The sequence below is a fragment of the Prionailurus bengalensis genome, chromosome C2, assembly GCF_016509475.1.
Source record: "Prionailurus bengalensis isolate Pbe53 chromosome C2, Fcat_Pben_1.1_paternal_pri, whole genome shotgun sequence".
Taxonomy (NCBI): domain Eukaryota; kingdom Metazoa; phylum Chordata; class Mammalia; order Carnivora; family Felidae; genus Prionailurus; species Prionailurus bengalensis.
In genome coordinates this window covers 55,340,007-55,484,185 of record NC_057350.1, presented here as the reverse complement: position 1 = coordinate 55,484,185, position 144,179 = coordinate 55,340,007, and the positions used below count along the sequence as shown (strand labels likewise).

The 144,179-nt window shown below is 38.2% G+C and overlaps 1 protein-coding gene across 1 annotated transcript; it reads left to right on the top strand.

The window, feature by feature from the left end:
• The first annotated feature begins 37,607 nt into the window (after nt 1-37,607).
• Nucleotides 37,608-91,298, top strand: IFT57 (intraflagellar transport 57). Its single transcript, XM_043594073.1, has 11 exons — nt 37,608-37,953; nt 40,430-40,592; nt 41,407-41,525; nt 43,920-44,010; nt 48,293-48,361; nt 65,067-65,189; nt 84,868-84,939; nt 85,834-85,965; nt 87,326-87,388; nt 89,057-89,123; nt 90,119-91,298. Exons 1-11 carry the CDS (start codon nt 37,742-37,744, stop codon nt 90,295-90,297), a joined length of 1,290 nt encoding a protein of 429 aa, XP_043450008.1. The 5' UTR covers nt 37,608-37,741; the 3' UTR covers nt 90,298-91,298.
• The last annotated feature ends 52,881 nt before the right edge of the window (nt 91,299-144,179 follow it).

Here is a 144,179-nt window from a genome sequence, read left to right as displayed (position 1 = left end):
TCCTTTGGCTATTCGGGGCCTTTTGTGGTTCCATATGAATTTTAGGATTGCTTGTTCTAGTTTCGAGAAGAATGCTGGTGCAATTTTGATTGGGATTGCATTGAATGTGTAGATAGCTTTGGGTAGTATTGACATTTTGACAATATTTATTTTTCCAATCCATGAGCAGGGAATGTCTTTCCATTTCTTTAAATCTTCTTCAATTTCCTTCATAAGCTTTCTATAGTTTTCAGCATACATCTTTGGTTAGATTTATTCCTAGGTATTTTATGCTTCTTGGTGCAATTGTGAATGGGATCAGTTTCTTTATTTGTCTTTCTGTTGCTTCATTGTTAGTGTATAAGAATGCAACTGATTTCTGTACATTGATTTTGTATCCTGCAACTTTGCTGAATTCCTGTATCAATTCTAGCAGACTTTTGGTGGAGTCTATCGGATTTTCCATGTATAATATCATGTCATCTGCAAAAAGCGAAAGCTTGACTTCATCTTTGCCAATTTTGATGCCTTTGATTTCCTTTTGTTGTCTGATTGCTGATGCTAGAACTTCCAGCACTATGTTAAACAGCAGCGGTGAGAGTGGGCATCCCTGTCGTGTTCCTGATCTCAGGGAAAAAGCTCTCAGTTTTTCCCCGTTGAGGATGATGTTAGCTGTGGGCTTTTCATAAATGGCTTTTATGATCTTTAAGTATGTTCCTTCTATCCTGACTTTCTCAAGGGTTTTTATTAAGAAAGGGTGCTGGATTTTGTCGAAGGCCTTTTCTGCATCGATTGACAGGATCATATGTGATGTATCACGTTGATTGATTTGCGAATGTTGAACCAGCCCTGCATCCCAGGAATGAATCCCACTTGATCATGGTGAATAATTCTTTTTATATGCCGTTGAATTCGATTTGCTAGTATCTTATTGAGAATTTTTGCATCCATATTCATCAGGGATATTGGCCTGTAGTTCTCTTTTTTTACTGGGTCTCTGTCTGGTTTAGGAATCAAAGTAATACTGGCTTCATAGAATGAGTCTGGAAGTTTTCCTTCCCTTTCTATTTCTTGGAATAGCTTGAGAAGGATAGGTATTATCTCTGCTTTAAACGTCTGGTAGAACTCCCCTGGGAAGCCATCTGGTCCTGGACTCTTATTTGTTGGGAGATTTTTGATAACCGATTCAATTTCTTCGCTGGTTATGGGTCTGTTCAAGCTTTCTATTTCCTCCTGATTGAGTTTTGGAAGAGTGTGGGTGTTCAGGAATTTGTCCATTTCTTCCAGGTTGTCCAATTTGTTGGCATATAAGTTTTCATAGTATTCCCTGATAATTGTTTGTATCTCTGAGGGATTGGTTGTAATAATTCCATTTTCATTCATGATTTTATCTATTTGGGTCATCTCCCTTTTCTTTTTGAGAAGCCTGGCTAGAGGTTTGTCAATTTTGTTTATTTTTTCAAAAAACCAACTCTTGGTTTCGTTGATCTGCTCTACAGTTTTTTTAGTTTCTATATTGTTTATTTCTGCTCTGATCTTTATTATTTCTCTTCTTCTGCTGGGCTTAGGCTGCCTTTGCTGTTCTGCTTCTAGTTCCTTTAGGTGTGCTGTTAGATTTTGTATTTGTAATCTTGTTTCTTGAGATAGGCCTGGATTGCAATGTATTTTCCTCTCAGGACTGCCTTTGCTGCATCCCAAAGCGTTTGGATTGTTGTATTTTCATTTTCGTTTGTTTCCATATATTTTTTAATTTCTTCTCTAATTGCCTGGTTGACCCACTCATTCGTTAGTAGGGTGTTCTTTAACCTCCATGCTTTTGGAGGTTTTCCAGACTTTTTTCTGTGGTTGATTTCAAGCTTCATAGCATTGTGGTCTGAAAGTAAGCATGGTATAATTTCAATTCTTGTAAACTTATGAAGGGCTGTTTTGTGACCCAGTATATGATCTATCTTGGAGAATGTTCCATGTGCACTCAAGAAGAAAGTATAGTCTGTTGCTTTGGGATGCAGAGTTCTAAATATATCTGTCAAGTCCATCTGATCCAATGTCTCATTCAGGGCCCTTGTTTCTTTATTGACCGTGTGTCTAGATGATCTATCCATTTCTGTAAGTGGGGTGTTAAAGTCCCCTGCAATTACCACATTCTTATCAATAAGGTTGCTTATGTTTATGAGTAATTGTTTTATATATTTGGGGGCTCTGGTATTCGGCGCATAGACATTTATAATTGTTAGCTCTTCCTGATGGATAGACCCTGTAACTATTATATAATGTCCTTCTTCATCTCTTGTTACAGCCTTTAATTTAAAGTCTAGTTTGTCTGATATAAGTATGGCTACTCCAGCTTTCTTTTGGCTTCCAGTCGCATGATAAATAGTTCTCCATCCCCTCACTCTCAATCTAAAGGTGTCCTCAGGTCTAAAATGAGTCTCTTGTAGACAGCAAATAGATGGGTCTTGTTTTTTTATCCATTCTGATACCCTATGTCTTTTGGTTGGCGCATTTAATCCATTTACATTCAGTGTTATTATAGAAAGATACGGGTTTAGAGTCATTGTGATGTCTGTATGTTTTATGCTTGTAGTGATGTCTCTGGGACTTTGTCTCACAGGGTCCCCCTTAGGATCTCTTGTAGGGCTGGTTTAGTGGTGACAAATTCCTTCAGTTTTTGTTTGTTCGGGAAGACCTTTATCTCTCCTTCTATTCTAAATGACAGACTTGCTGGATAAAGGATTCTTGGCTGCATATTTTTTCTGTCTAGCACCCTGAAAATCTCGTGCCAATTCTTTCTGGCCTGCCAAGTTTCAAAAGAGAGATCAGTCACGAGTCTTATAGGTCTCCCTTTATATGTGAGGGCATGTTTACCCCTTGCTGCTTTCAGAATTTTCTCTTTATCCTTGTATTTTGCCAGTTTCACTATGATATGTCGTGCAGAAGATCGATTCAAGTTACGTCTGAAGGGAGTTCTCTGTGCCTCTTGGATTTCAATGCCTTTTTCCTTCCCCAGTTCAGGGAAGTTCTCAGCTATGATTTCTTCAAGTACCCCTTCAGCACCTTTCCCTCTCTCTTCCTCCTCTGGGATACCAATTATGCGTATATTATTTCTTTTTAGTGTATCACTTAGTTCTCTAATTTTCCCCTCATACTCCTGGATTTTTTTATCTCTCTTTTTCTAAGCTTCCTCTTTTTCCATAACTTTATCTTCTAGTTCACCTATTCTCTCCTCTGCCTCTTCAAGCCGAGCTGTGGTGGTTTCCATTTTGTTATGCATTTCGTTTAAAGCGTTTTTCAGCTCCTCGTGACTGTTCCTTAGTCCCTTGATCTCTGTAGCAAGAGATTCTCTGCTGTCCTGTATACTGTTTTCAAGCCCAGCGATTAATTTTATGACTATTATTCTAAATTCACTTTCTGTTATATTATTTAAATCCTTTTTGATCAGCTCATTAGCTGTTGTTATTTCCTGGAGATTCTTCTGAGGGGAATTCTTCCGCTTGGTCATTTTGGATAGTCCCTGGCGTGGTGAGGACCTGCAGGGCACTTCCCCTGTGCTGTGGTGTATAACTGGAGTTGGTGGGCGGGGCTGCAGTCAGACCTGATGTCTGCCCCCAGCCCACCGCTGGGGCCACAGTCAGACTGGTGTGTGTCTTCTCTTCCCTTCTCCTAGGGGCGGGATTCACCACCCTGTGGGGTGGGGTGGCTCATCTGGGCTACTTGCACCCTGCCAGGCTTTTGATGCTGGGGATCTGGCGTATTAGCTGGGGTGGGTAGGCAAGGTACACGGGGGCAGGAGGGGCAGGCTTAGATCGCTTCTCCTTAGGCGATCCACTTCAGGAGGGGCCCTGTGGCAGCGGGAGGGAGTCAGATCCGCTGCCGGAGGTTTGGCTCCGCAGAAGCGCAGAGTTGGGTGTTTGCGCGGAGCGAGCAAGTTCCCTGGCAGGAACTGGTTCTCTTTGGGATTTTGGCTGGGGGATGGGCGGGGGAGATGGCGCTGGCAAGCGCCTTTGTTCCCCACCAAACTGAGCTCTGTTGTCAGGGGGCTCAGCAGCTCTCCCTCCCTTTGTCCTCCAGCCTTCCCGCTTTCAGAGCAGAGCTGTTAACTTATGACCTCCCAGACGCTAAGTCGCGCTTGTTGTGGGAACACAGTCTGTCAGGCCCCTCCGCTTTTGCAAGCCCGACTCGGGGGCTCTGCTTGGCCGGCGAGCCGCCCCTCCGCCCCGGCTCCCTCCCGCCAGTCCGTGGAGCGCGCACCGCCTCGCCGCCCTTCCTACCCTCTTCCGTGGGCCTCTCGTCTGCGTTTGGCTCCGGCGACTCCGTTCTGCTAATCCTCTGGCAGTTTTCTGGGTTATTTAGGCAGGTGTAGATGGAATCTAAGTGATCAGCAGGACGTGCGGTGAGCCCAGTGTCCTCCTAAGCCGCCATCTTCCCAGGGTGATTTTTAAATTGCCATTGACTCCCAAGTGTCCCATTCTTTCCCAGTCTGAAAAATATTGTTTATCTTTTTGGTATTCCAACAATGTATATTGGTGTGTGAAAAACTAGTAACTTGTCATCTTGTTGCATAGGTTTCTAGATAATGGAGAACACATACCTGTACCTGATGTAAAGAATTGTGTTTATCACTCAAAGATCCTTGGCTTTGAGTTTGATGCACTGACTGGAAGTGAGTCTGGGGTTCTGTCTCTCAAGAAAGGTCAAACGTGTTTTGGCTACAGGACAGAAAGTGGTGACCAGCATATTTGGTGGCAACCAAATCAATGAACACTGACCTTTGTGCTCCAGAGCTGAAATATAACACCAAGACAGAGTTTGGGGATAAAGAGGAATGATGGTTTTATTACTTTGCCAGGCAAAGTAAGCTGTAGCAGGATAATGCCTTCAAAACTGCAGACCTGCCTGGGGTAAAAAGGTTGAGGGGCTTTACAGGAAAATACAGGATCTGGGTGGTTTTGATAGGACTCTGGTACGTGCTGCCAACCATGTTCATCATGTCTTCAAGGTGGTCTCAAGATGGTCAAGCACTGGCACCAACCATCTGAGTCTCGTTACTAAGTATATACTGAGGTCAGCGAGATGTCAATATCAATACTGAGTTCCTGGAACAAAGGATTCTACAGAAAAACAAGTGAAGGGGAGGGGGAGGCTTCAAGAACGAGGAAGAGAAAAACCGGTTCACTTTAAAGTCAAATGTTGCTGAAATACTAGTGTGTCCATCTTAATTTCCACCCATCTTTGCATTTCTATAGCTGTTTCAGCCAGAAGGGCAGATATTAATGTTTTTTGTTGACAATTTGTATCTCTCTTCTTTCTAGTAAAATGACAGGATTGTACTTCCAGGCCCTCTTGGAAATGGATAAGGCCACATGACCACTTCCAGCCAATGAGTTGGGAACAACAGGTGTCACTTCCAGACCAAGCATGGAATTGTTGATGCGAGACCCCCCCTTCCTTCCCCCCAGAATTCTCTTACCCATTGTCGTAGCAACCAGCAATGCTTGAGGTGGTAGCTGATCCATCAGTCCCTGAGTGACTGTGACAAGCAGAACCACTCTGCTGATCCACAGTTGACATGTTCATTTCTCACTCAGGCATACTGCTTATTTTAAGCTACAAAAGTATGGGGAATGTTTCATACTACGACATAATATAATCTGTCTTAACTGATAAAAGAACCAAGGGGGAGGGTGGAGGGCAAGGTAACGGGAGCAGTTTCCTTCTTGGTACACTATCAACAAGCAATATAAAATTATGGGCTTCTAGTTTTAGGGCCAAGACATTAAAGGTAATTAAATTTGTTCCTCCAAAGATACTTGCAGGAACTGAAGCTGATAAGAAATTAATGTCTAGAATGTACAATAAAGAGACAGGAACTCCATGGAAAAAAAAGTTTTGCAAAGTAGATATCCATAGGCTATTTACATAAGAGAAAACCCAAAAGGCTAGCAAGTATATAACAAGATGCTTAACTCATTAGTAATCAAACAAATGTAGATGAAGAAAAGATATCACTTTATTTATATCTATTAGCCTGGAAATAGAAAGCTAGATGGTTGTAAAGTGTTGGAAAGAATGTGAAAATTCCCACTTGATGGGAAAGTACCAGAGGACAATTGGTCAAAACATGGTCAAATTTAGAATCTTTAATACTGGTTCTGTATGTAACAGATATGAAATAGAATAAAATAGAATGAGATAAGCTTTATGTAAGTTAATATATATATGCAGAAAATTGCACATTTTATAAGAATATACACAAAAGTATAAACATTATATTGATTAGAATGTTGGCCAGTGACAGCAGAGGGCAATGGGAGTAAAGAATAAGGATAAGTAGAAATAATAAGAGCCTTAATGATAATGAGCTGCAAACTGATTAACAGGACCATCTGCACTAGAGAGCTCCCCCAAAATTAGTAACTGAGTTACTTTTCTTATCCCAACTGAAAGTGGGTTAATACAAAGGAGCAAATAATTTTTTCAGTATCTGTCCTATGGCCAATGATTTTAAGCCACAGAAAGATACCCCAAGAAACCCAAGATCCCTTGAGCACAAGTGAATGCCAATGACCACAGTGGAAGCATTCCATAACCTTTAAGCAGTAGTATGCAGATAAATGTTTAACAGTTAGTTCTGGAAAGGAAGGGGAGGGGCTAGATTTGTAGGGTTTGCTGATTTCTGTGATGTAAATATTCCCATCAGAGCTAATTTCAAACTATCAATGATTTAACAAACAGATGGCAAAACTCCTGAAAATGTAACAATTGGCCCCCATGAGCTGGTAAGAGCATGTTCCGGCACACTGCCTGTAAGATTCCAGAACTGAAGCACAAGCCCCACTGATTTAAATGTAGATCTTGGGGCGCCTGGGTGGTGCAGTGGGTTAAGCGTCCGACTTCAGCCAGGTCACGATCTCGCGGTCCGTGAGTTCGAGCCCCGCGTCAGGCTCTGGGCTAATGGCTCAGAGCCTGGAGCCTGTTTCCGATTCTGTGTCTCCCTCTCTCTCTGCCCCTCCCCCGTTCATGCTCTGTCTCTCTCTGTCCCCAAAATAAATAAACGTTGAGAAAAAAAAAAAAAAACGTTTAAAAAAAAAATGTAGATCTTGCCAAAGATAGCACAGGAAATAAACACGGAAAGGTTTTCTGTCCATAACCTCTCAGAAAGCAACTCATTTTACCTACAATGAATCTTTAATTTGACCTCAGTAGAACTTCCCTCTTTGAATTTGTTATGCGTAATTGCAGAAAAACCTAAATTGCAGAAACACCTAAAGACTTGGGAGATGTATTTTGTACATATTCTACCTATAAGGTATATTCTTACCACTTGGACGGAAGACCTTAGATCAGGTTAGGAGATTCGGTGTTACCTACTATTATACAAACATACTAATCTCTCGCCTAAAGAGTCTGCTTGCCTACTCAACAGCATTAATATTCCAATCTGCTCCAATTCCAACATCCAATTTTCTTCTTGTTTCTCTTTTTGGCAGATTCTGTTTTTCAACAGAGATAGGAAAAGTTACATTATTGCTCAGAACCCAAGTTTCCACTGCTGTTAAGCAAGGATTAAGTGAGAACAGTGTAGCCGCCTTAAAGAGCTGTTACGAAGATTAGATATGGGAGTATCAATAGAGTTTCTGGCACATGGTACCTGCTTGCACATTAGTTTCCTTTTCTTCTTGGTTACCTCATCCTAACCTAGTTTTGCAGACTGAAAGACAACAACAAAACAAGAGCAAAATTCACTTCTGACCTAAGTTTCTTCTTACTAATAGCCAGTTTATTCCTCAAGGGCATTTTTGACATCCATCTTAGCAAAATCTGACATTTATCATTCAACTTCAGCTCCCAAACTCTCATTTCATCAAACACATGGTGGCCTTTCCAGCCACCAGGAAATCATTCCAGAATCTATTTCTCCAGGCTTCACTCTACAGGCTCAAATGATTGAAACCTATAATATTCCTCATGAAAGAGTAGGAACTTTTGATTTAGTTAGGTTCTCAACCAGGCAAGTATTGTAGCAGAGGGTGCATCTTGGAAACATGGGAACATGAATGGTTGTGTGATGACTGGGGACAGAGACATGGGGGCTCAGGCATTTAGTGGTTGGAGCCAAGGATAGAAGATATTATAAAACATACAAGACAATCCCACACAAGATGTTATCTTCCTAAACAATTTTTTAATATCCCAGGTGCTAAAACCACTACAAGTATAAACTAATGGTACTTTATTAATAAGATACTGAAAAGATTTTATGTACATTTGTAACACAAGTCAACATAATTTAAAAGAAGGATGTTATAAAGAGAAAAGCTTAAATCAGGTAAAGACTATTTTAAAACAATTGAATAAGTTACTTTTTATTTTCTATCTACTAACACTGTATAGCATTTTCAAATGCATATTAGTTAAAAAGGGTTTCATATTATAGAAATAGTTCTTGCAAAAATGACAAGGCAGATTGCAAATATATAATAGCTTTAGGACTCCTTCTAAGACACTTAATGCCAAATATTATTAAAATAGAGGAACTCATGGGGATCTCACATTTCATTATAAAAATGTTTTTAAAATTTCACATTCTTACCATCTTATGTTATTTTTTGTAGTACAAAGATAAAGCATTGAAATTATTTTGGGGTTTTCCTGCTTTCAGCTCTCACCACAGTTCTGTCCCTAATGGTTCATCATACAATTTCTCGATAACCTCTTATTTTAAGGCTTCTTTCCAATCTATTCTGCAATCCTTATTGCTTCTTGAAGAATATAGCCCTCCAGGCCTTTTTTAGCTGAGATTAAACATATGCCCACACGTAATGGGATTTCAGAATAGGAGATGTGACACTTTGTCACTATCATACCCTATGTCATAATATAGGAAATTAACACCATACTTGTAATACTGAATTCATTTGCAAGAATCATAAATCCTCATTGTTTCTATTTCAACAGTCTGTAGTTTATCTTGGCATGTTATTCCTACTTCAACTGGGGTTGCTCCTTTCCATTATATACAAATAAGCTCTCTTTCTTTTATACACAAGAATAAATCTAGACTTTATTTTAGTGTCCACCCATGAGACTGTTTCAATATCCCCATATGTCTTGTATGGAATGACTTCTGATCTTCTCACATGATTCTTCAAGAAGATACTAATACCTGACTACTTGATTGTCTTTTAATATAACTATACATTTATATTCTGAAATATATAACTTACTTTAAAAATTTCTCCTTTATGAACATTATATTTATTTTAAAAAAACATGTAATTAGGTTATATTACTGATTAATTTCACTTTGGCATAGAAAAGAAGACATTAAAAACAATTGGTGTAAGGGAGCACTGGGTGTGATAGGACTGAGAATCACTGATTCAAGGGAACATTTATAAACACAAGTTCTTCTGGGTCTTGAAATAGACCTCTTAGGAGTGAGGCCAATCCTTATTCTGGGAAGAGGCAAAGTCAGTGGTTATCAGTGTCTTTGAACAGTATCACTGCCTTTCGTTAATTATCTTACATTGAAAAATTACCTGTTTTCTGACCACCACACATCTAGCATAATGACTAAAATTAAAAACAAACAAACAAACAAACAAAAATCACAAAACTAATTGCTGGTGAAAGTACAGAGCATCAGGAACTCTCATTCATTGCAGATGGGAATGCAAAAAGGTACAGTCACTTTGGATGACAGTTTGGAAGTTTCTTACACAACTAAACATAATTACCATACAACTGTGTTACCATATATACAATTGTATTACCACACAATCCAGCAAGCATACTCTTTAGCATACTTCTAGATATTTACTCAACTGATTTGAAAATTTATGTCCACACAAGAATCTGTACCTGAATGTTTGTTGCAACTTTCTTCATGATTATAAAAAACTGAAAGCAACCAAGATTTCCCTCAATTAGTGAATAGGTAAATAAACTGTGAAATATTAGGAATAATAAAAAAAAAGAAACAGTTTAGCAAACAAGGAAAATACATGGATTAATGTTAAATGTATATTACATACAGAATGATTCCAATTATGTGACATTTTGGAAAAGATATAACTATAGAGACCATAAATACAGAAGAAAAATTACGGAAAATAATGAAGCTGAAAATAAAAGGGAAAAGAAAAGAAAAATGGAAAAGAAAAGGTCAGGGATTATGAAGACAGACTTAGGGAACTCAGTACTTTATTAAAATATTATAAAATTCATAGTATGGGAGTCCCAGAAGATGAAGAGAGAAAAGGGGGCAGAAGGTTCATATGAGCATATTATAGCTGAAAATTCCCCTAATCTGGGGCAGGACACAGACATTAAAATCCAAGAAGTACCAAGAATTCCCACCGAAGTCAACAAAAGCTGGCCATCGCCAAGACATACCATAGTCAAATTCACAAAATACACAGACAAGGAAAGAATCCTGAAAGTGGCAAGGGAAAAAAGTTCTTAACCTACAACAGAAGACAGATCAGATCAGGTTCACAGCAGATCTGTCCACAGAGACTTGGCAGGCCAGAAAGGAGTGGCAAGATATATTCAGTGTGCTGAATGGAAACGATATGCAGCCAAGAATACTTTATCCAGAAGACTGTCATTCAAAAAAGAAGGAGAGATCAAGAGTTTCCCAGACAAACAAAAGGTAAAGGAGTTTGTGATCACTAAACCAGCCCTAAAGAAATTTCAAGGGGGACTCTTTGGGTGGAAAAAAAAAGACCAAAAGCAAGAAAAACTAGAAAGGACCAGAGAGCACTACCAGAAACACCAAGTCTACAGGTAACACAATGGCAATAAATTCGTATCTTTCAATAATCACTCTGAATGTAAATGGACTAAATGCTCCAATTGAAAGACACAGGGTATCAGAACAGATAAAAAAACATGATCCACTTATATGCTGCCTATAAGAGACTCATTTTAGAACTAAACACACCTGCAGATTGAAAGTGAGGCAATGGAGAACCATCTATCATGCTAATGGATGTCAAAAGAAAGCCGAGTAGCCATATATATATATATATATATATATATATATATATATATATATATCAATATATATATCAGACAAACTAGATTTTAAAACAAAGACTGTACCAAGAGATAAAGAAGGGCATTATATCATAATTATGGGGTCTATCCATAAAGATCCAACAGTGGTAAGTATTTATGCCCCCAACTTGAAAGAACCCAACTTGAAAGATAGATAGATAGATAGATATAGATAGATAGATAGATAGATATAGATATAGATATCAAACATAAAGAAACTCATTGATAATAATATAATAATAGTAGGGGACTTTAACACCCCACTTACAACAATGGACAGATCATCTAAGCAGAAAATCTAAAAGGAAACAATGGCTTTGAATAACATACGGGACTGGATGGACTTAACATATATTGAGAACATTTCATCCTAAAGCAGCAGAATACACATTCTTTTTGAGTTCACATGGAACATTCTCCAGAATAGACCACATACTGGGTCACAAATCAGCCCTCAACAAAATACAAAAAAATCAAGATCATACCATGCAAATTTTCAGATCACAACACTATGAAACTTGAAGTCAACCATGAAAAAAATTTGGAAAGCCCTCAAATACATGGAGATTAAAGAACATCCTATTAAAGAATAAATGGGTTAACCAGGAAGTTAAATAAGAAATAAAAAAATACATAGAAGCAAATAAAAATGAAAACAAGACAATCTAAAACTTTTAGGATACAGCAAAGGCAGTCCTAAGATAGAAGTATATTGCAATGTATATTGCAATTCAGGCTTATCTCAAGAAGCAAGGAAGTTCCCAAACACACAGCCTAACCTTACAACTAAGGGAGCTAGAAAAGGAGCAGCAAATAAAGTCTAAAGCTAGCAGAAGAAGGGGAAATAATGAAGATTAGAGGAGAAAGAAATGATATAGAAACAAACAAACAAAAACAGTAGAACAGATCGGCCAAATTAAGACCTGGTTCTTTGAAAGAATTAATGAAATTGATAAGCCCCTAGTGAGACTTATCAAAAAGAAAAGAGAAAGGACCCAAATAGATAAAATTGTGAATCAAAAAGGAGAGATCACAACCAACATCACAGCAATACAAATAATTTTAAGAGATTATAATGAAAAATTATGTGACAATAAACTGGGAAATCTGCAAGAAATGGACAAATTCCTAGAAGCTCACAAGCTACCAAAGCTGAAACAGGAGGAAATATAACATTTGGATAGAACCATAATCAGCAAAGAAATTTAATTTGTAATAAAAAAAATCTCCCAACAAACAAGAGTCCTGGGGCTAGATAGCTTCCCAGGGGGAATTCTACAAGATATTTAAAGAAGAGTTATTACTTATTCTTCTCAAACTGTTCCAAAAATTAGAAATAGAATGAAAACTTCCAAACCGATTCTACAAAGCCAACATTATCTTGATCCCAAAACCAGACAAAGGCCCAACTAAAAAGGAGAATTACAGGCCAATATCCCTGATGAACATGGATGCAAAAATTCTCAATAGGATATTAGCAAATCAAATTCAACAGTACATTAAAAGAATTGTTTACCATGATCAAGTGGGATTTATTCCTGGGCTGTAGGGAGGGCTGGTTCAGTATCTGCAAATCAATGTGATATACCACATTAATAAAAGAAATGATAAGAACCATATGATCCTGACAATAGATGCAGAAAAAGCATTTGATAAAACATAGCATCTGTTCTTGATTAAAAAAAAACCCTCAACAAAGTAAGGATAGATAGAACATACCTCAACATCATAAAGGCCATATATGAAAGACCCACAGATAATATCATCCTCAGTGGGGAAAAGCTGAGAGCCTTTACCCTACAGTTGGGAACAAGACAAGGATATCCACTCTCACCATTACTATTTAACATAGTACTGGAAGTCTTAGCCTCAGTAATCAGAAAACAAAAAGAAATAAAAGGGATCCTAATTGTCAAGGAAAAAGTCAAACTTTCACTCTTTGAAGACAATATGATACTCTGCAGAAAAAGGAAAAATTCCACCAAAAAATTGGTAGAACTAAGACATGAATTCAACAAAGTTGTAGGATATAAAATCAATGGGCAGAAATCTGTAGCATTTCTATATAGCACTAACAAAACAGCAGAAAAAGAAATCAAAGAATTTGGCACATTTGCAATTGTGCCAAAAACAATAAGATAAGATACCCAGGAATAAACCTAACTAAAGAAGTAAAAGATCTATACTCTGAAAACTATAGAATGCTTATGAAAGAAATTGAAGGTGATAGAAAGAAATGGAAAAGCATTCCATGCTGATGGACTGGAACAACAAACATTGTTAAGATGTCTGTACTTCCCAAAGCAGTCTACACATTCAATACAATCCCTATCAAAATTCCGCCAGCATTTTTTGCAGTTATAACAAACAATTCTAAACTTTGTATGGTACTACAAAAGACCCTGAATAGCAAAAACAATCCTAAAGAAGAAAAACAAAACTAGAGGCATCATGATTCCAGATTCAAGCTATATTACAGAGCTGTAATCATCAAGACAGTATGGTACTAGCACAAAAACAGACACATAGACAATGGAACAGAATATAAAACCCAGAAATGGACCCAGAACTATATGGTCAACTAATCTTCAACAAAGCAGGAAAGAATATCCAGCAGAAAAAAGACAGTCTCTTCAACGAATGGTGCTGGGAGAACTGAACAGCCACATGCAGAATGAAACTGGACCACTTTCTTGCACCATACATAAAAATAAATTCAAAATGGATGAAAGACCTAAATGTGATACAGAAAACCATCAAAATCATGGAGAACATAGGCAACAACCTCTTTGACCTTGGCCACAGCAACTTCTGACTAGATACATCACTGAAGGCAAGGGAAACAAAAGCAAACATGAACTACTGGGATTTCATCAAGATAAACAGTTTCTGCACAGTGAAGGCAACAATTAACAAGACAAGAGGCAGCCTACAGAATGGAAGATATTTGCAAATGACACATCTGATAAAGGGCTAGTACCCAAACTCTGTAAAAAAAAAGTTATCAAACTCAAAACACAAAAAATCAAACAACACAGTTAAGAAATGGGCAGAAGGCATGAATAGACATTTTTCCAAAGACATCCAGATGGCTAATAGACACATGAAAAGATGCTCGTCACTCATCATTAGGGAATTACAAATCAAAACCATGATAAGATATCACCTCACACCTGTCAGAATGGCTAAAATTAACAACACAAGAAACAACAGGTTTGGGGGAGGATGCAGAGAAAGGGAAACTCTCTTGCCTTGTTGGTGGGAATGCAAAGTGGTACAGTCACTCTGGAGAACAGTATCAAAGTTCCTTGAGAAACAAAAAATAGAAGTACCCTAGATCCAGCAATTGCACTATTAGGTATTTACCCAAAGGATACAAAAATACAGATTTGAAGGGGTACATGCTACCCCAATGTTTATAGCAGCATTATCAAAAATAACCAAACTGTGGAGACAGCCCAAATGTCCACCAACTGTTCAATCAATAAAGAAGAAGTGGTATATAGATACAATGGAATACTCAGCCATCAAAAAGAATGAAATCTTGCCATTTGTAATGATGTGGATGGAGCTAGAATGTACTATGCTAAGTGAAATAAGTCAATGAGAGAAAGACAAATACCATATGATTTCACTCATATATGGAATTTAAGAAACAAAACAGAAGAACATATGGAAAGGGTGGGGAAAAAGATAAGACAGGAAAACAAACCACAAGAAACTCTTAATGATAGAGAACAACTGATGGGTTGATAGAGGGAGGTGGGTGGGAGATGTGGGTGATGGGTCCTAAGGAGGGCAATTGTAATGATGAGCACTGAGTGTTATACCTAAGTGATGAATCACTGAATTCTACTCCTGAAACCAATATTGCACTGTCTGTTAATTAAAATATAAATTAAAAAAAGAAAAAAATGTAACAGATATAGATGGCTACATGTAAAAAATATTTATAGGTATTTATATGCAAATTTTAGTGCATAGGTTAGTATAATGCACATTTCCTTGCTCTAGAGGCTGAGAGGACCTAAAATCAAGGACACTCCAGGGGCAAAAAGTATACTTAGTGCCTAGATCTTCATTTCTGATACCATCCTCCAATGGAACAAGGGCTCCTTGGAGAAGTGGTTGATTCTAGGACTGGGCAGAAAGTAACTGAGATGAGCCTGGACTAAAAGATAAAATGTAAAACTATGAAACTTTGAGAACAAAAGTAAGAAAAAAATCTTTTGAAACTAGGGATAGGCAATAAGTTCTGAGATTCAACACTAAAAGTATAATCCATAAAAGGAAAAACTTTATAAAATGGCCCTCATCAAAACGTAAAACTCTGCTTTATAAAAAAACACTGTTAAGAGAATAAAAAGATAAGCCACAGACAGAGAAAATATTTATAAGCCACATATCTGGCAAAGGGCTAGTATTTAGAATCTGTGAAGCACACCCAAAGCTCAACAGTAAAAAAGCAAAGAATTCAATAAGAAGATAGGCAAAAGAATGAAGAAACATTGCATCCAAGAGGATATGTAGATGGCAAATAAGCCCACGAAAAGATGTCCAGCCAACATCATTAGACATTAGGGAAATGCAGATTAAAACTGCAAAGGCACATCTATTGTAACAAAAAAATTTTTAAATAGAATTAATAATATAAAATAAAATGAATAATGGCAACTATAAAAATAATAATGACAACATCAACACTGATGAGAATGTGGAGAAACTGAATTACACATACATTGCTGATTGGAATGTCAAATGGGATAGCCAATTCAGAAAAATGGTTTGGTGGTTGCTTTTAAAAATATACTTGTGGGGCACCTGGGTGGCTCAGTTGGTTTAGAGTCCAACTCTTGATTCTGGCTCAGGTTATGATCTCCCCATTCGTGAGATTGAGCCCTGTGTCAGGCTCTGCACTTACAGCATGGAGCCTGCTTGGGTTTCCCTCTCCCTCTTTCTCTGCCCCTCCCTTGTTTTCCCTCTCTCTCTCAAAATAAATAAATAAACATTAGAAAAAAAATTTTAATAAAAATATATGTGTAACTACCATACAACTCAGCAGTTATACCCCTGAGCATTTATCCCAGGGAAATGAGAACTTAACATTCACACAAAAACCTGTACAATAATGTTCACAGTAACTTTATTTGTAATAGTCAAAAGTTGAAAACAGCCCAGATATCCTTCAATGGGTGAATGATTAAACTGTGGTACATCAATGCTACAGAATACTACTCAGCCAAAAAAAAAAAAAAAAAAAAAAAAAAAAGTAAAGAAACTTAACTATTGATACATACAACAACCAGGGTGAATCTCCAGAAAATTATGCTGAGTTTAAAAAGTCAATTCCAAAATGTTACATGCTGTTTGATTCTATTTATATAACATTCTTGAAATGACAAATTATGTAAACATAGACCAGTTTAGTAGTTGAGAGAGGTTAAATGGGGTGGGGAGAGACACGGATGTGGCTACAAACAGTCAACATGAGGGATTTTTGTGGTGATGTGCCTTGACTGTATCAATGTCAATAACCTGCTGATGATACTGTACCATAGTTATATAAGATGTTACCAATGGAGTGTTCTAGGTATAAGGTACAAAGCACCTTTCTGTATTATTTCTTACAACTGCATAGGAATCCAAAATTACCTCAAAATAAAGTTTAATTTAATAACAAGAAATCCCTAATTGAAAAGCAGGGCAAAGAGAACTTTCATTGTATAGTCATACAATTCTGTTAGGGGCTGCTATATCACACAAGTACCACGGAAGAAGCATGATAATGTTCCCTTTCAATGGAAAGACTATGAGTTTTGTCATTAGAGACCTTGGATCAATTATAACTTACCACATATGAGCTGTGTGACCTTGGACAAGCTGAGATTATGTGTCCTCACTTGTTAAACACCAGATTTTTTTTAAAGGCTCCCATGAGGTATGATCTAAATTAGATACATAAAACACCATCTATATTATTACACCCTTGGCACTGTGCCTTCCACAGAGTAAGTACTCAAATGCTAGGCATCATGAAGTAGAAAGAACGAAACCAATTATCTAGCAAGAAACTGTTTTCTATGACCCCTGTATTAACTTTGATAAGTAATTACTAAACATATCTAAAACAAAGTATAAAGGGGATATAGAATCCCAAGTAAGCAAATATCCATTAACAAAAACATGTGTGTAAATTTTAAAAAATGGTCCAATAACTTTTCGTTTTAAAAAATGTTTACTTATTTATTTTTGAGAGAGAGCGTGCACACATGTGTGCATGTCGGGGGGGGGGGGAGTGGCAGAGAAAGAGAGAGAGAGAATCCCAAGCAGGCTCCATGCTGTTAGCACAGAGCTCCACACAGGGCTCAGTTTCAGAAACCGTGAGATCATGACCTGAGCTGAAATCAAGAGTCAGACATTTCACTGACTAAGCCCCACTTTTACCCATTTTTTTTTTCAACGTTTATTTATTTTTGGGACAGAGAGAGACAGAGCATGAACGGGGGAGGGGCAGAGAGAGAGGGAGACACAGAATCGGAAGCAGGCTCCAGGCTCTGAGCCATCAGCCCAGAGCCCGACGCGGGGCTTGAACTCCCGGACCGCGAGATCGTGACCTGGCTGAAGTCGGACGCTTAACCGACTGCGCCACCCAGGCGCCCCTGCTTTTACCCATTTTTAAAGTAGTATATGATTATAGAGACAGGAAATTTTTAAAAGAAACACAGATAATGCAATCATCATTACAGAATAACTTTGTTAACATGATGATTAATCTTATTTTTATATGCATTTATTTTTAGAACACTGATATTATGCTGTTTATATATAATTTTCAAACCTACTTTGTGATTGCATGACTATTTTTCCATGTTATTAAATATCTTAAAACATCTTTTCAATGTTGCTTAAATTAGAGCCCATGAATACAGTAGAATATTAACTATACCATTGACATGTTAGTTAATTCCAATTTCTTTCTATTATAGAAACTAATAGAAAAATTCTATTTAATAAAACTTTGTCTAAGTTGACTATTGATATAGGAATGCTTCCTATAGAGGGGGTATTGAGAAAAAGAATATACTCTTTAAAATGATTTGCCTGCCAAATCATTCAGAAAAGAATGAAGCAGGAATTTTAAGAAGTTGCTTTGCTGGAATAAAGCATTTGCTCTTCTTGAATTAATTTCACTCTGACCATCATAAATTAATGCTTTTTGCAGTAGAAGTAATAGAAACTTTGGGAGAAAGTAAAAACACCCCAGAATCTATTACAACCAAAGAAAAGCATGTCAAGCACATTGTGAAAAGTATGCCAGATATTAGAAGGTTTATTTCAAAGTAGAGCAGTCAAATGCCAGACAGTCTATTATTGTGAAAGACGGTTTTGGGCCTGATAGGAGCCTCGAAGTAACTCCGGCACCCAAATCATTTGGGAGGTAACAGAGGAAAGAAAAAGGGGAGACTTATATATAAATTCTACAACTCAGATTATAGATTCAGGGAACAGGCGTATAACCAAAACTAATAAAGGACTGCATCAGGAAGTCACTCAAAATTAGGTTTGCAAAAGAAGACAGCAGTAAAGACTGGATAGACCCTGCTTCTTAAAGAATATGATTTTTAAAAAAAATCATCCAGTGAAAGGAGGAAAAACTGCTTACTTTTGGTTTTATTTCTTCTTCATAAAGGAGAAACATCTCTGCTATAAGGTAGAACACTATTAACAAGAAGTCCAAGATGGATGGAGTGAAGTGATAACTAAGGAAGGAAAATTCACATTGCAAAATGTCACAAAATAGGGTAGTTAATCTGACAAGCAGTATTTTGTGAAAAAGAAAGAAGGTAGTTCTGAATTTTTATACAGAGGCACATGACACAAGTTAGAAGCAGTAACTTTGCCGGGAAGATGATATAACTACTAGCTGCATTTCAGATTTATCTGTGTAGATTGTAAACACATAGACGTACAGGCTCCATCCAAGCACAGTAAATTAGAATGTCTTGTTGGTTGGGGGATGGGCATCTGCAGATCAGCAGCCTAACTGCTGTTCACTGAACTAGTTTTTAATAGAGCAGGATCATGAAGTTTACACATTTAAGAAGACTCCCATAAAATGTTAGCTTTGGTATGGAAAACGATTAATCTTCAGTTAATTACCTTGATTTTATAGCCAGAAACTGTCAATGACAAATAGGTATCACAAAAGACATGCATTACTGATGTGTATTGCATGACTATGTTCTCTTCAGACTTGAATAAGTTAATTTCTCAAACTAGAAGAACTTTCTCTTTAGCTCTGTAGCCTTAACTGACAGATATAAGCGCTCCCCATGACTCTTAGAACTGATCTCTAACTAGGATATAGTTACCTAACCAGGTCTTTCTGGATTCATGGTACTTTTAACTTTTATTTTATGCTTTCAACCCAATATGTTATGCTAAAACAGAGTTAAACAGCTACCTCTCATCTCCACATACGTATTCTCTCTGAGCAGGCCTACCCAAATTAAGACAGAGAAATCATGGAGGAAGGAGCCTACTTTGTTCCATTCTAGTCTGCAAAAACCAAGGGGGAATACAAACAAGGTAACAGTGAAATCCTACTGATCTTCAAGAAAGAGAGTCCCAAGACCAATGATTAGAGTCTGTTCAACGATGAAATGCGTGGATTGGTAGGAAAGGTGTTTTTCTAATTTCAATGTATCTTTGTTTTTTCTTCAAAATTCTATAAATTTCTTAAGTTACCAAGCTAGCAAAGCTATTGTCACAGGCAAAATCAAAATTATAAATAAACTATGTCTACTGCTGCACAAGACTGAAATAAGAATTTTGTATTTACTGACAGGTCAAAGCTAAGTTTCCAATAAGGATTTCATTTGTGCTATAGCTTTGTACCGAGTTTCGCTAGTCCCTAAACCAATTTATTTTAAATGGTGGATTGTCTTATCTTCCCAACTCATTTTAGTTTGGAAAAACTGCCTTCACTCTGATACCTCTGAGTTCTCCAAACAATATTACAAATTAGCTAGCTCTTCATGCATAAATCACACAGAGATTAAAAAACTCAGGGGTAATTTGACACACAGCCATCAAATGTATTTCAGTTTGGTCTCATTCATTTCCCTCTTGCTTCTTCTGATACTTTGTATTTTAACTACCATGTAGATACAGATTAACTGTTTTAATCAATTTTATTATCTAATATTCTTCATTTACTTTTTGGTAATATTTTTAAAGGGAGATATGAGTAGGGAAAAGTTAGAGAATTGTTCTGAATATCCTTCAGGACCAAGTGCTGCCATTGTTCCCAATTCTCTTACAGTTCTCTTATAGGGGCAAACACACTGCATTTGAATACACCGAGGATGTCCTTAAAAAGTCATTAATTACTTATCAAGGCCACGTAATTGCTTCTGGATAGGAAATCAGTTCCCTAATTCCCAGTTTAGAAAAGCCATTTTCAGGAGGCAAGTTCGGATTTTATTATTTTGGAATGATACGTCAGACCATAGTCAAAATGTTTATCAACCACCTCAACCAGATTCCTGGTGGTTTATCAACCACCTCAACCATATTCCAATTCTCAACCAGAATCCTGAAATGGCTCCCTATAGTTTGTTTGGGTAATTCCTGGTTTTTATCAACCTGGATTTAATTCAGATGAGGGAGCAAGGAAAACTTAACTCTTATAGAACAACTTGAACCATATGAACTTGTGATTTTATTGTCCTACATTGTACACTATTATATGTTGGTTTTGCTCCCAAAGTAGGTTTAAGGAAGGAACAGTTCATTGAATGCCTATTAAGCACCTGTGTGCCAGATGCAGGGGAACAAGACTGAAACAGAAGTAAACAGGCAATTGCATTACAAGGTGAAGAATATTATGATGAGCACAAATCCAGGAAGCTAGAAATGGCAACAAATTAAGCTGCAGGTTTTCTAGTCTTCCTTACGGGAACCTGTTGACTGCTTCTGATGCTTAAAAAAAATGTCCACAAGATTATGTCACTCCTGCCATCGATAGGTGTGTGGCTTTGTCCTCTTCCCGTGGGCAGACTTGTGACTACTTTGACCAGTACAGTACTGCAGAGGCTGGATCATAAAGAGTGTTTTTTGTTCACTAGAACGCTTACACTTGGAGCACTAAGCCACCCTGTAGAAGTCTGACTACCCTGAGGTCATCCATCAGTTGTGAGGAAGCCAAGTCACATAGAGGCCATGTGTAGGCCCTCTAGTGGGCAGTCCTAATCTTCACACCCTCCCAGCCCAGCTGCCCCGTTATGAGCAAACAAGCCTCTGGAGGAATCCCAACTCCCAACCATGGAATCACCCCAACCTTGGAGCCTTCCTAGCTGAGTCCCGAAACATTACAAAGACAATCCATGCTTGATACGCTGTATTTAAGTTCCTGGCTAATAGAGTCTACTGTCAAAAGAAAATTCAGAGTTTTACTTGATACGAATATTTTATTGAACAGGAAATGAACTGTTAGCAGAGACTTTAAAACCAAAAGTGGTGTTGTTAGGTAGAAGCTAGATATGAGCAGTGGAAGGAACACCCTGAGGAACTTCTTCCTTGACCTGAAAGATTAGGCTCCCAAGTCCTTGAGGGGAGAATGATAGAGTAGGCAGTGGGTTAGACAAGAGCTGGAGGGAAGGACAGCGATAGATTACACATTAGAAGCCTAAGGGCACAATTCTGACCTTGTAGCTTCCAAGACCCTGGGATTAACAGATCAGGAGCCACAGGTGCAGAGCTACGTGCCCTCCTCTTCCACCTCTGCCCCAGGATAACCCCTAGACTAATTATAATGCATTTGCATTGCAGTTATGCCCCTCTCCCCCACCCCATAGAGAAAGGCTGCCTGGACAGTTCTGGTACGCCCTTTATAGGGTCAAAAACTCCCCCTCCCAACCTGTGGGAGGAGTCCCCTGAATGATTGGAAGCAACCTCCATTAGAAACCACCCTGTCCATGTTTTAAGACCCACTCAGGTAAAAGGGGAGGATCCCAGTAACCTCAAGGCAGTTGTCAGCTCTGAGCCTGCCTGCTCTCCCACCTTGAGTGTATGGTCCTTAATAAACTGCTTTGTGCTTGCTACCTTCCTTCTAGCTCATCTTTATTCCAAGGGGGATCCTCAGGCAAACCTTTGCCTGTGCAGACTCTCCCAAACTTAACAGTATGAAGCTCGGGTCTCAGAGTTACAGCTCAGTTTACAAAACATGAGTGACAAAGTACATTGTTTTCTGTTATGATTGGTTACTAGAAACTTACATTCTTTTTAGGGTAGGAACACTGTATAACCTTACTTATTTGTAGCTCATTGGCAGGAAGCTGAAGAGAGCTTAAGTTTTGTTTAAGGTCAGAGTTAGCACTTCAAGGAAAATTAGGACAGTTTAAGTTTTGGTTACATGACTATGAGTGTTTGGTCAAGGGGTATATCCAAATTGTGACCTCCATTTGGGTTTTTCTTTAACACTGACTGCAAACATAATAGAATGGTGTCTTGAGCTGCTGTTTCATGTGTGTTGCTATGCATAGTGATCAAAACCCTAATTAAGCTGTGGTGGCCATGAGAACAAGCAGAGTTGAGCAGAGGCTCCAAATGCTAGAATCTGAAAAACACTGTCTTGTTTGTAAAAGGCAGTGCTTCTCAAGGGCTGCCGCTGGGCAATGACTGCACTGGAGGACACAAGGGTTGATGGTTGATCTTGGTTTGAGGGCTTCCTCAGTGGCCTTGCTGAACCTTCCTTAGACAGTAACCGCATGCTTCCACTCACCCTTCCATTTCCTCCTCGCTCAAGGTCAGACTTGATCATGGTCTGAAAGCTCTTCCAGCCTTTTCCATCTCTCTCATCATTTTCTCATACAGGCATTTTCCCTAATAAAATCCTTTGATGTTTAATCCAGTCTTGGTGTCTAATTCTCAGAGGACCGAGACAAAAAGGCAGTAAGCCATGGGTTTGGTAATGGCTCACCTATCACCATGCAGATAGAGGATGCTGTATTCTTTGGAGGTGAAGCACACAGTTTCTGCCAAAAGGTAGTAACTAAGTTGCTAGATTTCAATTAGTTTTCACCAGTGCATTCCTTTCCCCCCCCCCCCCCCCTTAGAAAGAGGGAGGGGAGAAGGGCAGGAGAGACAGAGAGAGAGAGAAAGAGAGAGAGAATATCTCCAGCAGTCTCCACGCTTAGCACAGTGCCTGACATGGGGCTCAATCCCAAAACCCTGAGATCATGATCTGAGCTGAAATCAAGAGTCAGACTCAACCAATTTAGCCACCCAGGCACTCCTCATCAGTGCATTCCTGATGGTCTTGGTGAATGTTGGGCTCTTCAGAAACATTCAAGTGGAGATAAATGCTTTGATAGGTAGATATGGTATTGGCATTTGAAAACTATGGAGGGAACCATGCTTACAGAGATAGGGGAGTTGGCTGATCACTGCTAAATTGTACTGACACCCTTCAGAGGGATAATGGGTGATAAGGGTTATGAACAAGCAGTTAGCACCTAAATATGACAGCCAGAGACCCTGGAAGGTAGCTTCCAAAGATGCCCATCTCCTGCTGGGGGGCTGACCCAGTTGAGCAGCAGGCTGAAGACTTGATTGCTAAAGTATCAGAGCTCCTGAGACATTTTAATTCTCTGGCAGAAAAGGTCTGCCATGGGAAGGTCAGGGCCCTAGTGGGGAAAACCTGAGACTCTGAAACAGAATAGGGACATCTGAATGTCTACAGGATGTTGCTTCTGCATCCTTCCAGACACTCTGGGATTGCAGAGGTAACACACCCCTCCCTGGCACGAACTAGCATTTCTGCAGCATCTCCCAGAAGCAATTCACCCTAACAAGGCAACAGATGATGGCCACTCGGGCTACCCCTGCTACCTTTCATGGTTGCCAAGACAACAATTAGAGTTAAATCTCAGCTTAACACAGCTGGAGATGTGCTGAGCCTTACAAAGGAGGAAAGAGACTATCCCCCTAACGAATTATATGAATGAGCTGGCATATCCTAGTAAGAATCAGGAAATTACTCCTGGAAGTAGATTTTGAAAGTTCTTGATCAATGGGGACAAGGTGTACAACTGAATAAGCCAGAATCCATTGACTTGGGGATACTTTATTAAGATTCAGGATTTAAAAGCCCACCAAGGACCCAGAGGATAGGTAAACTCACAGCTGGGGTGGCTCCTAGAAGCTTGGGTGACTCTCAGTAGAAATGTCCAAATTGCCCTAGCAGAAGGCAAATGAAGGGATTAAGTAGCTGAAAGAAGTGAGCATGTGGTGTGGATATATAAGGCCAGAAGACCCATCAGAAGATTATGTTTCACAGGAGGGTCCAGATAGCACACCATTCACCAAGGCCATCAGTAATGCACTGGTAAGAGTAGAACCAGTACCATTAAGAAATTCTCTGATGGCTTTCCTCTACAGGCCGGAAATGTTGGTACTAGAAACAGTTGCATAACTGGGCTGGCTAGCATCCCTGGAGATGATGGGGTCTTGAAGTAATAGAGGCCAGATGGCAGCACTTGTCTATCAGGAGCTGGGAGGCTGTAATTACCATAATGACTGGCAAGACCGCGGGGCAGCCAAGGCTGCTTGACCCACAGGGAGTTGTAGAGATGGTTAATAGAGCATAGTGTCTCTAGGGGCAAAACAGATGGACAGCTAACGAGGGTGTTACTTAACATTACAACCAAATAAAGATAAGAACAGAGGAGCGAGATGCCTAGTGGTTGCCTAACAAAGTCATAATTACTTGCTCAGTTCCCAGATCAGAATGAATTTTCATATTTATAACCAATTTGCTAAAGAAGGGGTTAAGTCCCTAGGAGGAAGGACTCTACCACACCATGGTAAGCAGGTACCATGACAATACAATGCCTATATGCATTATTTGAATTGATACATTTGGTAGTTGGAGTAATCCCCACATTATGTCCCTGGCTTCTGAAATAATAGCTATCATCATAGCAGGATAGTCAGATGAAAACTTTTTTTTTTTTTTTTGGAAACTTCTGAAATCATCCTCCCTATAGTAAATTTAAAACATTGTAATATCCCATGAAGGGGTGTGGCAAAGATGAGCACCAGCATTATATATTTGAAGGATGCAGGAAGAGTGGCTCTTATCAGATATCCATTTAATTTGATACTCAGGCCCCTTGAAAAGTCAGATGAATCTTGGAGAATAACTGTAGACTATCACAATGCCAACCAAGATCCTAGTTTGTAGCTACTATGCCAGCCAGGGTATAGAAGATAGAGAAAGTCAATATGGCATCAGGTACACAATATGCAGTCATTAATCTAGTGAATGTATGTATTCTATTCAATCCCATCAGGAAAGAGGATCAGAAACAGTTTGTATTCACATGGATGGACATAATATTCCTTCAAAATTTTCCTTCAGGGCTATGTTCACTCTCCTGCCCTCGATCATAGTCCAGAGAGATCTAGACCTTCAGGAAACCCCACAGAACATCACACCTATCTATTACATCCATGATTTGATGCCCATTAAACAGGAGTAAGAGATGATTAGGATGTTGGAGACCTTGGTAAGATGCATTCACTCTAGAGAATGAAGGACCAAAGGTTCAGGTGCCAGTCTTTTCAGTGAAGTTTTGAGAACCTAGTGATCAGGGGCATGCTGGGACATGCTCCAAAGTAAAAGACAAATTACTGTATCTTGCATTCGTTACACAAAGAAGCAAGGAAAGCATTTCAAAGGTGTCTTTGGCTTCTGGAGGCAACATATTCCATTCCATCCATCTTACAGGGTGATACTGAAAGAACAGACCTAGGCCGGCCGACTAGTGACTATGTCCCTGACATGGCCGCAGAAAGAAGTTCCTGCTCAAACCTCAGACCACGCCTCCTCCCGTTGAGTAATTTATGTTTTCTAAGAAAGCAGGCTACCGATTGATGCATTCTTCCGAAGTCTAAGGTGGGAGGAAGGGGAGTGTGAGAGGCGTGGAAAGTGTGAGTAGAAGAGGGAGGGCTTCTCTCAGGTAGGGGCCAGAGGCAGGAGCCCTCAACCCTGCCCAGGCTTAGAATGACCTAGGAGCATTTTACCCCTCCCCAAACCAATTAAATCAGAGTCTCTGGGGATGGTGTTTGGTTCTAGGTATTTATATAGCAAAGCAAGGCTGACAGCTAATGGTTAATAGGTGACCAGTGAGAAATGTTCTGTATACACTGAGGCCAAACATGTTAGAGATCCTCAGACACAGTGGTTCTTAAACTTTAGGTGCATCAGAATCTCCTGGAAGACTTGTTCAAACACAGATTGCTGAGCCCCACCAGCAGAGTTTCTGATTCAGTGGGTCTTTGACCACCAGGCCCAACATTTGCATTTTTAACAAGTTCCAGGTGACGCTGATAATTGCTGATCTGGGACCACACCTTGGCAGCCATTGTTCTATCCTTCCCCAGCCAATCAACTGAGGCTACAACTCTTCCCCAGCCAATTGGCTAGGGCCATGATCCCTATAAAACCTTTGTGCTTTTGAAACCTGCTCTCTCTCTCTCTGGTATCTCACTGCTGCATTGGTGCAGGTAGGGGATTGAGCTTGAGCTAGCTCGAATAAAGGCTCTTTGCTTTTGCATTGGACTCTGCTCCCTGGTGGTCTTTGGGGATCATGAATTCTGGGCATAACAATACAACAAAAGGATGCCAGCTTTAAGTGGGGCCTTAGATTGCATTGTAGTATAAAATGAGTACTTCCACACAACGTTCCTCCCCATTATTCTTCACTTGGGATTAATCTTGTACCAAGAGCTGACTGTTGACCCAGTCTTTACCCAGCTCCCTTCCCATTTTCAATCCCAGGCATATAGCCTAATAAAATTCTGTCATGTCTGATCCTATTTATCCTGTGACTCTTGGAAGATTTGGACGAACACAAGTGTTATAGAGAAAAGTCACCTAAAGCATAAGGAATCAGGGCGCCTGGGTGGCTCAGTCAGTTAAGCATCAGACTCTTGGTTTCAGCTCAGGTCATGATCTCATGGTTGTAGGATCAAGCCCTGTGTCAGGTTCCATGCTCACAGTGTGGAGCCTGCTTGGGATTCTCTCTTTCTCCCTCTCTCTCTGCCCCTCCCCAACACGTGTATGCACACACTCTCTCTCTCAAAATAAACTTTAAGAAAAAGAGTAAGGAATCATTACCATTGTTAAGAATCTCTAGAGGAAGCAGGGTGCCTGAGTGGCTCAGTTGGTTGAGCGACCAACTTTGGCTCCGGTCATGATCTCGAGGTCTGAGTTCAAGCCCCGAGTCAGGCTCTGTGCTGACAGCTCAGAGCCTGAAGCCTGCTTTGGATTCTGTGTCTTCCCTCTCTCTCTGCCCCTCCCCCACTCATGTTCTGTCTCTCTCTCTCTTTGTCAAAAATAAATAAAACATTAAAAAAATTTAAAAGAATCTCTAGAGGAAATAAAAGGGGGGAAACCAAATTTACAGTGTGAGGGTAGGATAGGTTTTTGGGTATGAAAAACAAGACTGTGTAGCACTTCTCATCATTCTACCCTCTCCACCCTCAACTAAAGAGAGACCATTGTCTGGTGTGTGGAAGAGTTAATAATGGTATTATTATTAATAATGACTTTGGTGGTATTGACTACAAAGCCAGACAAAGATATCAGAGACAGAGAATCCAATCAGCCATTAGTAAAACGTCATTAAGAATTGTGGCTCAACCAGACAAGAAGACTGATAAATCGATATTTAAACCAGGCAGTTAAGGATTAGTGAAGGAAGTTAGTTACTACGAGGTAGAGAGTTACAATCTCAAAGCACAGGTAAGTAATTGAATCCACTTTATTTAATTTAATGACTTAAGACACAAACCTGAACCTAACTGTAAACAACCTCATCTGAAATCTACGGGCTTAATATTCTCCTTCTTGTGATGACTATAAAAAGGGCTCAGCATGTCTATCTCATGTTAGGAAGAACCATCCTGGCCACACACAGGCACCTTGTTTTGTCAGAGATGTGTAGGCTGTAGGTGATCATATTATGATACACAAAAATATGCAACTTTGGCATAAGGGTTATTTTGAGCTGAAAACAACTGAGAAATAGCAGGTACCAAAAAAAAATCTCTCTGCCCTCCCCCATATTTGCCTAAAATCAAACTTGGACTCCCAGTCACCAAAGACTCTTAGGAGCCCAGAGACAGCACTGAGGGAAATCTGCTTAACACTCTTCACCAAAATAATCCTTATCTTCAATAATTTCCCCCATATACTTACCTTGGAAGCCTGAGACTCCTTTCCTTTGTTATGTCACTTCTCTACAAACTTATTCTTTGTTGGGATGCTATGTAAGCCCAAGTTTTAACCACCTCTTTGAGTTATTCTTATTAAGTTTCTCCTGCAGGTATACTCACTGCACATTAATAAACTGTTATTCTCTTTTGTCAGTCTAGTATGTAGGGCCACAGTCAGAGAATCTAGGATAGAAGAAAAAAGTTTTTTCAACTTCAACTTGTTAGATGCGTTATTTTGATCATTATTTATTTGAGCTGGTAACCTTAACTTGTTTGAGATGATAAGATAATTCTCTTACTAGAGGCAGATATTCCAGGAAATGAGTGAAATTTATGCATTGCCTCCTTTAAGGTCCTGTTGCTGATTTTGAATTCAAAATTTCATATTTTTAAATTAAAAGGGATCCCCACTTCCCATAAATTGCATAAGCTTCAGGACCCATAAAGCCTGGATCTGTCCCAGGAAACTTGTATAGCAGGCTGAGAAATTTTGGATATTGTTGCAAACGGTGATCTATATATGAATGTCGGGTAAGACAGTGACATGTCCATATTTGCATTTTAGAAAGATTACTCTGAGAACAATGTAGACAAAACTGTGAAAAAGGACCAGGTCTGCAGAGACAACTATAAGGAAGCCATCATTGTATTCCAAGCAAGAATAAAGACCTTTTTCTTTTTATTTCATAAAAGGACTTGGTGTTTCCTTTGAAAGAACAAGATCCTCTAGGGCATTTCTAATTTTACTTATAAAAGCTTCTGCCTCCCATTTCAGAAGCATTATTCTTCCTCCAAGAAGCTGAGGAGATTCAAATCTTTTGCAATGTAACAATCTGTCCTTGCCTTCAGAAAGTAAAATATGGAATTTTCATACTCAACAGTGCTAAATTACAAGCATAAGGAAAATAGCAAGAATTTGTGTTTTAAAATTGACTATCAGTTTAAAAATTGAAAATAGAACAGTTTTTCAGAAACCTTTTTATTCCAATAAGAGATTCAAATAAAGTATGTGCCAAATCCTTGGATGGTAAACTCAATATTATTAAAAAAAAAATACCCTAAGAGCACACATTTTAATATTAAACAAGTTTAGAGTTCATCTGGAAGAATAAAAATATGATAATCAAGATTGAGAAAGGTGGGTTGTTCTACCAGAGAGTAAACCTTATTTTAAAGCCATGAAAACAAAAACAGTTTTAGAGGCATAAGAAAAAGCAAAGAGAAGTCTGTTCAAAGTGTGGAGTCTGGAAATGGACTAAAGAAGTATAAACATGTCACATTAATAGGTAAAAAAAAATGGGCTGGTAGATGGTTAGTCATTTTTTCACAGCAGTATGGGGTGAAGAGGAAACCATCAACTCCATTCTGTGGGGGAACTATGGGGGAAAATCTCCCTTTTAGGGGGAGACAACCACACAGTCTATGTACCATTAATTGTCTACTCTTCCTCAGTAACTTCCTCAGAAAGTTACTATGAAAAATTCATACTCTGACTTCGGGTACTGGGGAAAAGGAAAAAAAGTTTTACACTAAGTTTATGAGTATTCCTGAGAATTCTGCAGTTACAATTTAAATACACACACACACACACATACACACACACACACACACACGTATACATACACTGGCCATGCAGATCAAGCACAAAGACTTATTGAAAATGATAAGTTGTTAGAAAGTCATAGGAAGAGTTTTTAATTATACACTCTTGATTCAGGACTATTTTGGGGATGAGTTCTTTGGGATTTACTTAAGCACATTCCAATTTCAATTCTTAGCAAATGGGCTATAGGTGCATATTCTTCTCCAGATTCTGAAAATATCTGATTATATATAGCAGACCCCTTGCTAAAATCCCTAGGCAAAGAGTTAGCTCATGCCCCTGCACACTTAAACAAAAGTCTAAAGGGCATCAGCCCCCATGTTAGACACAAAGGAGAAGAGCCATCAACTTTGCTCTGAAGTTTGACTCCTCAGACCAGAGATCTACTGCAGTCATATTGGTTCTCCTACTGGTGTCCCCTCGCTAATTCTTCCCAACCTTTCAGAGCCTAGGAAAAAATGATACTAGAGACATAGAATGTATAATAGACTATGAGGAATATAGAGGAGGCCCACCTATCTCTGTCCTGTTAAGGAGCAGGAAGAAAGAAGGCTGGAAAGCCTTTTTCCGAAGCACACCCTACTTCCCTGTATCATATCCTGCATTAGTGCATGTGATATTTCAGCACAGACACCAGGCTTATAAGCCTGTGTATCGCTATGCCCACACATAGTGCCTAACACATTATATGTATGCAAATATTTGCTGTGCAAAAAAAAAAAAAAAAAAATCTAGAAAATACTCTCCATGGCTGTCAAAAGCAAAACAGTGTTCTCTGGATCTATTAGTTTGCGCTTTCACATTCACACCTTCAGAAAGAAAGGAAAAAATGTTATCTCATTATCAAAGTCTCACTAAATGTAAAGACAGGATGTATTACTTCTTATATTCATGAAGCAAAATATGTAGATATAGAGTAGAAATCATCTCTACTAAATAGCTAGGAACAAAAATAAGGTAATTGGATTCAATGTTTTATTAGCATGTAATGGTTTGGGCACCAGGTTCCACCCACAACAAGGTGCCAATAACCATTTGAGAAACTGGTCATCAGAAAGGCTGGTGTACTATGCATTGAGATGCAGAGTTGTACCATGAAGGTGTAGCATCTAGCAGATTTTGCTTTTCTTAGGCTCTAGAAAGCCCGATTAAGAAAGCGTGTTGTTTACTCTGCTTGAATTTAATTTTTCCTTGGGAGAAAGAATCCCATCCCTGCCTGTAAAATAAATTGAATTTTCTTAATCTGGCCCTAAAGAATAAATCTATTTCTATTTAATCTTCAAAACTCTGAAAAATCAGATCAATCATTCTTGTTAGTAGCCAGTATGTATCAAATCAAAGTGTTGCTATCACATATGATGGAATAGAACTCTTATCAAAAAAAACTAGACTGTTGTATTGTTTTCAGTTACTTATCTGCTATTTTCCTGACAGTTTACACTATAGCTGATCAATAGGTTATAGCTTTCGCAGGCTTACTTTTTTGAAAATGTTAGCTCAAGACCATCTTCACTATTTCAGTTCATATCCCACATAAAGAAATTCAGAAGTGTTGCATTTTAATGTCAACTATTGTAGTAAAAGCTGCTGATGCCTACCCAGATTTCTTTTTACCAGACTGATTTTCCCATTCCCCAGTTGTTATAAATATTGGCCACTTGGTATTCACAGCTGCATCCTTCTCCAGAAAATTACCCTTGGCCGATAGAAGCCATCTCACCCAGAGATGTCTGGGACAGCCCAAAGCCAATGAACCAGTGAGACATGGATATAAAGGCCAGTTTTCTTGCCTTAAAGTGGGGCATCTTTGTAGTGCCATTCATGCCCTAGAGAACACCTCATGATGCCTATTACAAAGTTCTGTTGAATCTCTCTCCTAATATCTTAGTATCACTTTTTCCCTACTCCAATTGCCACTCAGTTCAGGACCATCTCTCACCTGACTACACAAACAGCCTTCAGAATCAACATTCACCTTCCTATACTCGCTTCTCTACAATATTGCTGGAACACTCCAACATGCAAATATAATCGTCTTTCACTCCCCCTCCTCTAACACACACACCCCTACTTACACCTTTCATTAACTATCTCCATCACTTACACAGAGGCAGTAAACTGAACTCAGTTCACAAATGTATTGTTTCTCTCCAAAGAAAACGAGACCATGAGGCAAAGCAAAACCTTGAGATATGTACAATATAATTGGATTACATTTATCTACCTTGAGAACCAAAGTTAGCTAACGCAGTTAACTATAATCTTAAATTGAGTTAGAAGACTTCGATTAGTAGAGAAGAACTAGAAAATGAAGTAAACCTAGGGGAATGGGTGACAAAAACAATTCCCCTTGTAAATTAGGGAGTTTGTTATGGCAAGTTAGGACTTAGTATGTCCCACTGATGTTCTTGGTGGGCAAGAATCTCTTCTACCTTCTGGGCCAGGAATCTCTTGATATATTGCATGGGAAACTTCTCAGTTTCAGGTTGGGATGATGACTGGTTCTCAGGCGGGTGAGTAGAGTTTAAACCTGGAAAACTGCAACACTAAATACACTAACGATGAAAGTCAAACCCCGAATAGTAATAATAATGCTAAAGAATAATTTGTGCATCTTTGATACTTAAGTATCTAATATTTGAAAATTTGGCCCATTACAGAAATAGACTGACTTGTGACTCCAGTTTATAATATGTAATCGTGTAACTGATTTAGACTTGGTTTTACATTGCAGTTTGTTTACAAATAATATTGGAATACTTACAGAATATATTCCCCTTCCCTCCCACCACTTTTTAAAATTTAAATTCAGGAAATTTAACAGCACCTGGAATGGTTTGTCAGACAATATTAAAACAAATGTGATAAGTTTATGAACAGTTTTAAAAGTTCTATAGAAATTTAAGTTGTAAATCCCCTCCTTAAACTTGACTATAACAAATTTCCTACATTTACAAATGGAGTAAGATTTGACTATCAAAATAAAAGGTAAGAACAAGGCTTCTCAATTTTGAACTTCAGTGCATTAATAAGTATCTTTAACAACTAAAGTAGCCCCTGAAATAATATTTTGTATGAAGAGAGTATTAATTAGGACCTCATATTGACATACAAATCCAGATTTAGACTGTTGCAAAATCATAAACCATGACAAAATTAGGTCAAATTCCTACATGACAAAAATGCCCCCTCCTTGAGATGGTGCATGAGTTTTCTAGTTCACCAGTCTTTCTCTCACTCCCTGCTCCTCCCCTTCCCCCCAGCCACATTGCTTAGTTACTCATTTCCCTTTACATGCCTGGTCCTTATAAAGGAATTTCCTATTTCAACTCATGCATCTAGAGGAGTGTTTCTCAACAAGGGGTGATATTGTTCCCCAAGGCCCAGGTGGCAAAGTCTGGAGACATTTTTGTTACAACTATGGATGGATACTACTGGCATCTAGTGCATAGAGGCCAGGGATGCTGTTAAACATCCTACAATGTGCATAACAGCACCCAACAACAAAGAGTTATCCAGCCTAAAATGTCAACAGTGTTAAAGGCTAAGAAATCCTGACCTCTAAGAAAACATCTAAAATCCTCCAACATGGCACAGAGGCCTTGCGATAACCTTTGTGTATTTTGGAGACTAATCCATTGACATTATATGGGTCACAAATATCTCTTTTCTTCATTGTTTATATAGTCTTCTTTTGTATCTAAGTTCTTAAATTTTAATGAGTTTCTCTTCCCTTTAAAATTTGTTCTTTATTTCCTTCGAGAAATCCTTCCCTACATTGTTCCCTTCTAAACATCCTATGAGTATTTCACATTTATGTCTTCAATCCATCTGGAATTTATGTGTTAGAATTCAGAGATGTAATTTTGTTTCTACATGGATAACCCATAGCTTCAATAGCATTTACTGAATAGTCCATCTTTCTCCACTAATTGGTAACACCAACTTTGTTGTATATTGACTTTCCAAATAAACTCCCACCTATTTCCAGATTTTCTATTTTCTCTTTATTCCTGTGATGTCATTAATTTAAATTACACTTTGATTAGGAAACCTACTATCTGATATCATGATTCCTTCCCCAGTCTTCTTTAAATTTACTCTTATGTATGATTTTCAGTGTCAGCCCTCTTGTAATTTTATTCAAAACACATTGAGTTTAAAGATGGGGTTAAAGATAACTAATTTTTCTTATTCATGAACATTGTATCCCTATTTGGATTTTTCCATGACTTTCAACGAAGTTTAACAATTTCCCCATAATGATAATGATAGACTTATTGCTGGGTGCTATATATGGTTTTTGGTTTTCTAGTAACTATTTTCTTCGTTTAGGTCTTGTATAAGGCAAACTTGCTGAGCTGCCTTAATAGCTTGTCTGTAGAGTCTCTTGGAGTTTTTACTTAATCATATCACCTGCAATAGTTTCTTCTTCTGCAATACTTACTAATCTTTTTCCAGTGTACTGGCTCTGATTTCTAGTACAGTTTAGAAGAGTGGGTGTCTTCATCTTGTTCTTGACTTTAAAGGCATTGCCTTTAATGCTTCACATTTAAACATGACTCTTTTCTTTTTAGATTTTTGGCAGATACTTTCTGTCAGACTATGAAAGTTTTATTCAATTAGTGCCTTTCTAAGTTTTTAACATCTTGAATGGGTGGTACTAAGCCAATTGTAACAGAAAGAGGGTTGTTCTTTAAGCATGCCCAGTCTTCTTGAAGGACTCGTTCTTATATTTGGAGATGTAGCTAGAAAGCTTTCCTCCATCTTTGAACCTGACTCCTATTCACCCCCAGCCTTGCTCAGCATCTTTCAGGGAAATCCATTTAGTTTAAATCACCTTTGATAGAGATACTGTTCAGTTTCCAGAGATCAGCTAATTCACTCACAAAAAGGCCTTAAGGGCCTTAAAAATTACCTCCAATCATTTCACAGTTTGCAAGAGATAAAAATCAAAGTCAGAAGCCTGGCCAAAATTGTAGTCAACACATAGAGCCAAGGATAAATCTCTTAAGATTCTTAAAAGGAAGTAGGAATATGCATCAACATTCCTTTCTCTTCAAGCTCTTCTCTAATTCCCTGGTCAACATATGAGCTACTCTTGCAAAACTGCTAACAAAAATGTAATCCAAAGTTTCTAAGTGGCTGAAACAGCCAGATGAGGATTTAAGTGTGCATCTCACATGTGTGAAGGAAACTACTTCCGCCAGGGAAAGAGAAGTGTTATCAACTATTGTGGGCAAATAAAGAGTCAGCAAAAATAATCCCTGGGCCTTATAAAAATGTAATGGCATTTCGGTGTTGTTTCCCATCTTTTTTTTCTGTGGGAAAACACACAATGTTGTACAGTTGGCTTTTTTGTTTCTTTCATTCTGGGCCACACTTACTGGGGGACACTTTATAATTTAGTCTCTTTTTCTTCTTCACAACAATGAAGGGGAAAAATAATTCTTCATACTGCTTTTGAGCCAGGATGCGTCAGTATTGTACCTGAGAAGAAAATGGCTAAGTTCTGGGACAGGTGGGATTTTTTCCCCTTCAGTCAAAATACATATGTTATTGGAGAGTTTCTTAGCCAAAAAACAATGTTTGGCTATTTCATCTTGAGTACTATATTTAACTTTCTGAAAATGTCAAAACATCTTATGCAGGCAGCATGCCTTGAGTAAACATCTATCTCCCTAGGTGTAACTAATTTAGCCATAGCCTTTTTGAGTGTCATTTAAACAGCCACAGGCATGGACCTGAACTTCCATTTTTTTCTCCAATCATAACATCTATCTTGCAGTCTGAAAGTTACTAAAAGTTACCATAGCATCCCTCGCCCATATATGTGGTGGCTGGGGTGGGGATGTATGAGTGAGAAACACTCTTCCAAGTTAGCAAAGAAAAAGATCAAATCTGTAGTGGAGTACAGTCAAATCCAACTTTCCAATCTATCTTTTTTATTTTTATTTTTTTAAGTTTATTTTTATTTATTTTGAAAGGGAGATAGAGAGCAAGCGTGGGAGGGGCAGAGAGAGAGGGAGACAGAATCCTAAGTAGGTTCCAGGCTACCAGCACAGGGCCCAATGTGGGGCTTGAACTCACGAACTGTGAGATCATGACCTGAGCCAATGTCAAGAGTAGGACCCTTACCTGACAGCCACCCAGGGGCCCCTCCAACCTATCTTTATTAAAATCAACTGGTTAATGACTTGCAGTAGGCCAGTAAAATGTTATTCATTTAAAAAGCAAGACTTGGGGCACCGGGGTGGCTCAGTCCAGTGAGCATCTGACTCTTGATTTCAGCTCTGATTATGATCTCACAGATATGAGAGTGAGTCCCAAGGGCTCTTCACCCCCACATGTGCACTTCTTCACCCCCACATGTGCACACACATGCATTCTCTCCCTCTCAAAAAAAAAATTAAAAAATTAAAAATAAAAGTTATCTATGGCTCTTTGAGTTACTTCTAAATTATTGTATGTATTTCCTTTCTCTGGTAAGTGGAAAAAAGTATTTATTTGCCTGATTTTTCACGTTATTAGTATCAGAGAGAAGTTAGGTCTAGACTGATATTAAAGTGAAAAGTATTCCTCCACCCATTTTCTAACAAGAACAAAAATATATTACAGATAAATTTCAAACTTCAGTTATGTCAAAAAATGTGAGTCTTCCATATTCTCCAGTAGCAGGTATAATACATCAGAGATCTTTCCCAAATCACATTATAAACGCAAACACATTTTCAGCCTCCTCCTACACATTTTCTTCTCCCACGAAATCTCCACACATCCACCATCTACCTCATTTTCTATGCAGCTTTTTGGAAAACTGCTTGATACACAAGCCTTTTTTGAAAACTGTAAAGCTGTGGTCAGCTATGTCTTTCTAATAGCTGCAGAGTACAGTAGTAACTTTAGCAACACAGAACTGTGGCACAGAGAAATTCAAGACAATCCCCTTTATCTTGATGATTTTTAACAAGGAACCTCAAAACTTTATGCTACATGTAGTGGGCTTGAAACAGATTAATCAACGGGATGTGAACTTAGAATTCATGTTTCGGAGGTAGAACAAATCCTTCCCAACGCCTCCTTTTTGCTCATCTCCTGCCCTTCTTTTCCCCCACCCCTTCCTTTTTCTAGCGCCAGAGTAACAACCGGGAATTATAATATTTCAAGGTTTATAATATACTGTACTGTTAAATGCAGCAAATACAGAAACCTCTTGTTGGAAAGTTCCTGAGATGAAGGGAAACCTACGACACTATTGTTGCAACTTCGAAAACTTCCAATTTTGAGAAGAAAAAGGAAATCATAGTCGTGGGCTACCTTAGCCTTCAACAGTGCACGTCTTCCTTTCTGTTTGATTTTTTTCAAGGCTACCCGCGGCTAACTCAGACGCCCGCGGGGCAGCGTTCCGTAACCAGCAGGCCCAACCAGCTCCCAGCCAGCTAAGAGCTATAGGGAGATCTCAGCAGAAATGCGCTCCGCCCCTCCTTTGCCAGGAGGCGTGCACCCGACGGGGGTGGTGGGGGGCTAACGCCACGCCCCCACGAGGGGCGGGACTGCCTCTCAGCCATCTCCTCCCCAGAGGCTCGGGGCGCTGTCCCGGCGTGACGTCATCCAGAAAGCCCGCCCTGGTTGGAGGGAATTTAGAAGAAAACAGGGCGGGAAGGAGGCGGAGTCTAGTTTCCCTGGAGACGGGTTGCTCGGCGGTCGCTTGGTAACCGGTCGCGGCGGTCCCGTCTGCGGCAACGCAGGCGGCTCAGGCGGCCGAGGTCTGTGGGCCGAAGCCCACGCGGGGCTCTTTCTGCCTGCTCTGTGATGGCGGCTGCGACGGCAGTGGTCACGCCCTCAGGTTTGGAGGATGGGGTGTCTCGGTCCCGCGGCGAAGGGGCCGGGGAGGTGGTCGTGGAGCGGGGGCCTGGTGCGGCCTACCACATGTTCGTGGTGATGGAGGACCTGGTGGAGAAGCTGAAGCTACTCCACTACGAGGAGGAACTCCTCCGGAAGAACAACCTGAAGCCCCCGTCCAGGTGGGTGCCCTCGTTCTCCAGCGCCTGGGAGCCGGCCAGGCCCGGGGAGATGCCTCCTCCGCCTTCTGGGGAACCTTGAACGCGAGTTGCACTTGCCTCCATCTTCCTAGGCAGGAAGGGGCACTTCCCCCCCGAACTTGGCGACAGAGGCCACGGAGTTCACAGAGTTTAGACTTGGTGTTTTTTAGAGAGAGTAAAGTTTCAGAAACGCAGAAAAGACTGGAAGACGGCTTTCCTAGACTTTAAAGCACCCACGCACCTCCACAAAACGCAAACTGTTTTTTCTGATTACAAAAGTTGTAAAAGAACCTATTGTAGAGGACTCAAAAAAACACAAGAAAGGGTGTAGAAAAAAAATACTGAAATCACCCATAATCTCATTCCCAAAGATGAATATCATTTTAGCTGCTTCTAGTTTTTGTTTTCCTCTGAGATAATTTGTCTCTACAAGTGGTTAACTGCGGGTACCTAGGACTTTGCTCGACTTTATATGCAGTAAGTAAACTTGTTGATTAATTGTTATGGTTTAAAAGACTCCTGCCTTTGCAGGAACAGTACTCTCAGAAACTAAGAATTGGAAAAGACAAATGAAACGACAGCTACTGGAACTGTGTCTATCATACAACCTAAAATTCTGCCCTTGTTCTGGTGGGGAACAGTCCATCATATCGTGAAGTCAATGCCATTAGTTGTTGAGGGTAATGCACAGCTAGCACTTTCTCTTCCAGTTAGTGTAGCTTAGTGATAGATAAATAAGCTAATACTTAGATTTGTTTATTGTGTAAAGTGCAATTTAGATTAAAAATCTGTAGTGATTTCTTTGAATGGGTATAGCTTGGCTAAAATAATTTCCCATGACAGTTTTGATCTCATTAGTTGATCTCTTCCAATAACTTGAATTTTGAGATATGTAGGCTCTATGTAAACTGCCCATATTGCTAAGTCGGTCTATAATAAAAGTTAGAGGAAAAAGTAGTGTTGCTTGATCCATGATAGAAATTGTGAGATTGAGAGTTATTACATAAATGAATTAAACAGGATAATATAAATAACCAACATTTTCTATGATAAAATGCATTTTTGCCCCCAAGTATATTTTTCAAACTAAAAGAAAATGGCTTTAAGGCTCTAGTGATATAACCTCAGTACTATTTCCTCAGGAGTTCAGCAGGATATTTTGGATCATGGATTTGAGTGGCAATATCCTAATTTAATGGTTCTCAAGAGTGTGGTCATCAGACCGAAAGCAGTATCACTTGGGAACTTATTAGAAATGCAGTTCCACGGGCCCTTTCCCTGGTCTCCTGTATCAGAAATTTTAGGGGTGGAGCCTAGAAGTCTGTGTTTAACAAGCTTTTCAGGTGATTCTGATGCATGCTAAAGTTTGCAAAACGCTCTACTAGGTCTGGAGGATCTTTCAATATCCAGTCCTGTGTCATGGAGTTGTCATCAGCCAGTAAGGAAAAGATGAATTTTTAGCAGTGGGTACTTTGAAGGGGTTGTGAACATATACCTGGAAGAACTTCATTACCTTTTTCTTCCCAGCCATCTCTTACCTTTCAAAACATTTACACTTACCCTGCAGGACAAACTTTGGAAAACATGAAAGAGTAGACTGCTGATTCTTATTTAAAATAGTTATAATAGCTAAAAATACAGTTATGAACATAATGGCAATAACTGCACATAAAGGGCAAAATTAGATCTTTGATCAGCTGACTGAAAGGTTGTTAGCAAGTTTTATTCTTAACCTATTTAAGTATAAATCATATTGATCTTCATAGGACTGTTTTTAGTAGGCTAAGGGATTTAGCAAAAGTCAATAAATGTTTGTTAGACTGTGGATATGCTACTTAGTGGTTATTGAGGCTGGCTGCATCTCAAAACCATATACGAAGCTTTTGGAACATACTTGTACTGGGGCTCTACTCCCAGAAGTTCTGATTTAATTCATGAGGGAATAAGCAATGCTTGGTCCAGTAGCTATAGTTTGAGGAGCTCCTCAGGGGATTCAGCTATGCAGCCAAGATGAGAACAACTGTTTAACATACCCGATAGGTTAGGAACAGTATGTAAAGATACCAGGGACATTGTAAAAAATGTAAAAATGCATAGTGAATAATCATTAAGGTCTTTTGTTAAACTCTGAAATTGTCTTTAATTCCAAATTACCATTTTCAAGAGGTACTCTCTTATTAATTATTCCTGACATAAATGATATTGGCAAAAGTTGTACATGATCAGTTTTTTAACATGCCCTGCATTTACTTGAGTGTAAGTTCTTTGATGTAATATTTTGTGTACAGTAGTAATTACCCTAGTCCTGTTGATTAAAAACTTTAATATGAGTGTTGTGGATTACTGGGAACTTCAAAGGGTGAATTGCAGATTTTTTTTTAATTTAAAAATGTTAAATTGGAATTAAAGCCATTAAAAAATATTTCATATTCCATCCTCCCCCCTTGTTTTGAAACAGACACTATTTTGCACTGCCTACCAACCCTGGTGAACAGTTCTACATGTTTTGCACTCTTGCTGCTTGGTTGATTAACAAAGCAGGACGCCCCTTTGAGCAACCTCAAGAATACGATGACCCTAATGCAACTATATCTAACATACTATCTGAACTTCGATCATTTGTAAGTGTAAATAACTGTCTTCTTTCAGAATGTTGTCAAGTTACGAATTTTAATATTGGTAATTCAACAACACAGATGCTACCCTTTTAGATGAATTGTCTATGAATAACAATATCTGTATACACCCAATACATACGTATGTAAAATTATATTTGGATTTTTTCAGATAAAACCTCAGAATGGTTGGTATTATAATATTAATGCCACTTCTAAAAATGTTCAATGTACTCTTTGTAGCCCAAAGTAATAATATTTTTCTTAATCTTGTTATGTCTCAGAGGTAAATTTATGGATACTTAGTTCTCCTAAAAAATGCTCGTAGGAAGCTGAAACATTGTATTTTGAAAGGGAACTTTGATTTAATAGACCATGATAGCGGTTGGTTGTACTTTTCATTTCTGACTTTTCCTGGGGGGCATTCAGTAAGAACTTTTGGTATACATGTTATTAACTTTTGACAAGTGATTCATTCTGTCCTTCCTATGGTTGTTTAATGATAGGATACCAAGCTAGTAGCTTTACTGTTTTTGTTTTTGTTTTTTTTTTCACCCTAATAGGATCAGTTACTTGTTCTGTCATGGGGTTATTGCCTTTCAGTTTGATACCTTTGACAATAAAACATCCTCATTTTCCTTTAGTGTATGTATCAATGGATAGAAAAGATGGACTTCTAAGAAGCAATATAGTTCATTATTTTAAACCATATTTGAGAAATAGAGAAGTAATATACTTTTTCAGGAGTACTTTGCTTAAAATATTTTGACATATGGAATATAAATAACAAATAAGACACTGTATATCTTTTGTGTTTCAGGGTAGAACTGCAGATTTTCCTCCTTCAAAATTAAAGTCAGGATTTGGAGAACATATATGCTATGTTCTTGACTGTCTAGCTGAAGAAGCATTAAAATATATTGGTTTCACCTGGAAAAGGTAAAAATTACCCAACCTGACAATGGTAATTTTATGTGGATAGCTTTTTCCTCTGTGGGTTCAGAGCTGTTTAATTGAACTGACAGGGAGTACTTCCTCTTGACTATTCTAAACTGAAAATGCCACAAGTGATTAAAAATGTCTGTGTATAGACAAAACTGGAATATCTGATTTTATCATGCTCTTGCCCATTTCAAATTTAAATAATTATTAAAGGTTCAACTGTAAATGAATATCTTCATCAATGTAGGAAATTTTTTCAAGGTCTCTTTATTTATATACACAAAGATGGAATATACATGGTGGTAACTGATAGCTGTAGATTTAAGGAAAAAACGGAAATTAATATAGTACTTTAAAATGGGATTTTCCCTTTTTTTATAGATACTGGCCAAGAATAATAGCCATCTGAAGAAGCCACCTGACACTCTCTTAGATCTTGTTTATTGCTTCTTTCTCTGACTTGACAGTGATGTGTTGTTTATATTTCTATGATCATATTTATCCCTTGGTTTTAAACTCATTTGTTTTCAGGTCAGGCTTTCTTGCCAGAAACTATGAACTCTTCATATATACTGTATAGCAGTTAGCATAGCACTTTGTATATCACAGATGCTCACATCATTTTAAACCATATGAAATTACTAATATTCATCTAATGAACTAAAAAATGGCAATTTTATGCTTCAACCTAAATATTATGAGTTAGTGCGGTATAAGGAATAACTATATGATTCAGATTATTTCTTTATTGGACTCCAAGAAAAGTTATGAGATGTGATACTCCATTTGGCATTTTTAAATACTATTAATTTTATTGTCCAATGTGTTCTAAATTCACCTGAAGTGATCCGTTTCTCAACCATTATTCAGTTTTGTACTTACTTTATTTGTAGGCATATCTAATTCTTGGCCACGTATTGTGATTTTGATAATTTATAAGGACTCTAAATATATGGGGAGGGAAAAGAGGGGAAAATATTGAAAATAGGCATCAGAGAATATGTCAGCTATGTAATGTATAATTTACATAGAAGTTACATATTTATAGATGACTATTTTACTTATTAAATATGTCGAAACAAATCCTAGAAGAACATTGCCTTTTAGACATTATCTAATTCTAATTAATAAAAAAATAGGAAATTTATTTTTTAAATGTTGATTTTTATATTTTGTTAACCCGTCTGAGGTATAGATTTTTAAAATAAGTTTCCAGAAATAAACCTAAATACTTTTGGGTATTTTTAATATGGGAAATACATGTCACTAATCTTGATGGAGAAATGATTGTTCAATACTTAGTATTAGGACCACTGATTAGATTTTGTAAATAAGCTGGAGCCTTTCTTATTCCATCAAAATAAATTTCAGATTGATCAAAGGTGTAAATGTGAAAAATGAAACTGTAGAAGTACTAAAAAGTCAAAGGTGGTTGAGATGTGTCATGTGAGGGAAAAGCTAGGATCCATGCAAGAAGAGGTTGCCAAGTCTATGTAACAAGAATTGTAAAAATCCTGAATGGCCAAGATTATATAAGTAATAGACTGGAAAAAATAGTTTTGATACAAGTTAAGCAAAGCACCCATTTTCTTAATATACAAAAGGGCAAAGGGCATAAATAGACATTTCATTGGAAAAGAAACACCAATAACTGATTAAACCATGAAAAAATGTTCAATCATTCTCCTGTGAAAGAAATGCAATAAAACAAGAGAGATTTTTCATGTATATGATTGGCAAAGATTAACATTTATTTACAATATTGGTGAACATGTGGAAATGGAGTCACTGTTTTTGGGAATGTGAAGTAGGGTAACATTTTGGAAGTTGGTTTTTGGTGATATACATCAAAACAATACAATGTACAAAGTTGTTGACCCAGCTATTCGTTCTACTGGTATAAATTTATTGTAGTTGATAGACGTAAAGATAAATGTATAAGGATGATCTTTGTAAAATTGTTTAGTAAAAAAAACCAGAAACCACCTCAATGTTCATCCATAGTTGCTAATTAAATTAGTTACGGTACTATTTAACAGTTCAATGGAATACAGTGCCAGGGGGCGGGGCGGGGGGGGGTGGAGAGAAAAATGTATATGTATTTAAATATGGTATATTAGTAAGTGAAAAAAGTATATTGGGTAACTGTATGCATGTCACCATCCTAATTGTGTAAATTTATTCTTTAAATTTGGAGAGAAACATTTTTGCTTCTTTACGTAGAAAGTTTCAGAATGAGTACATCAAACATGTAATGGTGATTATGGAAGGCAGGTAGGAAAGGATAATATCTGGTGTAGAAGGGATTCTTAATATTCACATTATACCTTTTTGTCATGCTAAAATGTTTTGTTTTTAACTCTCCTCTCATACTAAGCTTTATTATTTTAGACCAACATACCCAGTGGAAGAATTAGAAGAAGAAGCTGTCCCAGAAGATGATGCAGAATTAACATTAAATAAAGTGGATGAAGAATTTGTGGTATGTGTGTTGCTGAACTTTTTGTTTTTGTTTTTGTTTTGGATTTCTTTCCCTTAATTCCCCCAGATTTCCATTTTCAGGAATATATTTTGTTTCATTGTTTCTAGAGAAGAAAAGCTTTTAAATAGTGTACCCAGTATCAGTTGTTTAGACTTTTGGTTAATGCTCATGGTTTCTAATGACTGAGGTCTGAATTATAGTCAAGGTTCTTAAACTATAGACAGGAAATAGTGAACTGCTAGTTATATGAGTAACCATTTTATTAGCAACAATTCTTGATTTTAAATAGGCTACAAATAATAAAGAACTTAAAAAGGACAGTAGTATTTAGGATTAATATATTCTGCTTCATAAGAACAGTATTCATTTCTCAGGGACTTCTGTATGCTTCTAAAATTAGAATAAGTACCACCCTTTAGGAATTTTTAAAAATACTTATAAATACCAACATTATTTAAATTGTTGGGCAGTATCTTGGCCTTTACCATTCTTAACATTCTATTTATATCCTGAAACTAAGTAATCAAGTCTATAACAGATTAGACAACTAACATGGTAGAGACAAAGAACACTTTCTCATAACCAGAGATGGATTGGCCATGGTGTTTTAGGAAGTAAAATGTGATCTGAAATTGAAATAGCAGGAAAAAACCCTTTTTTAAAGTGTACTTTACTGTCATAAACCAATTACATTTTCAAGGTGAATTTTTAAATAAGTAGATAATAAGTATATTCTATATTTCAGCTTAATTTATTATGTGATTATATACTACAAAGATATTAATCACTGCATCATTTTATAGCAAATGCTGAAAATAACCATTAAATAAATTAGACTATATCCAAATAATAGAATATTGTATAGCCATTAAGATTGTTTACAAAGAAATGTTATTGACATAGGGATGATAACTTAATGCTGTATGCATAAATTCAAGTATGTAAAATATACAAAAAAAGAAAAAATAACAATATGTCAACATTAGTTACATATGGATAGAAAGATTATGGATGATTATTTTCTGTGCTTCTTTGTATTATCAAAGTTTTTAATGTGTCTTATCAGAGCATAAATATTTTAAACTGTAAATATAAAAAAGATCATTCTGTTATTTACAGAAGGAAAAAGACCATTGTAAAACTAATGAATTTAATAGATATCTTTTTAAATATGACACATTTAAAAAATTAAGGTAAATGTATATTCATTCTGCATGTGTTTTATTGAGCACCTATTGGGCAAGACGCTGGTGGAACTGTATGTACAAAGGCTCTGAGGCAGGAAGAAGCTTAGCTTGATCAAGGATCTGAGAAAAGACCACTGGGGCCAGATCTCCTAAATGAGGCGCGGTTGTGTGTGTGTGTGTGTGTGTGTGTATGTGTGTGTGTGTGTGTGTGATAAGATTAACAAGGAAGATAGACCAAGTCCAGATCATTTTCGCCATTTTTAAGGAGTTTCGACTTTTTTCTTGTGTAATAGATCTTTTCATTCAGGCCCAGAGAATGTTAAGTTCTCACATATTGCCTTTGTTCACCTCATTAATTTTACTCCGGTATTTTCCTCATCTTGTCTTTTTAGTAACTGTTTATTAGTTAATGGTTTATGAACAGAAATCTGGTCCTAGCGCATCAACTTTTAGCTTCAGAGACATAACTGAAACCTGCCAGTCAGAGGAAAAAAAAAAAAGGTACAAAAACCTACTAGCCAGAAAGAAAGCTCTGAAGGTGGAAACCAATTTTACACTTTTTTTGTACCTCTACGTTATTGTACAGTGCTTGGTGCAAAGTGGATGTTCATTAAATATTTGACTATCAAATCAGCTGTCAGTAAATTGCTGTGTAACTTGTAGAAATTATAGCTGATTTTTTTCTGAGAACGCTTTGAAGTCCAAAGCAGCATCATTAGGTATGTAAATTAGAGATACAAACTAGAAAGCAGCCTCTTTGCACATTTCTTCCCAACTATAAGGTAAAGTCCTTCTACTGTCATAAGACCAAACTGAAGGCCTTCTTCAAAGGCCTGAGGCTGTTAGTTCCCTTATGTCAAGTCTCTTGAATTTTTTCCTCTTTTCTTTCTTTCTTTTTCCCTTTCTTTCTTTCTTTCTTTCTCTCTTTCTCTTTCTCTTTCTCTTTCTTTCTTTCTTTCTTTCTTTCTTTCTTTCTTTCTTTCTTTCTTTCTTTCTTTCTTTCTCTTATTGTTATCATATTCTAAGGAGTCCTCAGGTACCTCTCCCATTCCTTTTGTTAAGGAGATCAGTGCCAAAAAGCATTTGGACAGTGGGATGTTACATTCTTTTGTTGCCAGAGTTTGAGGTGGCTCAAGGATGGAAAAGGTTAATTTCTGACAGAGTAAAATTCTGCTATAATCATCTAGAAACTAGAATCCTTCAGTTTTAGACTTGTCATATCAAGGTAGGACACACTGATAACTGTTAAAAAGGTAGAACAAGTATTGGTCACAAAACAATATTTTCACCTGCTGTATATAATCATATACTTAGTAATTGGCAGTTAGAGAATTAAAAGGGTATATACTAGGCAAAGAAACAGTAGGAAATTGTTCAGTGTCTTCTAAATAACCAAAATCAGAATACTCCATTTATTTTAAAGCTTTTTTGGTAAGTTTGTTTACATTCAAATTGCTTTTGAATACTGTCTTAATAATATTCAGTAACAAATCTCTTTTTTTTTGACTGCCTACTATTAAAGCCTTTTGCCTATTAGTGTTTAATCCAGTACTAATTCAACAAGTATTTATTGATCCCCTATGTAAACTGTACTGATTAGGTTATTGTAAAAGCATAATAAACTTGTCTCTTCTCCCATGGGCATCAAGTCATTGGCGTTTCAGTCATTTACTCTGGTTGTTAAGTAGGTCATCATTAGTGCAAACACAGAATAAACTGAGCCGCATCTCAAAGGTGTGCGTCTGCATTTATGGTTAAGATTTAAGATGTAAACAGTTACATCAATTTTGTGTACCCCTCTATGCTCCACTGCTCCTCCTCCCTAAAAAAGTAAATGTAAAAAAATGTAAACATAAAAAAGTAAATGTCACTTGAGTGTATTTATACTCTACATTTACATTGGTTCATATTTTACAAAAATCTTTCCAGTTCCCCAAAGATTAGCATAGTTTTCATAACTTACCTTAGTGGCCCCACCCCCCAGAGTTTCAGAGTGATCTGGGATGGGACCTTAGAATTTGCATCCTAACAAGTTCCCAGGTGATGCTGATGCTGTGGTCTCAGAACCACATTTTGAGAACCACTGTCTTACATCCTTCTAAATTCTTAAAGATCAGGATTATCTTTGAAATCTACCACTGCAGCTTTGTAGAATTGTATGTGTGGAAGTGTCCACCAAATAATTTTTTCCTTTGAGGACCAAGCTCCATTCGCTGTATTACCACGTCCTTAAGCCTGGGTTATTGTTAAATTTGTTTCACCCGCTATGTCACTTATCACCACAGAGGCATTTGAAGAGAAAGGGGAGCTAATTTTTTGACCTTCATGCTTTAGAACCTGCTCAAAACTTCATATTTACTGTATATTGGGGAGGGGATTGCCTCTCAGAGGGTCACTTCTGACCCTACTGCCCACACCAACTGGCCCAGGGGTCAGAACCAACTTTGAATCTACATCAGCTATCCTTTAAGATAGTTAATATCTAAGATACAATGTTAGTATCTCAAATATATATTTATATCTTTAAATAGATTTAATATTTTAATATCTTTAAATAGACCTAGGGCCCATGGGCCAAAGAGTACTAATGACTAAACTTAGTACTTTATTAAACTTGAACATAGAAGAGATGAGATGTCAAAAATATGAATTAATGGGATTGGTCCACAGTGCAGGTGAGAATATTCTGTGTCTGTCAACTTCATTTTTGTCCATTTTAGTCACGTTACTCAAAATTGACATTAACTCCTTCCATTGTCTTTCTATTTCATATATACCACTCTGCACTGTTTCTTATTCTTATGCTTATTTATCCCTAGTTTTATAGTAATGGCTCTTCCTTCTTCCTTGTTTTTCTTTTTTCAGTAACTATAAAAAGGCCCTGTTTTAAAAGGCACCATTAAAACCTCTAAAAACAGATGACCTGTTAATAACATTATGCCCTAGTTTACACACACTACCAGGCTTTTAAATACGCTTTCCTGCATTGGTCTTTATATTGAGCTTAGTATATTGTGTATGTAAAAACTGGAAATACATTTTTTAAATTGTAACTTTTTATAATTATTAACTTTTAAAACTCTTATTTTTCTAAGGAAGAGGAGACAGACAATGAAGAAAACTTTATTGATCTCAACGTTTTGAAGGCCCAGACATATCGCTTGGTAAGTTACATGGAATACACACAGGACCAACAAGCAATCAGTATACTTGTTCTGCTGAAAGTTGAAACAAGTAGAAACCATTGTTTGCCATTGTTTTGTGCATGATGTGAAAAGTAGCTCTCAAAAGTTGTTTCCTATATATAAAATGTTATAGCAAATAAAAAATCTGGAGGGTCGAGTGAGACAGCCTCTAATCTGTACCATGGAAAATCCACATACTGCTTCTCATATAAACTGAAAATAACTCATTTGTCATTTTTATTATAGAAAGACATTATTTGATTTCAAGTTATTTTCCATTCTAATTGACTAGTATTGAATGGTCTTGATTATAGGAAAATACTTAAATGGTAATTCTTTGAAATTAAAATGGATTATTTTAAGACTGGTATGTGGATAAAGTAGTCAGACATTGCTTTAAGTCAGTGTTGGCTTATGTTAATTAGGAAATAAATGTAGTCTATAAATGAGAACCCACTCAATGAAATGTTTCCTTTTTTATTTAAAAAAAATTTTTTTTTTCAACGTTTATTTATTTATTTTGGGACAGAGAGAGACAGAGCATGAACGGGGGAGGGGCAGAGAGAGAGGGAGACACAGAATCGGAAACAGGCTCCAGGCTCCGAGCCATCAGCCCAGAGCCCGACGCGGGGCTCAAACTCCCGGACCGCGAGATCGTGACCTGGCTGAAGTCGGACGCTTAACTGACTACGCCACCCAGGCGCCCCAATGTTTCCTTTTTTAAAAAAAATTATTTTTGGCTCGGAGCCTGGAGCCTGTTTCCGATTCTGTGTCTCCCTCTCTCTCTGCCCCTCCCCCGTTCATGCTCTGTCTCTCTCTGTCCCCCAAAAAATAAATAAACGTTGAAAAAAAAATTATTTTTAATGTTTATTTTTGAGAGAAGTGAGAGACAGAGCACAATCAGGGGAGGGGCAGAGAGAGAGGGAGACACAGAGTCCGAAGCAGGCTCCAGGCTCTGAGCTGTCAGCACAGAGCCTGATGCAGGACTTAAACTCACGAACCAAGAGATCATGACCTGAGCCAAAGTCGGAGGCTTAACCACCTAAGTCACCCAGGAGCCCCTCAATGAGATATTTCAAAAGTACATGTAGGATTTTTGTATTTTATTATATATATATTCAAATAAATGATACTTAATTGTTCAAAAAGGTATGCATGGAGTATAATATTTTTTTTAATGTTTTAACTGTTTTATTTTAAGTGTATTTATTTTTGAGAGAAAGAGAGAAACAGACCACGAGCAGGGTAGGGGCAGAGAGAGAGAGAGAGAGAGAGAGAGAGAGAGAATCCCAAGCAGTCTCTGTGCTGTCAGGATGGAGCCTGATGAAGGTCTCAATCCCATGAACTGTGACATCACAACCTGAGCTGAAATCAAGAGTCGGACACTCACCTGACTGAGCCACCCAGGTGCTCCTGGAATGTAATATTCTTATTTGCCCTTTATTTAACTTTTCTTGTCTAAATTCTACAAACAAGTTTGAAACTTCCTTGGCCATCCCACCCCAGGACGATCTCTTCATTTATCACTTACTGCCTTAGTATCATTAGTCAGCATTATTTATAATTGTTAATGAAATGTGTGTTTTCTGCCCACCTTGAGATGCAATAAAACATAACGTACAATATTGTGGCTAACTTGCCTGAATGTGTGAGTTGACTTTTAATACATTTATATTCTCCATAGCATAACACAGAAGATGCCAAATACATGAATTCATTCATTCATTCTTAAATGAATTAGTGTATTTTTATTGCTCAATTGAAAACTGAGAATATAATCTGATATAGTATATCAGAATAATATGTTAATATTGAAATTCAAACAGATAAACTCCAGTTGTAACAGTACTTTGGTAGTACTTTATAGTTTTCAAAGTACAGTTGACCCTGAACAACACGGGTTTGCACTGCACAGGTGCACTTACACATGGATTTTTTTCACAATGGATACAGTACAATACTATAAATGTATTTTCTTTATGTTTTTCTCAATAGCATTTTCTTTTGTCTTTATTGTAAGCATACAGTATATAATGCATATAACATACAAAATGTGTATTAATTGACTATGTTATCACCAAGGCTTCCAGTCAGTAGTAGGCTATTAGAAGTTAGGGTTTGGGGAGTCAAAAGTTAGTCCCAGATCTTTGATTATGTAGGGGTCAGCACCCCCCTAACTCCAGCGTTGTTCAAGGGTCAACTGCACTTTAGAATACATCCTTTATTGACCTTGTGAAGGGTTTGGGTAGATGTTGTTATCTTCATTGTACAGATACAAAAACTGAAATTTATAATCTTTGGACAGTTTACTCTTTTAAAAAACTAATAAGATTGCAGTAGCTGAATTTGAATTGTTTGTTCTAAACTCCCAAGTCTATTACTTTTTTCCCTTTACACCATACAAGAGTTCAGCAGGTAGGTATGGTTTGTTTGATTCCTACCTTAAACAAGGACACTGTGGTGCTTGATGTTCCTAAGTGTTGAAGATGATGATGAAGTTCTCCTAAAGTATGAGGGAAAAAAACAAAAGTGATGGATATACAATTATTCTCAGAACGAAACTGTCATTTGTGTTATTCATTCTTCCATTGATAGTATAAATAGAACCTTTAAAGGCCGCCTGGGATTCCCTCTGGATAAAGTAGTTTGAGAATTAGAAGGGGTTTAAGTAATTTAATTTGCCTCTATCATTACTCTAAGTTCCTGTTTGTCTTGATTTCAGTTTTTACTTTAAGCTATTTAAGTTTTCCCCTACCTATGCCTTTGTAAGTTATCTAGGTATTAAATTCTTTGGACACATATTATATAACATAAACCCCTTCAAGCTGAGGCTATGTTGTATTTTCACAAGAGGAAGAAGTCTGAACACCAGGTGTTTGTGGATGGTCAGCCACAAAGTTCTAATGAGGCAGAAAACCCTTTCATATTTTAAAAAATCTGGCATGCTTATGATGTTGCCCACTAAAGCCATCTGCCTGAGACAGCTGTATCTGACTCTACCTTATGATGGCTTAGGCTGCTCTTTCCCCAAGACAGAACTGCTATATAGGTTAGTAACATAGATTTAAGATTTTATGTTTCATGCAGCAGGTGGACTCACAATGCAGAGGAAATATTATTTTAGCAAAGTTGCATGCAGTGAGTTTTTTGCTAGAATAAAAATGACATGTACTCTCTAGGAAATTGATATACTAAATGTAGATGTGACTGTGCCACTCTAGCCATTATGGATTATAACAGGCCTCTCTACCTGTGATTTTGAAAACATAGATGCTTCTCCAATCATTCTCTGTTCTCTCACCTTGCTTTATTTTTCTTTACAGACCCTGGCAACATATTAATTTCTATCTATTGTCTATCTCAGTCACTAGAGTGCTCTCTCCTCTGAGCGGGAGCTTTCTTTACTACTTTTTCACCTGTGCCGGGTGTGTAGAGACTGCTCAGTACTGACTAATCTTGAAGGAATACGTGTAGAAATGAATGCTGTTTTATGTTTACAATTTTATAGGCAAGGTATAGCTTAATCTTCATAGAGAAAAGAACTGCTCAACTATAATTACTTCCTCTTCTATGTACCAGGTATGATAATGCAGGGAGAAATCCACTTAAATTCCCTTCTTTCACTAAATAAAGGGATACCTAGATACTAAAAAGTGTGCTTGCTCTTAAGGATCGTGATAATGCAAGAAGATGAGCCTGTACAGCATCTTCTTGAGATTTGTGGTAAATGGAGCGAGAGAGAATGTAAATGGAAAAGATGTGTTGCAGATGATGTTCTCTGAAAGTGGACACTGAGACAGGGTTTGTGGTACAAGATGTTGATTATGAAAGGAAGGGAGAAGAATTGGGCTGGGAGAGAAGCCTAGCTGTGATTCAGGCCTGACAAAACCTGGGGCAACTTGCTGAAGAGCTCTGGACCAAGTGCTGCCTGCTTGGCCCCGTCACTGGAGGCAGGCTGCCCTGGGAAGGACATGCAGCCAGGTCGAGGTGGCTCTCTGCAGGTAAGACAGCCTGCGGGGGCTGACAGCAGCAAGCTGTCTGCTGGCCACGTCTTTCCTTGAGAGGGGACCTGGTGGTCCATCTTCCTGACTACCACGACATATTTAAATCCTGCAGCTGCTAATTAGAAGAATTTGTAAAGAGATACTATGTACCCACTGACTAAATTTTGAAGTGTCTACTTGGATCATGACATAGCAGTAGTGTCTCACGAACCCTGAAAATGTTGTTCTAAGAAAATGGTTCCTCTGATCATTGGTGTATGCTTACAGTGATGAAGCTGGTTTGTTTTGGAAACACTTGTTTTTCAGAACATTTCTTTACTCTCAGGTTTAAAAAGTATGTTTTAAAGTTACTTTATTCTGTGCTCTCCCCCCTAATTCTCTTACACCCCTTATGGCTTTGTCAAATATAATACTTTGCAAGAAAATAACTTTTACAATTAGCAAGGGATTGCTATATCTTCCAAGGTTTTATTTATAGGTTATTTGAATTTTGATATAGCTTTTCTTAGAAGAAAAAAAGATATAAATATTAGTCTTCAAGGCTAGCCCACAAAGTTCTACATTCTCTCTGCCCCTCTGATTTCCTGAATTGTCTTGAAATCCAAAATTTAGCCAAAAACTCCTTGGGGTGGTCATGGGGAAGACACTGGTGTCATATTAAAGATCTCACAGTTGGGCAGAGCCCCTGATGGGTAGGGGGACAGTAGAATTTCAGAGATGTGAGGGGCGGGAGCAGGAGAGGAAGGCCCTGGCGGCAAGGTGTTAGGCAGGTGTTTAGGCCATTTCTAGCTCTGTCTCGAGTATGTTGACTGGAAACTGCCTGCACGGTGGTGGCAGCTACACTGTAATTACAAGTGGTCTTTGTTGCTCCCCTCCATTCTGAAGCTCAGTGGAGTCATAGCAGCAGTGTTGTGGCAGCATAACACAGATGTGTCATTCTCCTCCCCCAGTGGAAAAAAGATGGGAGGGAAGCTGTGCGCTCGAGTTCTATTTTTAAATGTCCATCACTTCATTTCAAAACATTTTTTCAAACATGCCATAGATACCATTCTTCCTTGAGATGCTAAATTTGAGGTTTTAGAAACCAAATTCTGAGTTAGACAGCATAAAACCAACTATCTCAAAAGGTTTAAACACAATTGGTTTTTAATTACTTAGCAAAAAATTCATTGTACCAAGAATGAGAGAATTTTTAGCTTAAAAAGCAAAAGCTGTAAGGAAGCAAAAATCTGGGCTTAGAATAAAAATGTCATCTCAGTTTTTGAGTGTCATTGTGGCAAGCCCACAATATTGTAATCAAAAAGGGAAGAAGATGGATCTACTTTGGTTAATATCTTAAATACTTTAAATTTTCTTCATTTTACATTGGATTTACATTTCACTCCTTGACATAATGTCCTTTCTGAGTAACATAGGAGAAAAGCACTGTTCTGAAATATAACTTGCCCCCTGGGTTTCCACTGGTTCTGATACCTGCTTGAAGAAAATGGTTTTTCTTCTCCTTTCCTAAAACATTTGAGTGTTTGTCCTCCTGTGTTGTGACTGTGAGAAGTCTGTGGTTGGTGTTTCACAGGAGAAACAATTAAAGCACCACATGTCTGAGTGTGATGGAACGCCTTATGACTAAGTAAATGCTTTTATTTCTCTGGTAACTAACCTGTACCACCCCATCAGTTTTATATCTGGAGGTGAATAGAAAATGTAGGTTAGAGAAAAGAAGCTGTACTCCACACTGCTCAGAAGGAGCTCAAATGGCAGTTCTTGCTGGGTGTAAAAGAGAGTTTTGCTTGATCTTTTAGTGTAGCTTTTGAATCCACCCTTGGAATAGGAAAGATTCTTCCTTCCATCCTGATTTTATTGTGAGTCTAAAAAGGAGTAGGAAGCAAGGACTTTTCAAGGTCCTTTCCAGATCTGAGTCCATACCTTCAACACTGGCTCCATGGTGAAGAGTAAGCCTTGGCTAAATTTCTGACTGCATGTCAGTTGAGCACCTGACTCTTGATTTCAGCTCCGGTCATGATCTTAGGGTCGTGAGATCAAGCCCCACCTTGGGCTCTGCCCTGGGCATGGAGCCTACCTAAGATTCTCATTCTCTCTTTCTCTCTCTCCCTCTCCTTCTCCCTCCCCCTCTCCCTCTCCCTCTCTCCCCCTCCCACCCTCCCTCCCTCTCTCCCTCCACCCCTCCCCTGCTTGTTCACTCACTCCCCCCACAAAAAAAAATTCTGACTGCATGTCACTAGACACTTAGTAAATTAACCTGTAACTCCGCTTTCTTATCTGTCCAGTGGTGACACAATTCTTCCCAGGGTTGTTTTGAAATTAATATAACCTAACTAGCTTGATGCATTTCTTCTTTTATATAATTTTTCACCTTTCCTAGAGGTTGGAACTAAGAGATTGGAATGTTACCAACATCCTCATGTGCTGTAGGAGAGTAGAAAAAGCCCCCATCTCTCGATACAAATAAGTTTCTAGATTACCATGAGTATTTTTGAGTAAGAAGCTTACATAGGATATAAGTTATCAAGAAGTTTGCATTTTTATGTAATTTGGGAAGCCTTGGTGATGTCATGTCTTTATTTTCATAATCTGTCACATGGATGCTTATTGAAGGCCCACGAGATGAAATCTGCTATCACGTAAGGTCTCCCCTACAGAAATGACTCGGGAATTTGATGAAAAGTTAATAGGATATTTTCCAGGGTTCATTTGAGAGCTGTCATTTTATAAATGGATAGATTATATTTCCTGAATCAATGCCAATAGCAGATATTTATTATGTAATTCAGTATATTAGATGGGTACCAAGAATGTGTGCTTTTTTCCGTCCTCTATAAACTATATTCTTTAAATCCACCAAACCCCACCCATCCGTCTCTAGCAGTGTTGGTGCTTTGATGTTTGTCTAATGGTTCATTTTAATCCAGGACATCTAGTTGGACACTAAGACCTGCAGATGCTGACTTTGAAATCTCCCTCACATGCATCCCTTCAGCTGTCTTTCAAGGCCAAGTCCTCTTCATCTCTTGTCTGGATTATGTAACAATAATGGCCTGAATTGTCTTTGATCCTTACCCTTCGATCCTACCCTCACCCTTTTGTAAAATATTTTTCACCCTATTCTTCTATCTTGCTTACCAAAATGACTTTTATCAGGTCATTTTGAGTTCAGTAACTTTTGATGGCTTTTCAGTGCCTATAGGTCAATTTATATAGATTATAAAACAATAATTTTTTGGTCTGGATTTCCAGACTCTTAGCAGTTTGACAACTGTCCATATAGCCAACCTTATTTTCTTCTGCAGGAGTAACTTTTTTCCAGATAAATGGATCCTCTCATAAGTTTTCAAACACCTCATGAGCATATCTGCTCTCATCTTTGACCCCTATCTAAAATACCTTCTCATCCTTTCTCTACTTGACTCTTAAACCTTCAGAGTTCAGCTCAAATTCTGTCTTTTTAGTGACACTTTCCCAATTGCCCCAGTCCCATTCAATTCTGTGGCCCACAAATCTACAACGCATAACTATTCATAAAACATATTTCGAACATTCTAGAAGGTTCTTTCATGAGGATTTTTATCATTTTATTACTGTCCCTGAAATAGAATAGTACCTGGCATATAGTAGGTGCCAAATAAAGATTTGTTGGATACAGGGCTCCTGGATGGCTCAGTCAGTTAAGCATCTGACTCTTGACTTCTCCTCAGGTCATGATCTCAAAGTTTGTGAGATTGAGCCCCATGTTGGACTGTGCACTGACAGCAGAGCCTGCTTGGGATTCTCTCTCTCTCTCTCTCTCTCTCTCTCTCTCTCTCTCTCTTTCTGCCTCTCCCCCACTAGCACTTGTGCACACATGCATTCTCTCTCAAAATAAACATTTATTAAAAATCATAAAAAAAAGATTTGTTGGCTAAATAAAGTTGTTTTACCTTGCTTGTAACTCTTCTTGGCCTCCCTTCTGGCTTAGAAGACAAAATTCATATTCCTCACCCTAGCTTCTAAGGTCTTTCACAAAGTATTTAACTCTTTTTTTGGCTCCCCAGTATTCGCCTTTCTAAGCCCCCAGTCGCTCTTGATGTGGTGTTCACAAGCCATGTGCATTTCTATTTCAGTATCTTGGCTTATGATGCTTTTCCTGACTATAAACACTTGGCTTGTCTCTTTTCTGCCTATTTGCATTCCATACATCCTTATAAGGTTAAACTTAGATCTCATCGTCTCCATTAAAACACACTTCTCCCTTTCATTCGAATTCCTAAAGCATTTACACCTATACCAGCTAGTTTCTGGAAGTTAATCATACTTCTTATTTTTACCTGCTTTTATTGAAAACACTTCTTTTTAAAAGTGTAATATATACCTGTTATTGTTTTTTTTGAATGAAGCCACAAAAAAGTGCCAAGAAAAATTTGAAAACATCCCCAAATCTCATCACCCAGATATAAATACTGTATCACTTTATGTATAATTGCCCTGAGGTTATGTAAGATGCTAGTATTTGGTGAATCTGGATGAAGAGTATATGGGAATTCTTTGTACTGTTTGTGTAATTTATTTGTGGGTCTAAAAAAATTATACAGACCCAGAAATAGATTGATGAAGTAGTATAGTGTTCATAAAATAATCCAAATAATATGGTGATATTAATAATATAGGAAACAATGCAAATACGTGGGGGGAAAACTGGACTGTTTAATTAACTGGTGATAGAATCATAAGCTGTGCATCTGGTGAAAAAAGTTGGGCTCTTTCCTCATATCATACACCCAAATAAACCCCACATGGATCAACACATTAGAAAATGATAAGGTATGAAAACAAGAACATGACTGACAAGTGTTATACTCACGGGTTGAAATTGACATAATAAAGCCTGGCAAGAATACTAAAAACCATAAAAGAAAAGCACTAATAAATCTGAATGCATAAAAATTAAAGGCTATATATGAAAGAGTGGGGTGGGGAGCACCATAAAGTTAAAAGACAAGTGATAAACTGGGGAAACATAGTTGTAACCTGTATGACACAAGGATTGATAGGCATTTGGTAAGGTATCTACGAGTTTGTGTTCTATAGTAACATTCCCTGGGCCCTGCCACTCTACTAATGATGTGACGTTGGGAAAATTAGCTAACTGCTCTATACCTTACCTTTCTCATTTGCAAAAGTGGGAATAAGAGTCCCTTGATTCATGGTGCTATTATTGGGCATTTAACATAGGTGAAAGCATTGAGAACCATGCTTGGCATTAATAATAGTAACAGTAACTGCTAAAATATATTGAGGCTTACTATGTGCCAGGCACTGTGCAAACCTTTTAAAATGTGTAATTTAATCATCACAACAACCCATGCAATGAGAAGGGTACTATTATCCTCATCTTACCGATGAGAACCCTGAGATTTATAGAGGTTTTATAACTTGACCAATACCTAAGAAGCAGTGGAGGTAGGATTTGAGCAGAGATGGGATTCCAGACACATCCTCTTGACATTTACACCATACTGTGGCAATTCTTAAGACATTTTAGTTTTCTTTTCCTTGAGTCTTGAGACTCTTTAATCTTGACAGTTAATTAGACTTTCATGTCCCTCTTAGTAGATGTATGAATTGAGCTCTTCAAATGTATTAGGTTGCCATCTCAGAGAAAAGAAGCCTTATAGAAATTCATTACATAAAGAATTAAACTTACTTTGGCATACTCTATAACACCAACTATAATGTCTATGGTAGTTTTTCCATACATGCTTGTTGGGGTACTTTCTTTCAGTTTTATCTTGAGAAAATAAAAAATCAGGACTGATTTTACCTTAGCACTTAATGGACATTAAATTAGCTAAAGTAGTAGCAAAGACAGGTGTTTGAGATATTAAACAGAAATAATACTGGAAGTTGCATTCTCATTCAAAAATAATTTCATATTTCTTATTAGTAAGTTAAATTGATTTTTTTTTAATTTAGGGAGCTTTTTAAACTTTTTTTGATTTGTGAGCATAATTTATTCAAATTTTAGTTCACGTGATAACAGAATAAAATTTCTTTTGATAGTCTCAAAATTGAATTGAAAACTTTTATGAACTCCGTATATGTAAAGACAGAGGCTACCATCTCTCTTTCTTTTGATGGATTACAGCCAAGGTTTAATTTAGTTATTCAGAACAAATCTGAAAATACTTTTTGTATGGTATTAAACATTTTTCTCCATAGTAATATAGTGCTAAATCATTTAAAACCTAATTTGAAAAGAAAATAGTGAATCAGACTCATGATTTATGCTTCTTTAATCATGAAGAAGAATTGACTTGTAGGGACATGAAAGGTTTTAGCTCTGTGCTTTAAATATGATTTGTTAAAATCACTGGATTTCAAGGGAACACTTCTTGATTGAGATACCTTATTTATCCCTCTAGCTTTTTATTGATCAATGATAAAGAAAGAGGGACACTAGGGGCACCTGGGTGGCTCAGTCGGTTAAGCATCTCACTTTGGCTCAGGTCATGATCTCACAGCTCCTGAGTTCGAGCCCTGTGTCGGGCTCTGTGCTGACAGCTCAGAGCCAGGAGCCTGCTTCAGATTCTGTGTCTCCCTGTCTCTCTGCTCCTTGCCTGCTCATGCTCTGTCTCTCTCACTCTCAAAGAGTAAATAAACATTTTAAACAACTTAAAAAGGAAGAAAGAGGGACACTAAATACCCTTAGGAGAAACCTTGCTTAATACATAGTAATGTATAATAAATATTATATTTAGCACTTAGCTTGTTGGCCACCTATCCTATTTCCTATCTGAACCAAAGCATCAAATTAGGAAGGTTGGAAAAAAGCCCTCTGAGGAACCAAAATAAGTATAACCACCTCCATTTAAAAAAAAAAAAAAATGTATGAAGAGTCCCAACCTCACCACCACTACCACCGCCCTCACCAGTTCTCACGTATTTCCCTTGTATTCTTATTTTGCCTAGACTCCAACATGTTTGGATGCTAGGTTTCTAAGCCTCCAGAAGTTGAGGAGGAGGAGGAGTTGCTACAGGCAATCAGGCAGACAGCCAGAGGTGATCACTGGCATCTTGATAACAAGAGAGGCTGCAGGAGAACTTTAAAAGCAGACATAAGAATGCAAAAATTATAGCCATCTGGGGTCATTTGATGTAGGATCAGTCATATCCAGTTTCCTCAGAGCCCTAGAGAACGATTGTATTGCAGAATTAATACAATAAAGGACATCATGAAAATATTAAATTACAGTCAGTAAATGTCAGCATTTATCAGTCTCCAGTATCCAGTCTGATGGTGGTGCCTCATTCTTATAAGAGGTAGGGGTTCGGGCTTGGTAATTGAAGATTCAAGTGCCTCCATTTGCTGTCTTGCTTCATTAGATCAGTGTTAGGATCTTCTGACCCTCCTTTTATCTCCCATTTTCACCTGGAAGTCTGTGGATCCAGTTTCTGCCCAGGCCTTCACGATCTAGGTTCTCTTGGCCAAGCTGTCATCTGAACTTATGATCTCTCTATAACTTCTGATGCAGGGTCTCCATTCCCAAGGAAACAAATTCTCATGGATGCCTGAGTCCTGAGCTTCACTCTTGGGTCTTCCGATGAGCCATATATGTTCCCTTTAGCAGACAAGGTGTTCTTTAGTCAATGATTAGAGGAAGTATTGTAGGGTATCCATGATTAGTCAAGTTTTAGAAACTCTACCCTACTCATAGCTTTCTTCCTTCTTCATTCCCAGTGGAATGTCTTAACTAGAGCTAACTGCCCAACCTAATTTGAACCCTTGCGATCAAAAAGATCCTATAGTACCAGATTTTTGTTACTATAGCAGAGATCAAAAGAATATATATTGCTGGTGTCAGGAAGCCCTCGTCAACATTGCTTTTTCCAGTAATGTTTAGCCCCCTTTCTTTTATAGGGCTTTCCAATAATGAGCATACACTACATATTAGAAATAGTTTTACCCCAAAGAGATTTTTTTTTAAGTTCCTTGCTCAAGATGGTAATTCATCAGATTATACCAAAAATGCAATCAGTGCTTCTACTGCATCACCTGTAACATTTTCTCTATTAAGACTTGTTAATGGGCCAGTCCCCCTCTGTTAGTATCAGGTTCATTACTTCCGATGTTGGTAGTCATGGTCTACCTGGAGTCCCCAGGGTTAATTAAGAGGTGAAGATATTTTGAAGGTATATCAAGTTTTGTATTCCACTGAACCTAGTGTGACAGAACAGCTTTGCAGCACTACATAGGTTATCCAGCAGCTCAGGCTGCAAAGGGGTTTATTTATTTAGCCTCCTTCACTGATATGTGAGGCTTTCCCTTATTCTACCTACCCCTGTAACCATTAAGACTAACCACAGCCAATTACATATACATATGTATATATAATTATGTATATATATACATTCATACATATAAAATTATGTGTATACACACACACACACACATCCAATTTTATGTGTTTACATATATAAACAGATATACAGAATATAGTGTTTTTCAGATGCTTAACCATCCCATTATATTACCTGAAGGAGAGATTACTTCTTGGAACAGAATTCTGAGCAGGCTTTTAACATTGCATGTTTGATCCTTGAACTGACTTTGGTGATATGCCCACTGTTGGAGCCCAAGTTTATGTTATAGGATGGTTTAGACTGTTATCTTCAATTCTTCCATTGACAGTCTGAGGATCAGTTTTCATAAGTTTTTCTTTCCCTCAGGACCATTTATTACCTCCATAAACTAGCCTGAGATTCTCGCTAGCAGGCTATAAACTCTTTGCAGGCAGGGATTAAATCCTTTTATCTTTCTACGCCAAACACAGTACCTGGATTCTTACCTTGCGTGTTGTAGGAGCTTTACAAATGGCTTATTGGTAAATTAATTAATTATAAATGAGACTTCTGGGTAGCCTGTGTCTCATTGAGCTTTTAATTGTTTCTTCAGCATTAACTAGAAAATGCAATTTCCCAAGAGGTATGTTTTATCTTAGTGTTGTTTCAGACAGACTCTGGGACTTTGTCATGATGATATAAATTTTTGATTAAATGAAAACAGCAGTTTATTTCTCTTTTTACTAATATCTCCACATAAAATACCATTTGTTAAATGGAGGTACAATTGGAAAGGAAAGGTTTTCTCAAGTTATTAACCAAGGCATGGAATAGTTTTAAAATGATTTCTACTTCATATGTAGGCCTTGCTCAGTTAATGTATCCACTTATTAGGCATTAGGAAAATGTGACTGAGGAACGAGGTTATGAAATAGATGTGCAAATATGGAAATAGAAGGAGACTGTATAGTTTGATTAAGTTAATGCCGCTCTACCAAGCCTAATGTTCTCTTTTTGCCCTTTCTTCATTTAGTAACTAGGCCATTTCCCCCCAATATATTAACTGTGGCCTAGGAGGCAGTGAAGACATTTGAGCTGCTATATTAAACCATTTTAGGATTTTGGAAGTAGGAGTTTGCAAATCATTGCTTAAGGGAACCAAATAATAACTTAGGAAGAATAAATGCAACTTACTAAAGGACCCAATATAAAGCAAGTAGTAGTTTATGCACTGGGATGCCTTAATGCAATGTTTGTAAGTGTACCCCTGTATCTTACTAACTCTTAGATTCTAGTCTGAGTCAGACAGGGCCATTGCTGACCCATTTGCCTTGGGGAAATTGAGAAACATGTGCCCTTCCTTGAGGAAAATTTTTGAGTATGTTATGGACAACTTGAACAATCCTCTGAGTTCAGGCTTGAAGAAAGTGGGGCTGTGGATGGGTACCTTCTCCAGCCTTGTTTGGTGATTCTGGACTCCACCGACTTCACCCCCTCCTATAGGGAAGGGAAGACGGAGGGGAAATGAGGGATGGGGTTGAGGAGCACTGGCTCTGGGGTTTAATCAGGACTACCCAGCTTCAGATCACCCAAATGGTGGTTCCATAAAGCAATCTTATTTTTAAATCAGTGATCAGAACATCTACCTTCTATTACGAATCCTACAACACTGCTGCTGAGAGGTCATGCCCCTTTGGCCCACCCAGGTTCAGTGGGAATGGGATACGGGGCCCCATAGCCCTGGCAAGAGTGAGCCTGTGTATATACCACACATACCCCCCAAACGTCAGGGCTCACGTACACTGGCAGTGCACACATCCGCCCACCGCATCCCACCCCCATTCCCATCCATCTACCCAGAAAAGGAGCCAGTCAGAATTGGGCCACCTAGAGCCAGGTACAGGTACTGGGGTAGGCCAGTGAGTGAGCAAGCCCCCGGCTCCTCCAAGTCTATATGCATGCCGTGGGCGCCAGGGTTGAGTTACATGATGGAGAGCTTTCCCCATGGCTTTAGGTTTCAACTGGGAGACTCCGTGTCTCTTCTGCTGTCACACATGTCTCAGAAAAGTTCACATGTCTGCTTTGTGAATACTGTGGTAGCATTCTGCTAGTACTCAAAGTAATACAATGTTTCTATATTAAAGTGAGTACTTTAATATTTAAAACAGAATCTTGAACATTTTTCACTTAGTTTTCACATTTTACTTAAACTAATGCTAATATTTTTTTATACTTCTATTTTTTTAAAGTAGAATGTACTTGAATAAATTCAGACTATATATTGTAAAATGTAAAAGCATATACTAGTTATCCATCCTCTAATTGTGTGGTTAGAACTATATAGCCCCCCTGAATTTCTGAACAAAAAGCAATATATGCTCCTTTTAAGACTCTGAATCTGTTCAGGACTTGCTAACATGAACTAGGAGGTAGGAGAGAGACTTTCTTATACCAACAGTGCTCTAGAGACTCAGTCGGGACTTTAAAGCCCCTAAAGACCTCAATCTCCCACCAAAATACAAATCCTGATATAAGGTTATTCTTATACTTAGTGTTAGACTGGATTGGAAAGACTTGTCTAATGAGCTTTCATTTTAAGAAATGTCTTTAAGTGACATAAATTCACATTGAGAATGTAATTTCACCATGAGGTTATTTATATAATCTTTTACTTTTAAGTTTTGCATTATGAGAAATTTCAAACATACACAGAAGTGCAAAATAGTGAACTCTTATGTAACATTACCCAGCTTCAGCAGTTAATAGTTTGTCAGCCATGATTCCTCCAGAGGCCCCACTTTTTTCCTTTGCCCTTAGTAAGTATCAAAAGTATCTTAAGTAAGTTTCAGACATCATGTCCACTTACCTATACATAGTTCAGCATTTATCTCTATTTATAGGGCCTTGTTTTTAAACATAACCATCATGCTATTATAATACCTACAAAATTTGTAATAATTCCTTATATCCTCTAATACTCTTCCACATTCAGATTTCCCTGATTGTCTCAAAAACATCTTTCTGTAGATTGTTCAAACTAGAATCCATATAAGGTTTATACATTGTATTTGGCTGTTTATGTCTTCGGATCTCTTTTTTTGTATGGTAATAAATTTTTTTATGTTTTCATTACATTTTCTTACAATTTATCAAGGAAGCTTAAAGGAAAAGTTGCTACCAAAACTAATGTGTTAGGCTTTATCTTTGCACGTGACAGCAGGGAAGGGGCAGAGGGAGAGGAGAGAGAGAATCCCAAGCAGGCTCCTCGCTGTCAGTTCAGGAGCCAGAAGCGAGGCTCAATCATCCCATGAACCGTGAGATCATGACCTGAGTCGAAATCAAGAGTTGGTCACCTAATAGACTGAGCCACCCAGGCACCCCAGGCTTTATCTTTAAATCATTAATTTGTACATTCTTTATGTTTTCAGATCTATACATACTTAATGCTGACATGTGAAAGCCTAGGAAAATGAAAAAAAAAAGTTTTCCTTTTGTAATTCAAAAACAGACATGAATTGATTTTATCACTCAACAGCAGAAACCAAATGCAAAAATGTGGCCCCACCCTATTTGAGTTCAAGTAGATCTATATTAAGTTACATTTTTAAACTACATTATAGTTGACCTAACCCAAATATCACTTAAATTATGAATAAAAAATGTCTAAGTAATGGCCTCTTGGCTTCTGGGATCTTATCTTTTTTGTCTTTCAGATTTGACGTTTATATTTCAGTATGGAAAATTCAGTGTGCCAGGGTGGCTCAGTTAGTTAAGCGCTCTGACTGTTGATTTCAGCTCAGGTCATGATCTCATGGTTCGTGGGGTCTAGCCCGGCATCTGGCTCTGTGTTCATAGTGCATGGAGCCTGCTTGGGATTTTTTCTCTCTACTTCTCTCTGCCCCTCCCCTGCTTCTGCTGCTTGCTCTCTCTCTCTCTCTTTCTCTCAGAATAAATAAACTTAAAAAAAATTCAAACTGAGACAATGTTTTCTTATCAAATGTGTGAATGTTTGTATCTCCTTTACTGTTACCAATTAACATACCTAAATGGCTTGTTGATTTGACAATATTCCCGTTGAGTTCACTCTGATATTTCAAAAGCATTGTTTTTTGTCAAAATGGTTGAATCCTATATTTGCTTCTTTTTGAAAATACTTATTTTGTTATTCTACCAGGTTTGAGCATTGTTTTCTTTCAACATGGATAGGAGGACAGATAAGAACTTCTTCTGTCACTGTAATTTTAACACTACCATACTTGATATAAATTGTGCAGTCCTGCTAAAATGCCTCAAAATTTTACCATTTCTTTTTATAAACTCTCAATCTTGTGATATCTTTCCTTTCTTAGGATATGAACGAGTCTGCCAAACAAGAAGATATTTTGGAATCCACAACAGATGCTGCGGAATGGAGTCTCGAAGTGGAACGTGTACTACCACAACTGAAAGTCACGATTAGGACTGACAATAAGGTAGAGAAGATAGAACGCAGTTTTTCAAATGCATCTTCATAAGGCAATTTCAGGGTCAAAGGCACTACTAATTATATGAACGATTTAAGCGGGTAGGATTCGGTTTCCAGTGTTTTGTCTTAACAGAGATTTAGTAAATTGTTGTTGAATGAATAAATAATATTAAAGAAGGAAAGAGAGGAATAGATCTTTAAAGTGATTTGGAACACGTCATGTTTCCCTGGGATTGAGGGGTATTTTCTTAATATACTTTGGTGTATTTTCTTAGAAATCTTATTTTGTTTAGGTAAATAGTAAATGAAATTGGAATTTCATGACTGTATAGCAACTGATTATAGTTAGAAAATGGTTTTGGAGCTCTGCTGGATGGCAGAACAGAAGACATCCTGGAAGTTGCCTTACATAATCTATTCAGTACATATGATTAAAAGTCAGATAATAAGAAAATAATCAAAGCATTTGCATTAAGTTTTGGAGATTGGGCCAGATGAATGAACTGGCCCATAATCAAGTTTCTGCTTCCTTTTACAAGAATGTCAGAAAAAACTATCAGGTGACTAGACAATCCTATTCTCATTAATACTATAATAATGTCTACAAAAGAGACTGCAGAGAGAGACATCTAGGTAAAGAAACTAACAAGTTTCCATCCCTGGAGGCAGGAGAAGAGCACCAGCATTACAGAACAAGGTTCTAGGGAAGCTTGTTACTCCGAAAATATGGTCCTGAATCTACCCCCAAAGATTGCTGTTTTCAGAGTGCCTTAGAAATGAATTTATTCTTAGAATGTCTGGATTTGGGCTTGTAAAACTGTGTCCTGGAGAAGGTAAGAAGTAGCCTAGACTCCTAGGGCAGTCCTACAATAGGATAAAGGCAGCAAAGGTCTTGCTAGACTGAACAGCTGTGGAACAAACTTAAAGGTAAGTGGGCAAATCCTGCAGCCTGTTTACCATGTATTTTCCCAGAAACTATTATGTAGCCATTATTTGACTACATTAGGGGTAAATTCTTGTTTGCATATCTCATATGTAAATATGTGTTAATACATATTGTGTTATTACAATTGTGTTATATTGTGTTAATACGTATGTGTTAATACATATTTACATATGAGATATGCAAAGAAAGAATCAGATTTCTTCACTGATTCAACCTCTGCTAAAAGTTGTAATTTGCAAAAATGTAATTTTTTTTTGGTAAAAATGTAACTTCTAATTCTCTATTTTTATAAGAGCAGAACTCATAAAATTAAAAATTATTATTGTTATTCTAGTTAGAATGACATGTTAAAATAACTGTGTAGTTAGGAACTCTCAGGTACATCTTAATTCCATACGGAAGCCTTTAATTTATTTAACTTTCAAGCTAACTAACTCTTGACATCCAGCATCTCATTTAGAACCTAATAGGATCGATCACACAAGAGTGTTTTTTAAAGCATAGTCATTGATTTCTACATAACAGGAGTAACTGAATAAAGGAAGAATATAAATGTAACAGCTAACACATACAGTTTTGCAAAACTAAGTACAGGTTAAGTTCTACTACAAACTAATATTGTAGTTATCAGAATCCTGGGTTCTTAGAGAATCAGTGATCTCCTGATTGGAGAAGAATTAACTAGGTGAAAGTTGGACTCTTAGTCTTGTGCCATACATTACCACCCTTGATCTTATGAGGATATACTGTGCCAAATTAATAAAAAGTCAGATTTTACAGGCAACATTCCAAAATGTCACATAAAGTTTTGAGGGCTTTTTTCTTTATATGAATATCATTTTGAATTTAGATTTTTAAAAAATTATTTATTTCCATTTTTTTCTGTTTGATAGCATTGGTAATTTTTTTTATTTTTACATTTATTTATTTAAAAGAGAGAGAGAGAGAGAGAGAGAGAAAGAGAGAGAGAGAGAGAGAGGAGAACATGTGCACATGTGTGAGCTGGAAAAGGGTGACAGCAGGGGGAGAGAATCCCAAGCAGGCTCTGTGCTGTCTGATGCAGGGCTCGATGGGCTCAATCTCAGTATTGTGGTAAAATATGCTGATCTAAAGTTACATCTGATTTTTTTTTTTTTCAGAATTCTTTTCTAGATCATTTGGTCTTTGTGCCTAGTATTTCACAAACTCTTCTAAGTATTTCAGAGGTATCAAATAGGAAATGCAGGTTTGGGGTCAATTTATTCAGCTTACTTAAGAAAAATGAAATTGTATGTTGATTTGAGAAAATAAAGGGTTAGTAAATAAAGAAATATTTTTCATGTCACAGAAATAAAAATAATCTGGTCACATACGAGGTTTCTCATGGGCTTACCATCCTCCTTCATCAGAAGAGTTTGACTCCAGCTTCATGGTACATCCCATTCTTCCTCCACTCCTGACTCGACCAAAACCAAACCCTCTCCTTTACTTTTGGCGAAAATAATTACCTTTCACTCCACACAGGCTATTTAGGACATTTGGAGACTTCAACTTTGTGTTTGAGGGAAAATGAGCTGTTTTCAGATCAGTGTGTTTTACCGATCATTATTAGATTAATTTTTAACTAGCATAGAGATGTGGGAGATAACTATACAGGGCCTCCATTATTTAAATCCATTAAAAAGTTCTTTAAAATGACCTTGTGTTAGCAGTAAATAAGTCCCATATTTCTTTAGCACTGGATCAAATGTTTGTTTTTCTTTTTTTTGTCACAAGTTCAGTGCTTGTGTGCTTCTTGGCAGGTAACTAACAAAAAAAATTAATAAATAAATAATAAGTAAATCTCCTTTTCTTTTTGTTGTTTTTTTTTTTTTTTAATTTTTTTTTTTCAACGTTTATTTATTTTTGGGACAGAGAGAGACAGAGCATGAACGGGGGAGGGGCAGAGAGAGAGGGAGACACAGAATCGGAAACAGGCTCCAGGCTCTGAGCCATCAGCCCAGAGCCCGACGCGGGGCTCGAACCCACAGACCGTGAGATCGTGACCTGGCTGAAGTCGGACACTTAACCGACTGCGCCACCCAGGCGCCCCTCTTTTTGTTGTTTTGATGAGATACTCTCGTATACTGATATTTTATTTTATATTCTCTGTAATGTTGTAATTAGGTTTTATTGTAAGATGAGGTTATTCTTTTTTCTGGCAGCACTCGTTACTGTTGCCAGTTTTCGAAGAATGCAAACGAATTTTAATATTAGCTTAAATTACAATTGGGAAAATTAAAATGTTGCCAAAAATGCAAATGATATGTTCCACAACTGAAGGTGAAGGACTTTTGTCATATGTTAGCCTCAATGGACTATATTAGTAGTTCCCTTTTTAGAGTTGGTTTAGAGAATGCTCCTGGTGATTCCTTCTAGAGTGTTATATACCCAGAGACCAACTCATATTGCCCCAACTTGGAATAATGTGTCTAAAGACACAGAAGTTCTGCCAAGAAAGTCAATAAAGCCAGCCAAGTCCTGGGTCATTCCATTCTAGTTAATGCCTCAGTTATGACCAAGTGAGTAAGGCTCTGGAGTCCATTCCTTAGAAGGGCAGTCTGAGGACAGCTAAACTAGAGTAGACATGAGTGCCACCTCATCAAATTGTCTACGAGTATTATTAGTGTACTAAGACTGTATATCTTGTACTTTTTGTTCCTTCCCTCCTTAGTTCATTTTTCTCTTTATATCTTTCCCTTTCTTCTTCTGTGTTTGTATCTCTTTTTTATTGTTTTTATTATTTTATTTTTATTATTTTTTTTATTAGACCCAGGAGTGGTGACAAGTGTTACGTAAGGACTCTGGTGGAATTTAAAACTAAGAGCAAACATCTGTGACTATAATCAGACTAAATTTAAATCTGTAACTGGTCAAGAATTATCTTAAACTCTGAGTCTTTTTCAAATACACTCTTGTTTTTAATTATAAAAATAATATGGAAACAATTCAAGGGGAAAGGGGCTAGGCAGTGTGCTATGAAATAGAAGCTGTCAATTCCATGTTTAGTTTCACTATCAATTCCTGATTTACTGAGCCAAAGCTTCAGAAGCTTAGTGGAACTGTGGCAGCCACAAAGACCAGGAGAAGATGGAGCCTATCTCACACATCTTCCCTTGGCACCTTCAATTCATATTTCTACCACTTATTACATGTTCAATCCAGGGCAAGCTACTCAACCTTTCTGTCCCTCCTTTTCCTAATCTGTAAAATGGGACTAATTATATTAGTTACCTCACAAAGCTGTTGTAAAGCACCAAGAACAGTGTCTGTGACATAATTAATGCCTAATAATAAATGTTAATTATTGTTAAATTATAGTATTGTTACTATAATATTGTGTTCTGTCACGGAGGTCTTGTATTCAGTTCCTGTATCAGTATTCAGGAAGAATTTAACAAAATTTCTGCACTAATGCTTCCATCATTTAAGGGAATATTTTAAAACATAAGCCTTATATCCTTACATGGGGATGTAATCAGTTTCATGTAAGTATCACTTTGGTAAATCTTTCCAGTTTTTTTCCCTAGTAAAGTTATATATAAAATGATAATAATAACTGACATTTACTAAGTGTTTACCATGTGCCAAGTGCAGTTCTTAACATTTCACATATATTAGCTCACTTAATCCTTTCCACTGCCTTATTAGATGCAGGTACCTTTTACCACAGGGGAGGAAACTGAAATACAGTGAAGTGAGGTTAACTTGGCTTTGCCTAGTAAGTCACAGATGTGATATTTGAACCTACCACCCAGGCTCTTACCTATTCACTTAGTGATAGTACAGCATACTGGTTAAAAGCACAAATTCTGAATCCAGGTTGCTTGAGTATGAATCCTGGCTCTAACACTTACTAGCCATTGGACCCCATGGGCAAGTTTCAACCACTCTGTGCCTCAGTTTCCTCATCTGTAAAATGGAGTTCATTATAAAACATACCTCAAAGACTTATTGAAAGGATTAAATGAATTAACCTATCTTAAGCACTTAGAATGTTGCCAGAAGACTCACTTAATATATATTGACCACTATTTCCATGTGCTCTTATGTATATAGTTGAGATTATACCTTTTATAAAACATAATAGTATATCATGGACATAACTTTAGCTGAGTGGCATGTAGCAGAGATGGGTTGGCCAAGCCCAGCAGGTTGGGGTCAGACCAGGTCTAAGATCTGGGTGGAGGAATGGCCAGATAGAGCATGCAAGAGCTAATGGTTACAATTTGGGCAAGCATAAGTAAGGACTGTGAGATCTGAGAATACAGACCAATAGCAAGAAATGGAATCTGCCAGTTAGCCATTTTAAAGAAACAAGTGGTTACTGCAGGTAGAAGCATTTTGTCACATTTATTGAAGGATAATATTTTCCTTCATGACAAATATTTTTAAATCCATAATAGTAATTTTAAAAAAAACTTTTAACTGAGGGGCGCCGGGTGGCTTAGTCAGTTAAATGTCCAACTTCGACTCAGGTCATGATCTCACAGTTCGTGAGTTTGAGCCCCACATCGGGCTCTGTGTTGACAGCTCAGAGCCTGGAGCCAGCTTCAGATTCTGTCTCCCTCTCTCTCTCTGCCCCTCCCCCGCTCATCCTCTGTCTCTCTTGCTCTCAAAAATAAATTAAACGTAAAAAAAAATTAAAAACCTTTTAAGTGAGTCAGTTGACAGTTGCCGAGTGGAGTAATAACAGTAGTTGAAGATGAGAATTCTTCATGTCCCATAATTTCTGGGGATTTAGAAGATGTGGTTGCAGATTCATATAAATTTCACTTTCTGTATTTTTTTATTAATTTTGAATCATTCAGTATTTAATGCTGTTTCTTGAAGACAATCCACCTATCATTTTTAGTTTTCTTGTTACTATGGAAAAACAAGCCCATGTTTGACTGCGTGGAAATAAACAGAGACCACATAAATTAGGACAAAGACTGTTTATGCAGAGTTTGCTATGGCCCGGGAGTTAGCCACCACTGCCTGCATTTGGCAGAGACTTAAAGGCGGGCAGGAGAAGGTAAAAGATACATAGTGGGAGAAAGCAAAGGCTTCAGAAATGTTTAGATATGACTGGAGATTTGGAGGCAGAACTAACTAGAAGCAGGGCCTCCTGGGTGACCGGGTGGGGGAAGATATGTGACTTTGTCTGGTTGGTCCTGCATTGGAAGCCAGGGGCTTGGGGAGAAACATTCAGGGAGCTGGCAGCTGCTAAGTCTGCCATGGGCTTACTTCACAAGGAGGTTATGGTTTGACTTCCTGGACTAGTTGCTGCAGATTGTGGGTCAGAATTCTCTTTTGTGTGATGATCTGGCCTTTGTCTGTTGTTTATTTGTACTTTCAGTCTCTCAGTGTCATCCATTGAACTGAGGGAAAGTGGCTTCTTTAATGATCAGTCTTATCAGTCTTTATCAGAAGGACTTTTTTCAAGGGTTTTTACCATAATAGGAACAAAGTAAACATTAATAATATTTATTCCTGTTCCCCAGAAATCAGGAAGAGCAGAAAGTGTGAAATCAGTTTTCAACTAAACCTTACATAGGCCCTTTTCTTCAACTATACAGTATTTATTCCTAAACAATTATGTATTATAATGATTTAATATGAGGTATTTAATGCAATGAACAAATGTTCTATCATGCTTTAATGCCCTGTGGATATTGTAATTAAAATTTTGATTAATGACTTAAATTGATTTTTTTCCAAATTATAATTAAATGTTTCCTGCTTTGTTGTTTTAAAAGATAGTTGGCTAAGTACCTCCTTCATTCCTCCAAAATGTCTCCTACTCATTATGTAAATCTTCAGGTTCATTACAAGAATTTAGATAAAGAGATTATATATTTTTTGAAAGGCTTTGGAAGTACTACAGCATGTGTTTCTAATTATTTCAAGCGTTTGATTCATTCACTGAACTGCTTTTTTACATCCTTACCTGCTTTTCAGTGTCTGACTTTCTCAGGTTGCAGTTGTAAAAAAAACAAAACAAAACAAAACCTTAAACTTTAAATTTCAGCTCCAAACAATTGGATTTTCTTTTAACGTAAATAAATCATAAGGTGTTGCCTTGGGTAATTCACAGCAAGAAACCTTTCAGGAAGAGTCATTGTGCTAAGGTTGGAATCGTTGCAATAGTCTTGAGCCCTTGGGCTGTCCAGTCACTGTGAGAGCTAAAACCTAAGAGGGAGGAGAGAGGCCTTTATTAATCAGCGGCTGGAATTCTATTTAAATGAACCTGGAGGGACTACGGAATTACTGTATTAGATCCGAGTCTCTTCAAATTGGGAGCCAAGTCCTGCAGAAAATGTACAATAGTAGGCTTTCTCTTTTTTTACTGTTATAGAGGAATCTGTGTCTGGAAGCAAGAGAAGAGGGGTATTTTTCTCATTCCAGAGTAGTGGAGAAGAGTAACTTGCTTTGACCTCCTGCCATTGCTGTGTTTGGATAGAGTATAAGAAGAATGTTAATAAAATTGAGCTTTCTAATATTTCTGACCTGCAGGGATTTATGAATTGTAATAGTTTGGAAATAAAGAGCATTTCTTAAGAATTGTACTCTAGTTGCTGGATAAGGCTATATTATATTGATAGGGTTCTTGGATCCATGAGCAAACAGGTAGAATATATTCTGTGGGCTGGGATACAAGAATACATTTTATGTATATGTTAGTCATTAAAATGAGATTCTGCCTGTTATTTGAATAATAGAGAAATTTACAATATTTAAAGATTTTCTGGTAGACAGACCTTTTGTTGAAAAATATTCACATAATTTAAAAAAAATAAGGCACCAAATAAAAAAAAAATCAGCTCTTACATTTACCAGTAACAAATGTAAATACAGGTGGCAATAAGTTGGTCTCCATGAGGCTCCATGCAGGAGTAATAGCTCCAATTACTGTCACAAATGTTTGTAATTGTATCTATTGCTGCCAGACAATAAATGCTTTTTAATATAGTAAGGCCATAAATGTACATGCTGCTGTTGTTTAAACAAAATACAATTTTCAGCAAATTTATCCTTGAAACACCTGCTATAATCAAAAAGAGGTGAATGCTATCAAAATAAACTGCCTAAATTAACTAGACACATACATTTTTAGAGCAGCCTGCATGATTACTCAACTGCCACGTTTGTCTGAGAGAATGAGGGGAAATATTCACTGATGGACTTTTACAGGCAAGCTTTCTTTAAAGGAGACTACAAAAAAACAGAATATTGCTTTGGATTTTTGTGTTATTTTTAAAACATGGTGTTATTTTGTTATAGTTGTTTTCTCCATTTCTTTTTTTTTTTTTCTTTTCCTTAAGCTGATAAAACTGGGGGGGGGGGGTTGTTGTTGTTTTTTCCTTTTTAGCATATGGGTCACAGACAGATATCAGGGTTGTGGAAAAGAATACTGTGCTTAAAATTATATACGTAAAACTACTGCAAAGGGGTGGAGAAAAACCCAGCCATCCTCAAGCAACTGGAAAAGATTTTTAGCTGCTTCTGTCATGGTCTTGTTGAACATTCAGGATACTCTGTTTAAAGATAGTTGATGATGCTTTCCTTCCTATTTATCCTGAGTGTGATAAATGCTTCAACTGGATCGGGGGAAAGGCTTCATTTATCACAAGTTGAAATAGGAGAACAAGTGTTTTTGCTTTAGAGATTACCATCAGCTCTAACTAAGGAGCATCGGCAGTGGTAGCAGATTTTAAGGAAATAAGCAATAAAGACTGCATGTTATGTAAACAATGCAGAGGAAAGTTACTAATGCCTCACAGCAGATATACCTCAAATAGACATTTGTGATTGAGAGCAGTGAATTAATACATATTGATTATAATTAAAATTTCTAGACTGCCTAAATATTTCATTATTGCAAAGTATGATTTAATGTTTCCTTTAAATTACTTAACGTAGAATATAAATTGAAACAGAAACCATTTGTCAAATGGACCTCCCTATGAAATGCAATTTTTAATTGGTTTGATTCATTTTTCCAATCAATGATATTGGAGGAATTCTCACTATCACTGTTTTATTCTTAAATTTCTTAATATTTGGACACATTTTGCTCCCATAGTCTTTATCCCATTACATTTGATTCTGTTTTCCTTATGCCAAGGCAATCTTTTATGTTTCTTGGTTCTTCAGATATGCAGATGGCTCTATTTATTTTTCAGGTTTTTTGTTTTGTTTTTTGAGTATAATAAGGGATCAAAGTTTTGATTAGTAGATTCCTGAAGTTGAGAGCAACTGTCAAGGTTATCTCTTCTGCCTATCCATTGTGGTTACTCGCAATGAAATAATTACATTCTGATTTGGCCTAAGAGTGTTCCTGTATTCTCAGAAGGGCCCCATTCACTCCCACTCTGCCTTGTCAGATCTCTTCTCTGGCTTCTAACTCCTTCTAAAGTCTGGAAACCCTCACTGAGGAGATTTTTATGGCCATATACAAGGGATGCGGATGGAATAAGCATGAAAAGTAAGTCAGAGTCAACATATGAAAACACTTTAGTAACAGATGGTAGTCAGTAAAGATAATAATCTCTGAGCACACATTAGAAAGGCAGTTATTTAACTAACAAGGTATTTTATTTAGAGATTATAGATCTCCAGTTTCAGTTCAATTACAGGCAGGTGTGAGAATACTAGTGACTGTTATGATAGCCTTTACTTACCCTCTATTTTTCTCTACAACAGGAGGAATATCTGGAAAGCAGGAACTTTCCTGAGGAAACACGTATTTCCAGCAATAGTGGAAAAATAGTCTACTCCCTCCAACAAATATACACATACAACATACCATACATACATACTCCCCTCCTCTTAAGTCGTATGTTTAGTTCTTTGAACACTTATAAAGAAAATTCATGTTTTCATATTAAAAGGGTATACCACAGAAAACTAAGCTGCTGGCAATTAAAAAAACATGTCACATTTAAAAATTCAGGAAAGCTACATTTTGTAATTATCTCACAACTTGATGGGCATTTTTCATTAAGAAAGTAATTCAATCTCAGGGCACCTGGGTGGCTCAGGCAGTTAAGCATCCAGCGTTGGCTCAGGTCATGATCTCACAGTTGGAGAGTTCAAGCCCTGCATCGGGCTGTCAGTGCAGAGCCAGCTTTGATCCTCTGTCCCCTTCTCTCTCTGCCCCTCCCCAGCTCGTGTTCGCTTGCTCTCTCTCTGTCTCTCTCAAAAATAAACATTTTTAAAAAATTTAAACAAGGTAATTCAATCTCATGAAAAAAATATTGAATGGACAATCTCACGCTTTCCCTCTCTCACACACACACAAATATGTGCACAAATGTGAGCTGTGGTGAAGCTGAAAAATTAATAATTAGAACAAGAAATAGAGACTGCAAACTTGCTTGTGCAAAGTGACAAAAAAGAATTTAGTTAATGCTCTGTTGTTAGGGAAGGGAGTGTTCTGGGTGGAGGATGGAGATCCACTGGTCACATTCCTGCTTTGAAAGCATGATGAGTTACCAGCCCACCCCAGCAACATTTACTACAGTGAACTTAGGCATATGCAGCCACCACTGTCAAGCCTTTTTCACATCACGTGACTCCCTGCCATCACATTCCCAAAGAATTTGGTCATTGGCCACGGATGGGCTATTAAACATGCCACAGGAACATCATCACTCCACATTGAAATCTTGAGACCAATCACTTTTGGACTGCCACTCAGACTTGGCCCTACCTCTCTCTACCTCTGCAGCTACAGTTATAACACCGGTAACCGAGTCTCTCTCCCTGTGGTGGAGACAGAGGTAAAATGTCCAGATCCCCTTATAAGCAGGGACTTGCTGCCCAACCACAGAGAGTGTGGTCAGCAGTCATCCTCTAGCTGTCCACTCCTTTGATGGCAGAGAGCTGCCTAGCCCAGGTCACGCCTTTCCAGAGTATCCCACACCTGGGCTTCTGTGAATTGTTTATAATATTACACATAATACTGCTTTGAAAATTCTTGTACGATGTCATTTGGTAAACATGTACACATTTCCAGTAGAAATTTCACTACGAGTGGAATTGCTAGGTCACAGTGTATATACATGCCAAATAGGGTTTGAAAGTGGTTATTACCAATTTGTATTCCTCCCAGCAGTGTGTGAAAGTTCCAGTTGCTCCACATCTTTATCAGAATTCACTACAGAGTTTATTTTATTTTATTTTTGTCATAGTAGATACGTTGTGGGCTCGTTGTCATTTTAATTTGCATTTCCCTGATGACTACCAAAGTTGAGCCCTTTCCATATGTTTTTTTTGGCATTTGGATATCCTCTTTTGTCTTTTGCTATTGGGTTATCTGCTTTTTGATTTATGGAAATTATTTTTATACTCTGGATATGAATCCTTTGTCAGACATAATGTATTGCAAATATGTGCTCTTTAGCTTTCCTTTTCACTCTTATTGGTGTATGATGATAAACAGTGGCCTAATTTGAATATACTCGAAATGATCTTTTTTTGGAAGAAGGGAGTGTGGCTAATACTTATGTTCTATTTAAGAATCTTTGCTTACCCCAGTGCTATGAAGGTATTCTGTGTTTTCTTTTTGAAGCTTTATTGTCTTACATTTTACATTGAGATCTGCAATTCACCTAGCATTGATTCTTATGTATGGTGTGAGGCAGAACTCAAGATGTATTTGTTTTTCATATATATATATATATATATATATATATATATATATTCAGAACTCAAGATGTATTTGTTTTTCATATATATATATATTCAGCTGACCCAGTTTACTGAAAAGGTTATTTTTTCCCCAGTGCACTGCTTTGTCATAAAAAGTGAGCATGTATGTGTAGGTCTGTATTTGGACACTGTTTTATGTGTTGTTCTTTCATACTACTGAAAATAGTGTCTTTTAGATTTTATTTTCTGTCTGTTGCTGGTATATAAACATAGAATTCTATGTGTGTGTGTGTGTGTATACATCTCCAGCAAACATGCTAAAATCACTTATTCATTCTAACAATAGTCCTATAGGCTGTTTTGCATTTTCAGTGTATATAATTATATCATCTACAATTAACATCAATCTTATTTCTTTTTTTTTTTTTTAACATTTGTTTTTGAGACATAGAGAGACAGAGCATGAACGGGGAAGGGTCAGAGAGAGAGAGGGAGCCACAGAATCTGAAACAGGCTCCACGTTCTGAGCTGTCAGCACAGAGCCCGACGCGGGGCTTGAACTCACAAACCGCAAGTTCATGACCTGAGCCGAAGTCGGACGCTTAACTGACTGAGCCACCCAGGCGCCCCTCTTACTTCTTTCTTTACAGGCCTTATCCCTTTTATTTCTTTTATCTTGTCTGATATAATATTAGATATAAGTGCTATTATCAGAGAGAAAGCTTTCAAAATTTACATTTGACCATTAAGTATGATGTTAACTTTGACTTTTATAACTATCCTTTACTGGGTTGAGGAGCTTCCCTTTTGTTCCTAGTTTGCTGAGAGTTATTATTATGTATGGATGGTCAATTTTTTCAAATGATTTTTTTCAAATGATTTTTTTCTTCATTTATGAAGATGATCATAGGATTTATTTCTTTTTTTCCTCTTTTGTTATGGTGGATTATACTGATTGAGTTTTGAGTATTAAACTAACCTTGCATTTTGGATTAAATGCAAATTAATCATGATGTATTATCCTTTTTATATATTACTGGATTTGATTTGCTGGCATTTTGTTGAGAATTTTTATATCTATGTTTACAAAAGATACTGATCTGTAATTTTTCGTCTGTTTTAGGTGTCTTTGTCAGGTTTTAGTGTCATGCTATGCAGGCCTCATAAAACAAGTTGGCAGTTGCTTTCCTTTTTTTTTTTTCCCCTGTTCTCTGGTATTTGTATAAAGTTGTTGCTATTCCTTAAATGTCTGAGAAAAATCACTGATGAAGCTGTCTGGGTCTGGGTATTTCTTTGTGAGAAAGTTTTCAGTTGCATATGTTTACCCTAAAACCATTTTAAACTCATTTTTTCACTATACAGTTGATATATAAATACATTCTTGGGAATATTCAAATATTACAGATAAAACTAAAGTCTCCTTTAACCATTACCCCCTTAAAATTTTTAGTTCTACTTTACTGCATTTCCTCAGGGAAATGATAAGGACTGATATAGTGTCTTTGCAAGATTTGCCTGTGAGCTACTTTAAAGTAGCTCCGTCTCAATTTCCTCATCTTACTAGAGTTTTTAAGAGAGTTACATGTGATGATGTAGTGCCTGACACATACTAGACATTATTTGAATGTTAACCTTGAAGCTATTATTAGACGTAAAAAAGATCTCAGACTGGATATGACTATTGGGGAACTACTACTCTATCCCCAAGGAAGGAAATAGAAAAAGGCTTCTAAGTAGCCAAAATAGAAATCACATAAAACTATGTATTTTATTTATAGGAGAGTCTGATAAATCTTTCTTTGGAATTTACATATAGTTTGTTTCAGAGATTATTCTAACAAGGTTGGTTAAACAGATTGTTCATCCACAGCAGATTAGAAGCAGGAAATCTCCTGTAGCATCCATGCTGTAGCAAAACAACCAAGCTAAGAAACATTAATTTTTATGTGCAGACTTGAATTGAAAGTTGTCAGTTGCTTGTGCTCCTTATTGAAATTGGGTGACAAAGCAAGGAAATGAAAGAAGTAGCTCAGTGTAATGGAAAATCTGTAAGTGAGAGAAAGGACATTTGGTTTCCTATTCATTTTGTAATTGACATGGTAAAAATCATACAACATCAATTTGTTACCCAATCTGTGAAATGGAGGTACAGGATTTCTTCCCCAGAGTGATCTCGAAAATCCACAGAGAAAATGAATTCAGAGTTGAAACAGAGGCCTAATGAGAAAAATGCGGTGAGGCATCTTAAATGGAGGGAGCCCAAAGTGTCTGTGCGTATATGCAAAAGCCCATAGAAACCCTCGTAACTATTTTTATATTTACTAGAAAAAAAGTGAAAAACAGAACATTCCATTAGTAATTATTCATAACAGAATTGGGGAAGAACCAGTGAGAATAGAGGGAAAAGGTAGGGTAGATTGCAGAAGTAACGTTTTTGTGATGGAGAGCGATTCAGAATACATGAGAATCCTGACACCCCGCTCCTGCTCTTGGGGGCCGCAGCCATGGTGCCACTAGAGCCGGGACCTTGAGCCTCAGCTGTGCTGGAGCAAGGACTTCTGAGCCCAGGAAAAGACATCAAAGGTGCCCTCCTCAGCTTTTTTGTGTCAAGAGTCCTTTGGCACTCTGCCTCTCCACACATAAAGAAGTTCAAACTTGGGGAAGAAACTGAGTTTGACGTTTCACAAGTTGTAAATTAGTGAAATGTATACACAGATAAAAGTTGCATTTGCCATCCCTAGCTGGTGGTTCAGTCTCTATCTCAGCAGCCATTTCAGAGAGGAGCTTTACGCATTGAGTTGGAGACCCAGACAAAGAAACAAAGAGTCTGGGTATATGCAAAGGAAATCATTCAGGTGCTGTTGAAGTAAAACCCAGAGATCTATATAGTCTTGCCAGTCACCTTCGTGGCTGCAACCAAATCTCCTACATTTTGATTTTATGGTATCCTGTGACTCGCCACCTGCAAGGATGTCATTGTAATTCTCCAGGCTTTGAAAAAGGGAGATGCATAATTTGTCACTAAAGAATTTGTAGTGGGGAGGAGGTTATGGTTACCACAGTACCTTTGTGTCTCCCTCACAAGTGACAGAAGTATACGAGATTTTATGTGAAGGGATTTTAAAAAATAGAAAGTCTAAAGAAATTATATGTTGCAGCATTATTAGTTTTCTCATTTCCTCAGAGAGGGTGAATGTGCTGGATTAGTGAAAAGCTCAACTTCAATAGAAAGGAGAAACGAGCTTAATAACACACTTAGAGTGCTTCGGAACAGGTGACCAGTAAACTCCAGCAGCCCAGGTGGTCCCACTTGATATATAACAAAAAGAACTACTGGTTTGCCTTAGGTACTCTTCTGTAGTTCATTTTATCACAAACAAAAGCAGTATATCGTGATGAAATTTGAAGTGGGGTTCGTGAGCACATGGCTAAGAATTCTTGAGACGTTTTTGTTGCAAAAAGGTGATTTTATAGCACGGGAACTGGACCCATGGGCAGAAAACTGCACCGGGATTGTGAGGAGTGACTGAATACATACTTTTAAGTTTGTGGAGGGAGGGGGATAGAGATAACAACATACTTTTCTGAGGAATCTCTATATGCTGAAAGCAGGGCTTTACAGGACCCTGGAGATGCAGCTATGGTAAGATAAGGTTGCTTTAGTTTTTAATGAAATGTAAACACTAAGGCATTAAGGCAGCCATAAACTCCTTGAGGAATATTACACGCCGCACGTCTCTGGTATCTATCTGGGATGCAAGCTGTAGGAGATTTAATTTAAACTACATTTTTCTTGCCTTTGTTTCCCTCATCACATGGTATGTGGAAATTCACTGGTTTGGGAGTGCTTTCCATTTTCCAGACATGAAACTTTGGAAAGGTTATTTAACTTACCTGATTCTTGGTTTTCCTCCTATACAAATGTATATATAGTCAGTTTTTCTGTATCAAATGACAGTGTATCAAACCAAATGACAGTGGTTTACGGTAATAATAATACATTTACGCTCACTCAAGATGCACGTCTGCTCACGTGTGGCTCAGCTGTGGGTCTACGCCTGCTGTGTTCCGTGTTTCTTATTCCCAGACCCAGGCTGGAAAGCATAACCCCTCTGTGGGGTGTGTCTATTATCATGGCTGAAAGAAAGGGTAAGAGAGCTGATGGATGCCTCTTACAGCATCTGCACAGTCCTGGCATAGGCCATGTCCACCACTGTTGCACTGGCCAATGAGAATCACACGGCTAAGGTCAGCATCAGTGGAGCAGGGTGGTATACGACCAGCCAGCAAATCACAGAACGCTCTTACAGGGAAGCAGAGAAGTGAAAAAGAAGGGATGAGAAATCTACTCAGCACTCCAAACCTGTGTGAGTCTCAAATAAGGAAAGGCATATACCAGTGCACTGTGACCTAATGGATGCACTACCAGTGTAAGAATTGCTATCATTTTGAACGGTTTCTTTTACTGTTTTATTTTGAGGATCAAGTCCTTACATACCATTTAAAACCCATCAGGTCTTCATTCTTACCACAAGCCTTTGTAAACTTTCTAACCATCACAGTTGTAGTTTTTTTAAAGCTACATATTTGTCTTTTTATATTTGTGATTTTAAAATGTTACAAGTATAATCACTTATACTTTCTGCTATCTTAAACCCCTTTCAAGACCTTCTTGGATATCCAGGAGGTTTTTGACTTTATTTTTCCCTGATGATTAAAAATTGTCTTGTAGGAAATTTGGAAAACTTTGGAAGGATAAAGAAAAAATCATAAACATCAATGTTCATATTCCTGGCCTAACACACACACATACAAATATGCACAAATATTAATTTTTACTAAATTGGACACCTAACAGTGTATTCTGTGGGGAATGTTTTTCCACTTTACTATATGTAGCTAGCATGCATTTTTGCTGAGTAAATTTTTTTGAAAACATGAACTTAACATTTCGGTATACAATACATATATAATTACGAAGCCCAATAATATATCAAACATTCATGAACCCACTACTCAGTTTGAGCACTAGACCGTTACAACGCCCTTGAAGCACCTGTGTTCCTCTGCTGCTGCCCTTTCCCTCCCATGGGTAACCACTGTCCTCAAGCTTGTGTCTTGTGTATTGTCATTAGCTGCTGCTTCCTCTTCCTCTTCCTCTTCCTCTTCCTTTTTTCAGTGTTTTCACGTAAGTGTACATCTGCACACAGTGTATCACTGAACTTTGCTTCATGTTGAGCTTTATAAAAATGATATCATATGGCATGATTTTTCCTTTACAAAAATTACAAAATTAGTTTAAATTGTCTTCTGCTGGCAAATATGTAGAAAGTTAAATATTTAGGGAGCTGTTTTACAAAGAACTTACATATCCATCTTTGTGTGCATCCCCAGTTATTTCTTTGAGAATAATTTCTAGAGGTGAAGTTGCTGGGTTAAAAGGTTAGAACATTTGTAAGGCTTTTTTTTATGACTGAACATCAGGAAATGTGTCCATCTAGATTTTAATAAAACAAACATTCACATTGTGTGGCAGATAATGATAAATCATTACTAGCTTCCCACTTTAAGAGGCAGTAAGAATACACAAATGCCCCAGTGACTTATCATATTAAAAAGTCCATTTTGACTCCCCGAAATCTACTCTGTTCTTATCACACTGTGATATTACCATTCTCTTAGTTCCTAAGGCTGGAAACCTTTAAGACACCTTCTGGCTACTACCCCACCCCCACTTTAGCCACCGCACACTTGCCCTGAGTCCTCAATCCCTGCTAGTTCTGTCTCTACCACGTCCCTTGAATTCATCCCTCCCCTTTCATTCTTACAGGCACTGCTTTACCGCAAACCTTGCTAACCTGTCACGTGGACCATTACATGGCCTCTTAACTGGTTGCCTTCTTGCCTTCAGTCTCTTGCCTGTCTAATCAGTCCTTCCCTCTGTTATTTTTTTTCTCAAAACACAAACCTGTCTTTAAAACTGAGACCAAAAATCTTTAATATAACTCTTCATTATCCATATGATAAAACCCATACTCCTCAGTTAAAGCCCTCGATCTAACTTAACCTACTCTCCAGCTTTGCTGGAGATTCATTCAATCATGATTCATGCTCCCCACCCCACACCACCCCACCCCAAGAACTTTGTGTTTTATACTCTAGCCAGTCTGGGCTACTTATTCCCTATTTATTTTCCTGTTTTTTCTTGTTACTCCCTCAACTTAAAATACCCTTTCTCTCCCACCCCTTTCCAGCCTTTTGAAATGCTACCCATGCTTCAAGGTTCCACTGAAATGCCAGCTCCTCCATGGAGTTAACATCAGTGTAAATCATTGTAGTTCTCCATACATGACCAGGCATGTTTGTTTCTCTCGAAATACTTTGTCAGAACAGGACATTTTCTGGGTAAAAAAAAGAATGCTGAGTAGAAAAAGCAGAACACAAACTATATGAAACACGTCAATTATAAATAATATTATATATGTAAGTATATGTAGGTAGATAATGTGTTTATACATATACATACGTGTCTACCAGGACTGTAGGAATACTTAAGCTTGGCGTTTATTAAGCTTACGAATTTTTTTTTGGAATCAGGCAGGATGAGTACTTTTTAAGAAAAATTACTAATATAATTTTAACTTCTTAGGTTCATTTTCTTTCATAAGGATGCTTGCTTGGGCTTAAACAGGTTTCCATTTTGAGGCTGAACCATCTTTGGTCCAGTGCAGCAGGCCAGGCAGTGTCGTCTCCTCACTGTTCCACTGTTGACTGGCTGAGTTGGAGAGGCCTGTTTCCTTGCCAAATCTGTCTAGTCATAGTCACGGGTGATGAACAGTCCCCTCAACTGTAAAATGAAAACGTTGCACCAGATGACTGTTAAATGGATGAGTAGATGATCTTTAAGGTCCTTTCCGGCTCTCATAGTCTGAGATATTTTTTGCTCATGAGATAGAAAAATGCTTAAGGACAAAAGAAAGTGCTGATTTGTTCTCCACTGTAGCACCCTCACTGGTGTCAAGTAGCCAGTTGCTCCTTTGATTAACTCTGAGCTGCCAAAATGTGTTGTGTGGGAATTAATGCATTTGGCTTCTGATCCAGGTGTACCACTACCTGTGGGGCCTTGGGTGTGCCCCCTTCTGTCACTGGGCCTGTTAGTGCTTATCTGTGAAATGATGAAGGTGACACTAGATGCTCTTTGAGGTTTTCTAATATTTTGTAATTTTATAATAGGTATGTGTGAAGTATCCAAAGGTTGTTTTACCCTATAGTCACTAGCCCATGTTTCAAAGTTAAGGAATCAGTAGAACAGGACAATTCACAATATAATTTTCTCTTCACAAAATAGTGTAGATAGCAAAGTGGAGTATCAGGGTATGCAAACAGATATGTGTGATTGAGGAATCTCCTGGTTCCATCACTTCAGCTTATACCATAGTATTTTTTCTCATCATGGGTGTTTCTCTTGTCTTAAAATTATTACCTTTTGTAATGTAAACAAAAAAATTTTGAAGATATCTTGTAATTAAAATACTGGCATAGATTTTAACACACTAATTTGGGTCAGCCTAGTAGTACTCCGATCTATCTCAAAATATATGAACTCTAATAATCATTATAGATTTCCTTTTTTAAGAAAGAAAAGTCTTCCTGAAGAGGGCCCCCGCTTAATTTTCAGGGGACAAACTAATCCTTGATATATGATACTTGATTCCAGAGTTGCCTCTGGCAGTTGTTACTATTTAAACAAGTATTTCTTTTCTAGTAATTAGATTTTTTTTTTTTTCATTTTGATGGGTAGTCATAAATATTAACCACCAGCAGTGCAGGAATAATTTATATTCAAATTGTCAGACATCACTCTGTGAACACACAAAATAATTTACATTTATTTAGAGCCTTTTATCCTAAAGTGCTCTACACATATTCCTTTATAATCAGATTGCAAGCTATATATAGGACACTGCTACCTGAAATAGGGCAACAACCAAAGTAATTAATATAAAGGATATGATGACAAAAAAAGTAGAGGAAAGAAGGAAATATATATTTTACTTGTTTTTATATGCTTTTGTGCCCATAGGATTGGAGAATTCATGTTGACCAAATGCACCAACATAAAAGTGGAATTGAATCTGCTCTAAAGGAGACCAAGGTATGTGAATTACTTCAGGTGAATCAATGTACTTTACTCATCTGTTGAACACTTACTAAAGGAAAACGTGAAAGGAAAAAAAGACAATCCTTGCCTTAGAGGATCTTACATATTGTACCATATTACATTTCAACAGCCCTAACACTTAAACTAACTAAAGAAAGAAAGGTAATTTTATTCAAAAGAAATATAATATATACTATATTACACATTAGAGATATATCTACTATATATATATACACACTATATACATATATATATACACACACACATATATATATACACACTATATGTATATACACATACACACACACACACACATATATATATTTCATCATTTCAACATTTCATCATTCTTTCCTCTCTGGATCCCAGAGGATAACAGAATGCCAACCCAGCAATGCTTAGAACTTCCAACTTCCATAGGCTTGCGGCTGCTCTGGCCAGAAATAAGGACTTTTTGGAGGATGTCACAAAGAAGCAAAGTTGGAATGAGAAGTTATGGGTCCCAAGCTAGAACTATAAATTTAAGGACCTTCCTCCAACTGGAACATTCTAGTCGTCTTTGAACTGTGCTACAAGAAAGTCATGCTATTCCATTACCTACTTTGTGAACTATAAAGCAGATTCCACTCACGTACAATATAGATATGCATAAGGACTAATGAATTGACTAACACTACCAGGTGCCTTTTTATTTTAACATTCTGCCATGTGTGACTAAAATATTTCTCATTACAGACTTCTTTTGCTATTGAAAATTACAAGCTATCTTTTTCACAAGTGGTTGAGAATTTGTGGGATGGATTGAAGGAGATTTAGCCCGTCTCATACTGTTTTTGAAAAATATATTTGTGAATTTTTTTATCTACTAAAATCCTATGGAATTTCTAGGGATTTTTGGATAAACTTCATAATGAAATTAGCAGGACTCTGGAAAAGATCGGCAGCCGAGAAAAGTACATCAACAATCAGCTTGAGCACTTGGTTCAAGAATATCGTGCAGCTCAAGCCCAACTGAGTGAGGTAACTTAGGAATGATAGATCCCCAGGGATTTATTTCAGTTGGTGACCCCAATTCCCAAACTTGATACAGCACTTTTCATTTGAGAATCGTGAAATGCTTTTCACAAATAGCAACACATGGATTCTCTGCCTACTTTAGGAAGCCACGTGAGGCAATAGAACTTGTCATCTTCATGTTACATGAAATAGAAATTATCTCCTAGAAGTCTTTAAATGCGTTTTTTCATTTGATTTAAATAAATGAAGGCATGTATTGTTGGGGAACATTACTTAGAACAGGAACAGAGTGTCAGGACACCTGGTTTTGTTTCTAAGTCTGCCGTTAATTTACCGTATGAGTAGGAGGAAAAAGAATAGTATGCATTTACATGTGTCAGAGGGAAAAGACATCCTTGCCTTAATGGCTTACAGCCACATAATAAGGAATATGAAAGCAAGACACGTTCAAAGATAAGCAGTTTAATTAATTTAATGAGCAAATTTTTTAATCCTTTCAAGGTTTTAGAATTTCCACCAAAAAAATAAAATAAAACCTTCATCCTTTGAAAGCAGCAGTCCTTTGTACCCCAGTTGGGATCTCAAGGCTTTCCTTGGGAGTGATGCCCCTCTTTTCTGTTGTTGAAGGGAGACTAGTAAGAACACCTGCAAATGTCAGTTGAAGACATTTTTTTTTCTTTCAGCAAAAAGGGGTAGAAGAAGGAAAAAAATGGAAATAAACTTGAGATAACTTCTGTACTTTCAGAAGTTCTCAGAGACCAAACAGAAAATAATCTTCACTTTTTTATTACGTTATTTATTTAACAAATGATTCCCTGATATACACAACTACCCATGGATGTTTTTACTTCCAAAATGCTGTAAAAGTCTCTGGTTAAAACCACTGTGTATCTGTCAAGCATTGATATTAAATAATTGTTAGATTAGTTCCCAAGAACATATTCCATACTGTCATACCATTTGTTAATCCTTATTAATAGCTCATCCTGATGCTCTATTATGATTGATTTTTTAGAACTGGTTTTCTCTGCATAGCATGCAAATTAGATCGACCAAGAGCTACTCTCCTAAACTGTTTGGGAATAGCCGAGGACAGTTTTTATTGTGCACCATGCCCATGTGAGTTACACCATCAGTATGTGAAGGTTAAGGTCATTCATCATTTTATAGTACTTTAGTTTAAGTACATGGTGCCTATTAGCGCTATAAAATAGCTACAGTTAAATGTCACTTTCACAAATGTATTCACAAATGGGGGGGTGTCATAAAATGATATGCAGAAATTGCAAACACAAAGAGGTCATATTTAAGTAATCTGCTTCTGTCTTGAATTTGTCATTAAACAAAATGTTTTCTCCCTTAGGCAAGGGAGCGATACCAGCAGGGTAATGGCGGAGTAACGGAGAGGACCAGGCTCCTGTCTGAGGTACACACTGTGCCCTTGCCCTTTTCCCACCGTCAGCCGAGCCCTGGCTGTTCAGAGCCATTGGTAGTTTAATACTGCTACAACCGTGCGTTATTTCAGTAACTGCTTCCTGTGGCTTTAAGTCCTTTTCTTTAGGAGAAAATCCCTAGTTTTCTTATCAGTGAATCCAGTGATGTATTTATGTACTACTTATTTCCATAAAATGCCTGAAGTTGTTTTATTCACTTTAACATAGGACGTGCTGATAATATTAGCACATTTATAACCCTCCTTAATCTTTTTAAAAACATAACATTTATAATTAATATATAGAAGCGTAGGTAAAGCACTGGCTTAAATGGCTTATAACAAGTTTTAATGTTAGTCTGTAAGATATAAGATTTGTTTTTAGTGATTGCTCCTGATGTGTGTGACCCTGAATATTTCTCTATCCACAAACTAGAAGTGGCTTGTAACCTTTTCCTTCTGGGAACTTCTGAAACATTTGCATATATTATTGTATTTATTTTCATTATCTTGCAAGAGAGTAAGATCTAATATATATTCCAATTTTTTTAATGAAGAGCTGAGAGGAAAAAAAATCTTACAAGATCAGTAACCAGTGTACAAGATTATCTTTGGTTACAGTTCAGTGTAATTGTCACGGGCTTTTTCTATATAATAGAATTAAGCTCCTTTTATAGGGATTATTTGAGGCATAAATAGTTATTTTAAAATACTAAAAATATAACTTTAGAAATATTTAGACTCTAATCCTGTGGTGCCTCTAGGCAAATAAAACGTTATGTAGAAGTAAAGTGCTCACTTAATGTTAGGTAAATTAACACTTGAAGGGAGTCCAGGGAACCATTTAGTTCTTTTGCAGGAGGTAGTTATCCCCAGTTGTAACATTGCAGGTGCCTAAAAAAAATTAATTTGCTTTACTTGAATGAGCACTTGATTCCCAAGGAAGTTTTTACTCACCAGTATGATAAAAATAAAGCCTACTAAGTTACAATAAGTATGGCTTAGTTCTAGTCATTTAAAAATTTTTTGATTTTTTAAACATAACGTACTAGATTAGAATTTTGCTAATAGAAGATATAGTAGTATAATTTTGAGTATGACATAGAGTACAGATAAGAGCCAATATGACAGCACGATGTGCCTCTTGGAGTTCTTGGTTTGGATAGAGCAGTTAGCATATTTTTATATGCAGCCATATGTTATAAACATTATTTTTAGTGTCCTGTACAGGAAAAAGTGGCATCTTTTCTTATAAGACTATAATATTAAGATACCTAGTAAACCTCGGAAATCCAAAATCTTCTCTGGATGTGTATACTATTTTAATTAGTAACTGATTATTAAAGACTGGCATGGTAGATGCAAGGGGGTAACGGCAAGCTTTACATGCCATTAATGACAACCGAACCATTTGCATTGTCACATGACAATCTGAGACAGTCATTTGGTGAAGTTAATGTTAGGAGCACTCTCAGAAGATAAAAAGCCTAGTGTGTCTGCATACTTTATCTTATTATTCTAATTATGTCCAGAAGAGTCCTAAGATCTTTATATCCCTTTACAGATGTATTATATCCAAATGTTCTTAATACATCATTCAGTAATTTTGGAGATTTTACTAAAATTCAGAGCTCATGAAGACTTTTTTTTTTTCAATTAAAGGTTACAGAAGAACTAGAAAAGGTAAAGCAGGAAATGGAAGAAAAAGGCAGCAGCATGACTGACGGCGGTGAGTGCACACTCATCCTAAGGGGAAAATGAGCAAGACGAGAATATGTCTTCAAGAAATCTGTTTAACAAAATGGTATTAGAAAATAGGGAATCTGCTTTTTAAAGTGAATTTGAGGAGAGGTAAGTACATGGTACAGAGATGGCATCTGATAATCAGTTTTTCCTTATAAATCAGCTGAAAAGAGTCTTTTTTTTTTTTACTCTCATTTAAGATTTTTTGATTCAAACTGCACTGATTCAGAGATAGAGTGGGAAATATTTAGTATATACTTTGTTATTCCAGGTTTTAGAAAATAATATTTTCTGTTTTCATCAAATGAGCTTCATTATTCCATTTTATGTACAAAAGAGCACTAAGTGCGTGCCCACACGGCATGGAGGCAGGGATGGAACGACCTTTGTTTTTCTTCCTCTCCCCCTAGTAGACCTGACTGGGCAGGGGTCAAATAGAGAAGAATTAATAATCCTCTACTAATCATGCTCCATCATGAGCTAGTGACTTTGACATGGCCCTGGGTGATTGCCTAAGGCCCTTCTGTGCTCTAGAAAGATTTTCTAGAGCTCTAATTGTATATACTGAGGGATCCTTTAAAAGGGGATGTATGAAGATTTTGCTATGTTTGAATGAGCCCATTATCTGTGTCTCACAGGTAATTCTTTCTTTTTTCTCCAGTTGTATCTGTTTTCCTTCAGACAAATATTCTAGCCCATAAAAAATATTAAAAGACATCCTCAAAAATCCTTTTAACAACTCCTCCCCTAGAAAAGAAAGGAAATTCAGCCGTAGCACATCAAATGCTGCATCATTTCCCATCCTAAAAATCTCAGGTGTTTAAAATACCACCGCAAAACTGTGTGAATGCCAGTACGTTGTTGGCTGTGTTTTTAACCCCATTTTTGTCTTCAGACAAAGTGAGGAAAATGTCATACAATTCTGTAATACACTGATACTCCAAATATACATTTTTGTTGCATGTTATTTTCATTCTGCAGCTCCCTTGGTGAAGATTAAACAGAGTTTAACAAAGCTGAAGCAAGAAACTGTTCAGATGGACATCAGAATCGGTGTTGTAGAACACACATTACTCCAATCAAAACTAAAAGAGAAATCTAACATGACTAGGGACATGCATGCGACAGTCATTCCAGAATCTGCAGTAGGCTCTTATTAAAATATACAGTTTTTCATGCTTCTGATCAGTTGTTTTTTTATATCAAAGTATATTTCACGTTGCATAGATTTTCAAAACACAAAGCACGTTCAGTGGGTGTTTTTTTACATATATACACATACCTATTGTATCGTGATAATGGACGGTTAAAGCCTTTAAATTGAATATAATAAGGTGATTAAAAATTCTCACTTCGAAAGAAACTTTCACTAATCAATGCATATGTTAAAGCCCCCACCTGGTGGCATGTTTTTCTTACTGTTCGTTATGTAAGCCAATGTCCATGACCCATGCCTTCTGTAGTGCTGCTGCTGCTGACACCACATGGACCTTTGACACGAGCCTGGCACCTTCAGTTTGGTCCACCTCTGCAGTGACCACAGTTGCCTCGGTGCCCAGTGGCAGCTAATGATGGCTGGGGATTCTTTTTTAAGAACCCAGACTACCCTTGCCTCAGCTTTATGGTTACCTAAAATCACATTTCTTTTAAAAAGCATATGAAAACACTTCAGTGTGCTTATTAACATTTGAAGCTTATTATCTATCATGAGTATGTCATGACTAAAATGATTTTGTATCTTCTCTGATCTAAGGTCACCTAATAAACATTTCAGGCATGTTTGACTCTGTAGTGACAAAAAAAAGTATATACGTGTCTCAGTTCTAGTTTTTTCTGTGGTATCGGCTGTACTAAAGAATCATTTATAGCAGAATGGGAGACAGCAAGACACGTGAAGATCAGCCTCCCTGTGTCAGTGATTTTTCCTTACAATCTTACTGAGCAAAATTCTACTCTGGGACTGCTAAATTGCTAAAATAAGCAATACTAGCATGACCAGACTTAACATCTGGGGGAAACTGGTGAGGAGAGCACAAACCAGAAGATAGCCTGCATTTATGTTTTAAAAAGAAGAAAAGAAAATCTGGTGAATTTTGATAAGAGTACTATATTTGTATAGACAACAAAAATAATAAAATCCCCTTTTCAATTTTTATCGTAATATTTTGTCTCCCCAATTTTTTGTCTTAGTCTTTACTTTACAGGTAACACACACACACACGCAAATATTTTTCTTCATACTCTTCTTGAGTTTAAGTTTAGTTAAAAGAAAAGGAGTATGTATAAACTTTTCTATGACCCAAGAGGGTGATAATCAATACAATGACAAAGAAGTCAGTTCATTTAGTTTGGGATAGTAGGCAGTTTGAAAAACTCCAAAATTTTCCTTCCCTTATTTTATGGTTATTGAGTGGGGCCTAGAAGAAAGAGGGAAACCCAAACTTTGGTCCCACAAGCTAACACTGAGTCCCTTGGAACTTACTCACATAGGTACTGTCATGGCTGCACAGTTTTTTGATGAATTCAATCAATTGCAGAGAATCCTTCTGAATAAATCAGAGCTCTCCATAAAATATACTTTTGCTCAGAAGCAAAGTACACTCTTCACTTTGTGTAAACATGCAGTAATCTAAGAACTCTTCCAATAAGTAGTGTGAGCAACCTATTTTTATTTCTTCTCTGAAATAATCCAGTTTACTCCATTTGAGCTGGTTACTCCTCCTCTGTGTTCTCATAGAACACTGAATACCTCTGATACAGAATTGATTGTATTGCACTGGGATTATCTATTGTCTTCTACCCTAATAGTCCGAGCTGCTTGAGGAGAGGGAGGATGTCTTTTTCATTTCCATAATTCTACTCAAGTACCTAGCACACGGAGCACAGGTTAGTAAAGGAATGGGTGGATGACAGGCATTACCCAGTGCCAGAATGTCTCATAGTTCCTATTCCACAACATGGCAAATTTAATGACTTTAAGCCTATGAGTTTTGACACAGTTTTGAGATAGTAACTGTAAATGATGGGTTTTTTTTTACTCTGTGGTATTAGATTGGAGTTGGAAGCATCAGTATGGACTCATGGTTTTTTAATACATACAGATTAACAAATATATAAATATATAGAAACACATGTGTACATATATGCATGCATTTACGATTTCTGTGTCTAAGAGGGCCTAGAATCAGTGACAGCTCAGTAACAGAATGTTTCCCTCAGATCTTGGTTTTTAATTTTTCTACTGAAAAAAAAAACCAAAAACAGCCTTCTTAGAAAAACTAAGACTTCTGGGCTGGGGCAGGGAAAGCACAATATGAATCGGGAATATTTCGTTCTGCCAGAAAGTAAAGAAGGGCTCAAAGAATGATGGGAAAATGGCTAAAGGACACAGATTGAGGGGTGTCCTACCAGCCAATCTGGGACAACTGGACATTAAATAATGATAGTAATGAACTCTAGCCCACAGAATAAAACAAGAAATCATGAGTCCATTCAGATAGAAATTACGAAAATTAATCAAGGAAACCTCACTTAAAATGGAATCAGAAAGCCCTGAAGGGGGGAGCTCTCATGCACATCCCACTTGTTGCAGCCTGCATGACCAGCAGAGAGAAGGAAGATAAGAATTATCTTGACAAGGAAAGACATTTTTTTCACACAGGAATTTCCTTTTCTGCTTTTAAGAAAAAAAAAGGAAAATCTCTCCCGGCCCAGCAACAAAGCACTAACCATTGCTTGCAGCTAGTGAGAAACTGCCACAACCTTAAACTGTTGCTCTTTGCAATGAACTTTTGTTCAAAACAACCCTCCCCAATTTCCTCCTAACCTAGTAAAAGCTGACTTTCCCTTTGTCTCTTCAGATTTGCCTGTGGTTCACCATAGCTTGCATGTCCCATATTGCAATTCCCCTGCTATTTCCAAATACACTCATTTTTCTAGTATTATAAGTGGGTATTTTATTTTTAATGTTGACAAAATGAATGAATCAATAGAAGAGAGGTCTTCCTTACAACAGAATGATAGCTAATGTAAAAAGAATATTACATTTAGAAATTGCCATCTAGCGATTACCATAGTAATTGTTTCAGGCAAGAATCATCAAAGGATATGTGAAAGTATTTCAATCTAAAATGGAACCAGAAGGGGGTACCTGGGTGGCTTAGTCAGTTAAGCTTCTGACTCTTGGTATTGGCTCAGGTTATGATCTCAGGTTGGTGAAATCAAACCCTCAGGTTGGGCTGTGCACTGACAGCATGGAGCCTGCTTGGGATTCTCTCCCTCCCTGTCTGCCCCCCCCCCCCCACTTATGCACAGGCACTCTAAATAAATAACTAAATAAATAAAGCCAGAAGATATGAAATGGGACTCTCACTTATGCTATGCACCCTCAGAACATAATTTAAGAACTGAGAGAATGATTTCTCCTAAATGCCTGATTTATAGAAGACCCAGATTTAGGGCAGCTGGGCAGCTCAGTTGGTTAAGTGTCTGACTTTGGCTCAGGTCATGATCTCACAGTTTGTGGATTCGAGCCCCACATCAGGCTCTGTGCTGACAGCTCAGAGCCTGGAGCCTGCTTCAGATTCTGTGTCTCCTTCTTTCTCTGCCCCTCCCACACTCATGCTCTGTCTCTGTCTCTCTCTCTCAAAAATGAATAAACATTAAAAAATTTAGAAGACCCAGTCTTATCTCCTGAACAGTGACCATATGCCAAGAGTCTCTCCCCATCCTTAAGCCAGTGAACTGATTGCTCAGATTCTGGCCTTACCGTCTGTGCACTCCTTGTTCAAAAATACAGCCCTCCCTGAACTCTCAACAGATTCACCTGTAGCTTGCATGTGTGTCCTGAATTGTAGTTCCTCTGCTATTCCTGAATAAACTCAATTTCTGGTCATTTGAGTTTGCTTCAGTTTACCTCTTTCTTTAAGTTGGCAAAAGCTAAAACCACTAGGTAAAAGTTTAATGAAAATCTGGATATTTGCATAGTCTCAAACTATTCCACAAAGAAAAAAATGGTAACGTTACAAAAGAAAAACCCTAGCAGACGCCACTTTAAGTGATCAAAAGTTAACATCAGTAGTAGTGGAACAAATAGACACCAGGTGTCTCCTGAAAAGGGCACACACTTATATGATTCCTTCTGAAAATGCATGACTTGAATCTAATCATGAGGGAACATCAGAGGAATCCAGTGGAGGGACATTGTACAAAATGGCCTATATTCTTCAAAAATGATAAGGTCATGAAAAACAAGAAAGACTGAGAAACTGCTCCGAATTAGAGACAAAAGAGACATACTTGTATGCAACAAACCATTCCAGTTTGGATTCCTGGACCAGAAAAAACATTTTGTAAAATGACAGGTAAAATTTGAATAAACTCTGTAGATTGGATAATAGTATCAAATTAATGTTAACATTTTCATATTTGTACTATGGTTATGTAAGGGAATATCCTTGTTTTTACCAATATATAGAAGTATTTGGAGGTAAAGGTACATCCTGTCAGCAACTTGCTCTCAAATGATTCAGAGAAAAAAAGTGTAAATGTATGTGTGCGTTTGTATATTCACATATATATGAATAGAAGGAGGATGATAAAGAAAATGGGTGAATTGTTAACATTTTGGAAGTCTGAGGGAAGGGCATATAGAAATTCATTGTATTTTTTTAGGAGGTGCAGCTTTTTATTGAAGTATAATTAACATACAGTGTTATGTTAGTTTCAGGTGTACAATATAATGATTCAACAATTCTATACATTACTCAGTGCTCATGGAGACAAGTGTACTCTTAATCCCATTTATCTATCTTACCTGTCCCCTCTCTCTGTGCCCCGCTGGCAACTACCAGTTTGTTCTTTGTATTTAAGACCCTGTTTTTTAGCCAGTCTCTTCTTTGTTTGTTTTGTTATTGTTGTTTCTTAAATTGCACATATGAGTGAAATCCTAGGTATCTGTCTTTCTCTATCTGACTTATTTCATTTAGCATAATACCCTCTAGGTCCATCCATGTTGTTGCAAATGGCAAGATCTCATTCTTTTTATGACTAATATTCCATTGTGTGTATATATACACACACACACGTGTGTGTGTGTGTGTATGTGTGTGTATAGATATAGATTCTACATCTTCTCTATCCATTCATTTATCTATGGATACTTGGGTTGCTTCCATATCTTGCCTATTGTAAATAATGTTGCGGTAAACATAGGGGTGCATATATCTTTTTTTTTTTTTTGAATTAGTGTTTTCCTATTCTTTGGGTGAATATCCAGTAGTGGAATTACTGAGTCATATGGTAATTCTGTTTTTTATTTTTTGAGGACCTTCCATACTGTTTTCCACAGTAGCTGCACCAGCTTGCATTCCCACCAACAGTACACGAGTATTACTTTTTCTCCACATCTTCACTGACACTTGTTATTTCATGTGTTTTTTATTTTAGCCATTCTGACAGGTGTAAGGTGGTATCTACCTCATTTGCATTTCTATGGTAATTAGTGATGTTAAGCATCTTTTCTTATGTCTTTTGGCCATCTGTATGTCTCCTTTGAAAAGATGTCTACTTAGGTCCTCTGCCCATTTTTAATCAGATTATTTGTGTGTGTGGGGGGGTTGATGTTGAATTGTTTAAGTTCTTCATATACTTTGGATATTAAACCCTTTCCATTGTATTTTTTTACCAATTTTTCTATAAAGCTGAAGTTATTTTAAAATATAAAGCTTAAGAAATGATGGTTCTTGGAGATTATATGCTCTATATAGAAGTTAGCCTGTCCCTGAATCAAATAGAAAATCAACTTGTTAAAATAATATGAACTCCCCAATAAAATTATATGGCCCACTGAACACATCTTATATCTTCATAATCATTGATTCATAGGGAATAGTTTTTGACAATTCTAAGGAAGTTTTTTCTCCTGCCCTCTAGCTTATCTAGGTCAGCATTTCCCATGAGTTTTACACAAAAACAAATTTCTGTAACCAGTAAATTTGAAAATGTTAAAAACGAGTTTCATTTTCTTTAGAACTTCTCATCTGCATTGTGAATCTGCAAATAGCAAATATAGTTCCATTATTATTTTTTTAAATATGTAATCACCTTTTCATCCAAGAACATTCTTTGAGTGCAGATTTAGGTAAATGAGCACGTGAAAATCAGTATACAAACTTAAGATTATTTTCAACCTTTTGTTAGGAAGACGAGGAGACCCATGTCACCCTGGTTCACAACTCTCCTGCGTGGATGATAACATGCATGCAATGCTCTTCGAATGTCAGTAAGACTTTGAAGATTTGGGAGACTTTATAGAGAACCTAGGATTACATGGCCAAATGTTTTTCTTCTTAAAATTCTTCTATGCTGGCCAAAACAGCTTTTTGTTTTTCCTTTAAAGCAGTCTTTAATAACAACATAATTATAGTAGTTAGAATGTACTGCTCTATTTTGTGGTCAAATAGTAACCATTATCATAGCTTTACCTTTTTCAAAACAATGTGCCTAACAACCAAGTCTAAATCCTAAAACTTTATATTTTGAAAGGAGAAATGGCATTTTAAAGAGTGAAAACAATTTGGATTCACTGGTTTGTTTGTTTGTTTGTTTGTTTTGACAAGATTTTTAAATACAGGAGAGAGGAGAATAAGAACCGGGCTCATCTAAATGTGTCCTAAATAATGTGTCCCAAGTGTTAGATTTACATATTTGTGCACATTTGATACAGACATGCAAAGTTCAAATTTGTGATTCACTGACTCACCATCAGCACCTTATTTCAGGGCTGTGTTGGGCCCCTCCATACTTTGTCCTTGTACTGCTTCATACTGCAAGGACCCTTTCCAGTTGACCATCAGTACCCCAGAATCCATCACCTGCTCCTTCCCATCCCCTACTTGAGACGCTACTGGAGAGGCCCCAAGCTCCTGTGCATAGCCCCATCTCTATGGGTCAGAGTTAACAACTAGTTACAACTTTCTTACCCTGCAAAACATTCTCTAGGCTAGCAACCTCTGAAGTTTCTGACTCTGCTTGGACATCAAAATCAAATAGGCAACTTAAAAAAAAAAAAATTCCCAGCCCTCTTACCCCTCAATCTTACTTGATAGTTCTTTGATAGTTCTTGGGTGGGACTGAGAAGTCAGATATTTTAAAAAGCTCCTCAGATGACTGTGAGGGGCACCTGGGTGGCTCAGTTGGTTAAACACCTGACTTCAGCGCAGGTTCTGATCTCATGGTTCATGAGTTTGAGCCCTGCATCAGACTCTGCTGTCAGCTTCAGATCCTGACTTCCTCTCTTTCTGTCCCTCTGCCCTCTCTCTCTCTCTCTCTCTCTCTCTCTCAAAAATAGACATTTTAGGGGCACCTGGGTGGCTCAGTCGGTTGAGCATCTGACTTCAGCTCAGGTCATGATCTCACAGCTCGTGAGTTCAAGCCCCGCGTCGGGCTCTGTGCTGACAGCTCGGAGCCTGGAGCCTGCTTCAGATTCTGTGTCTCTCCCCCTAACCCACTTGCATTCTGTCTCTGTCTCTCTCAAAAATAAATAAACATTAAAAATTTTTTTAAAATACAAAAAAATAAACATTTTAAAGAAAAAGAAAAAGCTCCTCAGATGACTCTGATGCAGCTAATCGAAGAACTACTTTGGGGAGCTATCACTGCAAAAATTGTCCCTGCCTACAAGTAAACAGATAAAGCATCTTAGGTCTGAAGAGCTCTTTAAAAGAGATCTAAGCTAGTGTTTTCTTTTCTTTTCTTTTCTTTTTTTTAATGTTTAGTTTTGAGAGAAAGATTGCATGTGCAAGTTGGGGAGGGGCAGAGAGAGAAGGAGGCAGAGGATCCAAAGCAGGCTCTGTGCTGAGAATGGAGAACCTGATGTGGGGCTCAAATTCATGAGCCGTGAGATCGTGACTTAAGCCAAAGCCTGATGCTTAACCAACCGAGCCACCCATGTGCCCCTAAAGTAGTGTTTCTTAACGTTTGGCCCGTGGACTATCTTAACATTAGCCCTACCTGGGGTGACTTTTAATAGGTACCTGAGATTATTTAAAAGATACTAGAGTTTGAGACATACGAATATTAAAAACTGCCAATTAAAAAAAAAATCATAAAACCAATGTCCAAAAAGGTTAAGTGGCTTGCCCATTTTCAAACCAAGATTATAAACCTCAGTTTCCTTTTTTTTTTTTTAATGAAATTTATTGACAAATTGGTTTCCATACAACACCCAGTGCTCATCCCAAAAGGTGCCCTCCTCAATACCCATCACCCACCCTCTCCTCCCTCCCACCCCCCATCAACCCTCAGTTTGTTCTCAGTTTTTAACAGTCTCTTATGCTTTGGCTCTCTCCCATTGTAACCTCTTTTTTTTTTTTCCTTCCCCTCCCCCATGGGTTCCTGTTAAGTTTCTCAGGATCCACATAAGAGTGAAACCATATGGTATCTGTCTTTCTCTGTATGCCTTATTTCACTTAGCATCACACTCTCCAGTTCCATCCACGTTGCTACAAAAGGCCATATTTCATTTTTTCTCATTGCCACGTAATATTCCATTGTGTATATAAACCACAATTTCTTTATCCATTCATCAGTTGATGGACATAAACCTCAGTTTCCTAATTGGTTCTCCATGCACTTGGAGCAGCTCTATGGGAACTTCATGTTCACAGCTCCTGTCACGTATGCTTCCTATCCGAATCCCAAAGCAACAGTATACAGTCACATTTCCATTCATGCACAATGAGTACTTATTTTTCTCTAGTCCCTATACAAAGGCTTTTGCATAGAATAGTGGATGGGGAATCCAGACACCTTGATTCCAACCACAAGTCTGCTAGTAACTTTCTGCATGACTTTTAGGACATCACTTACCCTCAGTGTCAGTTTTTTGTTGTTGTTGTTGTTGTTTTGTGGAAAGTTAGGAGTAGGACTAGAATATTCTGAATGATTTTAGTCCTAAAATTGTGCGAATTTATTTATTTTTTTTTTAATTTTTTTTTCAACGTTTATTTATTTTTGGGACAGAGAGAGACAGAGCATGAACGGGGGAGGGGCAGAGAGAGAGGGAGACACAGAATCGGAAACAAGCTCCAGGCTCCGAGCCATCAGCCCAGAGCCCGACTCGGGGCTCGAACTCACGGACCACTAGATCGTGACCTGGCTGAAGTCGGACGCTCAACCGACTGCGCCACCCAGGCGCCCCAAAATTGTGCGAATTTAAACCTTTAGCAGGCTCTCCTATAGTAAATAATTTGCAAAGGTGTACCAATTCCTAAGAGCTGATTGTCAGATATTTAGAAACTTTGAGAGCAGTTGTTAAACTGTTGGTAGCTTAAAGCCAGCACATAATGGGAGTATTTACACCATGGAAATAGGAAAGCACTAAAAATTAGGGCTTTAAAAAGAAGACAAAAACAAAACAAAAAGCGGGTTTACCAGCACACCACTTATAGGCAGTATTATAATGTTCTCTAGACCAGAACCAAATGCAGTAAATACATAACAGAATGTTCCACCATATTTTAAGGTAGATTATTATAGTACTTAATTGAATTAGATCAGATTTGCAAATTGTTCTAAAAAATCATTAAGTCTCCATAAAGCCACTCAGTGTGTCAAATGTGCATCCCCTGTACCATTTTATTGATGTAACTTTACTGCCTTTCTAACTAAACCCAGTTCCTTTTACTGCCTCTCAAATCAATAGGCTAAAGCAGCCCAAGCATCCTCCCTCACGATAGATTCAAAGATCATGCTTGTACAACTGAAAAAAAATGTAGAATGCACAACTAGTCCAATTACTTGCTATAAAAAAAACAACTAATTCAGTTCACTGCATCATTGATCCATTTAATTGTATAGCAGCTTCCTATTGATAACAGGAAATGTCCCTGACTCAACCATGCTGAAACTGAAACTGGCCAGTTTTCCACAACCATAAATTTCAATAATGATTCTACATAATACACAGAGACTAAAAATCGTAGCCAGAGTTTATTACATTTTTCTTGGTTTCACTGACGTATTTCCCTTGCATATGACCTGATTTCTCTTATGCTTCCTGGGCTTCATTAGTCATTAAATGCTAGCCTATACTTACGTTCATGACTGGATATTTTATTTCAGATAGAGATTGTGACAGATTTTAAACTACTTATTCATTTGACTCTTGGAAACCATTCAGCAATCCATGAGCTTTATGGAAGGTGCTGATGATCTGGAAGTGCTACCTTCGTTCATATTTCTGACCACTTGGTTTAGGCAGATGCTATTTAGTATACTCATGGAATACAAATACAACAAAAATGGGATGGATAACTACTATATTTTGGGCATAATAGTAGGTGCTGAAGGAAACAAATAATCAGACATAATCTCTCCCGTCAAGAGCTCCCAGTCTAACGGGAAAGACCTATGCATTAACTAAAATGTTATACTGGTAAGTCTCATAATAGAGAAATAAACTGAATGGTACTGAAGTTGGGTGAAGAAGTAATTCTAACTTGGAGAAAACAAAGAAGAATTTATAGAGCTGGTCCTTGATGGATGAGTAAAAACCCAGGAGCAAATTAAAACAGGAATGGCCATGCCACACACACAGAGGGAAAGACACAAAGTCAGGGGGTGCAGAAGGGCATTAAGGGATCAGGTGGCAGAGAGGAAGGATTAAAGATACACCAGGAGGAAAAGAGGGAAGATGAAACAGAAGATTTTGAATGTCAAGATAAGGAATCAAGCAGGAGAAGTGGTAAATCAAGTAGGTATGATATAATAAAACATAATAACAGACCTGGATACAGTGAAACACAACTGAGGAGACAGGAATCCACTGAGAGGAAAGGATGTTTCATCCAGGTCTTTCAGAATTTTGCAAAATGGGAAAGAGGAGAAGCAGCACTCTAGGAAGCGAGCCGAGGCACAAAGATAGTAATGATGACTAGCATTATCACTATGGATGCCAAGCACTGTGCTAAGCATTTTATCTATATTATCACATTTTATTTTGCTCCTGAGTGAGTTAATATTTCCATTTCATAGATATGAAACTGAGATCCAGGGAAGCCATGTAACAGGCCCAAAGCCACATAGTAGTGGACTCAGGCACTATACCATAAACCTTCAATCTGAGAAATATAATGATATATGATATGACATTGAAGGGTAACAGTAAATCAAGGTGGTTAGAGTGCAATAATTTTTTAAATCACAATTATCATTTATTGACCAGCTACTATGTCGCAAGGAAGTTAATACATGATTCATCACAGTGCCTTGAAGGAAAAAATGGACCCAAATGACTCAGTTAGTAGCAACCTTAGTAATTCTTGCCACACAAAAAGTACAGAGGGAGCTGAGAAGAGCAGGGAGACAGGATGTCAGGCATGACTGTGCAGAGAAGCATCAGTGAAGAAATGCAAGGAAGTTTGGCAGTGGTGTTGACAACTACACTATTCTATGCCTGCTCCCTTTGACCCTTCTTACATAATACATGTGAAGGAGGAGCCAGATTCAAGGTCAGGACAGAGACCGTAGCTGCTCTGAACCCTATTGTATTTGAAGCATGTTGAAACTGTCATGTGGATACACTTAAATAGACGGCTGCTGGGGCGCCTGGGTGGCTCAGACGGTTAAGTGTCCAACTCTTGATTTCCGCTCAGGTCATGATCTCACGGTTTGTGACATCAAGTCCCGCTCTGATAGTGCAAAGCCCATTTGGGATTCTCTCTCTCCCCTCTCTCTCTGCCCCTCCCCCACTCATGTATTCTTTCTCTCTCTCTCTCTCTCTCAAAATAAATAAGTAAACCCCCCCCCCAAAAAAAATAGCTGCAAAAACTGTCAGTCAAATTTGGTATGGGACATTTTGTAATGGGAGATGGTGGAGGAAACTGCCTAGAAACTAAAACGGAATATGAGAAAAGGACCAAGCTTCTATTTCCTTGGAGGGGACTAGGATGGCAAAGACCAAGTCTGCCCAGGGATGTCAAGATTTAGTCCAGTCTGGAATCAGGAAGTGGCAGTTTTTGAGTGTCATCCAGGGGCTGCAGGCCAGGGATCAGAGAGAGTTAGTATGATAACAAACGCTAACTTAGGTAATGTCAGTTCACGGAGAGTGAGAGCAGGATCTGGTGTTCCTCAGGCCTGGGCTGGTAGGGAAAGCGGAAGTAGTTAGGGATATTGGGTGGGACTCTTTCTGCAGTGACCACACCTTGGAGGGAAATCCCCAAAGCCCAAGATACCGGAAAACCTCATGGCCCTTCAGAAATCTGTCAGCAGCCTCCAAGTATTATTTCCAGAAGGTGCTGCTGATCCAAAACGGCTCCCTTCAGTCAGATTTCTTATTTCTTGGTTTGGGGAGATGATATTTAGTCCTAATATCACTGGGATTATGGACAAGGCTGGAGTGATTTTAGCCCAATACACACCAGTTGGCCATTAGCAGGTCAGCCCCACTCATTTACACGTACAGGTGGCTAGCTGGGAGCGGGCAAGGCTGATGTGACTCTAAAATGTAGGGCAGAATCAGGACCAGAGATGGGAATCATCTACCAGGAGGCTGTACCTCAAGCAGAAACTGAGACTGGGGAAGGGACCAAGGATTGGAAATGCTTACCTTGATGACATGATACTATACATGGAAAATCCGATAGACTCCACCAAAAGACTGCTAGAACTGATACATGAATTCAGCAAAGTTGCAGGATACAAAATCAATGTACGGAAATGCTTACCTTTAAGAACTGGCCAGAGGAAGGAAACTAAGAAGGATTAATCAAATAAATTAAAAGTAAGTGAGAATAAACTTCCAATGTTTCCCCTTTTCTCCTCCTTCTTCATTTCTTGTGTATGAGTTTTATTTTACACACTGATTTGTAATTGGAACAAACCTTCAAAAAGGAAACTCGCTTCATTGTAAAACGATGGTAAATGATTCCTCCCTCTGGGGAGGCTGTATACAATGGGATAATGTATGTGATTGCTTGTATTAGGTGTTCAATGTGTGCTCAAACGCACCACCTCTGGCCCACCTTCTTCCTTCCCTGGGCTTCTATTCCTTACCTTATAATCTGATCTTATCATCAAAATAGAACCAGGTATGATTAAATTAGATGTGGTTGATTTCTACATACAGGCTTAACAGTGAGAGAAAAGAAAAGAGTTAAGCCTTTGGTTTCCAAATCGGCTTTTGCAGAGCATTGAAAAAGTGTTCTTTGGCCATCCCCTTTTATGGATGAGAAAATTGAAATAATCAGCTGAACAGAAGTGCTCTCTCCAAATTCATAGTTGCATCCTGTGCCCTGGCAGACACTTTCTCACCCGTTGCTTAGCATTTGGGAAATTCCAGGGAGTCAAAAGAAGCAAGACAATGAATCATTTGGTATTATTATTATTTTTAAAAAAACTCTTCCTAGCTGTTAGAAAGGCTTTTTTTTTTTTTTTTTTTTTTTGAGAAAGAGAGACAGAGACAGAGCGAGACAGAGAGTGTGTGAGCAGGGGAGCGGCAGGGAGAGAGGGAGAATCTCTACCAGGCTCCAGGCCATCACCGCAGAGCCTACCATAGGGCTCCAACTCACGAAACTGTGAGACCGTAACCTGAGCCAAAACCAAGAGTCGGACTCTCAACTGAGCCACCTAGGTGCCCCTCATTTGGTATTATTTATCCTTATCCTCCCAATTCTGGAGCAAACCAGTTCCTAGGAATCACCTTATAGGAAATCTGTTGCTTAGCAATTAGATTTCAGCACTGCCATTTTACAAGCGCAAGGATGATAATCATCAGCCTGTTACCTTTTCCCCTTATTAGAAGTAGCTAGGTTTATGATTATAGGGGTCACCATTAGTTCCACTTCATGGATCCACCTTTCCTGTAATGTGGCTCCTGTAGTTTACCTTAGACACTTACATGGCTTTTAGAACATAGTTCCATGATTCACATGTTAACTCCCTAATGGCCGGGGAGACCCATGAACTTTGATGAACCAAATGGGAAATCTAAAACAGTGCTAAAGTGGCCTTCCTTAACCGCCAGTCCCTAGGAAAGTGATAGATGTTTACACAGTGGCCTATCCATCCCCACCTTGGTGGTCAGGCTGAGCTCCAGAAGGAGAGAACACGATAATGTTGCCACAGTGCTAGGTTCTAAACATGTCTGTTCCTCTTGGCTGGTACCACCCTCTCCTCTAGAGAGGACACCCTCTCCTACTCCAAGGACCCCTAGAGAGACCACTCCAGTTTCTCTCACATAATGATCTGTGGATGTATGTGTATGTCTGTACACATGCCAACATTCAAAAATGAGAATTTTACATAAAGACCCAGACTCCAGGGGTGCATGGATGACTCAGTTGCTTGAGTGTCCAACTTTGGCTCAGGTCATGATTTCACAGTTCATGAGTTCAAGCCCCACATAGGGCTCCGTACTGACAGCTTGGAGCCTGGAGCCTGTTTTGGATTCCGTGTCTCCCTCTCTCTCTGCCCCTCCCCATTCAAGTGCTCGCTCAAAAATAAAATAAACATTAAAAAAAAAAGATCCAGACTATAGACCTTAACCAAAAATTGGAAGATACCCCAACTCGAAGCCTTCATTGGTACCTATGACAATCAGATCAAGTGGAATATTGCTCTCCATTGTACCTCAGTCCTCACCACTCCCGATTGTATTCCTGAAATGAGGCAGTTCTGAATATGAAATATAATGCTACTGGGTTATCAGAATTCTTACCTTGCCTACCTCCCTTGTCTGCATGGCTCACCTAGCTCAGCAGGCATTGAAGTGGAAGCGATGAATTCTTGTTGCCTCTAGACTCGAATCGCCACCACATCCACCAGCATCCAGTATCACCAGCTTCTGTTTACCCATCCACTTTCAGGGAAAAAAAAAAAAAAATCAACAGATATTTTTCCTCTCACTGAGCCTCTGGAGCTGTTGGAATAGAATCTGTACCAGGCTCCTAAAGCCATCCCAAGGCCACGGGACTATTGCCAGGGTGGGAATGCATGCTGACAGGGCTCTGACTTTGGCACGGGGCCCCTTTGACATTTCCTGGTTCTTCCAGGGGACAGAAGACCAATTCCCTCATAGGACAGTTCAATGTGAGCCACCTGAAAGGAAGATTCTTTTTGCTGTTGTCATAACTGAAGAATTGATAGCTTTATATTTTATAATCCATATATGCATATTTTACAAATATCCTACATACATATTTTTACACATATGCAGACCTATATCATTTTGATATATCAGAGTAGAAAATGTGGATATGTTCTTGGTTTATAGTTCAGTTGCAGACGGGAAGCCCTGGCTTACAGGATGCAGTCTTTGTTTCCTGACATCTGTTTTCTTTCCATCTTGAGGAGGCACCCCATATAGACATTAATAATCATACTCATCTTTAACGGGCCTTATGCTACTGAACAAGCTTGTATTTCTATTCTTGCTGAATGTTCCTATTCATACACAGAGACACACAGGGCAGAGATCATCACTCGGCTCTAATGAAAAGACAACAGAGGCTCAGGTAGGGTAGGCTGCTTAGGACATTCCACGTGGGTGGGATGGAGTCTGAGCAAAGCAGGCCTCCTGGCCAGCAACCCAGGGCTCTTCCCAAGACAGGCACCTCCGTCAGAATCCAGTGAACATTTGAAACATATCTGCTGACTGAATAAACAACCCACAGTCCCTGGCAGTTAGAACATAGGAAGATAAAGCAAAGTATTAAAAATCCATATGCACTATACTGACAGTTCCCAGGTATCGTACTGGAGTTAGAGGCATAGAGCAGCTGTCAAGGTACTCTATAATGAAAAATGGTCATGGTTGGACTGTGCCCCTTTATCTCCCTAGTTCTATAACCCAATTTTTATCAAGGACCTCAGGCCTGAAGAGCTCAAACTGTATTTTGAAGCTTATGTCATTAATATTCACTACCACATTCTCAAAGGGTGCAAGGCATGTATCATTATCTTCACGTTTCAGATGGAAATATGGCAGTGAAAAGAAGCACAGCCATGTGTGCCTGGGTTAAGGATTCAGAGAATGTTTTCTTATAGCACCATCATCCATGTCCGATTCGGCAGTTACTTCCCCTGTAAGAAACAACACTGAGATAAAGCACGTGGGAAGCTGTCATTTCAGCCTGATGTCCCCAGTGTCACAGTCTGACCAAAGTAATAAAATCAAAGCCCCAAGGCTATGATGAAAACGAAAGGCTATGGCAAAAAAGATTGGCAAAAAAGCCATTATGTATTGGCCTGGGTCCTCAAACGTCCTCAGAAAAATATTGAAACTACAGATGTGTATTATTGTACAATAGCAATTAAAGCCTATGCCTCACAGTGAAAACAGCCAGCTTACAACACTGGCCACACAAGATTTGTGTGGGATTTCTGGGATTTTATATTTGATCCCACTATGATCTTTCAGCACCATCTTGAGCACCCATGTGTCAATTTCACTGCATCCAACACTGCTCACTATTTCTCTTTCTACAAATCTCTGTGCTTTTCAGAAAGCAGACCAAAGACACCTGGCATTAGTAAACCCCAGTGACCCTGAAAAGAACATAAGAAATGCCTGCTTTCAGGCGGATCAGTGTTCCAGTTGATTGAGAATTTTGTCACTAATATCTGAGATATTTGGGGGAGGACATGACTTCATAAAAACTGGTGTTGTACTTCTAGGAACTTATCCTACAGGTACAAAAATCACACAAGATTATTCATCACCATATGTTTGTAATAACAAAAATGTGGGACTAAGTGGCCATTAATAAGAGACCGGTCAAATAAATTATGGTACATCCATGCAGTGGAACATAACTGGGCTCTAAAAGAAAGGATGAAAGAGGTCTTTATGTACCAATAAGGAAAGATCTTGAGGACATAATAAAGCAAGATGCAATACAAATGAGTGAGTATAGGATCCTACTATTTAAAAATTCGGAGGGTGAATATATTTGATCATTTAACATATACTTTTTGAACACCTTTGATATCCCAGGAACTTTTCTAGGAGTGGGGTAATAGTCACTGAAGAAAACAGACTACGCTCCCTGCCATCAAAGGACTTATTCCTATTTGCTTTTATATGCACTTTACAAAATTTTTTTTTTAATTTTTTTTTTCAACGTTTATTTATTTTTGGGACAGAGAGAGACAGAGCATGAACGGGGGAGGGGCAGAGAGAGAGGGAGACACAGAATCGGAAACAGGCTCCAGGCTCTGAGCCATCAGCCCAGAGCCCGACGCGGGGCTCGAACTCACGGACCGCAAGATCGTGACCTGGCTGAAGTCGGACGCTTAACCGACTGCGCCACCCAGGCGCCCCTTTACAAAATATTTTAACGACATATAAGAAACCCGTGATCACCTATTGGGACTGTGGCAGGGACTGGACATACGTGGGACAAGTGCAAGAGAGCAAGTTTTCACTGTATGATCTTTTATATTTTCTAAATATTTATAATAAAAGGAAAATTAAAAAAATAAACAGGAAAATCTTAAATACCTTTCCCTATTAATCTGAGATGGATTCGCACTCACTAAACTGTCCAAACCTGTCTTGAACCTCTATACCAATTGAGGCTAGTATTACACTCTCTTGTAAGCCTCTTCCATATATTTACTTGTGGAATTTAAACAAAATATCATTCCCTTTATTTATCCTACAGGCATTTCCTTCTTGCTTTCAAAACACCCCTTTTATCTAATATTCTGCGATTAAATGAGTATATTTATGTTTATTGTTCTCAAACCATTCATTAATCTGTAACACTTAAAGAATCTCCCCATTGTTGTTGCCTTCCCTCATTGAAGACTTCCCATTCTTGCTAAGAAATTCCTTATTTCCATGCTGTTAGTTACATACACTAGCTTCTCTGCTTGCAATTGAGGTGACTGGGGCTCTGTGGAGGACCATTTCTATTGTAAGTCCCGAAGGGTGAATGGGGTAATAGTTGAAACATCAGCAATGTTCTGTTCTCAAGGCTGTCGAATGAGATAGCACTATGAGGACAGAGCCTCATGATCCCCCAAAGGACAGTTAAGATACAACACCTGCTGTAACTCCCTGACATTCCTTGAAACCACACACACCCCCTTCGTGCCTTCACGTAGCCACCAGACGTATGTCTGGCTAATGTCTAAAGATCCTTTGTGTTCTCTTTCCTTGCTTTGATACTCTTTGATGCTTCTATCTAATGAAATATGAAATAAAGGCTATTGCAGTCTGCTGCCGCTGCTGTTCTCTCACAGAGGCAGCCTGAACGTCCACTCTGTCTAGTGTTTGAGAACTCCTTCAGTTCATGGCCACAGGGCTCCACTTCTTGCCCCGCTAGAGACACCAGCCTCACCCCTCCCAAGACAGACTTTCACCTTCATTTGTATCCATAAACTCCTTTCCTTCAGAAAGCCTCCAAAAAATAATCATTCTGGTCAAAACATTTTTTTCTTTTTTCTTTTTTTTTTCAAAAAAAAATCCTGACGACAGTAAATTGATCTCTTCCCAGCCCTGTCCTTCCTCTGACTCCAGGTTTTCAGCCTCTCATTCCCCTTAGATCTGTAGATGACGTTGTGCTGTGTGCTCTGTGTTGAGTTTCACATTCCAGCCCAGCTCCTAGTCGTACCCATGTGCTTCCTGCCCCTCTTGTCTTACTCGTGCCTCTCACTGCCCAGCTAGATGTTTCCCCACACTGATCCCCCTCAGTCCCTCCGCAGTGTGTAAAAAAGTTTGAAACAATTTATACCTGTTATAGGTCACAGGTTCTTAACATTAAAAGGGTCCTTGGCAGCTAGTTGACCTCCAGCATTCCTGGCGAAGATGTCTCCAATGAATCCTGCAGGCCCCACTTACCCAGCTGGGGATATTCATGCATTTACCGGGGGAGAAGCATCAGGCTCTGCTCATGCATCCCATAATCTCTTTCTAGGGTGACCAACTGTGTGGTTTGCCTAGGACTGAGGGGGCTTCTCAGATGTGGGACTTACCATTTTATATTTTTGAATGTTTATTCATTTTTGAGAGACAGAAAGAGAGAGAACGTGAGTGGAGGAAGGGCAGAGAGAAGGGGACAGAGGATCTGAAGCAGGCTTTGGACTGACAGAAGAGAGCCCTTCGCGGGGCACAACCCACAAACCATGAAATCATGACCTGAGCTGAAGTCGGACACTCAACCAACTGAGCCACCCAGGTGCCCAGGACTTTCCATTTTAAATAAAGACAGTCCCTGGCAAACGGGGATACACTGGTCACCCTGCTTTTAACCATTCCACACACTATTTCTGTGCGCACCTTTGTTCCCGAAGGCCAGCACTAGTGTATCCTTGCTAGAGAGCCGCCCTCAGGCTGCTAACATCCATCCCCTGACCTGCTCCGCCTGAGAACCAGAAGTGACTGACAGTTTACATATCCCCAGGAAAGCTCTTAACCAGTGACTGAAGGGTAAGGGAGTTTTGGTACTCCAGTATCTAGGACCCTGATGGGGACAATACTGAGTTATGAATTACACCATATCCAGAGCTCCTGGCAGGATTAGATCACACTTAACCTCCATGGGACTTCGCTTGATGTCACATCCTTGCTTGGTTGTCTTCCTCTACTGCCTCACTTGCCCATGCCACCACCATTTGTTTCCTGGGAACACATCCTAATAAATCACTTCATTATCTCAGAGTCTGTTTCTAGGGAGCTCAAATATTTGGTCATATAGTGCTACGTAGAAAACCACCCCACAATGTCACAGCTAAAACAACCATTTTATTATCTCACAATTTGGTGGGTTGACCGGGCCCAGCGGGGTGGTTCTTCTATTCCACATGGCAGCAGCTGGGTCTGTAGTTATCTGGATGCTCTATGGGGCTGGAATGTCCAAGATGTCCCATGCCATCGACACGAATGTGTCTGAGACCCCTTGGCAGAACTTCTTGTCTTACTTGGAGTCTCTCATGTGGTTGTGGTCAATGGCAGCTAGGGCTAGACTGAATGGAAGGATTCAGCAGAATGCTGGATAGTGAGACTCATTCTCTCCCCATGTAGTTTCAAGACCTCTCTTCTTGTATTAGTGTCCTAGGGCTGCCATAACAAAGTACCACAAATGGGTAGCTTACAACAACAGATATTTATTCTCTTACAGTTCCAGAGGCTAGAAACTCAAAATCAAGGTATCGGTGCAGCCATGGTCCTACTGAAGGCTCTAGGGAAGAATTCTTCCTCACTTCTTCTGGATTCTGGAAATTGCTGCCAATCCTTAACATTCCTTGGATTGCAGCTGAATCACCACAATCTCTGCCCCTGTCATCACACAGCTTTCTTTCTTTCTGTGTGTGTTTTCCCCATGGTCCTCTTATAAGGATGCCAGCCATTGGATTTATGTTGCATCCAATCTAGTGTGACCTCATTTTAACTTGATGACATCTGCAAAAACCCTATTTCCAAATAAGTCTTTTTCATAGGTTTCAAGAGTGCACATGATCTCTCCATATGGTCTCTCCATCAGAATAGCCGAATTTCTTCCAGGCACCTTAGGTTTCCCAGAAACAAAAAGTAGAAGCTACTAGGCCTTACCAAGTACTCACAAGTGCTTTGCAGAACTTTAAATGCTGAGGTTACAGCAGAGGAAAAGATAGGCAAAGTGCCTGCTGTCATACAACTTCCACTGTGGCAGAGGGAATATCATTAGTCACTTCCCTTGCCTAGAACTCTGAGCTAACATGTTGTGGTAGTATGGGAAGAATAATGAACTACATCTGACACCTGGACTCTAGCTGTGCTTTGGGTTCCAGACAGATAAAAGATAATATAGCCTGTCACCTGGCTCAATCACATAATATTCCTGGGCCTCCATTTCCTTGTCTGCATAATGAAGGATTTGAACCAGACAATCTGAGGGCCTCCCAAATGAGGTCTCCACCATTTACAGAACTGTTTTCTTTTGTTCAAACAACTTCCTAATTTTCATCTCTGTCATAAAGTCTTAAAAGTAGTTAATGCTTTGGGGGGATGAGTAAGGAGGGGATGAGAGGACAAGAAAGAAAATTAAGTTCCTGAGCAGTTGAAAATTTTCTCTCTCATTCCCCAAGTTATTCCATATTCTTATACTCTTTCTTTTAAATGGTGACACTTCCCCTAAATTATTAACACACAGCTGTGGTTTCCATCTCAACTGACCCATTTGGCAGGAATGACAGGCTGCAAATTGTGATCTGGGCCAAAATCATATGATTTTTTATCACTGCTATCTTGAGCATACACCTGTTACAGACACCACCAGGTGTTAGGCAACAGATGTTCCTGGAATTCACAAAGAAAAACAGGTAACTGTCCCTCTATGCTTCTTAGCATAAAAACAGAATGATATCCATTAATATACTTTAATTGAAGGGACCAGAGGGTCAGCCTACATGATAGCATGTGTGTATTTTGTTCCAAGCAACTCAGTACAGCAGAGAATATAGGGGGCTTTTTGAAAGTGTTAACATTGCTCTTAATAAATTATGTCTCTATGCCAGTGCTTTTTTCAAAGTGCTATACAGGGACCACATGCATCAGAATTATTTGGGCTGCATATTAAAATGCAGATTTCTGGGCCAGTTTCAGAAATTCAGAGTAAGTAGGCCTGGCATTTAATCACTTCCCCAAAACACACTGGAAATAATACTAGCATCTCATCCTTCCACACAGCTCCTCCACTCCCTGTTCTTTCTTCTAGGTAGTTTGGATTCCAGATCAGAGCTACATAAACTCTGCTCTTGCCAGGGACTAGGAATCAGCTCCGCCATCAGCATCACCACCCCACTCCCCACTCACCAGTCCTGCTGAAGCTGTAGGGATACAAAATCCAAGGGTGAAGCAGAAAAAGTCTGAAGAATTGCCTCAAGCAAGCATCAGTGATAGGCTCTGACTTGAAGGCAAGGTAGCTGGGAAGCCAGAAGGTCATAGATGCAAGGGAGTGTGGTAAGTATGGTGGGAAGGGGAGCAGCCAGGCCAATATCCCAGGGCAGCAGGCTCTGGCTGCCACGCACTGCAGTGGGGCCTAGTTTCAAGACCCAGGGATGGGTTTCAAGACCAGATCATACCCTTTTGTTATTGGCTACTGAGAAAATTAAAAGGATTATACATTGAGATATTCAGAGTGTGTTAAGAAGTTTACAATAGAAGAGGGAAGTCTTGAGTCAAAAAAAATTTACCTTAAAATTTAATATATGACCTATCACTCAAAAAAGATTTAATTCTTACTATTTAATCTGTTACATTTAAAATTAATTCCTTTGTGTTCTCAGAATCATTCATCTTATTCATTCAATGAATAGTTATCAATGACTGCAGGAGGTACAATGCTAAGCAAAAACTGACTTGGTTCCTGCCCTTATGGGGTTTCTATTCCACTAGAGAAGAGAATCATTGAGCAAATAATTACATAAACAAAAGCATAACTACAAACTGCATTAAATGTCCTGATAATGAGCCTTGTGGTGTTATGAGGACATATTACAGGAGAAGCTCACCTAGTCTGGGAAGAAGGGCCAAGAAGGTGTCTCTGGATAATTGACATGTGACCTAAGAAGAGAATAATGCATAAAAGTTAACCAGACTTGGTGGGGGAGGGTGGGAGCATTTCAGACAGAGGGAATAACATGTGCAAAGACCCTGAAGTGGACCAAAAATGTCTAAATGAAAGAAGGTAAGTATGCCTGATACAAAGAGTGAAGAGAAGAAGATCCACATGAGTCTGGAACTTCAGACACAGACCAGACTTTGCAGCACCTTGCTGGTCTTGCTAAGTAGATAGTTCTTTAGCTATGAAAAATGACAACCACAGAAGCATTTAGGCAGGTGATGGTGTTGTCAACTTAGACTGCAATGTCAAGAGCAGATGAAGAGGGCTGAAGCTGGATGTGAGACCAGTCAGGGTTCTATGGCACTAGGTTAGTTAAGACATAACAATGGCTTGGGCAAAGGAGGTGGCTGTGGAGACTGAGAGAAGAGGACGGTTTTGAAACTCATCTCAGAGATATCAGTGACAAGACTTAATAATGGATGGTACACTGTTGAAGGAAAGAAAGGGATGAGTCAAGGATGATGCCCAGGTGCCTGATTTGTACCACTAAATGCAAGGACACAAGGATTGTGTCCTTCACTGATGGAGGGAGGGTGCATTTAAGAGGACTGGGTTTGGAGGGGCAAATGCAGTTGGCTCTTACACAACATGAATTTGAACTGCACAGGCCCACTTACATGTGGATTTTGTTTAAAAAATATGGTACTATAAATGTATTTTCTGTTTCTTATGATTTTTCTTAATAACATTTTTTTCCTTTAGCTTACTTTATTGTAAGAATGCAGTACATAATACACATAACATATAAAATATGCTAACTGTTCATATTTACCAGTAAAGCTTCTGGTCAACAGTAGGCTGTTAGCAGTTAAATTTGGGGGGAGTCAAAAGTCATATGCACACTTTCAACTGCACAGGGGTCTGCACCCTTAACTCCTATGTTATTCAAGGGTCAACCACAATTGAGGTACCTTTAGGATGTATTTAGTTTGAAGTGTTTTTGAGACATCCAAATGGAGACCTTGAGTAGGCAACTGAGGTTTAGCAGTCCATCCATACTTTGGTGACAAGTGAACTTACAAGCGTGGATGAGATCTCTCAGCGATTCCATATAAACCAATGGCAATATAGCATAGTGGTTGAGAACAGGGGTGTTGGAGTAAAACTGTCTTGATTTGCAACCCAGCTTTGTCACTTTCTAGCTGTGCAATCATGAAGAAATTACTCAAATACTCTAACCCAAATTCTCATATTCTATAAAACAGAGACAATAATATTCCCTATTTTATAACACCATTGGGAGTATTAAGTGGCAGGATGGATTTAAAACTCTTAATATGGTTCTCAGAATCTAGTAACTATTCTATTAACCAGTCATTAAATGTGGACTTTAGTTCTTCCAGAGAGCACACAGAGTTAGTAAGTAGGACCTAGAACTAAGCCTTGATGAAATCCAATGCTTAATGGCTGGGATAAAGAAGGATGAAGAACAACCAATTCATGGTCAGAAACTGTGCTGTCCAAATCTACCCACCAGAGAAACTAAGTCAGAAGCCCCATGTGGAAGTTGCTAGGATGGGTTAACCTTTTCAAAGTGACTAGAAAAGGAGCCCAGAATCCTTGAAAGGAGCGCAAAGTCAAAGGCCTAAAAAGGTCTAAAAATAGAGGAAGATAATAATGCAGAGTCAGGAACAAGCTGGAAAGAGGCCTGCGACAGATCAGAAACCAGGGAGTTAGGGGCTGGGAAATGGCTGCTAACCATGGGATGCCCAGAGCATCCTATTAAGGGTAGATGAGCAGGATGGGAGAAGCCCCAGTATTTCATAAGATTCTGAAAGTAGATAGATGTCTGCTGCTCAAAACCACCTACCATAAAAATATTTTAAATTGTCCTAAATATAAACAATAAAATAACAGAATTTAATAGCCCTTCTTGTTCAAGTGTTTAAGAGTATCCTACGTTATATAAGTTGAGTCATGACACAGTATGAAATTTTGATGCTTACACATTATGTTACTACATTACTCTTAAAAATACGTATTCTTTGGTATTCTTGATTAGTGTTATTGTTTGAGGATATAATATATCAGACATCAGACAGCTATATTCAAAATGTTCTCAAAATGTTCTTCGATATGATGATAATGACAGTGGTAATAGTGGTGTCATCAGTGTCATTATCAACGTCCAGTGACAATAGGATCCAGTCAAATGTGACACCTGTGTTATGAGAAAAGGTATATATGTATATGTGGGATGTATGTGGAGGGGGCCTGGAGGTGAGGAGAGAGAAAGTAAGAGAGAGAGGAGCATACAATGGCAAGAAAACTTAATTAAAAGCAAATTTGGATTGACACCAAATATATAGCAATAGAATTTGCATTATTAAAGTATTGATATTGGCTCATGCTCCTGTAAGTCTATTCTCATTATTATGATAGCTTCCATTTCTCCCATTAGATTGATGAATTGCTGAAGAAAGCAAAAAAGTGAATTTGTCTCAGTAAGTGAAAATCATTTGATTGAGTATAAATTTCTTTTGGTCCAGCCTCAATACTACAATAGTCACAGGTTGAATATCAAATGGTCTCTAGCCCAGGCTAATCTCAAAGACAACCATGTAAGCTTATTCAAAGGAAGAAACATTATTACTAAAATTTAACAAATATCTTGGGAAATCTTTAAATAGGCTAAATCTACCTTATTTTTTTTTTTCCTGAGTAGGAATGTTGTTCTGAAAGGTCTCAGGCTGACACTGTTTACTTATTGATTGCATATCTCCCATGGTGTTTTCAGCATTATAGTCCCAGGGATCATTTTTGAATGCGGCTTTTAAACTATTTTAATGAGGGCATTATAATGTATTAAAGTCAGGCAGAAAGTGAAAAGTAACTATCTCTCCACACACATCCATAGGCATACATACACTTCAACAATAATCTCTCTTCCTCATCCTCCCCCCGCCCCCTCAGCTCCCTCTTGCTGCTCTGACTCTCTTCAGGAATCTTTGGTTTTTACTGGAGTTTCAGAGCAGGGTAAAAATCACTCATTCAATCCTCACCTTCTATTTCCACTCAGCTAAGAGCCTGGCAAAAGGAGCAAGTGGAGGATCATAGCACAGTTATCAGCTTTACCAGCAGTAAAGCCAGATTGAATAACACTGCACAATCCAAGCACAGTATCAGCTTTATGTTATGGGCCAAAGAACACAGGGCACTTTGTTACACTTTGCAGAAAGTGCAGCTCCAACCTACTAGTTCTCTGCTCCAGGTCTACACCTGGACACCCACTGGACAATAACTTCTTATCCAGCCACAAGTGGAGAGGCAAGAACAAGAGTCTTGGATGGACCCACCAGTGATAAGTTAACCATGTGGACACTTGAGATAGGCACATGCAGCTCCTAGGAGCATTGAGTCAGAGAGACCAAGAGAAAAAGAACAAATGACACAACATTTAAATTTGCCCAGTAAAGAAATGTGGCCAAGTAGATGGCATGCTGTCTCTACATTCATCAATCAGGAAAACCATCTTCTTCTCAAGAGAAGAACTAAGGAAGCAGGAAGGGGCAGACTATATAGCACCTTTCCCAAGAGGGCCACTGATATTCTAGATCCATGTGGAGAAACTATTATATTTCATTACTTCTCCAATGCAAATAATACACAATTGTTTTCCTTTCATAACAAGCACTGGTTATAGATGACCCAGAAATCCAAGGATAGAAAGGACTTTAATGAGGTAAAGTTTAATTATTCATGTTTACCATTTTGGTGATTATTAACCCTTTTTTCAACTGGCAGTGAAGGATTTCTGGAGATCAGCTAATTCAGTCACTCTGAATAAGCTGATACAGTTTGTTGTAAATGTGTTTTGCTTCACAGACAATAGTGCTGTGATGGAATGGTTAGTCCATGAATCTGTGAATAAATGAATAAATCACACACCTGTTAAATTGTGTGCTGCACATAATGAAGGGGTTGGGATGTGTTGTGTTTTTTTTTAAAGCAAAGTGTTGCTTCTTTCCATTTGCTGCTCCTAAACAATTTCTAAATGTAATGTCTTGTACATCTCCCCTTTTAGTGAAGCTCAAAGTACTTCACGGAATATGAATTCTAACTTTATTTATTCTCTCCATTAATTCTCAGAGTTGCAAATACAAACACTGTGATTTGGCATATGAGCATATTAAAATATATCAACATTCTGACCCTGTACCAAGTCATATTGTAAGTAAAATATGGAGAAATAGAGCAATAGTCTGGCTGGCATCATCGGCATGCTGTTCACCTGGGCAGGTACCCTGTGGAAGTATGTAAGGTAGGCAGCATCCTAGAAAAACCCACCTAAGCCTTGGAGCCTCAGGCACCAATTCAGGAATACCCAGCATGGATGAAATCTTCATGCCAGGAATGTGGTCATTGTATCCACTTGGCAACCAAAGAAAAAAGAAAACCATGAAGCAACTGGGTTTTCAAATCTGTGCGTGGATCCCTTCTGAGTCCTCCCCAGTATCTTGTAGCCTTAAAACAATCTCCTCTTCCAGAGTAGGGATGTGTACTCCATTATGAATGAGGACATTACATCTTTAAGCTAAACAATAATTACAACATTGATTTCATCCTACTTTGTACCTATTATTTCCCAAGATATGCAGGGAAAAGACTATAGGCTTTGGAGCCAGACAGTTTAGCTTTAAATTCATGCTCCACATTTTAGTTTTCATTGCCAAGCTACCTAACTTACCTGAATTTCTTTACTCATCAAAAAAATAGCAGTACAATTATTATAGTGTAGGGATGTTGGGGGAATTAAATGTGTGTGTGTGTGTGTGTGTGTGTGTGTGTGTGTGTGTGTGTGTAAATAAAACATGTAACACATTTGGATTGAAAAAAGTCCTAGAAGTTAGACACTTTTACTGGGCTTTAGCCACTTCATGTATTAACTTATGTACTGGTCCACTTGGTCTATATATATTTACCTATAACAGCATCAAAAGAGGTTTTTTAACTTGAAATATCATAAAGCCAAAAGAAACAGGAGGAGGGAGAAGGAGAGGGAGGGAAGAGAAAAAGGGAAAGGAAAAAGAAAAAAATGAACCAAAGATTACTGAATGCCACATTACTAAGATCTACAGTTGCATTGATAAACTACATATACATATACATAATTATATACAGTGTATTTCTGATACAATTTATGTAGGGGAACAAAATTTGCCACCCCAAAATATGTCTCCTTAGCATGAAAATTATTTTAGGCTGATTATTTTTAAGACATGGGCTCAAGAAGTGTTTCTTTTTTGCTACTCCCTTAACTGCCTGAAAGAATATAGAGGACCTGCTCCAGGAAGGGAGTTATCACCATAGATAACTACAGTATAATATAAACTAGGGGTGGAAGACAGGGAGGAAACTAGCAAAGTCAGTTTGCTAAAATTCCTTCTTGTGTTCCATTGCTTCTGTATAGCCCAGCAAACATTTGTTTACCAAACATTTACTCTTCCTGTCAATTGCCTTTATTCTTTTCTGTGAATTGTCCCCGCTCCCTTCCCCCTCTTCCCCCACTTCCCCCTCCTTAGCTCTAGATGGCATATAAGCCTCAATTGCCTGACTGCCTGTGGCCTTCATATTCTTATGGAGCCACCAGCCATATGTAATTAAGTTTGATTTTCTCTTGTTCATCTCATGTCAATTTAATTGTCTCATGTCAATTTAATTTTTAGACCAGCCAAAAGAATCTTGAAGGTAGATAAAAATTCTTCCTCCCCAACAGTTGGTGTAGTCAACAGGATCAACTTTAACTGACTGAATGCTGCTCACTCCAGGACTGCTGCAGCTGAGAGATTCTGGAACTTCTAAGAAAAAGGCCAGCAGAAGGTAAGATTCTTACCACACCAGTCTCCCAACCTGTGCCTGCAGGGTCTAATGGAAGCAAGAGTAGTGAGAGTCCTTTTCTTTATCTAATTTAGATTAGTAGGAGAAAATATTTATGGAACTATTTCCTTGGGTATAGTGACTTTGGCAAAAATTTTTTATGAGTATTGTTATTTTCTATTGATCCTTTTCCTCCCAGAGATGGTCACTGTTTGTTGTTGTTGTTGCTGTTGTTGCTATTGTTGTCTCTGTTTTTTGTGTCATTTGTCACAAGAAATGGTGAACCACAGTTCTGATTAAGTTTTCCTCTCATCTTTTTCTATGTATTGACAGCTTAGTTTTATGACCAGTGAGAATATTCTCTCTGGTATCTGCCATCTAGAGGATGCTTATACTGGCATGCATCTGGCAGGCAGCCCAATAGATTGTGGATCCAATAGCCAGCATTCTTTTTGTCCAAATGTGCCAGTCTCAGGGGAATTTGTCATAAGGGGATCCAGTGCATAAAGGTCCTTTTTCATTTCAACCTTCATTGTCACTAATTTGGCCAGACAGAAATGTGGGTTGCACTTTATTTGCAGCTAGATAAGGCTGGACAGAAATGTGAGTGTCACTCCATTTGTGGCTAGATCTTTCTTAGGCTAAATTTAGGAGCAAACTTTCTGGATCTTCTGAGGACTGTTTGTTTTTGTTTTTCACTCTCCTTTAGGGACACGTCTTACATCCAAGGTCAAGCCATAAACAGGCTTAGTGGTTTAAGTCACTATTGAGATGAATATAAGATTCTTCTCATCAATGGCCAGACAATGGATCTCTTAAGTTGACTGTATTTGAAAGAAAAGGTTTTGGAGAGCTCCCATCCTAAACAATTGTCTTATTGGTATAATGGCTAGCCTTACAGACCCACTTAATAAGATGAAAGAACAGAAATTTGACATAGAACAAAAATCAAAGTCCACTCAGATCCCCTCCTATTTGCCTTCAGACATTTGCAAGTATTGTTAAAAAAAAAAAAAAAGGAGAAGAAAAATAATGAAAGCAACTGTCCTTATCTTACAAATGTTTGCAAAACTAAAAAAAAAAAAAAAGTCAACTCTATACGCAATCCAAAGTCCATCCATGCCTTTTTACCAATTCTAAAACCTCACCAATTCATCTCAAAAGGTTTGTCAATTATTGGCCTTAGAAAACCAAAGTCCTTCTTGGAGGAACTTGTATTCTTTTTCAGTCTCTTGAAAACATAAATCTTACCATGTCTTTGAAATGTAACATCCCAGGAGGTATCTAAAACAATGTCCATATTTACCTAAGACTAAAGGAAAAGAAAAGAAAAGGAGTCTTTTTAAAAATACAAACTACGAAAAGGGCTCTCTTTCCCAAACTCTAGACCATAGCCTCCTTAAGATTACTTCCAGGGACAAATACAAATCTTAAAAGTCTTCTCTACAAATAGTAAAAGATTTTAACCATTTTAGTGAGTAACGTAAATTATCCCAACTATTATTTATAAACTAGTAATTCTATATTGTTTCAACACAGAAACAATAACAGGGAGCCTAGGTGGCTCATTCAGTTAAGCATCCAACTCTTGATTTTGGCTCAGGTCATGCTCCACACTGAGCATGGAGCCTGCTTGAGATTCTCTCTAGCTCTCTCTCGCTCTCTCTCTCTCTTTTCCCTTCTCCCCAGCTCATGTGCACTCTCTCTCTCTCTAAATGTGATAACAATAATAATAGAACTATAAAATCTCTGTGCTTGTCTATATGTATGTCTATGTCTATATATTAAAAATACAGTGTTTTTCTACTTCTAGATGGCATTACCAAAATTAATTTGTAAAAGAGCTCTCTAACTGGCTTAAAGAAAATTAAACACTTATAAATTTAGTATTCATAAAAATTCTCAAAAATAAAATAGAAATTTAATCCAAATGAATTCCAGGTTTATATGGTTTAGAAAAACATTCAGTATGAAAGCCAACTTAAGGTTGTTAGTTTTATTAAAATAGGCATGTCTTAGAGTTATCAACATTCACTATAATAGAGACATACAACTTTTTATTCTACTTGAGTCTATTAGTCAAATAAGTTTGTTATCTCTGTTGTAAAATTTGTCAGCAAAAAATAACTTAGAATGATGGCTGATTTTGTCCAATGTCTCATAAAGGTTTCATGGGTAATCTAAACATAATTTTTGGGAGCAAATGATTTAGAGAGATGTGAGATAAGAGTTTGCAGGTGAACTTTTTAGCAAAAATTATGTTTTACAGTATGTGTACTTAAAAATAATTTCCAGGGAGCCTGGGTGACTCAGTAGGTTAAGCAGCTGACTTTGGCTCAAGTCATGATCTTGCAGGCCATGGGTTTGAGCCCTGTGTCGGGCTCTGTGCACATAGCTTAGAGCCTGGAGCCTGCTTGGGAGCCTGGAGGGAGTTGGTGTCTCCCTTTCTCTCTACCCCTCCCCCACTTGTGCTCTCTCTGTCAAAAACAAACATTAAAAAATAATAATAATAATTTCCAAAATCTTTTTGACAACCTGAAACTTAAGAATTTTGCTTAGTTAAGTTAAATGAGGGAAATTTATTGAATACCTAGATCATCTCCAAAGAAGATAAAATAATGAAACATTAACTACTAAACATAGGTTTATCTACTTTTGGCTTCCTTATTACAGAAAGATTAAGATAAATTTGGGTCTGTTAACAAATATGTTTTATGAAGATGCATGTTTCTAGAAATTATGAAATGTATTCATAAATTTGCCAACCTAAAGAATGCTGATAAACCTAAAGAATGGGAAAAGATATTTGCAAATGACATATTGGATTCAGGGCTAGCATCCAAAATCTATAGAGAACTTCTCAAATTTAACACCCCAAAAACAAATAATCCAGTTAAGAAATAGGCAGAAGACATGAACTGACACTTCCCCAAAGAAGACATCCAGATGGCTAACAGACACGTGAAAACATGCTCAACATCACTCATCGTCAGAGAAATACAAATGAAAACCACAATGAGATACCACCTCACACCTGTCGGAATGGTGAAAATTAACAACAGGAAATAGAGGATGTCAAGGACGCAAAAAAAGGAGAATCCTCTTACTCTGTTGGTGGGAATGCAAACTGGTGCAGCCACTCTGAAGAACACTATGGAGGTTCTTTAGAAAGTTAAAGATAGAACTCCTCTATGATCCAGCAATTGCACTACTAGATATTTATCCAAAGAATACAAAAATACAGATTCAAAGGGGCACATGCACCCCAATGTTTATAGCACCACTATCAACAATAGCCAAATTATGGAAAGAGCCCAAATGTCCATTGATTGATGAATGGATAAAGAAGATGTGGTATATAAATACAGTAGAATATTACTCAGCCATCAAAAAGAATGAAACTTTGCTATTTGCAACAATATGGATGGAACTAGAGTGTATTATCTTAAGCAAAATAAGTCAGTCAGAGAAAGACAAATACCATATGATTTCACTCATACGTGGAACTTAAGAAACAAAGCAGATGAACATAGGAAGAGGGAAGGAAAAATAAAATAAAATTTAAAAAGTAAGCCAAACTATAAGGGACTCTTTATTTTATTTTATTATTATTATTTTTTTTAATGTTTGTTTATTTTTGAGAGAGAGAGAGACAGAGTGTGAGCTGAGAAGGGGCAGAGAGAGAGACACAGAATCTGAACCAGGCTCCAGGCTGTCAGCACAGAGCCTGACATGGGGCTCGAACCCACGAACTGTGAGATCATGACCTGAGCTGAAGTCTGGCACTTAACCGACTGAGCCACCCAGGCACCCCAAGAGACTCTTAATGATAGAGAACAAAACGAGGGTTGCTAGAGGGGAGGTGGGTGTGAGGATGGGCTAAATGGGTGGTAGGGCATTAAGGAGGGCACTTGTGATGAGCACTGGGTGTATATGTAAGTGATGAATCACTAAATTCTACTCTTGAAACCAATACTACACTATATGTTAACTAACTTGAATTTAAGTAAAATCTTGGAAGAAAAAAAAATAAAGAATGCTGATATAACAATTCCCAATTGATTACTAGTTTTCACTAGATATTAAAGTTTCTAAGAATTAATAATTCTAATTAATATATGTGGTTAAAGCTACTAGAAATAATATGGGAGGTAGAATGTATTTACAAGGAAAGTTGATATACTTTGGGAAGAAAAGTATGAGGTATGAAGATGTTTTTGTCAAGGAAAATAAAGTAAATTTGTCCTAAAGTAAAACTTGTTATGGAAAAGAGGAAAGCACAAAATCTAATGTAAAAAAGAAAGTTGTACAAGGTTTGTGGAAATGGGATCTTTGAAAAGGAATTTTAATGTATAGTCCAGCTGGCTAAAATAAAAATAAACTTATTTAAGAATGAGTTTTAATATCAAAAGTACGTTAGTGCACAATTAGAATTTGGTTTTCCTATCTGTTAAAAAAAACAAGTTTTCTTGGATTATTGGTCTGCTCTTTATAATAAGAGATTATAAAGGGTTTCTCTTTTTTCTTAAAGTAATCTGCCTAGGAAACAAAAATGCTGGGTTTTATCAAAATAATGTCCTGTGCTTCATGTTGTCTTAATCAGGTCCTTGATTATTTAAGAAAATGACTCTTCTTAATTTTAAAAGAGCTAAATTTTTCCTTTTTATGGTCATTTAACTTTCTGCATTTGCCTAAAAAATCTTTGTCATCATGGTTAAGTGGATAACTAAGTATTGTTTCACAGAGATTTATGACCCAATTTGATAAAGCGTTTTACATTTTTGATATTTTTGACAAACTTCTCAAAAATCAAAATCTAGATGAAGTCTTTTTGACTTCAAAATAACTTTGGGATTTCTTAGATGGTTCCTGAGAAATCATAAAAGATTTGTTCTTTCTCCTTACTAAAGATTTAGATATTAAACTAATATCTTATTTGATATTGAGTAGGTGCATTTGATATGTTAAATTACATAGGAAGCAGTGTCAAGTGGCTATATTGTAATAGGTAAATATTATTAATGTAAGTGTTCTAGAAATTGCATAAAATTCTTAAAATTCTTAAATATCCTGGTATAATGTTATCAATCATAATTCTAGTTATTATCCTAAAATGTTGTGTCATAGAGATAACCAAATTTCTTCATCAGTTGCATTGTAATGAACTCTAATCAGACCCTTAACCATACTACCTTTAAGCTTTTTTTATTTATTCATTTACTCAGATGCTTTTACAAAAAGAATTCCTACAAAAATGCTCATCGTAATAAAAATTCATGGAAAAGCCTATAGAATACAGGTTTCTGATAACTTTAAGACCATAAAACTGAAGTGGATAACAATTTCCAGAACTAATGGAAAAAACTGGCTTCCAGCAAAACAAAATAATATGGGGCTGAATGCAACTGATAAGAATAATTACAATTTTGGTGATATTTATTGCTGATTTTTAAAAATGTTTTGCTTTCAGGGCACCTGGGTGGGTCAGTCAGTTAAGTGTCTGACTTTGGCTCAGGTCATGATCTCACAGCTCATGAGTTCGAGCCCCATGTCAGGCTCTATGCTGACAGCTCAGAGCCCGGAGCCTCCTTCAGATTCTGTTTCTGTCTCTCTCTGCCTCTCCCCAGCACACGCACACACACACACACACACACACACACTCTCTCTCTCTCTCTCTCTCTCTCTCTCTCTCTCTCTCTCAATAATAAATAAACATTAAAAAAATTAAAATGTTTTGCTTTCTAGATTTAAGCATACTTTTTCTCTTGAGCTAACTATGACTTACAGCAATTTGATAAAGTGTATCTTTGAGAACAAATTGACACAATTGGAAACACTGGTTATATTACCAAGGCTTTGACTGGAATGTCATAGTTGAGACAGATGGGCATAGACTCAGACGTGACCAGACAGCTTTAAGGAACTAAGGTTGACTTCATGGAGTCAATAGAGCCCCTTGGAAATATGAACCTGATACCTTGCCTACGGAGTTTCCAGTAGCATTCCCAGGTGAATAAAAAGATTACTTCCTAGCAGCTGCAGGAACCTCAAAAGGAATTAACCCAAATCTATAGATATTGCAGGCAAAGTCTGATGGTAAGTATTTGGCTTGGCTTCTTAGGCTCAAGAGGCTGATAAAAGTTCAGTCTCAAGATTCTTTATAAAAAGTTCCAGCAAAGCAGATTTAAAAGAGTCTATACAGAAAAAAAATGAATAAATAAATATAAAAGCCTAAATGATCAATTACTATCCTTGCTGTACTTACACAGATAATCAGGCCAGGCTTAGTAAAATTAGACTTATTTTGCAAACAGATTAGTATTATTTTGGCTACCTTTGGTAGGAATGAGGTGGGAGGTATTGGAAACGCTGTTCCAATAGCACACCTTTGTGGATATTAAATTCTAATACTGTTCATTTTAAACTGGACTACATTATGAATTCTTCTAGTTTCCTCTGATACCTGGCTACAACTCTCTAAACTAACATTTTCAATTTTTCTCCCACCCTTTTGACTTGCAATCATTGAGAACTAAAACTGCCTCTTCCTAAAGCCCTACAAACTGAATATGAATGCTTTGATACAAACTTTAGAGAAATTACCATAGAAGCATGTTCATAGCAGTTGTTGTGTGGCCACTCAGAAAGATTACCAGAGACATTAAAACTGCAAACCAGGAAAATATATAAGATTGCCACTGCTTGCCTTCATTTCATCTAAAAATGCTCTAAGCCAAACATCTATAAATCTTCTTCACTGGCTATCTTCAGAACTCAGAAACTGGGTTTATAATTTGCTCCAATCATTAACCATTGCTTTCTTTCTGTATAAATTTCCATATAAATTAAAAAAAATTTTTTTTAATTTTCCACATAGATGTCTCTTATTTAATACCTGATTACTTGAACCATAGGCCTAACTTTGGGAGCACACCTCCATCACTGCCTCCTGAAATGAGTTTAACTGAACTGACTGACCTACTGTTTGGGCTAAGAGACTGGTTCGATGAGAGGAAACAATCTACCAACTAATTTCTGGACTTTGGAACTTCCAGTAACAAAGGCAGGGCTATAGAGGAATAAAATTTGCCACCCCCAAAATGTGTCTCTTTGGCATGTGGATTATTTAGTCTGATCACTTTTAAGAAACAGAAGGCTCAAGAAATTTTTCTTTTTTGCCACTCCCCTAACTGCCTAGAAGAATATAGATAGAGGACCTGCTCCAGGAAGGGAGCTATCACCATAGATACCTATAGTATAATATGAACTAGGGGTGGTAGACAGGGAAGAACTTAGCAAAGTCTGTAATAATTTCTGTGTCCCATTATTTCCGTATGGCCCAGCAAACATTTGTTTACTCTTTTCCATTTTCCTGTGAATTGTCTTTCTTCCCTTTGAAGTCCCAAACCTTTACTCTCTTCTTCTTATCACTGAATGGCATAGAAACCTCAACTGCCAAACTGCTGTGGGCCTCATATTCTTCTGGAGTCCTTCTAGCTATGTAACTAAATTTGATTTTCTCCTGTTAATGTGTTTCGTGCCACTTAAAGTCTTAGACCAGCCAAAAGAATCTTGAAGTGTAAAGAAAAAATTTTCCTCCCCAACAGTTACACTTCCTCCTAAGAACTGAAGACTCCCACAGGATTTATAGAGAATGCCATGACACTTTCTGTATAATTTCCATATATTAAAGGTGTCTGTGGTTCTAGAAGATCAAGACTATACTCCTTAACCACTTACATTCAATGCTGAGTAGCTTTATAAAGCATTTAAAGGGATACTGAAATCTGTACCTGTTACCTTCAGGTGGCATTTTCAGAGGTTTGTCAGCAAGGTCCTCTAGCATTATAAAATAGCTAAGTAGGAGACATTAATGAAAGCCATCTGAATTCCAAAATATTTCATGCCTCTTCCCTCACCCTATCACTTTTCTAGAGGTCCTGAAATTCTTAGCATTGTTCATTCAGTCTTCAATTCACAAGTATTTATTGAGGTCCTCCAAGTATTTTTTGTTTGTTTATTTATTTATTTAAGTAATCTCTACATCCAATGAGGGGCTTGAACCCACAACCCTGAGATCAAGAGTTGCATGTTCTTCCAACTGAGCCAGCCAGGTGCCCTGAGATCCTTCAAGTATTTAATCACAGATCCGTGTGGTAGGAATTCATATAATGGTATGTGTATATGAATATACGTCTATACGCTCACAGAGCTCACAGTTGAACTGCAAGAGAGACAAACAAATAATCAAAATAATGGGTGCTAAGTGCCATGACAGAAAAAGTACACCTTGCTTAGGAGTCTTACTGGGAACATCTAGCCTGTGGAGATGGAGGGAGCCTGGAGATACTTCCTGGAAGAAATGGTATTTTAACAATCCTATGGTGCCACTCTTTTGAACTAGGCATTTATTTACTCTTGTTAAAATGCAAACCACTTATTCAGAAGAAAAAGACTTTTAGATTAAAACAAACATAAAAACTATGACCATTAGGAGAGATTATTGTCCACAAACTGAAGCCCTGGGCTTAATTTTCCTTTGGCAGCCATCTAAAATTTAACAATTTTAATATTTATTACCTCAAGGCATGCTTCTGTGGGGGAATTTTGTGTCTGCATAGAGTTGGGTGCCTAGGGGTGAGGATAGGGCTTACAAGCCTCAAGACACTGAAACAGGATGCAGGCTAAACCAATAATTTTCCCTACATTAAAGTTTTGCTAAAAGCCTACTCTACTTTCGAACTAGTCCTTGCAAATCCCACTCATCACGGAAAATGTTTCAACTTGGCTTCTAGATAGTGAAAGTGAAGTGTGAGAGGAAAAATATCTTCATAAAATCTGACAATATGTCTAAGGTAGTTGTGCGCCAAGACAAGCTTGGCTGGAAAAATCCATCTTGTTTTCCTAAAGGTTATCTCTATGACCCCTCCTTCTATGCAAATTGTTTATAACTGCGTGATTCTAAAATTCAACATAAAAATTGGTCATTCATTATTTGATTACATGAACATGTGCTGGCATCTACATTACTCATTCCTATAGCATTTTAGAAGTGCCAGTAAAATGAGTCTCCTATTTATTTCTAGAAAAGCTTTCAATTAAACATCACTGCAGCACAAGTTATACAGGCACTCTAGGATATAATAAAATCTCTAACCCTAATCTCAACCTGTGTCTTTTTTTAATCCAATTCAAAACATTTCTCAAGTGATTTGTTTCCAAACAACAGGAAGTTTGGTCTTGTGAAAATGAAAAGAAGTGACTAGCAACTAAGAATTTTCACTCTACTCCTTTTCCTGCTGGGAGACATGTGAACTCTGTGAGCCAGGATCCCTATCTCTCCTCCTGATAGTGGGGTGTTTGTGTCTGTGTGTGTGCATTTGTGTGTGTGTGTAGGTGAGTGCATGCATGCACACATGCTCTTATGTTTGGAATGAAGAGAGATTAAGTTTAGAGTTCCCACTTTTGCTGTGGGACAAAGATCTGTCCCTGGTGTTCCAACATGAAAGTGTGGAAGTGAGGCATGCTTCATAGAAATTATAACAAAGATCTGAATAACATTTTACACTTTCACTTTTATTTTATCCAAACATCAAACCTCTGAGGAAAGGAGGTTAGTTACAGATGCTTCTCTGTTTACAGACTTTCAACCTATGGATGTTCACAAATAAAAATAAAGCTCTCCTATGAGAACACACTACATGGTACCAGCAGATAATGTTTGCTGCTGCCTTTTGGATTATAAAACTGCACTTTTTGCCATCAATACATTTTGCTGTTTTTGTGTTTATTTTGAGACATTTTTCCAAACATCATTAACCACATCAGGTCTAATCAGTCCAAGAGCAGTGGTAGTGTTAGAGGCCCTTGTCAAGATATATAATTACCATGGAAACAGAAGAGATTTTTTAAAATTAAAAGTGGTCAGAAAAGGAGGAATTTTTCACGTGAATATTGAATGAATTATTCAAGAGTAGAAATGATTCTGAAGGACAAAAAACAAATCATGGAAAGTACAAAAGTGCTGTTCCTGTGCCAATGGGCAATACCAACAAGAGAATGGAATAGGGACACTGTTGGAATCTCATGTTAATTCCAGAAGGGCCCAAGCATCAGAGAAGTTTAAGGATTAGCAGATGAGGCCCTGCTGCTAAAACTCTGGTCTCTGGCCTCTTCCAATGTGGTTTCCATCTACACAAGGGGTGAGGTGGTGAGAATGGAAGCTGGGCTGCTAAAGCAGCCCCAGACACTAGGAGACCCCCCAAGGAAGGCAATTGTCTTCCTCCAGAGACTTCCAGTAGATGCTAATTAGGATGATTTGGGGGAAAACATGTCACTCACTCAATCTTTCTTTGTGCCAAGCATTATTCGCTTAGCTAGGCCCACATGACATAGGAGATGTATGAACAAGAACACTAGCCTTAATTAAAAGCTTTAAGAAACTGATTCATGCTCCTATTCTTGGAAATGCATTTGGGACTGCAAGCTTAGTCACTTTGGACTTTTCAACAAATAGACTCACTTACAACTTGATTGTAAGTAGAGGAGTTTCTATATTAGTATTTCTAGTCTACTGATGAGGAAAGTGAGCTTTGGAGAGGTTAAACAGACTTGCTCTAAGAAGTCAGAAGTGGAATGAAAATTCAGTTCAGCTGTTGACTTCAAACCAGAGTTCTCTTCTACTTCATCTTAATTCTTTATAATATGGTTGAACATTCTATCCTATAGATGGACCAAAAACTGATTCCCCAAATTTCCCTCCTTTAGCTCCTAGAAGCAAATGGCATTCAACACTCTAGATTATCTTTTTTTACATATGATGAGACAAACTTTCTAGCAACCCACAAAGTATGTTACTAAAATATGGTATCATGATCTAAAATTAACACATTATTAGAGTTTACCAAGGACTTAATTCTCTATTCTACTAAGAAGACTGAATATCACCAAAGGATTGTCACTTTGGCATGTGACCTACTTAAAGACATAGAGATAGTTTGGAACTTCTGGAATTTGTAGTAAATATGCTGTACATTTTGAGTGTTGTTAATCATGAGAAGCCTAGAGATTTCAACTTCTGACATTTGCACCTTTAAGTATAATTCATTGTCCATTTAATTTTAGAATTCTCATTTTAGTTTGTGGTGAGTTGTTGGGTTAATCCTATCGTGAATGGTAATGTATTAACAGTATCTTGGGTCAAAATTATCCAATGACTAGATTTTAAGACATAGGTCCACAGAAGCTCAAAATAAGAATTTATTTTGCTAAAGCTGTTATATGTAGAATCGACCCTTGCTCAACAAAAGTACTTGTAAAGAGACACATTATTATTTTTATGAAGTTTTTTTTTATTGGAAAGTGGGAAAAAGCAGAAGAATGAACACAGAGTATTTTCACCTTTGCTCAAAAACATCTGAGCATCACTTTAACCTCTAAAATATGATTACTGCTAACCTTTAAGTATAAATGCCATTGACTACTGGCTACCTGTTCTAGAGCTGCTCCTAATCCCTTTTTCCCTGCTGCCTCCCACCATAGAGGTTGGAAAATGAAGTATGTGCTTTCTTCATTTTTCTTAAAGCTGGAGATAGGCACATGATCTTGTCTGCCCATGAGATGAAAATGGAAGTCTTCTGGGGGAGGCTACTTAAATAGCTTTACTTTCCTGCTGAATGGGGGTACCCCATTTCCACATTCCCCTGGCATTGATGACATGCTTGTAATTACAACAGCCATTCTGGGACCATGAGGAAAATAGCAACAGGATTATGGGGATGCATTGTTAAAACCCTGAACCTATGCTGGCAGTTGCCTACCTACAAATTTCTTATTATGCAAGAAAAAAATAACCCCTATTTATTAAGGCCAATGGGTGTTGTTTTGTGTTAGGATTCAAAAGCATTTTCACTAATGCTTATGTACAAGCAAGTAGGAATTTAGGTGTTGACTTTTGTGTATAATTGTTATTTGTAACATTGCTTTTGGGTGAGGGGAGTGTTCTGACTTATAAATAAAAAATTTGGAGCATAACTCCCTTAAAGGATAAACAAGTCCAAGCGTTCATTTTCATTATGTCTCCCTTACCTCCATGCTCTCGCTAGCACTCACACACACATTTGTGCACACACACCTGCTCAAAGACCTATATTTGCCCCTATTACCTAGTGCTGGGATGATAAATTGGTTTCATCTCAGGCACCAACATTGATAGATTGGTAGTGGCTGTCTGGATCACTATGCTGAGAATAATTTTGAGGCAGACAACACAACTCATGAGGAAGAGTGTTGTGATCAATCGGCTAAGTCTTCCATGAATGTGAAAAATGGGCTGGCAGCACCTGTATTTTCTAATAGTTGATCTGATCCAGGGTATCAAATTTTAATTGCTCAACCTACTATCATCCTTTCTCTTCTCTTAATCCTGTTGATAGGAATTTAGCATTTCAAGCTGGGACATTCATAGTCCTTATGTGAACTATAGTTTACTAACTAGAAAGTGAAGGTATCCTAAATAAAACAATATCCACCTAGGGTACTTAAGTTGGAATTGTAAAGAAATTCCAATTAAGAAAAATTTAATATACACTGTGCTGGCCATGCGGGTGTACCATTTCCTCTCTCTTAAGAAAGAGCTTGCAATTAAGCTGTAAGAAGTGCAATTAGCTGACAACATCCAATACAGTTCCTGCACAACTCACCTCAACTTTCAAGCCAAGGCCATGTGCATGTCTAGGCAGACCCAGACATTGAGCATGGTGGAGATAGGGAGGTTACATCCTGGCCATTTATAGCCAATGCAGGGCTCCACTACAGGCAATCTCTGTTCTGGAACTCATGTAGTATTGGCTAAGTCTTCATAAGATTTGTGTCATTATATCATCTGTCTGAGACATTCCTAGCTTGATTCTGCTTCTTTCTGCCTTTCCTTTCACAAGTGCCATTCCAGCATCCCTGCCCTACTCTGCTCCTTCCCCCTTTATCTTTCACAAGTGGTACTCCGTCCTCTTCACACACACCCAATTCCATCAGAGTGTTTCCTGAAGGACCCAAGCTGATACACACACCTACTCCGGATATGGCTACTTAGATTTACAGGCATTTATATTAAATGTACAACATTCCATAAGACACAATGTGCTCTATTGGCTTTGGCACTAGGGAGTGCAGATTAAAATCCCAGACACTTATCAATAAGTGACATCAAATTAGTGTTCTCATTTTTATTTTTTTAAGTTTGTTTGTTTGTTTATTTGGGGGGAGAAAGAGATCACGTGTGCAGGGAAGGAGCAGAGAGAGAGGGAGAGAGAGAATCCCAAGCAGGCTCTGCACTGTCATGAAGTATGAAATCATGTGACCTGAGCCAAAATCAAGAGTTGGACGCTTAACCAACTGAGCCACCCAGGTACCCCATGTCCTCATCTTTAAAATAAGGATGCTAATGGTGATACTTGATGGGACTGTGTGAGGACTAAATGAGATGATAACATGAAATTGATTTCTAAACCATTAAGCAGTACATACATTTTAGTTATCACTATTGTTATTATTACTCCAAGTAATCTTAAATATCACTTACCAGCTGATCAATTAACTTTTTTTTTTTTTTACAAATCTTTATTGTGCCCTTACCATGACACTGGTGCTGACCTAGGAGATGAGGTGGGCAAAGTCCCTGCTCTGGTGAAGCTTACATTTTCTAAATGAACCAAGTACATACAAATTTCATTTTTAAAATACTAATAAGTTAGCAACAGTTCACAAACAGAGAAGGCCATGTCTGTGTCAGTTCAAGTCTAATTGCAGTTTGGTCTTGTCCCAGGACTTGTCTTTGTTAATGTTTCCTGCTGAACTGCCTTTCTTTCTCTTAGTTTCACCACTCTTGATGCTGTGAATCCTGCAGGAGACTAATGGGCCAGGGATAGCTTCTTACTACACCCAGGGCTCAGCTGGCCCAGCTACTTGCCTTCTACACTTACTATTTTTCTCTTTGTCTTTCTCTTTTTTATGACCCTAACCCCCTTCACCTGAATTTTTGCTACATCTCACCTCTCGGCCCCTATTTCTCTTTTCTTCACTTTCCCATTTCCCCTTTGCTGTCACCCTCAGTGAGAGAAGCTGTTTCTTCAGATGGCCTTGTCCTTTGGTTAGAGAGCAAACCTCCTGGTAGAAAAACAGGAAGACACACCTCTCAGTACACAAGACCTCTGCTTCTAACATTTCCTGGAGCCTTGTAGCCACAGGAATCAACATGTGTCTCTGAGAGGTCTGTTCACTTCAAATTAACTCAGGGCTCAACGAGGCAAAGAGGGATGTGGCCATCCATTTCAGGCTGTGGTCAGGGCCAGCTGGTTGCCATCCACTGAGAGGCTGGCTGAAATGTAGCTATGCTGAGTGTACAATGTCAAATGTCTGCATAAAAGCAGAACCTTCTGGTCCAAAGTATGAATATGTCATCACATTCTACACCCATAATTTTTAAAATGGATTTTTTATGGGGCACCTGGGTGGCTCAGTCAGTTAAGTGTCAGGTCTTGATTTCAGCTCAGGTCATGATCTCACTGTTCATGAGATTGAGCCCCACATCAGGCTGTGTGCTGACAGATCTAGTGCTTGGGATTCTCTCTCTCTTCCCTTCCCCCTCTCATGCTCTCTGTCTCTCTCTCAAATGAAACATTAAAAATAAGCAAACAAATAAAATGGATTTTTTAATTTTTAACTTAGTGTCTAGAAGCCTATATAGATCAGTGGCTGTCAAATTTTTTGACCATGCTGTACTGTTAGAAATATATATATATATATATATATATATATATATATATATACACACACACATATATACATATATATATGGCACATATATACATATGTATATTTGTACACACACATATTTAAATATTTGAAACAAAATTTTCACAAAACACTACTTACCCTTACTACATTGTGGAGCTCAAATTGTTCTATTTTTTAGTCTATCATAATAGCTTTTTAAAAATGCTGGTCTTGACCCTAGGATTTTTTTATTTTTTGGTGCCATTTGTACTAAATGTGGTAAAGGACACCCTCTTGGACTAATGTTTTTAAATGAATAAAACAAAACTCATAGGATTACAAAGGTAATTAATTACTTTGAAATACAGTCCCATCCTTGAGCCTCTGGGGGTAGAGGGAGCCATGCCCATGGACCCCAGATTAAGAAACCCTGCATGACTAAATTGATTTCACAACCAACTGCTAAGACAGGACCTGAGGTTTGGAAAATATGGCCGTGGACAAAGCCTCAGAACATTTTGTGGTAATTAGATCTTTATCATCGTGTCCTGATTTAAATGTTATTTTTCCTCCCTTTTCCCATGCTCCCACTCCAGTCACATCCCTGACCACTACCCTGCACACATACAGATCTTCAGGTCATGTATCTGGAATGAGATAAGGCACTAGACTACTGTGTCCAGCCCCTTCGATCTCCCCAGTCACACTCTCTGACTGCCCCCTCTGTCCCTGCCCCTCCAGCCCCTGTCTCAGAACTATTGCAATGGTGCCATTATCTCTACAGGCCAGTGCTCACAGTTGTGGCTTTTGTGGTTTCCTTCCCAGCACGGTGATCCAACAGGTGCATTCCGCCCTAGAATAATGGTAGAGGTGGGACAGCCCAGAGCCCTTGATCTTTATTTTCTCCCTCTTCAGTGAACCTTTTCTGGCAGGTGTTTCCCTCTGATAGGTGTCTCTGCCTCCCACCACCAGGCAGGGACTCAGGGACTCCCAGCCTGCAGCTACAGCTCTAACTTGGGTCACAGTGGCCTGCTGAACACACCGTACCCCAACCCAGAGCAGCTCAGCAAGGGGGTACTGGGAGGAAAAATAGTTACTGCCGTAATGAATTATGCCAGTACCTTCTCAAATGGTTTACTCCTGTGGTTTCCCCCCAAATTTTCACACTCCCATGAACAAAGAAGGAAGCAGAAGAGGAAGAAGAGCCTGTATCCACTTCCTTTTTGTCATGAGAATAAGTCAGACTACTCTAGAATCATTCTATCAACAGAACTTCTTGGTCCAGAATATGAACATTTTCACTATACCCAACACTCACAATTTTAAAAATAGATTTTCTGGGTTTTTTTATTCTAATGTCTAGTATCCCATAGACCAGTAACTATAAAATGTTGGGTTCTTTGGTTTTGGGTGTTGTTTTTTTTTTAACCATGTTTTACAATGAGAAACGCAAACATACAGAATAGGGCCTTGGAGGCATTCAAGCCTACCATTTCATGTAGATAGGACTATGAAGCCCTGAGAGCAGATGGGACTTGCCCACAGTCCCACATCAGGAAGGAGCTGACCTGGGGCTCAAATCCTGCCTTCTCCTCCAGAGGTCTCTCTCCCTTGCTACCTCCTAAGGAGGTTTCTACTATAAAATCCACACAATAGAAATTAAGGTTTTTTAACCTGAAACTAGTAACACTGTATGTTAACTATACTGGAATGAAAATTAAAGTGAGAAACTTAATTTTTTAAATTCATGCCTTACCACCTTTCCCTCAAACATGCTTTTAGAAGTTGAAAGGTCACAAGAGCCTCATAAAATTACCCAGAAGAACTGAAAAGGCAATTGACAGATGTCCTTATTTCAAAATCTGTTTTTCATGAAGATGCCTTTTGCCACTCAGATGAAATTATAATTTTCTTTTTCTTCCCTGGTTTTCTTCTAATTGTGCCTAGGCCTTCATCCTTAAGATAGTTTGTATGTATTAATCACACTACACTCCCCTTTTTAGCAAATAAAATTCCAAAACTGTTTTTTTAATCATCTTTTAACCCTTAGTCCTTCTCCCATCTCCTAAATCACTTTTCATATCCTATTCAATGAATTACACAATTATTTTTTCAGCTTCCAAATGGTTTGCTATTGTATGTGTCATAGTTTTCTTCTGAATGAGAAAACCCTTATTTCACACAATAGTGCCATTGCTTTTATTCCTATCTCTGAGGGGGTAAAGATCAAGAACCAAACAATAAGACTTTTATATACAGCCACTGCAGAGCTGTCCTGAAGGTCATGGCAAGCCTCAGCCATTGTGTGCTTCACCTTGGGAGTGCTATCAAGAGGCACAGAATGGCAGCGATCCTCAGAACCACAGAGTCTACTCCCTTCATTCCACAGAAGAAGAATCCAAGGCAATCAGGTCATCCCAGAACCATACAGCCCTAGTGGCATAGCAGCAGACCAGAACCAAACCTCAGGCCTCCCTCCCAACACACTGTCTTTGCTACTGTCCGGTAAGTCCCAGGAATTCCTCCTGAACTTCCCAGGTTCATCCCAAAGTAGAAATGTAATCCATCTGTGTTTATCTCAGCAGCATGGAGAAAAGAGAATGTCAGGACTCCTGGCTCAGCAACATGAATTTACATAATAATTTACATAGCCTGGTTGACTAGTTTCAATTTCTCCAACTCCAACCTCCAATCTGTCTTCAAAAGTTCTTTCATGGGGGCGCCTGGGTGGCTTAGTCCCTTAAGTGTCCGACTTCAGATCAGGTCATGATCTCACAGTTCGTGAGTTTGAGCCCCATATCGGGCTCTGGTCTGACAGCTCGGAGCCTGGAGCCTGCTTCAGATTCTGTGTCTCCCTGTCTGTCCCTCCACTGCTTGCACTCTGTCTCTCGCATTGTCTCAAAAATAAATAAACATTAAAAAAAAAAAGTTCTTTCATGTATCAGAATCCAGACGTTGTCAGCAGGATCATGCATGTGACCTTGTGGTGGCCAGAGGATGGGCTCTGGCATCAAACCTATGCAAGTTATTAACTTCCCTCTGCCTCAGTTTCCCCATATACAAAACAAGGATACTGATAGCACCTGTTCATGCTGCTGTTTGTGAGGATTAAAGGAGATAATGCATGGGAAGGGCTTGGTATTCATAACAACTCAATAAATACTAATGATTATTATTATAGCTACCGATAAGGATTACTACTTGATAGTGTGTTAATAAAAATTTATAAGGAAATGTAAAAGAATACTTACCACATCTCCAACATTGGCAGTGTGATGCAGCAGAAATCATCCTAGGCTATGAACTGGGAAATCAGAGCATCAGACCCAGCTCTTCCACTAATGAGCTCTGTGGCCAACAGGAAGCAGGCTCATCTCTCTGGGTCTCAATTTTTTAATCAGCAAATCTAATTCTAATATCTAAATGGGGAAGAGGGACTTCCTGAGAAGTTCAACTTAACAGACTTAAAACCAGTCAAAGCAACCCCATCTCAAGCCAGAAGAAGGTGAACCTCTGCCAAGAATTACCATCCTCTTTGCAGTGAGAAAGCTGGTTCCTTGGTCTACCTCCATGAGAAAAACAACTGCTGGGACATCACTGTCCCCGAAGCAACCCAGGAATAATTTCATCCTCGCCTTCATATGAGCCACCTGCCTGAGCTTAAGCCAGAGAAGAGAGCAGATGAACAATGAATGTCACAGCAATTAGTTTTGGCAATTAGGCAGGCAATTAGTTCTGCAGCATGTAGAATGGGAGGAGAAAGTAAATCAGCGCTGAGAGGTGACAGGGAAATATGATTAGGACAACAGGGTTTGGTGACACCCAGGTGGAAAGGTGTGCAACAGGGTCCCAGCCTCCCTTTTCCCATCACTGCTGTGACAAAGGAGGGTGCTTTCCAGAGGTCTTTGGAAATAGCTGTTTAATGGAAGGGGCTTTCAGTTCACTGTTCTAGTCCCTTTCTCAGGGTCACCTCACACCTCCAGTGTTCATTCTTGGCTAAAGTTTTTGCTAGTTTCTCACCAGGAATTCTGCTTACAATGTCAAATGAATGGACCAGTAGGTCCTGGGGATTTCCTCCTTAGCTGAGAGTGTTTGTTTTTTTGTTTTGTTTGTTTGAATAGCTTTGGGAGTTCTTCTCTAGAGACAAATTAATTCCACATTTTGCTTGGGTTAGAGGGAGATATGACATAATTGTATCATATAGTGAGGGGAAAAGTGAGCTTTAAAGTCAAAGATTGGGTGCAGGGGGCACCTAGGTGGCTCAGTTGGTTGAGCATCTAACTCTTGACTTTGGCTCAGGTCGCGATCTCACGGTTTGTTAGATTGAGCCCTGCAGCATGGAGTCTGCTTGGAATTCTGTCCCTCCCTCTCTCTTTGCCCCTCCCCTGCTCACATGCATGTGTGCTCTCTCTCTCACTCTCTCTCAAAATAAAATTAAAATGAAAATTAAATTAAATTAATAAAATATAATAAAATAAAATAAATAAAATAAAAAATGAAGTCAAAGGCCAGGGCTTGGATTCCAGTGCTGCTACTTGCCGGGCTCTGAACTTTCATTTCCTTAGCTCCAAAATGGGCATAATAATGAGGTTGTCAGGGCACCTGGGTGGCTCAGTCGGTTAAGCATCCGACTTCGGCTCAGGTCATGATCTCATGGTTCATGAGTTCGAGCCCCACGTCAGGCTCTGTGCTGACGGCTCAGAGCCTGGAGCCTGCTTCGGATTCTGTCTCCCTCTCTCTCTGCTCCTCCCCCACTCATGCTCTGTCTCTCTCTCTCCTTCAAAAATAAATAAAAACATTTAAAAATAAATAAATAAAAATAATGAGGTTGTCATGTAAAATGCATTACAATTTGGTAGCTCTTCTCCAAAGACATTTGGCCCAAGTTAATTTCACATTTTGGCCCAAATGCCTTGAATAAGAGAATCAAGTGTCCTAGGAATGGCTGGGCATCACCATCAGGTAAGTCCCTTCTTACCCTGAAATTCTGAACTGGAATTTCTTTTTTTTTTTTTTTTCAAATTTTTTTAATGTCTATTTTTGAGAGAGAGAAAGAGACACAGTACAAGTGGGGGAGAGGCAGAGAAAGAGGGAGACACCGAATCTGAAGCAGGCTCCAGGCTCTGAGCTGTCAGCACAGAGCCTGACATGGGGCTCAAACTCATGAAGTGTGAGATCATGACCTGGGCCAAAGTCTGACGCTTAACCGACTGAGCCACCCAGGTGCCTCCTGACCTGGTATTTCAAGCTGCTTTTCTCAGGATAAAGAACTGAGAATAGCTTAGGAGACAGAAGTGAAATGAGGAGTGTGGTGATGTGCAAAGCACAGAGCACAACAGTAGTTTGTCCAACACGTTCATAGCAGTTCTTAGGGAAAGTCTGGGATTAGACCCTGTGGTAGATTTCACACTGCTCAGAACTCAGGTGGGGATCTGATGACCTGCTTAATCAAAGGCACCTTCAGGTTTTGTGAGGCATGAAGCTTATACAACTTTTTTTTTTTTAAAGGATGCAGACATACAAATACAAAAGGAGGAACGAAAGTGAATATTTACTTAGAATGAGAAAACAGATCATGACAGATTACAGGAATGCTGAAGAATTAGGTCCCTTTCTTCTGAGATCTCAAGTGATTTACCAGAAGTGCTGACATAGAAATGTTTCTGATTGTAACACGGTCCTCTCTTCCCACCTGGAACCCTCTATAACTCAGTAATTCAGGCACTCACAGGGGCCCTGCAAGTGAGGGGAACTGCAGCTTACAATTTATTACCTTCATGCTGTATCTTTCCTGCACCTAAATGCATTTGCAACTATGCCACTTACACAAGTAGTACTGAAATACCATTAATGGAAAACTAAAAAAAGGGGAAGGCTTCCATAATCACACCATTTTAACCAACTACCTGTTTCCTTTTTCCATATTTCCTTTTTCCATATTCCTTTTCCAGTCTGTGCTCATATACACATAATATATGTACTTGAAATCATGGTATAGACACAATTTCATATTCTTTTTCACTCAACATGCTACCATTTCTCTATGATGTTCCATTGTCTTAATCTATGTGATATTTCAAGGCTGCATAATAATCCACTATCCTGCCATTGTTAGAAATTTGTATTATGTAAATGAGAACTATGAAGATAGGAACAGAATCTTAGACTGACTATGACAGTTCTAACCACCACATAAAAAAAAAATTAAAGAAAAAACCAGAGAATTTAGCCGCATTGCAATTCACAGATGCGTAAATAATCTGTCAATCTAAAGAAAAAAAAATCAGCCAAACCAATTATTAGGTGTGGGCAGGTAAAGAAACTAGCAGCAGGTTGGATTTCCACTCTTCAACTAATTTCTTCAGTTAAGCAATTGAAAATCCAGTGCGAATGACCCTTCTTGCAGGGTTACTGAATAGAATAAATAGAGATTGCTGTGTGACTGGGTACTACAGTGGACATTTTTTTTCCCTAAGGAGTATTTCCTAATGGAAAGTATTCCTACTGGAGTCACAACATGCCAATTCTATGGAAATAATTTAATCATGCCGATTAGAATGCAAATTGTTCCACAAAACACGATGTGGACCCTCACTCTGAGAAACTTGTGAACAAAACATTTCAATAGTGCTCAGTAGTTTTGCCTTCCTGGGTCGAAATTAGGAGTCAAGTACAATGTGATTCATAACTTCAGGGAACAATTGCTGTGGGTGGACTCAAGTCACCCACGTCCCCCTTCACACCCAGGCTACACCTCCTTACCTTTTACTTTCTCAACTTCTCAGTGGGGTATAGCAAAGAAACCACGGTGTGGGGGACTGACTTCATAAAACTCCAGTATAAAAAACTTGGGTGGTAAAGATGTGGCAAGAGTCAAAAGTTCCTATTCTAAATTCGTTGGGTGTCATGTCAGGTGGCAACATTGGGGTTTGAAATGTCTTTTCTGTGGCTTGGAACTGTCTCAACAGCCCATTTAATTCATACGTAAAGTTGATTACAACTTATTACAACTCATTTATAGCTTTATACCTAGATGGGTATAAGCTACCAAAACTATGGCTAAATCATTTTTAGAATGCACTTTCACATTAATCAGTACAACTCACCTTATTTTGAAGTTCCTGATATACCAAAGGGTGTTGCAAAGGCCCCCTGTAAGATTTTAAAGCTGCATCTCTCATGTTTTCATATTAGGAGCAGGACAGAGGATCTCCAGCAACTGACTGGAGGCCAGGCCACCACTTGGGCTGGAAGCTTCTTCAATTCTATGTCGTAACAATGTTGAGGCTTAGCCTCTCCCTAAGCCTCAACCTCCAACATCCCCTTATACTTTATGGCTTCCATGCCTTGTATTGAGAGGCATTATTTGGGGGAGCAGCTACAAAGAACTGATTTCACAGGGTCTCCTAAGGTATTGATCTTCCCTCTGCATCAGTGACTCACCTAATGTCACAGGGCTAGTGATGATCAAAGGGTCTCTGCCTGGCAAAGACAAAACTGTGTACTCTTTTTTTAATTTTATAGAAGCCAACATCTATGTGAACCAAAAACAGGGAATGACACTCTGACCAGCCAATTTTCTCATTGAAGCTTTTGTAAAATAAAATTTTCTTTGCTTCCTATTTTTATGCTGTCTTATAGTGTTGCTGGCACGGGTAACAATCACACTTGGCACTTCTGTCGTGCTTTTCATCCAAAGATTTCAAAGTGCTCCACAACAGGATTTCATCCTCACTGCAGGCCAGGGAGGAAGGTCAGCTCTATCATGCCTCGTGAGCAGATGGGATGCCGAGAGGTGATGTGACATATGCCTGCCATGCAGAGCTGCAGGGGCAGAACCGGGTTAGAGCCCAAGCTTCCTAATTCCTAACTCAGTCTACTTTTCACCTGTCCTAGCTGATGTGGCCTCTTCTTCGAAGGGCTGAACATTAGGCCCAGCACGACACGTTAAGAACAGCTTGTTAAGTGTTTTACTGGAAAGCTACCATGCCAAGGTGACTGACCTCAAGGAGAAACTAGAAGCCCAAATAAAAAGGTTTGACTTGTTGTTGAGGACTACTTTTCAGACTTTAAGAACTTGGCCAAATAAGCCTAACGACTTAGTGCAAATCTCCTGAATGAAAAATGGCTACCAGATTTCAAAACTTGAAAATATCAAAGTATTGGCAAGAAAGTCAAGCAACGGGAATCTTATATTCTGCAGTTGGGAATGTAATTAGTACAACCACTCAGGAAAACAATTTAGCAATAGCTTGTATATTTGAATGGGCACATAGACTTCAACCTAGCGACTCCTTTCCCATGTATATACATGTATAATACATATATGTATACATATAATACATGTGTGTATACACACATATATGCATGTATATGTATATATGTGTATATATATACATATATATACATATATATACATATATATACATATATATATATATATATGATGAATTCTTATCCAGGGATGACAATTAATGGATTATATCTTCACATAAAATATGGATAAATCTTATATATAGTACTTAATAAAAAAAGCAAGTCTGGGGGCGCCTGGGTGGCTCAGTTGGTTAAATGTCTGACTTCGGCTCAGGTCATGATCTTGCGGTTTGTGAGTTTGAGCCCGCCATCAGGGGCTCAGAGTCTGGATCCTGCTTCGGATTCTGTCTCCTTCTCTCTGCCCCTCCCCTGCTCACGCTGTCTTTCTCTCTCTCTCAAAAATAAATAAACATTAAAAATAAAAAGCAACTGAGAAGATGAGATAAAAGATTAATCTATTTTTGTGAAGCTCAAAAAATATGAAAACTAAACATATGCTCAGAGGTGCAAACATATACAGGATAAAATTGGTTTTTAAAAAACAAGGGGATGATAAAGGCAAAAGCAGGATGGGAGCTCCATCTTGGGAAAGGCAGAGATCAGAGACTGTGCAGTATATTAGTCAGGATTCTGCAGAGAACAGAAGCAATAAGATATGTATAGGAAGAGATTGATGATAAGGAATTAGCTCGTGTGATTAGGAAGGCTGGGAAGTCCCATGATGTGCCATCTGCAAGCTGGAGGCCCAGGAAAGCCAGTGCTGTAATTCCATTCCAAAGGTCTGAGAACCAGGGGAGCCAATGGTGCAAATCCCAGCCAAGGGCAGGAGACCAATGTCCCAGCTCAGTAGGCAGGCAGGAAGCAAAATGGGCCAATTTTTCCTTTCTCTTCTTTTTTGTTCTATTCAGGCCCTCAACAGATTGGATGATGCCCACCCACATTGAGGAGGGCAATCTACTTTAATGAGTTCACCAATTCAAATGCTAATCTCATCTAGAAACACCTTCACAGACACACTCAGGAATAATGTTTAATCCAGGGCACCCCACAGTACAATCAGGTTGACACAAAATGAGCCATACAGGGAGGAACAGAGAGTAGTTAGCATGTTTTAATTCTTACGTTGGGTGGTGGATTCATAGGATTTTTTTTTTTTTACTATTTTTCTTCAAAATTACATACGTGTTACACACATTCTTTTCAAATATTACAAAATAATGTTAGGTCTGAAGAGCTAAGAGTGAAAAAAAAAACATTTAAAGGAAATCCTAGACCTCCCCCCAGGATTGTGTGTATGCATGCACATGTGTGCAGTTTAATATACTGCTTGAGATCATAAACATCCAAAACTTTTAAGGGTCACTATTTGCAAAACATCTATCTATCCGACGATAAACCAAGAGAAGTATTCGAAATAAGCATGAAATTAAAAAGTCATTAGAGTTAGTTTGTAAACAGTTGTATAAATTGAGAAGACATTGAAACTCAATATAAAATCTGGAAAATATGGGGCTCCCGGGTGGCTCAGTCAGTTGAGTGCCTGACTCTTGGTTTTGGGTCAGGTCATGATCTCACAGTTTGAGAGTTTGAGGCTTACATCAGGCTCTGTGTTCACTGCACACAGCCTGTTTGGAATTATTTCTCTCTCCCTCTGTCTGTGCCCCTCCCCAACTCACGCTGTCTCTGTCTCTCTCAAAAACAAATAAATACACTTTAAAAAAAATCTGGAGGGACGCCTGGGTGGCTCAGTCAGTTGAGCATCTGACTTCGGCTCAGGTCATGATCTCGAGGTCTGTGGGTTTGAGCCCTGCGTTGGGCTCTGGGCTGACAGCTCAGAGCCTGGAGCCTGCTTCAGATTCGGTGTCTACCTCTCTCTCTGCCTACCACCTCCCCCACACTCTGTCTCTCTCTCCTTCAAAAATAAATAAACATTGAAAAAAAAATTTTTTTTAATCTGGAAAATATATGAACACACAATTTATAGGAAAGTTCAAAAGAGACTTAAAAGAGGTTTGAACTTCATTAGTAAGCAAAGAAATACTGATTATTTACAGTAACTTTTTTTTTTAACCTATAACATTGATGAAGATTAAAAATATATTCAGTAGGATACCTGAGTGGCTTAAACATCCAACTTCAACTAAGGTCATGATCTCACGGTTTGTTGGAGCCCTGCATTGGACTCTGCTGCCAGCTCAGAGCCTGGAGCCTGTTTCAAATTCTGCATCTCCCTCTCTCTCTCTCTCTGCCCCTCTCCCACTCATGCTCTGTCTCTGTCTCTCTCAAAACTAAATAAACATTAAAAAAATTTAATAAAAAAAAATATTCAGTGCCGGCAGTTCAATGAAACCATCATAAATGCTGATATATAAACCTTTTCCAAAAGCATTTTGGAGATAGGATTCAGTAGCTCTAGTGAAGCCCATAATTTTTCACCTAATAACATCTTGGAAACTTTTCCAAAAGAAATAATTAGAAACACAAAGATGTTCCTAACCATATTATTTTTAACAGTAAACATTAGCCTA

Bases quoted from the DNA above. Each gene is read 5' to 3' on its own strand.
- IFT57 (XM_043594073.1), top strand. From the start codon at position 37,742: ATGGCGGCTGCGACGGCAGTGGTCACGCCCTCAGGTTTGGAGGATGGG. The intron at 48,362-65,066 runs GTAAGTTACATG...TTCCTTTCTTAG, and splicing joins AGGCCCAGACATATCGCTTG to GATATGAACGAGTCTGCCAA. The intron at 84,940-85,833 runs GTATGTGAATTA...TGGAATTTCTAG, and splicing joins CTGCTCTAAAGGAGACCAAG to GGATTTTTGGATAAACTTCA.